The sequence below is a fragment of the Chiloscyllium punctatum genome, chromosome 37 (genome assembly GCF_047496795.1).
Source record: "Chiloscyllium punctatum isolate Juve2018m chromosome 37, sChiPun1.3, whole genome shotgun sequence".
Lineage (NCBI taxonomy): Eukaryota > Metazoa > Chordata > Chondrichthyes > Orectolobiformes > Hemiscylliidae > Chiloscyllium > Chiloscyllium punctatum.
In genome coordinates, this window is record NC_092775.1 from 19,416,400 (window position 1) to 19,560,578 (window position 144,179).

General features: G+C 39.5%; 3 protein-coding genes across 9 annotated transcripts in view; 2 read left to right on the plus strand and 1 right to left on the minus strand.

The window, feature by feature from the left end:
- Positions 1 to 4,671: 4,671 nt before the first annotated feature.
- On the plus strand, positions 4,672 to 47,451 carry ift52 (intraflagellar transport 52 homolog (Chlamydomonas)). 5 transcript variants are annotated; one of them, XM_072556384.1, is made up of 15 exons: positions 4,672 to 4,784; positions 19,748 to 19,868; positions 22,294 to 22,418; positions 25,914 to 26,001; positions 28,596 to 28,725; positions 28,821 to 28,896; positions 30,094 to 30,165; positions 31,236 to 31,362; positions 35,660 to 35,746; positions 40,249 to 40,317; positions 40,789 to 40,943; positions 41,759 to 41,846; positions 42,330 to 42,438; positions 46,664 to 46,803; positions 46,968 to 47,451. In XM_072556384.1, the coding sequence occupies exons 3-15, from the start codon at positions 22,300 to 22,302 to the stop codon at positions 47,019 to 47,021; spliced, it is 1,314 nt and encodes a 437-aa protein (XP_072412485.1). In that variant the 5' UTR covers positions 4,672 to 4,784; positions 19,748 to 19,868; positions 22,294 to 22,299; the 3' UTR covers positions 47,022 to 47,451. The 5 variants fall into 5 exon arrangements, with proteins under 5 accessions (XP_072412485.1, XP_072412484.1, XP_072412486.1 ...); XM_072556385.1 differs by lacking the exon at positions 4,672 to 4,784 and adding an exon at positions 17,866 to 18,115; XM_072556383.1 differs by lacking the exon at positions 19,748 to 19,868.
- An 8,779-nt stretch (positions 47,452 to 56,230) lies between these two features.
- On the plus strand, positions 56,231 to 110,604 carry mybl2b (v-myb avian myeloblastosis viral oncogene homolog-like 2b). 3 transcript variants are annotated; one of them, XM_072556388.1, is made up of 15 exons: positions 56,231 to 56,560; positions 64,673 to 64,769; positions 67,036 to 67,107; positions 70,360 to 70,452; positions 78,920 to 79,140; positions 81,575 to 81,731; positions 88,912 to 88,980; positions 91,250 to 91,489; positions 93,898 to 94,254; positions 98,312 to 98,454; positions 101,150 to 101,252; positions 101,349 to 101,444; positions 101,955 to 102,068; positions 102,877 to 103,011; positions 103,755 to 110,604. In XM_072556388.1, exons 1-15 carry the CDS (start codon positions 56,508 to 56,510, stop codon positions 103,878 to 103,880), a joined length of 2,076 nt encoding a protein of 691 aa, XP_072412489.1. In that variant the 5' UTR covers positions 56,231 to 56,507; the 3' UTR covers positions 103,881 to 110,604. The 3 variants fall into 3 exon arrangements, with proteins under 3 accessions (XP_072412489.1, XP_072412491.1, XP_072412490.1); XM_072556390.1 differs by having other exon boundaries at positions 56,232 to 56,560; positions 102,880 to 103,011; XM_072556389.1 differs by lacking the exon at positions 56,231 to 56,560 and adding an exon at positions 62,517 to 62,569.
- Positions 110,605 to 127,322: 16,718 nt separating this feature from the next.
- LOC140462914 (transcription initiation factor TFIID subunit 4-like) overlaps positions 127,323 to 144,179 on the minus strand; it is a 102,006-nt gene continuing 85,149 nt past the window's right edge. The window contains exons 11-15 of the mRNA XM_072556392.1: positions 143,920 to 144,050; positions 142,375 to 142,500; positions 136,031 to 136,087; positions 132,945 to 133,070; positions 127,323 to 128,849 (exon numbers count right to left, since the gene is read on the minus strand). Of these exons, the coding sequence (XP_072412493.1) occupies positions 128,685 to 128,849; positions 132,945 to 133,070; positions 136,031 to 136,087; positions 142,375 to 142,500; positions 143,920 to 144,050 (605 nt within the window). The 3' untranslated portion in view covers positions 127,323 to 128,684. The remainder of the gene's footprint in view (positions 128,850 to 132,944; positions 133,071 to 136,030; positions 136,088 to 142,374; positions 142,501 to 143,919; positions 144,051 to 144,179) is intronic.

The window sequence follows — 144,179 nt, forward strand, 5'->3', positions numbered from 1 at the left end:
ACCTCCTACACCATGGGCTGTTATCTAATTAGGTTACTTAGTGTGCAGTACCTTGTCAAACTGCCTTAAAAAAAACATATTACATTCACTGCTTCTTCTTTATCTATACTACTTGCTAACTCTTTAAAAAATTTTAATAAATTTGTGAAGTATGATTTCCAATTCATGAAACCTTGTTAGCTTTGCTTGATCATAATACGTATTTCTAAATGTTCTGAAGTTACATCCTTTATAATAAATAGACGCTAACGCTTTCCAAATGATATCTGTTAAGATAACTGGCCTATAGCTTTTTTTTATGGTCTTTCCTGTTTTGAAGAGAAGTGTTACATTGGCATTTTCCCAATGCTCTGGCACTTTCCAGAATCTAAAGATTCTTGGAAGATCGTGACAAATACATCTGCGATGTGTATCGTACTTCTTTTAATATCTGACCATGCATACCGTGAAGTCCAGTGGAATTATTAGTCTTTAGCACCATTAGTTTCCCGAGTACTTTTGCCCTAGCAATAGTAATTTTACTTATTTTCTCTCCCCTTTGCCCTTGATTCGTTCATATTTCTGGAATGCTACTCGTGTCTTCTACACTGAAGACTGATGCAAAGAGTTGATTCAACTCCTCTTCCATTTCCTGGTTCGCCATGATTATTTCCCAGCCTCGGTTTTACTTTGGCCTCTCTCTCTTTTTATGCATTTAAAGAAGCTGATGCTAGCACACCTACTGTGCTACTGGGGAGGGAATTCCAGGACTGTGATCCAACAACAATGGTTCAATGGAGAGTATTTTAAACTCCAGTGATTATAGGCCCAACTTGCTAAACTTCTTTTCATTAGACAATCCCTCTTTACCGAGGATCAACCTAGTGAACCTTCACTGAAACACCTCCAATGCCAGTACATCTTTCCTTAGATAAGGAGCAGTACCAGGTATATCTGAAAATGAGATGTCAATCTGGTAAAGCTACCAAACAGGACTACTTGTGTGCTAAACAGCATAAGCAGCAAGACATAAACAGAGCTAATTCTACAACTAACAGATCAGATCTAAGATCCCCAGTCCTAACTCATCCAGTCACAAATGGTGGTAGACAATTAAAAACTCACTGGAGAAAGAGACTCCACAAATATCCCCATCTTCAATGATGGAAGAGCCCAACATACCAGTGCAAAGATAAGGCTGAAGCATTCACAACTATCGTCAACTAGAAATGCCAAGCAGATTATCCATCTCAGCCTTCTGTAGTGGTCCCCTATATCATAGATGAAAATCTTTATCCAATTTGATTCACTTCACTGACATCAAGAAATGGTTGGAGGCACTGGATATTATAAAAGCTATGGCCCCTAACAACATTCCAGCAAAAGTAGAGTTATAGAGATGTACAGCATAGACCCTTTGGTCCAACCTGTCCATGCCGACCAGATATCCCAACACAATCTAGTCCCACCTGCCAGTACCCGGCCCATATCCCTCCAAGCCCTTCCTGTTAATATACCCATCCAAATGCCTCTTAAAAGTTGTTAATGTATTTAAGAAAACATTGCTGGAAAAAGGAAGAGTGAAGCTGTTTGAATATTTAGCATAACAAGTCAAATGCCTCTTTCTGAATCAATTGTATAATTGATTTCCAATCTTAATTTTTACAGTGCAGGAGGCCATTTGGCCCACTGTTTGCATAGCCTCCAAATGAGCTATTCATCTCATACCATTCTCCCCCATAACCCTGCACATTCTTGTGCAGTTTACTTGTTTTCCCTTTTGAAAACATCATAGAGTCATAGAGATGTACAGCATGGAAACAGACTCTTTGGTCCAACCTGTCCACGCCGACCAGATATCCCAACCCAATCTAGTCCCACCTGCCAGCACCTGGCCCATATCCCTCCAAACCCTTCCTATTCATATACCCATCCAAATGCCTTTTAAATATTGCAATTGTACTAGCCTCCAGCACTTCCTCTGGCAACTCATTCCATACCCGTACCATCCTCTATGTGAAAAGGTTGCCCCATAGGTCTCTTTTATATCTTTCCCCTCTCACCCTAAACCTATGCCCTCTAGTTCTGGACTCCCTGACCCCAGGAAAAGACTTTGCCTATTTACCCTATCCACGCCCCTCATAATTTTGTAAACCTCTATAAAGGTCACCCTTCAGCCTCCGAAGCTCCAGGGAAAACAGCTCTAGCCTGTTCAGCCTCTCCCTGTAGCTCAAATCCTCCAACCCTGGCAACATCCTTGTAAATCTTTTATGAACTCTTTCAAGTTTCACAACATCTTTCCGATAGGAAGGAGACCAGAATTGCATGCAATATTCCAACAGCGGCCTAACCAATGTCCTGTAGAGCTGCAACATGACATCCCAACTCCTGTACTCAATACTCTGACCAATAAAGGAAAGCATACCAAACACCTTCTTCACTACCCTATCTACCTGTGACTCCACTTTCAAGGAGCTATGAACCTGCACTCCAAGATCTCTTTGTTCAACAACACTCCCTCGGACCTTACCATTAAGTCCTGCTAAGATTTGTTTTCCCAAAATGCAGCACCTCACATTTATCTGAATTAATCTCCATCTGCCATTTTTCAGCCCATTGGCCCATCTGGTCAAGATCCTGTTGTAATCTGAGGTAACCCTCTTTGCTATCAACTACACCTCCAATTTTGGTGTCATCTGCAAAATTACCAACTGTACCTCTTATGGACACATCCAAATCATTTCTATAAATGACAAAAAGTAGAGGACCCAGTACGGATCCTTGTGGCACTCCACTAATCACAGGCCTCCAGTCTGAAAAACAACCCTCCACCACCACCCTCTGCCTTCTACGTGTGACCCAGTTCTGAATCCAAATGGCTAGTTCTCCCTGTATTCTGTGAGATCTAATCTTGCTAATCAGTCTCCCATGGGGAACCTTGTCAAACGCCTTACTGAAGTCCACATAGATCACATCTACCGCTCTGCCCTCATCAATCCTCTTTGTTACTTCTTCAAAAAACTCAATCAAGTTTGTGCAACATGATTTCCCATGCACAAAGCCATGTTGACTATCCCTAATCAGTCCTTGCCTTTCCAAATACTTGAACATCCTGTCCCTCAGGATTCCCTCCACCACCAAGGTCAGGCTCACTGGTCTATAGTTCCCTGGCTTGTCCTTACCATCCTTCTTAAACAGTGGTACCATGTTTGCCAACCTCCAGTCTTCCAGAACCTCACCTATGACTATCGATGATACAAATATCTCAGCAACAGGCCCAGCAATCACTTCTCTAGCTTCCCACAGAGTTCTTGGGTAAACCTGATTAGGTCCTGGGGATTTATCCACCTTTACCCATTTCAAGACATCCAGCACTTCCTTCTCTGTAATCTGGACAGTTTGCAAACTGAAGACTTGAGCTCCAGAACATGCCATTCCTATAGCCCAGCTATTTTACTACAGTTACAACACTGGCATTTACCTGACATTGTGGAAAATTGCCTAGATATGTTCTGTACACAAAAAGCAAGACAAATCTAACCTGGCCAACTATCACCCTATCAGTCAACTCTTGATCATCAGTAAAGTGTTGGAAGGTGTCATCAACAATACTTTTAAGCAGCATGTATTCAGCAATAACCCGTTCAAACTGAGGGACACTTTGGGTTCTGCCAAAGTGTCTCAGTTTCTCACCAAATTATAACCTTCGTTCAAACACGGTCAAAGCACTATATGCCAGAGATGAGGTGAGAGTGACAGCCTTTGACGTCAGGTCGCATTCAACCAAGTATGGCATCAAGAAGCCCTAGCAAAACGAGAATCAATCGGAATCAGGTGGCAAACCCTACACTTGATTAAGTTAGATGTGGCATGTAGGAAGATGGTTGTAGCTGTTAGAAGTCAGTCAACTCAGCTCCAGGGCCTCTCTGCAGGAGTTCCTCAGGGTGGTGTCCTCGACTAAACCATCTCCAGCTGCTTCGTTTAATGACCTTCCATTCATCATAAGTCCAAAAGCGAGGATGTTTACTGATGATTGCACAATGTTCAGCACCATTCTCAACTCCTCAGATAATGAAGCAGTCCATATACAAATGCAACAAAATTTAGACAACATTTGTCTAACATACATAAGTAACATTTGTGCCACACAAATGCCAGGCAATGATAATCTCCAATAAAAGACAACCTAAACAGCATCCCTTGAAATTCAATGTTCTTGTCAGTGATCAAGGTTGTAGGTTTGAAATGTTCTGTGGAATGAGCCTTTGCAGTTTGTTGCAGTACATCTTGTACTGCCACCATTCTATATTGATGGAGGGGATGATTGTTGAACGCACTCGATGGGGTATTGATTAAAAGAAACTGCTTTAGTCACATTGATATCATCTTATCCTTATACCTGTCTTCCCCTGTCACCATCATGTAATTTCCACTCTATATCCAAGTTATTATTTCTGTTATTCTAAGTTCAGTCACAGGTTGGCCCAAATATGTTTCCAGCCTCATCAAGTCTAGTCTGTTCCGACAGTATGTACAATTTATTGTTGAGCCTTTTAATATTCTCACGTTCTGCCTCACCAGGCAGTTATAATCTGACAACAGGCGGGTCCACCATCCTCCTAGCAACAGGAGGAGAGTTTTGGTTACGGGCCCAGGATGCAGCGCGGCTCCTTGGTTACGGGCCCAGGATGCAGCGCGGCTCCTTGGTTACGGGCCCAGGATGCAGCGCGGCTCCTAGGTTACGGGCCCAGGATGCAGTGCGGTTTCCACCAATGAAGAGGAGGAAGATGGTGGCGAGTTTACAGGTAGGAAACTACAGGCGGGTACGTTCTGGGCTTTTTAATTTGTGGTAATGCAGGATGCCCCTTGCTATAGGGCATTCAGTAACTGTTCAGATAGCGAGAGAGATTGTGTGCATTTGAAGTTTCCCTCTCTTATTGAACATCTGTTGTTGTGGAACTGCTAGTTTGCCGATGATTTCCAGCACTGCTACAACAAGGAACTTCATAGTGAGAATGCTGCCTTAAGAGGGGGAAAAATAAACTTAATAGTAAAATGCTGCTTGGAGGGGAAAAAAAAACTTAATAGTGAAATGCTGTGTTTCGGCGCGTTGATGGTGCTTTGTAAATTGAAGTTGTCTATCATTTTAAGAGTTCCCTCCCAAGCAAACGCTGTTAAATGTTGATTAATGAAGACACTCGTGTAGAAGGTTTGATTGCTTTGCAATGTCAATTATATTTGCGCACGTTTATACCATTAATTGCTTTCTATTTATATGTTGAAATAATTTGCAGATGGGAAGAGTGAATTCATACATGATCCTCTTGATTATTCATTAAAGTTGATTATTGTCACCCATGATATTGTAATCTTATAAAAATTGACCAGTCGTTTATGATCTATGCAGGTTATGTAACAACTAGCAGAACCCAGCCTGCTGGAGTTTACAAGCTTATAGTTTGCTGTTTATAGTCTGTAATCTAACATCAAAACCATCTGGCTGTGTACTGAATTACAAATTTTCTGCATTGCTGTATAAACATGGATCTCATACAAGTAGAGGGGATATGTGAACTGAATAATCAGAATAGTGTTCTGAGGAAGGGTCATAGATGTACAGCATGGAAACAGACCCTTTGGTCCAACTTGTCCATGCTGACCAGATATCCAACATAATCTAGTCCCATTTGCCAGCACTTAGCCCATATCCCCCTGAACCCTTCTTATTCATATACCCATCCAGATGCCTCTTAAGTGCTGTAATTGAACCAGCCTCCACCACTTTCTCTGGCAACTCGTTCCATACATATAGTGCCCTCTGTGCAAAAGTTGCCTCTTAGGTCTGGTTTTATATCTTTCCCCTCGCACCCTAAACCTATGCCCTCTTGTTCTGGACTCTCCCATCCCAGGGAAAAGACCATGTGTATTTATCCTATCATGCCTCTCATGATTTTTTTAAGCTTCTATAAGGTCACCCCTTGACCTCTGATGCTCCAGGGAAAACAGTCCAGTCTATTCAGCCTCTCCCTATAACTCAAATCCTCACTCAACCTAAAATGTTAACTCTGATGTCTGACCATAGATACTGCTGAACTTTTGATTTTTTTTCAGATTTATCACATTCATGGTTCTTTTGGTTTTTAGAGAATTGAAGAAGAGAAGTGGAGAGTGAGGAGTCCCCCTCTCTCCTGAAAACTCCCTCATTGTAGGGTTCTAATCACCCTCCTCTCCTGCATCCAGATTTCCCCCCAGGATCCTGATTGCCCCCTCCATGGTTCCTTGGGGCAATTTAAATGTACAATTTAAAGTGACACAAAGTGTATGTTCACTGGTGGCAGCAAATGCATATATTTGTAAATAGTGACTCTTGGCGATTTCACTTTTTTTTCTCGTTTGCCAAATTTTTGCCTACTTACATAACATATGTATATTTTTGTAGCTGCCTTTTCTCTCTCCACAATTTACTTTCCTCCCTATCATTGTGTTATCAGCAAATTTGGCAACTATACCTTTCAATCCTGCATCCAAGTTATTCATATAAATTCTAAACAGCTGAGGTCTCAACACTTATCCTTGTGGCATGCCATTTGCCAAGCTGGAAAAGGTTACCCATTAGTCTGCCAAAATGCTTTCCATCTATAGCATGAACGCTTTTTTTTCCAGCAGTAAACTTTGATGTGGTACTTTATCAAATATCTTTTAGGAATTTTAGTATATTCATTGTTTCTCCTTTATCCACTAAACATTACTTCCTTCATGAGCTCCAAAGGATTCATTCAACATGTTTTCCCCTTCACAAAATCATGTTGATTCTCCCTGATACCTTGTGTTTATGTAACTACCTTGCTATAATTTGTTTAATAATAGCTTTTAATATTTTTCCTGTGACAGATGTTAGACAGTTTCCTGCTTTCTGTCACCTTCCCCTTTTGAATAAAAATGTTAGATTTGCTATATTCCAATGTGATAGCACCATTGTATAATCATAGAACTCCTTCATTGTGGAAACTGGCCATTCAGCCTATCAAGTCAACATGACCTTCCAAAGAGCATTCCACCCACACTCAGCTTCCTATGGTATCCCTGTAATCCTGCATTTCCTGTGCTAATCTATCTAGCCTAAACATCAGTGGACACCATGGGCAATTTAGCATGGCCAGTTCACCTAACTTGAACATCTTTGGACTGTGGGAGGAAATCGGATCACTTGGAGGAAACACATGCAGAGACAGGTGAATGTGCAAACAAGAGCTCACCAGGAAGCTTTGGAGCAGTAAAAGCAAATGGATCAACTATCATATTAGCCATTTCTTTGAAGACCCTAAGATGAAGTGCATCAGAATCTGGGTACTAATTATCTTGCAAATCCAACAATGTGCACAGTCCCTCGGACTATTTTCCAAGACTTTGCACATCAGCAAACTTAGGCAGAATAGTCAGCCCATCCCTTCCTTCCATAACTTAATAACTTTACATTGTATACAATGTAATGTACAGTATACATTGGTACATCAATGTACCAAAAGCCAGAGGAAATTGAAAAATAATGTTCAGAGCCTCTAAGGTCTTCTCTTAAGAACGTGGGAGATGTTTAATCAGGATCTAGTATTTTGCTTACTTTTTAGGATACTAAATCCTGTAATGTTTCATCTTGTTGCTTATCTGGCATTTCATATTTTAACCATAATGCCAGCATAGTCCTATTTTGTGAAGATGTATGTATGTAAATTATTAATTGAAATCTATGCCCCTGCGTATCTCCACATAGAAATAGCCTTTTTGGAATGCTCAGAAGTGGGATCAGGAGTAAACCATTTGACCCCCTTGATTAATCTTACCCAAACCTCAACTCATCTTTTCTACCTGCTCATTGTCATTTTTAAATCCCCCATTTTTAAAAACTCTGCCTATCTCTTTAAATACTTCCAATGATCTATCCTTCACATCTCTCTGGAGTAGAAATTCCTGACATTCACTACTCTCTGGGAGAAGAAATTCTTTCACATCTCCATTTTAAACGGATCTTCCCTTATTCTGTAACTCAACCCTAGTTTGAGATTTCCCCAGTAGTGGAAACATCTTCTCAACATTTACTGTCAAGACCCACCAGAATCTGATATGTGTCACTCAGATCACCTCTCATTTTTTTTTAAACTCTAATGAATAAAAATGTTCTATCATTCTTGATAAGCCAACCCCTTTATTTCCAGGCCTAATGAATCTCATCTGAACTGCCTGCAAAGGAAGTGCATCCTTTCTTAAATACAAACAATAAAGCTACACAGTACTCCAGATGCAGCCTTGCCAACAGCCTGTACCGCTATAACCTATTTTTAAACTCTAACCACTATTTTTTTTTTGCCGTCTTAATCAGTTGCTACACCCACATGCTAACTCAGATCCCTCTGTGCTGCCCTTGCTACATGCCTTCATTATTTCCTAATTTATACTTGCCCTACAGTGAGGCAACTCTTTGGGGATCTATAGATCACCTCCACCATAACATCTTTCTCTTGGTATTTCTTATTTCCACCCAAATAGATTCCACATCATAATCTGTTGCAACTAAATGATGACCCACCACTGTACTGATAGCATCCTTAATGAAAATGTTACCCAACCTCCTTTTTCCTTTTCCTAGATTAGTGTGGTGCTGGAAAAGCACCTTTTTGCCTATTCTTCTGGAATGATGAATATCCTTGAATATTGAGTTCCCACTTGGTCATCCTGCAACCACATCTCCTTAGTAGCTATCAAGTCATATTCATTTATTTCTGTTTGTGCTGTCAACTCATCTATCTGTTTACAAATGCTGCATGCATTTAGATAAAGACCTTATGCTTTGGATGTTTTACATCACACTTACTCTGGTTTAAATTTCTGCTGCATTCTTCTGTTCTACCCTTTCTTTCATACTTTAATTATCATTCACTTCTTCACTGCCCTGTGTCCTCTGCCCTTTCATTTCTTTCGTATTTTTAAACTTCCCTACAATTGAATTCTCCTACCAACTAATATACCTATCTACAATCCTAAATGTATAATTTACTAGGATATCCCTTCAGAACAGCTTTCTTTTCTCAGCACTGATTCCAGTACCCCTTGAATCAGAACTTGTTTCTCCTATACCAATCTTTGAGCTAATCATTTAGACCACAAGACATAGGAGTGAAAGTAAGGCCATTTGGCCCATCGAGTCCACTCTGCTATTCGAACATGGCTGATGGGCTTTTCAACGCCACTTACCCACGCTCTCCCCGTTTCCCTTAATTCCACGCGCGATTAAGAGTTTAGTAATCTCTGCCTTGAAGACGTTTAACATCCCGGCCTCCACTGCGCTCTGTGACAATGAATTCCACTGGCCCACCACACTCTGGCTGAAGAGATGTCTCCTCCTTTCCGTTTTAAATTCTAATTCTAAGGTTGTGCCCACGGGTCCTCGTATCCCGCCTGATGGAAGCAAATTCCTAGCGTTCACCTTTTCTAAGCCATGCATTATCTTGTAAGTTTCTATTAGATCTCCCCTCAACCTTCTAAACTCTAATGTATACAATCCCAGGATCCTTAGCCGTTCTTTATAGGTTAGCCCTGCCATTCCAGGGATCATCTGTGTGAATCTCTGGACACGCTCCAGTGCCAATTATGTCCTTCCTGAGATGTGGGGCCCAAAACTGGACATAGTCTTCTTAATGGGACCTAACCAGAGCTTTATAAAGTCTCAGTTGCACATTGCTGCTCTTGCATTCCAACCCTCTTGAGATAAATGACAATATTACATTTGCTTTTTTTAATAATATATTTTTATTAAGAAAAAATAGATTTTTAAAATTGCAACAAATACAAAACAATGCAATTCAAAACAGTACAAAAATAGTACAAAACTAAACCTAAATAATAAAAAAAATCCCCAACCCACCCTCCTATACGAATGTATAAACATATATAGAGAAGCATAAAATTTAAAAAAAACTAAACTAGCTATTTAACTAACTAAATAAATACCTAACAACAAATAAATAGTAATAATTCAGCCCAGCCAAACAAAACACTCATACATTCACAGTTCCTCCTCCCTGGATGTTGGACTCATGAAACACAATTGTTGCAGCTATATAAAAGTCCTTGTTATTGTGGCAGATAAATCTGTGTCCGGGTATTTCAGAAAGGGTTGCCATGTCTTGTAAAAATTCTCAGTTTTGTGGTGTACTATATTTGTGAGAAAATCCAGGGGAATATACTCCATAACAATCTTCCCCCAACCCGATAGGCCTGGGGGGTTTTCTGATATCCAACCTAGCAAGATATTCTTCCTTGCACAGAATGTAAGAATATTGAAAAGTTTTGCCTTATGCGAGTCTGCAAGAAATACAATGGGTAGGCCCAAAAGGAGCGAAATAGGGTCCTTCTCCACCCCTACACCTAAAATCCTCTCCATTGCGCCCACCACAGCGCTCCAGTATGTTTGAAGCTTGTCACAACACCAAAGACAATGGGTAAGAGTGCCCGTACAGACCTTGCACTTGGGGCATGTTTAAATTTTGACAAACGGTCTGGGGCTAAGTGGACCCTGTGGAGAATCTTCAACTGTAAAGCATGGGTCCTATTGCAAATTGATATCTTCCTTGCATTCGCCCAAAAACCTCCCATGCCTCTGAAGAAGCTTCAACACCCAGCTCTCTTTCCCACATCTTGCAGAGTCGATCAGACTCATCTGAGATGGCACCCCCCCAATTGGTGATATAGAGTACTGACAGAGAGTGTACTCTTAGCCCTTAGAACCCCTCTTTCTATGTCAGATTTTGTATGGATCAGTCAAAAGTGTGGTCTTTTTTTTTGAATAAAATCCCTAACTTGAAGAAAATGAAAGAGGTCTCTATTAGGTAACTCGTACTTCCATACTAACTGATCGAAGGACATCATTACATCTCCCTCAAATAAGTCACCCATGCAAGATATACCCCTAGCTGCCCAACGTTTAAATCCTGAATCTATCATACCTGGTTGAAAACTCGGCATACCCACTAAAGGTGTAAACAAAGATGTTTTGCCAATATTACCTTCCCTCTGCCCAATTGCCCTCCATGCTTTATTGATGACTATTGGGTAATGGCAATATTCCCTAACTGTCCTCACCTTGTCCAAAAATTGCCAACTGGTAAGGGGGCACCTTGCGTGGGAGACTTCGATATCTAGCCATATTGAAAGAGGGTCCCCACAAACCCAATCACTTACGTAGGTCAAAAGCGAGCTTAATTAGTAATTCTTAATATCCGGAAGGTCTACTCTCCCCAATCTGTGAGGCAACTGCAGTTTGGCTAATTTAATGAGGGGCCATTTACAGTGCCAAATAAAGGAGCTGAACCAACTGTTCAGTCTCCTGAGTGTTTGTTCATTGAAAATCAGGGGGAGCATCCATATAGGGTATAGCAAACGAGGGAGAATATTCATCTAAATAAGTGCTATCCGACCCAACCACGAGACTGGAAGTGCCTCTCATCTTTGGAGATCTTGTTTAATTTTTTTCAAATAATTGAGTAAAATTGACTTTGAACAGCCAATCCAGAACTGGAGTAATGAATGTGCCCAAATACACAAAAAACCCCTGTGACCACCTAAATGGGAATCTATAGTCACTCTCAAGAGCCAACTCTTTCGTAAGACCACCCATAGGCATAGCCTCTGATTTAGCAAAATTAATCTTATACCCTGAAAAAGCACCAAACGCATGAATGCATTGTATCAGGCAAGGCACTGAAACTGCTGGATTTGTCAAGAAAATTAGAACAGCGAGATCTCAGGTAATTTTGACCCCACTTCTGGAGCTGATATATTGAGATCCCCACGAATGGCCTCTGCCAATGGTTCAATCACCAACATAAAAAGTAATGGTGAAAGGGGACAGCCCTGCTGGCAACCCCTAGAAATATTAAAATTGCTTGATCGTACCCCATTGGTAATGACTGCAGCGAGAGGTACACTGTAGAGAACCTTTACCCATCTTGTGAAAACTTCGCCCAGACCAAACCGGTCTAGAGTATAGTAAAGATACGGCCACTCGACTCGGTCAAATGCCTTCTGTGCATCTAAAGTAATCACCAATCCCTGTATTGACTGCTGTTGGCATGCTTGAATTACGTTAAGCAGCCTCTTAACGTTATTGGAGGATCTGTGACCCTTTATGAAGCCCGTCTGATCCTCTTTGATAGTAGAAGGTGACACAGTCTCCAGCCTTAACGCAAGAGGCTTAGAAAGGATCTTAAAGTCCACATTTAAGAGCGAGATGGGTCTGTATGAAGTACATTCTTCCGGATCCTTCCTTTTTTTTAAGGATAAGTGAAATATTGGCCTCTCTCAGATGGTGGGAGACAAACATGACTGTATGAATCATTAAACATAGTCACCATCGGGCCTGACTATATACTTATAAATACTTATAGAATTCACTGGGAAGTCCATCAGGACCGGGCGCCTTTCCACTCTGAAGCTGCCTCACAGCTTCGTGCACTTCTTGCTCTGATAATGGGGCATTGAGAAAGGACTGTTGTTCGGGAGTCACACCCGGAAGCTTCAGATCTCTTAAAGAAGGATTCCATTTTGGCCTGCCCCTCCTCACAATTCTCAGACTGATATAATTTAGAGTAGAATCTCTGGAACGCCACATTAATCTTTTTAGAATCACATGTTAGGTTCCCAGTCCCTTCTCTAATCCCTGTAATGGTTTGTGGGGCACTTCTCTTTCTGGCAAGGTATACTAAGTATTTGCCTGGCTTGTCACCATGCTCGTATAACCTTTGCTTTGCAAAAGCCAGCTCCTTCTTTGCCGTCTGCGTGAGCATGGAATTTAGTGCAGACCGCAGTGCCGTAATCCTCTGTAGTTTGACCAACGAGGCTGTGTCAAAATAGGTCTTCTTGGCTGCCTTCAACCGTGCTTCAAGGAGACATTGCTGCTCACCCTTCTGCCGCTTCCTACTTGTGGAATATGAAATAACTAACCCTCTGGCATAAGCATTGGCAGTTTCCCAGAGAACAGATGAGCTATCAACCGAGTCTATGTTGATTTTTAGAAATGCCCGAAATTCCCTAGAGAAGTACTTCACAAACTTGCTGTCCATGAGAATAAAGGGGTCCATTCGCCAGTACCTTGAATCCACTGTAACATCCCTAATTTTAACCATGAGGTACACTGGAGCATGATCAAAGATGGCAATATTACCAATCGTACAGGATGCCACCAGATCCAGGGTTACTGCAGGGGTCAGAAAAAAAATCAATCCTTGTGTGACATCTGTGCGGATTGGAGAAAAACGTGAAATCCCTACTTGTAGGGTGGAGACACCTCCAGACGTCCACCAATCCTAATTCCCCACACAAACCCAGTAACTGTTTAGTTTGTGCAGAGGGTATCGAGGGACCTTTAGGCAACCTATCTACTGTGCGGTCCATGAGGCAGTTAAAATCTCCCCCGTAATGTGCCGAGACTTGAGACTTATCTGTTTAGAAAAAGCATCTACCAAGAATTTTAAGAGGATGAGTTGGGGGACAATAAACATTTAAAATGCCATATTCTTCTCCATTTATCAAGACTTTAAGAATTACAGACCTCCCGTATGAGTCTTTAACACATTCCAACAATTTAAATGAGAGATTTTTCCTAACCAGTATAGCCACTTCCCTACTTCTGGTATTAAATGATGAAACATAAACTCGGTCAAAGCCAATTCTGCTGTGATTTCAGATGCTCCTTCTCATCCAAATGTGTCTCCTGTAACAAAGCAATATCCACCTTCTCCTTTCTAAGACTCAAGAATACCTTCTTCCTCTTAATTGGTGAGTGACCTCCCATGATATTCCAGGTACACCATTTAATCAAATCATTAGCCATAATCCTTCTGCAATTACATTTAAATTCCAGAGAGGAGGAACCTGAACCACAAATTGCTGAGCCTTCGTGTCGCGTGATCCACCAAATATAAAAACTACATAAACTAAAACCACTACATTTAACAAACATACAAAATTATTAAAAATAAAAAACATAAAAAAAAGAAAACAAACCAACATAAAGCGCCAATAGCACTGAGTAGGGAAACTCACCCCCTGCCCGGAGGGGGCAACTACCCATCCCGACCTGCCCATAAATAGGCATCTAACCATCTCAACCGCCTTCACTTCTCCCAGCTAGAGTCGCATCGCAAGCACAAGCTAAAAAGAATAAACACCCCATAGAATATAAATATGAAGAAAAAAAAACTTTCTTTTTAAAAAAAAGGAATAAATACCCCATCCATCCTTTGGTATGTCCTAACTTAGAAGTTTAAAATGTCCATCTTAACCACCGCCAGACATAGTTTGAACCAGATTATTATCAATAGAGGTTTAAAAAAAGGGGAAAAACAAAGCTCCACCCGGATTTCCTCCATTTCTTTTACAGAATGATAAATGCATACCCAAGCAACAATATTTATATATACTACAATTGTTTAACTTAGGTTAGTTTGTCCACAAAGTCTCTTGCCTTCTCTGATGTGTCAAAAAGATGCATGGATCCATCTGAGGTGATCCGAAGCACTGCCGGATATCTCGGAGTACTGAATCCCAAGCTCCTTCAATCTTCTCTTGACACCATCATACGATTTTTGTTTCTGGATCACCGCCGCTGAAAAGTCTTGAAAAAACATGATCTTAGACCTCTCGTAAATTAGGGCCTTTGGATCCTTCCCCTGGAGTCTGGAAGCTTCCATGACACTCTCCTTATCCCAGTAATGATGGAACCACACCAGGAAAGGACGAGGGCGTTGACCCAGACCCGACCTCCGTGCTGCGACCCGGTGAGCCATCACTATCTTCAATCCTCTCATGCCAGTCTCTAAGTCAAGGAATTTCGGAAGCCAATCTTCAACAAATTCCGCAGGCCACTCACCTTCCTTACCCTCGGGCAGACCGATGATCCGAATGTTTTTTTTCCTGCCCCTGTTTTCAAGATCATCCACTTGGTCACGCAAATTGCGAACCTGCATCTTCAGGGCTTGGATCTCTTCCTTGAATGAACTGGCATCAGCTTCCACCACTGTAACCCTGTGATCCACCTCATCCGTCCTCTTCTGCAGCATGAGAAAGACTGGAGCCAGCTTCTCTTCAATCTGTTTCCCCAACATCTCGCGAGATTTCGAGCGCTGGTTCACCAGGTCCTGGAGAGTAATCGGCTCCGAGGCTGCTGCAGGCTGAGCTGCAGGCCTGGCCTCAGATGCTCCTCCTCCCTTTTTAGGCATTTCTGGACATCTGAAAATACAGGTAAGTCAATTCTTAAATGTTTCTTGGGGCTCCACAATCTTTCCAACACCCCAAGAAATCCTGATGACCTGGGTTGGGTGGGTTAAAGGACTGTCCTGCTCCTGCTGTGATGCAAAGCTCTGCAGTGTGATCTTCTCAGATCGCCGCCATCTTAGATCCCCACATTTGCTTTTTTAACCACAGACTCAACCTGCAAGTCAACCTTTTAGATAATCCTGGACTAGCACTCCCAGATCCCTTTGTACTTTGGCTTTATGAATTTTTTCACTGTTTAGAAAATAGTCCATGCCTGTATTCTTTATTCCAAAGTGCAAGACCTCACATTTGCTCACATTGAATTTCATCAGCCATTTCTTGGACGACTCTCCTAATCTGTCTAAATCTTTCTACAGCCTCCCCACCTACTCGGAACTACCTGCCTGTCAGCCTAACTTGTTATCATCAGCAAACTTCACCAAAATGCCCCCAGTCCCTTCATCCAGCTCATTAATATATAAAGTGAACAGCTACGGCCCAACACTGAACCCTGCGGGACACCACTTGTCACTTTTATTCCAACTGTCTGCCTTCTGTCAGACAGCCAATCCTCAATCCATGCCAGTAGCTCACCTTGAACACCATGGACCCTCACCTTACTCAGTAGCTTTCCGTGAGGCACCTTATCAAGGCCTTTTGGAAGTTTAGGTAGATAACATCCACTGGATTTCTCTGGTCTAACCTACTTGTTACCTCTTCGAAGAATTCTAACAGGTTTGTCAGGCTCGACCTCCCCTTACTAAATCCATGCTGATTTGTTCTAATCCGACCCTGCACTTCTCAGAATTTAGAAATCTCACCCTTAACGATGGATTCTAGAATTTTATCTACAACTGTCGTAAGGCTAATCGGCCTATAATTTTCCATCTTTTGTCTTGATCCTTTCTTGAGCAACAGCAATTTTTCCAATCATCTGGGATTTTCCCCGATTCCAGTGATTTTTGAAAGATTACAACCAACCAACGCCCACGCTATTTCTTCAGTCACCTCCCCCAAAACTCTAGGGTGTAGCCCATCCATGCCAGAAGATTTATCAATTTTTAGACCTTTCAGCTTTTCTAGCACTTTCTCTTTTGTATTGGCTACCATACTCAACTCTGCCCCTTGACTCTCCTTAATTGTTGGGATATTACTCACATCGTCCACTGTGAAGATTGACACAAAGTATTTATTAAATTCTTCAGCTATTTCCTTATCTCTCATCACTAGCCTTCCTACATCAATTTGGAGCAGCCCAATTTCTACTTTTGCCTCTCATTTATTTCTTATGTATTGAAAGAAACTTACTATCATTTCTAATATTACTGGCAAGCTTACCTTTCATATTTGATCCTCTGCTTCCTTATTTCTCTTTTTTGTTATTCTCTGTTTTTGTAGTCTTCCCAATCTTCCGATTTCCCAGTGCTCTTGGCCACTCTATAAGTTCTCTTCTTTCTTTTTCTTTGATACATTTCCTGAATTCCTTTGTCAGCCATGGCTGTGTAACCCCCCTCCCCAGGATAAACTTTCTTTTCTTTGAGGTGAACCTCTGTACTGTGTCCTCAATTACATCGAGAAACTCCTGCCATTGTTGCTCTGCTGTTTTCCCCACTGCTTTCACTTGATTTTTGTCAGTTTCTCTCTTATGCCCTTGTAATTACCTTTAGTTAACTGTAACACCTTTACATCTGATTTTGCCTTCTCTCTTTCAAACTGCAGACTGAACTCTACCATGTTATGATCGCTGCCTCCTAAGTGTTTCCTTACTTTAAGATATTTTATAAAGTCTGGCTCATTACATTGCACTTAACCTGCTCCCTTGTGGGATCCATCACAAACTGTTCCAAAAAGCCATCCTGTAAGCATGTCATGAGTTGCCTTTCTTTGGATCCAAGGCAACATTATTCACCCAGTCTATTTGCATATGAAGTCCCCCATGATCACTATGATCTTGCCTTTCTGACATGCCCTGTCTATTTCTGGTACATCTTATGCCTATGGCCCTGACCACAACTGAGAGATCAGTACATAACTCCCATTATGGTGTTTTTGCCTTTGTAGTTCCTCGACTCCACCTCATCTGACCTTATGTTATTCAGTGCCATAGATTTAATTTCATTCTTAACTAACCAGGCAACCCTACCCCCTCTACCCACCTCCCTGTCTTTTTAATAAGTTGTAAATCCTTGGATGTTTAACTGCCAGTCCTGAACTCCCTGCAATCGTGTCTCTGTGATGCCTACCACATCATAATCATTCACGATGATTTGTGCTGTTAATTCATCTACTTAGTTACCAATACTACGAGCATTCAGGTAAAGCACCTTATTGCTAATTTTCTTATCCTCATGATTTCCATCACCTCGTAATATGTCCTAAGTTATCCTTCCTTTTTGCTTCATTCCTAGTCTACCTCAAACTTAAACCCTGCACACATTTTTTTAAATTTCAAAAATATACTTTATTCATAAAATTATTTTGGTGATGCCGTACATATGTAAACATTCCATTTCTTTACATACAGATCGGAATTAATCACTCGTACATTCATAATCATTGACTATCCAGATATTCTGCTGAGGCATCAGCGGAGCCCAACTACTGACCGGGCCCCCTGTTCTTCTTAGGCAGGCAGACCTTACATGGTGGTCTTTCCCCACCTCGCCTTGATGGCAGCTACCCCAAGCTTCAGTGCATCCCTCAGCATGTAGTCCTGGACCTTTGGAATGTGCCAATCTGCAACACTCACTCGGTCAACTCCTTCAGCTGGAAGGTCAACAGGTTTCGGGCAGTCCAAAGAGCGTCTTTCACCGGGTTGATGATCCTCCAGGCAAGTTGATGTATGTCTCAGTGTGCTTCCTTGAGAACAGACCATAGAGCACGGAGTCCCATGTCACGGAGCTGCTCAGGACGACCCTCGACAAACACCTCTGCGTTCCTCTCCAGACTTCCTTTAAATAGGCACTTTCCAGAAGGAGGTGTGTGATCGTCTCTTCCCCTCCACAGCTGCTTCTAGGGCAGTGTGCAGTGGGGCAGAGAGTCCGGGTGTGCATAAAGGATCTCACCAGCAGATCCCTTCTCACCACCAGCCAAGCTATGTCTTGGTGCTTGTTTGAAAGTTCTGGCGATAAGGCATTCTGCCAAATAACTTTGACAGTCTGCCCAGGGAACCGTTCAATAGGATCCGCCCTCTCCTTTTCCTGAAAGGTCTCAAGGACACTAGGTGCTGATCGCTTCCTGATGGACTTGCAGTCAAAGATGTTTTACTTCATAAATTTCTCCATGAAGGACAGGTGATACGGAATGGTTCAACTGCTTGGAGCATTCCGTGGCAGCGAGGCAGGCCCATCCTTAGCAACACCGGAGACAGGTAGAACCTCAGTACGTAGTGATACTTGGTGTTTATGTACCGGGGATCCACACACAAAGGTGGCCATCAGGGTGAGGGTGGCATTGGCCGTGTTTTTCTGCCCGTTGCCCAGATCTTCCGGATCCGGTCCATCTTTAATCTCCATATGAAGTGGAAGATGGCCCGGGTGACTGCGGTGGCACAGGTTCTGGGAATAGGCCAGACCTGTGCCACATATAACAACACTGACAGTACCTCAAACCTGATGACCAGGTTTTTTCCGGTGATGGAGAGCGACCGTTGCTCCCATCTACCTAGTTTCTGCCTCACTTTACTGATCCACTCCTCCCAAGACTTGGCGCATCCTCAGAACCAAATATCCAGCACCTTCAGGTGGTCAGTCCTGATGGTGAAGGGGATCGAGGATTGGTCGGCCCAGTTCCCAAAGTGCATGGCCTCATTCTTGCCTTGGTTTACCTTGGCCCCGAGGCCCGTTCGAACTGGTCACACATGCACATGAATCTGTGCAGCGACAGCGGATTTGAGCAGAAAGCAGCGACGTCATCCATGTGCAGGGAGGCCTTAACCTGTGGGCCACCACTGCCAGGAATAGTCACCCCTCTCAGGCTCACATCCTTCCTGATGGACTCGGCAAATGGCTCTATGCAGCGCACAAACTAGGCAGGAGATAGCTGCCTGACTCCAGCTCTGACTGGGAAGCTATCTGATTCCCACCCATTGATTGATTGAGACTGCACTGACAATGTTGGTGTAGAGCAGTCGGATCCAATTGCAGATTCCCTCCCCAAAGCCCATTTTGGAGAGAACATCTCTCATATAAATGTGCGATATCCTGTCAAAGGCTTTCTCCTGGTCCAGGCTGATGAAGCAGATGTCTACCCCCCTGTCCTGTACATAGGCAATCGTATCCCTGGTGAGTGTGAAACTCTCGGCGATCTTCCTGCCCGGTGCAGCACAGGTTTGGCCAGGGTGAATCACCAATCCCAGAGCAGACCTGACCCAGTTGGTGATGACCTTTGACAAGATTTTGTAATCCACGTTTAATAGTGAGATTGGTCTCCAATTTCTAATTTCCTCCCTCTCCCCTTGTAGATGAAGGTGATGATGCCTTTCCTCATGGATTCACTCATGGTACCCACCAGAAGCATACTGACATACACCTCCAGCAGGTTCTGGCCAATCAAGTTCCAAAGAGCAGAATAGAGCTCGACCGGTAAGCCGTCGCTTCCGGGAGTTTTATTCTTTTTGAAGGACTCGAGGGCCTTGGTCAGCTCATCCAGAGATAACAGCCGGTCCAGCCTCTCCCATGTTCTTTGATGCTAATCTGCTGCTTTCTATCTTCTTGACTCCATACTCCCTGTTGCTTTCCCTTTCCCTCCTTCTTCACCCCCCCACCCCTCAACTCAAGTTTAAAGTCCTGGTGACCACCCTATTTATCCTTTTTGCCAGAACACTGGTTCCAGATCGGTTCAGATGGAGACCATCCCATCAGTACAGATCACCCTGGTTCCAAAACGGATGCCAGTGTCCCATGAAATGGAATCCCTCTTTCCCACACCAATCTCTTAGCCACATGTTTACTTCCCTAATTTTCTTATCGCTGTGCCAATTTAGGTCTCTAATTTGCATCAGTTTGCATGTGGCTCAAGTAGTAATTCCAAAACTTATTACCTTGCCTTAGGTTCTGCTTTTTAATTCAGCCCAAAACTGCTTGTAGTCCTTCAGCAGAACCTCTTTCCTAGTCTCTTTGTGTCATTAGTATCTAAAAGGACCATTGGATCACTTCCCCTCCCACTCCAAGTTCTCTCCAGCATAGATGAAATGTTCTCAACCTTGGAACTAGGTAGGCAACATAGTCTTCAGGATCTGTTTTTGCTGCTAAGAGCAGTATAGATTTCCCTATCTATGATACCCTATATTATTACTATATTTTCTCTTTTGAACACCAGTTGAATAGCACCTTGGATCATGATACTATTCAACCTTATACTGAATGGACAAGGGCACTGGCTGAGACTCCTCCAGAGCTAAATTCTGGGTCCCCATACTGCCTCACTTGCAGTCATACCTTCCTATCCCTGACCATTAATGTAATTGGTTCCACATTTTCCTTAGTTATCACCTTAGTTTTTTTATAAAATATACATTGTTTTAAATTGTACTTCCAAATTATTTTCCCTACCCTCTTTTTTTTTTAAACTACTTTTAACTTTTAGCCTTCTACACTGCTGTAGTTTTTCTGCTGTATTGAGCTCTGGTATCTGACATAAGCTTTTCATTTTTCTCCAGCCTACCCTGTTTATTTTTTGACATCTGGTAGCAGAAGGATTTAGGTTTGGTACTCCAACTCCTTTTCCTTTCCAGAAACTCATTTGTCCTGAACCCTGTATAATCTTCTGAATGCTTCCCACTGCTCTGACACCAATTTACCTTCAAGTAGCTATTTTCACCCTTAATCATATCTCCACTTGGTAAAATCATCCTTTTCCCATTTTAAATCTTCTGCACTTTGTCTTTTCTATAACCATCTTTTCTATTACCATATTCAATTTATCTGAATTATAATCACTGTTACTAAAACGCAGTTGTGCTGATACTCTTTCTGCCTACAAACCTACATTTCCTAAAAGCAACTTCAGATGTGTCCCTTCTTTTGTTGAGCTTGTTACATGCTGGCTTTAAAAATATATAACTTTACTGAAAGCAGTTGTTATTTCATATTCATGGGATGAGGGCATCACTGGCAAGGCTAGCATTTATTGCCCATCCCTAATTGCTCAGAGGGCCAGTCAAAGAGTCAACCACATTGCTGTGGATCTGGAGTCCTATGTAGGCCAGACCAGATAAGGATGGCAGTTGTCTTACCTAAAGGACATTAGTGAACCAGATAGGTTTTTCCAACAATCGACAATGGATTCATGGTCACCATTTGACTCTTTAATTCCAGATATTTATTGAATTCAAATTCCACCATCTGCCTTGGCAGGATTCAAACCCAGATCATTACCTAGGCCTCTGCATTAACAGCTCATATCACTAGGCCATTGCATCCCTCCTGAAGTTCAATAACTGTAATTTATACCTTTTTTGTACAGATTTTATCACAGTTAATATTAGTTTATACATCTGCGTGTTTATACATTGTGTGTGCATATCCAATAAATTTTCCTACTTATCTGCCATTCTAAAGATGGTATCATATGGTGATCAGGATAGCAACTATTTTACCTGCTTGCTAATTCACTGTGATATCTTAATTGAATGATACACGTGTAATGTTCCTCAGTATAGAAATGGATTGTTTTAATCTGTGCTGTGCAGCTACTAACTAGAGGTGGAAAGACAACATATTAATACAAACCATGTAGTTCTTTATACTGTCATTAACTACACATTAATAGAAACTTTAAGCATGTGTCTTAAATAGCAGGAACAATTTTGTACAATCTGATTTATGGCCAAATTCACAAATATAGTGTACTTTGCATCAGAGAGTGTTACCATTTGTCAATTTTACTTTTTTTCTTTCCTCTCAGAAGAGTAAAAAGGGTATGAAGTAAGGTTTGAATTCAAATTCCTATCTAGGTTGCATAATTAAAAACATAGTGTTTAGAAGGTGTCCTTTTTTTTTCTTTAAGGAAACCATGGAGAAGGATCAACGAAATATAATAGTTTTTAATGCATCAAAAAAAGAACTCTTTACTGCCAATAGTGGTTACAAGTCATTGCAGAAGAAACTTCGGACCAACTGGAAAATACAAAGGCAGGTGTTTGTTTGCATCTTTACCTTGTGATTTCTATATTTCAGACCCACCTTAGATATTCAAGTATATTAGGCAAGGTATTTTTTCTGTTTTAAGTAATTTCCCAAGCTGTAAACAGAATCCAGAAGATTACTATTTGTGCATTGGAAGTACACAAAGCTGTAGACCACACTGACGGAGAATAGACACCAGCTGAGGAAAGATACCATACTGACAAACCATGTGACTGAAACTGAAATAGATCATGTTTATTAAACAGAATGAAAACCAATTACAGTGGGAACTCGATTATCTGAACGTGATGGGCGGGCACTATTTTGATCGGATAATCGATTATACAGAAATCGATTTAAATTCCTTTCCTCTGGGGCTCGGATTTTTAAAGTCTGCTCCCCGTTCAAGAGACTGCAGCAGCACATAACGTGCGAGGCCTTGCCATCAACACCGCCCCTGGCCACCTGTGCCCCCCAACCCGGTCCAAACCCATCCTGGTCTAAACCTGCCCCCGCCACTGCCCCCCCCCCCCCCCCCCCCCCCCAACCCAGTCCAACCCCACTCCCAACCCACAGCACAAAGCGTGCAATCCCCCACCCAACACAGTCCCCCGCCACTCCCTCCCCACCCTTCCCAACCCCACCCCTGGCCTGGGCCATCCGGACTGCACACCAACAATTTGTGGGGTAAGCTCCAAATAGCGCACAGACACAGCCACACACAACGTTTTACTGAAAACCTTTGACAGGTTCCATGTTTGCCCTGTACAGGACAATGTTGGAGAGATTATTCCTGGGAAGCCGGGGTGGGGGGTGCTTGGATACATCCCTCTGTAGAACTCCAGGGAAAGTGTGAGGAGAGAGAGGGGGCAAGCAGTCAGTCAGTCATTTGGAGACTGTGCCAGTTTAACCACTGTAAACAAAATACGCAATCACTGTTGGAAACGTGTCTTTGATGTAATGTATCTATCAGGACCTCGAGATCTCCTTTGGATAATCCGATTTTCGGATAATTGGTAATCGGATAATGGAGGTTCCCCTGCGTATACATACTGCAGTAATTACTTTTCCTTCAAATTGTTTAACATTATTAATACCTAAAAGTGTTTTCTTCTGTAACTTGAGCTTTGAATCATGATAAAAATATTTACATCAGTGCTGTTTGTAGAAATTATTGACTGGCCACTTTTGTGATGACAGTGACATCATATGCACTACTTTTAGTCAAAAATGCCTTGTGTAAATTCACACAAAATGGGTAAAAATGCCATTAGTAATCAAAAAAGAAAAGCTCTCAAAAGTTTTTTTTAAAAGACTTTCACACTCCATTTCTGATATTATCACTTTATTAACAAACTCCAAATATAAACCACACACACTTTCACTGAGTGAAGGATATTGAGACCACTTGCCCACTGACTATCTTTATCATTTTTACATTTTATTTGCTAATCAGGAAAAAATACAATAATTGCATTGGAAGATTAACGGCTATCATATTTGACAATTATGCACCTGATGAAGGAGCAGTGCTCCAAAAGCTAATATTTTAAATAAACCTGTTGGACTATAACCTGATGTAGTGGGATTTTTAGCTTTTTTTTATATTTGACAACAGTTGAGTACTGTGACACTTACATCTTATTGGAAATTTGATGAACTGTTACTATAATATAGAGCAGAACAGTAAGGTAAAACATACAGAATATTGCCTGTGTTGAAATTCAGAAAGAGACTCAAGATTTTTCTTGAAGTCAGGTTAACATACAAGAAGGTACTTGCATTATTTTGACTAAAATCCGTTTCAAAGCCACTTTTACTGTGTCGTTGGTGCTTTGAAATCTGACCCACACATGTCTCACATTTAATTAATGATCTGACAAAGTGTGAGCAGGAGAAATAAGCCTACCAATTAATGTAGTTGGTCAGCACCTTACAGATAGTTTGCTCCAGCAACTCTTAAATAATAGGAGAACAAAATTGCCTTCAGTATAGTTAGGTCAAAGACATGCAGTTTCTCATAATGGTTCACTAACACTTAATTATAGTTTTAAAAGTTACTTGAGATTGTAAACATTAAGAAGTTATACAACTATAATAAAACAAAGAAGCGCTGGCGATCTGAAACAAAAATAGAAATTGCTAACGTAAGTCAGCAGATCTGGCAGCATTTATGCGGACAAAGTAGAATTAACATTTCAAGTCTGGTGACTGGATTCTAATAAATACTCAAAACATTAACTCCGCTCTGTCCCCACAGATGCTGCCAGACATGCTGAGATTTGCCAAAAAATTCTCATTTTGTTTCAAAGCTAGACAGTTAGTTGTAAATATCTTTCTATCCTGTCAATTCGTAATGAGAAAGCTATAAATTCCTAAATATGAACATTGTAGAAATTCTTAAGATCTGAATCAAAAATAGCTTGTCCATTCATGATGTTTCAAATATACTTCGTCATAATGTTGAAAATAATTTAAGGTCTTCTCTAGTTTGGAAGGTACACAAATTAAGACGATCCATGAGCTTTTGGGAAAGAAGAGAACTGTGGGATGATTGCTTTTAGAGCTAGGTTTCTCAGAAGGACTTCTTATAAAATGCAGCTGTCTTCAAGTAATTGATCATGTGACCAAGCTGCCTTGAGAGAAATACTAGGAAAAAGGGTAGACTAAGTTAAGTAGGAGTAAGTGGTTCCTTGGATGTAGTTCTGTGTTCAAGTAGTTTGGGGCTAGTTTAGCTAGAAGTTGTATAGGGAGGGTGTTTTTATTTTCAAGTAGGGATTCTGTTAAAATTTTATATCTGTTCCTGAACACAATGATAATCGAAGGACTGAACAGTGAATTAGTTTTCTACAATAGCCAAGCTGAGAAGAGAGAGTTTAAGACATTGGAACCAGGAGAGTTCTGACCCAAGGTGATGACAGTTAAGCTAGTGACTTTTGTATTGATTGGAAGTCTATAACAGTAGGGTTGTTTGAGGGAATTTGAAGACACAGCCTTGCCTTTAAACAAACCAATAGGCCCAAAAAATCTAAACCCTTATACGAATCTTCGAATTAGTACTCAGACCAAGTGGTTAAATTTCTGATTTCTTTTAAATACTTGGAGTCTGAGTCAAATGAGTATTGACATAAGTTTTTAATGAGTTTTGTGTAAAGTGTAATCATCTTTGTTTATTTTATTTTAATTTTTTTTAATGTAACTGACTATTTAAGCTAGTCTATTTAAGATGGAGTGTAGTTTTTAGCACTTAGGTTCTTTGATTTCTGTCTGCAGTAAAATTCTGATTTAAGCTGTGAACTTTATGGATTTGTTCTTTTAGTAAGACTTTAAAAGGAATAAATAAACACGTTACTAGTCTCGATATAATTATAATTCCATATATTGAGGGTTAAGAGTAGTCTTATTTCTAACGACCACCAAATTTATTAAATGCTTAACAAGCTTGTATTAGTTTTTTTTGAGAAAGTAATTTCAAACTTAATTCATTCTTGTGGTTGACAGTTTTAAAGATGAAATCACTGAAGAAAAACTGATAGGTGTGAAATTGTGGATCACAGCAGGACCCAGAGAAAAATTCACTGCTGCTGAAGTAAGAAAGCACATTAATTCTGTAAATGGATTTTGCAGGAATTTGATACTTAATGATCAGTGTAATGACATGATGGACCAAAGGGCCTGTTCTTATGTTATACTGTACCATGTTCTATGAAGTTCAATTGCAACATTTAAAAGGCATCTGGTTGGGTATATGAGCGCGTTTTGAGCAGATTTGTAGCTCTCGTTGAGGTTTTGGATGTAGGTTTACTCACTGAGCTGGAAGGTTCATTTCCAGACGTTTCGTCACCCTACTAGGTAACATCTTCAGTGGGCCTCTGGGCGAAGCACTGTGGATAATTCCTGCTTTCTATTTATATGTTTAGGTTTCTTTGGGTTGGTGATGTCATTTCATGTTCTTTTTCTCAGGGTGTGGTAGATGGGATCTAACTCAATGTAGGTAAAAACAATGACTGCAGATGCTGAAAACCAAATACTGGATTAGTGGTGCTGGAAGAGCACAGCAGTTCAGGCAGCATCCAACGAGCAACGAAATCGACGTTTCGGGCAAAAGCCCTTCATCAGGAATAAAGGCAGTGAGCCTGACCCCCCTTCAGGCTCACTGCCTTTATTCCTGATGAAGGGCTTTTGCCCGAAACGTCGATTTCGCTGTTCATTGGATGCTGCCTGAACTGCTGTGCTCTTCCAGCACCACTAATCCAGTATCTAACTCAATGTGTTTGTTGACAGAGTTCCGGTTGGAATGCCATGCTTCTAGGAATTCTCTGCATGTCTGTTTGGCTTGTCCTAGAATGGATGTGTTGACCCAGTCGAAGTGGTGGCCTTCCTCCTCAGTATGTAAGGATACTAGTGAATGAGGTTCATGTATCCTGGTGGCTAGCTTTGTGCCAGTTTGTCCAGTGTAGTGTTTGTTATAGTTCCTGGCACGGTATTTTGTAAATAACATTAGTTTTGCTTGTTGTCTGTATAGGGTCTTTCAAGTTCATTAGCTACTGTTTTAGTGTGTTGGTGGGTTTGTGGGCTGCCATGATGCCAAGGGGTCCAGAGTAGTCTGGCAGTCATTTCCGAGATGTCTTTGATGTAGGGCACAGTGGCTAGGCTTTCTTGTTGCATTGCAGCAAGCAGACAAGACACGTCCAGAAACCCTAGCCACTGTCCCCTATATCAAAGACATCTCAGAAATGACTACAGACTACTCGGAACCCTTGGCATCATGGTAGTCCACAAACTCGCCAACACACTAAAACAGCAGCTAATGAACTTGAAAGACCCTATATAGACAACAAGCAAAACTAATGTTATTTACAAAATAACATGTCAGGACTGTAACAAACACTACATTGGACAAACAGGCAGAAAACTAGCCACCAGGATACATGAACGTAAACTAGCCACAAAACAACATGACCCCTCTCTTAAGAGTGTCCTCACAAACAGAGGAGGAAGGACACCATTTCGATTGGGACAACACATCCATTCTAGGATAAGCCAAACAGACACGCATGAGAATTCCTAGAAACATGGCATTCCAACCGGAACTCTGTCAACAAACACATCGAGTTAGATCCCATCTACCACACCCGGAGAAAAAGCATGGGAAATGACATCACCACAGGAAATGACATTACTGACCCAAAGAAACCCAAACATATAAATAGAAAGCAGGAATTAACCACAGTGCTTCGCCCAGAGGCCCACTGAAGATGTTACCTAGTAGGGTGACGAAACGTCTGGAAATGAACCTTCCAGCTCAGCAAGCAAACCTATACCCATGGTGTTATGAATAGGAAGGATTTGGAGGGATATGGGCCAGGTGCTGGCAGGTGGGACTAGATTGGGTTGGGATATCTGGTCATCATGGACAAGTTGGACAGAAGGGTCTGTTTCCGTGCTGTACATCTCTATGACTCTATGACTTTGACACTCTGCAGTACATTTAGTAATGGGACAGTGTCTGTGAATGTGCATAAGCTAATATTCCAGAAAAGACTTTCCATATCAAACATATGCATGCCTTCTATAAATCATTTACCAGTAAGCACTGAAGTGAAATTCTTCCAGTTAAAAGCTGGCAGGTATTCTTTTACTCTGTAACTAATGTCCTACTTATGAGATTGTATGTTTCAGATCTTCATGTTTTGAGAAGGATCTTTGTAAAGAAATAATTTGTATTAATATAGCTGGCTTTACATCTCAAATCACTTCAAAGTCAATGATTGTTAACCTGCAGCAACTAATGTTTTATGTTAGTGGTCTGTTAAAGTTCACTCAACAAGTCTGTGCTGCGATGGTATCTCATGCAGCTATGGATAATGATGGCTGAGGCTCCAACAGTCTTTCCAACACATGCTGACCAAGACTTTCACTTGCTCTTGCTGGCAGGTTTTGCAGGTTGATAGTCAAGCTATTTGGCTGGTTATAAATACACAGATGGGTCTTGAACCCTGAGTTTCTGACTCAGAGGCAAATAGTGTTACCCACTGTGACACAAAAAATCTGGTGTAATGTAAGCAAATTGTTTAATTGTTAAAAAGTTATTTGAGTGTTATTTTCTGGCTGTGATTGAGCCAGATTTGATTTTGAAGAAGTACTGCACATTTGATTGATCATTGTAATTTTTTTTTGAAGCTTGAAATATTGAAAAAATACCTAGAAAATGGAGGGCGTATTCTTGTGATGCTGGGGGAAGGTGGAGAATCTAAATATGACACAAACATAAACTTTTTGTTAGAGGAATATGGAATTATGGTAAATAATGGTGAGCATTGTAAATTTTCTTGAAATTTTGTTTTTGCCATTTGTACTTTAATATGGATAATCTTAATTGTAATTTTAAATATCTTTATCCTAAAGATGCTGTTGTGAGAAATATGTACTACAAATATTTCCACCCTAAAGAAGCATTAATATCAAATGGAATTTTGAACAGGTAATCTTGTGTTTCACCTACAGCTTAGTCATTTTCATTCTACCCCGTGATGCTATTTGTAAAGTAATTTACATCTTTTATTGATAAATGACTTTTGGGGGAAGAGGATAAAATAATACTCCATTTATTCAGTTGGTTATTACATAAATTGCATTTTTATTTTATTATATTGTCAATTCTTTAGAACAGATGTTTTGTAGCTGTTATTTTCCACTCAGATTCTTAATGTTTGTCTAACTAAATTTTGAGGGGTAAGGATATATTAATCTTCCTCATCTCAGTTGATACTGAAATTGTGTTGAGACTACAAAGTTTTATTCTGGATTAGTGGTGCTGAAAGAGCACAGCAGTTCAGGCAGCATTCAAGGAGCAGCGAAATCGACGTTTCTGGCAAAAGCCCTTCATCAAGAACTGCTGTGCTCTTCCAGCACCACTAATCCAGAATCTGGTTTCCAGCATCTGCAGTCATTGTTTTTACCTACAAATTTTTAGCCAAGCCATGTTTTCCAAGTAAGTGCTCTCAAATCATGTCAGACTTACTTGTCATCTTACTTTCTGACACAAAGTTATAACAAAGAGAAGTCTGCAGGCAGTAGTTATTATTGAAATTAAGTTACGATTTCTCTGCTGGGTCTTATGGTATAAGATATAGGAGTAGAAGTAGGCCATTCATTTGAAAATGGCTTGATTCGTCATTGACAAGGCACACATCTTGCCTGTTCTGTTTTATCTCGTGAATTCCGAACATTGAAATTATTCTAACCTGAACAATGAACCACAGATTGACGAATAGTCTACTGCCAAATGAAAAAGTTGGTTCAACCAAAGTATTAAACATTGAGAAGTGCTCCACTTTGCTTAAGTGGTTAAGCTTTGTTATTTGCAAAGACAAATAATCACAATGTTGTTGGGATGTTTTGAAGACACTTACTACTACAAACATTTATCAATCGATGCAGAGTTTCATCTAACCTTACAATCAAAACCTCCTAAAGGTTGCAGTTGTATGGAATGGTGGGAAGGAGGTGGTGGAAGATCGGATTAGACATGGATTTCAGGTGTTTTCTAAAATCCAACTTAAGTGACGTTTGGACTTGTGTATGTTCATTGTGAAATGAATAGATTGCTTTAGAGTTTACTTTGGTAAAGTTGTTTCTCCTTCAAATGAGAATATGGAAAATTAATTGTTGTTCACAGGGAAATTAGTCGAGCGGCTGGAAAATCTGTGCCAGGCGTAATGGATGACGACAACAATGGCAACAACCTGCAGTAGGTTTTCCAAAAGTCATCAAATAGAACAATGATTTCTGTCCCACAAACTGTCATCTACTACTTTATGTGGCAGCCTTGCTTAAAAATTACTGACAGTCTGATGCATGAATTAACTACTTAAAAACTATAGTTTTGTAGAAACATTTTAATAGGCAAAACTGTCATCCAACAGAATGCGTAGTCTTGGATTAATTGAGAATAAGACAAAAAATTGCTTTAAAGAACTTGATAATCAGTGAACATTTCCAAAGAGCAGTCATTCGTATTATGTAAACAAAACAATGCATTGCGTAGCAAAGAAGTTTACTGAAATTCAAAAGCTAACTTGCTGTGATTTCTGCTGTATTCTTTGTTGATAAAGCAATGATACAAATCAGAACACCTCATTAAGGAGAGTTCATTAAATGATAAGTAATCAATGCAATAGTTTCAGTTTCCAAAATTCCACACCATTTTGTGGTGTGCTTGCACAGTTACTTTGTTTACAATTACAGTTATTTACTTTTAATGGTAAAATAGTTAAGAGCTCCACTATATTGTCCATAAAGTGGTCTGAGTCGTGATTACCAATCATTATTAGTTGCCATGCAATGAATGAATCTGAAATATGATTTAAAACATTTCAAGAAAGATTCTGGAAATTGATATAACTCCTACTTGACCATAAAAATTTAAGTTGTTGCATTTTGTTTCAGAGCAATGAGAAATGCATAGCCATTGTTTAAAAATGTAGGACTAAATGGACTTTTGGAAAGCATCTTCATTACTGTAGATCCCAGCATATAAGATGACCCTTATTACAGCCCCGTGAATCATCTTTTGCTGTATTTCATGGGAGTTTAGAGTGTACCCAAACAGCTAAGAGCCCACATGGATATATAACAAAGGTGACAACCACCCATATCCATGTTTCACTTTTATGCAAGGCATATATGCTGACCCCTGTTTTTGCAAGGACTTTTTTAAGACTTCAAAGATTGACTTGTATGTTAACATCTAATGTATTTGGTTACGCGGCTTATTGACAAGTAGACTTTTAGTAATCTTCTTGTTCTTGTATGTTACAGAGCCCTAACATTCGTTTATCCATTTGGTGCCACACTGAGTGTAATGAAGCCAGCCATTGCAGTGCTGTCAACAGGTTCTGTGTGTTTTCCCCTCAACAGACCGATTCTAGCATTCTACTATTCCAAGGTGCCAGAGCTTACTTCTGTGAAAATAGAATTCTTATCTTATTTATGATGGAAACACCTTTTAGCTTGTTATATTCTAACAGAACTTTCTCGGCAGTAATAATGCCTCCCATTTTCCTGTCACTTAAGCTGTACCTCAAAGAAATCTGTATCTTTCAACCAACTTTCTGCTTCCCAACTGTGAAGGAAATTTGCTGGTCTTTCCTATATGTGACTACCAAAACAGATCAGTGTGTTTGACTCTTACCTAGCCGAGCAAATCATTCCGTTATAGAATCTTAGAACCTTAAAGCAGTACAGCACGGTAATAGACCCTTTGATCCAACTCATCCATGCTGACCAGATAACCTAAATTAATCTAGTCCCATTTGGCTCATTTCCCTCTAAATCCTTCCTATTCAGGTACCTATCCAGATGGCTTTTAAATGTTGTAATTGTACCAGCCTCCATCACTTCCTCTGGCAGATCATTCCATACATGCACCACCCTCTACATGAAAAGGTTACCCCTTGGGTCCCTTTTAAATCTCTCCCCTCTAACCTTAAACCTCTCACCAAAACCTCAAGGTTTCGACTCCCCTACTCCAGGGAAAAGACCTTGATTATTCATACTATCCATGCACCTCATGATTTTATCAACTTCTCTAAGGTCACCCTCAGCCTTCAATGCTCCAGGTAAAGTAGCCCTAGCCTATTCAACCTCCTAAAAGCTCAAACCTTCCAACCCTGGCAACATCCTTGTCGATTTGTTTTCTGAACCCTATCAAGTTTCATAACACCAGAATTGAACACAGTATAGAACCAATGTGCTATACAGTCGCGATATGACCTCCCAACAATGGTTAGCACTGCTGCCTCACAGCGCCAGAGACCTGGGTTCAATTCCCACCTCAGGTGACTGTCTGTGTGGAGTTTGCACGTTCTCCTCGTGTCTGCATGGGTTTCCTCCGGGTGCTCCGGTTTCCTCCCACAGTCCAAAGATGTGCAGGTCAGGTGAATTGGCCATTCTAAATTGCCCATAGTGTTAGGTTAGGGGTATGGGTGGGTTGCGCTTCGGCGGATCGGTGTGGACTTGTGGGGCCGAAGGGCCTGTTTCCACACTCTAAGTAATTTAATCTAATCTAATCTAAAAAAAGCAATCCAAGTGTTGGCTTTGCCAATGATGCTCGCATCCCATGAAAGTATAAATAGAAGTGATATGAATTAATGTATTGCACTTCAAAATGAATCCTATCTTTACACCCAGATCTGTTTGTTTCCTCATCTTCTGACTCCACTTTAACACAAGACACTTCACGTGCAATGTACAATAAAGCAGAATGTTAAAAATGTTTGTACTTTTAATTACTATGCCTAGTTAAAGCAGTAGTTAAGAACACACGCTGCTAATGAATAAACTAGCATAATTGTAGTGTCTGTTGTACCACTTTGCAACTTATTGATTGCTTGAAGATACTGGAAAAATTATTAACAGTAGACTTTATTAACCGGCACCAATGGGACCAGGAGTGTACCAGTTGATCAAATATTCCGGTTGATCAAAAGGTTCACATAATTGATGTAAAAACACATGCTAAGTAATGGAAATGTAATGTGGGGGTGTACCCATCACTGTTATAATTTATTATTTCAGTGATTTTTATGCTGTAGATAATGCAGCTTTGCCTTAAAGAAAATTTACCAGCAGAAAACCTTCTCACTCGTGTTCACAACTACATCCTCAGGTATCACAAAGATTGTGATAATACAGTAAACATCCAGTATTTCAGGTATATAATTTTTGCCAGTTTATCAAGAGTGCCATTTCTTAAGGTGCTGGTTAAAACAAAGTTTGCTGTATTTCCATTCTTTTTTGATATCTGGATGAAACTGGTAAGTCCGTGTTTATTGCCCATCCTAGTTGTCCTTGAGCTGAAGGGTTTTCTAGCCATTCTAGAAGAAAGTTAACAGTCAGCTACACTGGCCAGGTGTGGAGCCTGGTCAAGCGTGATAAGGATTTCTTCCATCCAAGGACATTAGTGAACCCAATTGTTGTTCATGAGAGTCAATTATAATTTCATGGTTCGCTTTAATTTTCAGATTTCGTTAACTTAATTTAAATTTCATCAGTTGCTGCAATGAGATTTGAACCACGTTCTCAAAGCTTCTGAACAAAAACCTTTTCTACAAAGTTCTGCTTGGTTACGGCACAGGGTGGCAAGGTGGCTCAGTGGTTAGCAGTGCTGCCTTACAGTGCCAGGAACCCTGGTTCGATTCAAGCCCTGGGTGACTGACTCTGTGGAGTTTGCACATTCTCCCCGTGTCTGTATGGGTTTCCTCTGGGTGCTCCGATGTGCAGATTAGGTAAATTGGCCATGCTAAATTGCCTATAGTGTTCAGGGTTGTATAGGTTAGGTGCATTAGTCAGGGGTAAATATTGGGTTGAGTAGGGGAATGGGTCTGGGTGGGTTACTCTTCAGAGGATTAGTGTCAACTTGTTGCGCGAAAGGCCCAACTTCTATGAGATGGTTATTTTTGGATGCCTTCTTGCTTATTCTATGTAGTTTCACGTTGTTGATCAAAAAGTGACCAAATTTCATGTTGATTAGAAGTGTCTTTCCATTCAATGATGTACTGAAATAAAATGGGACGATTTGTGAAATTGAGCAAATTAAATATTTTCAGTCTTTTATTTCTGTTAGCCTATCTGATTTCATATAATTTGCACTTTTTAAAAAATTTTTGCTTGTAGAACACCATAGCGTTTAATGAGAATGTAACCGCTCCTTTTATCTAAGATCTTTGAGGTCTTTACAAGGCGGAAAGGTGGATATCAAGCAGACATAGGAGAGTTTTGAGAAAGGGGAGATTGAAGACCAGATGGCACATGTATATTTTAAGGGTTTTTTTTATGGGTAGATTCAGAAAGTAACTTGACAAATGAATGCCAGAGTACAGGAACAATGAGTATAAACCTATAAGCCACGAATACTATGTTCTAAATGATAGTACAGGAAGCAGGAAACAAACTGGTTCAAACTCCCAATAGAAGAGGATGTAAAAGAGGGGTAATTCCTCAAATGGGGTAGAAGCAATTATCAAAGATCATTGGTTAAATCAAATTGCGACTTTCTGCAATTATTTTCCATTTTTTCTTTTCAAATTACTAATTATATTGCTTCTTACATATAAATTTTATAATCTTTCAAAGACTGTTATAATGGCCAAATTTCTCACCAAGGTAGTGATATAAAGATATTGCTGAACAAGAAGGACAATACAGAGAGCAACTTTCTGGTTTATATTAAAATATGAATACCAGACATTACATCCAATTTAATTGTTTTAAAAAAAAGGTGAGTTAAGTTGGCAAAATTTGAACCACTAAAGTGACAGTTCATATAAGAATCTGTTTTAGAAATCAAGGTATCTTTTGAAATGTAGCCTGAATTTAGAAACAATGATAACATTCTAGATAATGCAATTTTTGTTTGTTTTTTTAAATGCTTTATTTCTTAGATAAGGTAAATTATTAACCAGTAGAAAGTATAGGTTGGAATGTCATGTTGCAGTTGTACAGGACATTGGTGAGGCTTCTTTTGGAGTATTGTGTGCATTTCTAGTTATCCTGCTATAGGAAGGATATTATTAAATTGGAGAGGGTGCAGAAAAGATTTACAAGGAGTTATAAGGAGAGGCTGAATAAGCTGGAACGTTTTTCACTGGAGCGTAGGAGGTTGAGGGGTGTCCTTTATAGAGATTCATAAAACCATCAGGCGCATGGATACGGTCTTTTCCCTAGGGTTGGGGATTTAAAAACTAAGAAGCATAATCTCAAGGTGAGAAGCGAAAGATTTCAAAGGGACCTGAGAGAAACTTTTTCACACCGAGGGTAGTTCATATGTGGAACAATCTGTCAAAGGAAGTGGTAGGTGCAGGTACAGTGACAACATTTAAAAGGTATTTGGACAGGTACGTGAATAGAAAAGATTTAGAGGTATATGAGCCAAACGCAGGCAAATGGGGCTAGCTTAGCTAGGGAAACCTGATTGGCAAGGACAAGTTGGACCGAAGGGCCTGTTTTCCTGCTGTATGACTTTACTGAGTACTTTAAACTGCATAACATTTTCTTGCATTCCTTTCTTCCAGAGGAAAACACCCATACTTTTGGGAAAATACTTGAAACAGATTCATGTTTATTAAAACATTTACGAAAGAAGTTATAGATATTTAACCTTCAAAGATCGTCATGTGTCAGAATAATGAACTGGCGTTACAGGTTGTCCTAATAACTGGAAAATGTGTGAAATTTGTCAACAGCTCCAAGGTGGAAAGTTGGCTGTGCTAGGATCTTGTCATATGATCAGTGACCAGTACCTTGACAAAGAAGAAAATGGCAAAATTATGGTATGTGTTTTTGGGTCAGTTTTTTGTTTTAAAAAATCAGTACTAACTTTATAGTTGTGTCATTTCTTTATCTGTGATTTAACATGTTCAGTTTTATTTAAGGAGTGAACAAGTCATTTGGCAAACAGATTAAAGTAGAAGCCAATTGACAAAGTAATCAGTATTGCCTAATGAATGGATGAATTACCTCCTTGAATTTATTTTTAATAAATGCTGGATTTGTTGATTCTCAATGATTAAATGCCTATTTATGTTTGAAGTATATTTAACAGCTTGAAACATCTGTTGTTTATTAAATACGTCACTTCCTGGTTTTAGTGAAATTTATTTTCCTAGACACCCAGAGTTTGTTACTCTGCAAATGAAGATAGTAGTTCAACAAGAATCCATCAGAGTATAATCCAGTAACACTCTCAAAATTTATAGAGATGATTTAAGAATGTAAAGTCCATTTATTTCAACATCTAAACTGATACCAAGCATCCTTCCCCCAAAGTCTTCTCCCCATCCTGCCCACTCAACAAAGCGTAAACTGCCCAACATTATAATTCTAATTCTAAAATTTTGTTGTCTAATTTTGAACCAACAATTGCATCTGCCCCAAGCACCCTCTTTAATCATGCATTCCAGATCCTAGCTATTATTCATGTCCTCTTTCACAAATGGGAATACTTTCTCTCTAGCTCCTCTGTCCAGAGCATTCTGTTTTAGAACATTTCTATCAATCTCTTCAAATATTTTCTGAGGAGTACAGCCCCAGCTTCTCCAACCTATCCTGTAACTGAATTCTCTCACTTTGGAACCACTTCCACATATCTTTCATGCAAACTCTCTAAAATATTCATATCCTTCCAAAGCATGATGCTCAGAGCAGCATATGAGGTAAAATCAGTATTTTAGAAAGAATCAACATAACCTTCTTTCTTTCATACTCTTGTGCCTCTATTTATGAAGTCCAAGATCCTGTTTACCTTTTTAATTGCTTTCTCAATCTGCTCTGGCACTTTCAATGGTTTGGTATATTTACCCCTCAACCCTTGGCTCATGCACCCCCTATAGAATTGTATCCTTTATTTGATGTTGCCTTTCTTTGTTCTTCTAACCAAGATGTTTTAGTTAATCCTCCATTGTATTAAATTTCATCTGCTATTTGCTGTCCATTCCACCAGCCAAAAGCCACATGAGGTCTATTACCATCCTCTTCCTCATACATAGTTCTTCCAAGTTTAGTGTAATCTGCATATTCTCAAATTTTGTCCTGCACCCCCATTTTCAGAATCTAAATCAAGAATAGCAACCTTGGGGGACCCCATTTCATCATTTCCTCCAGTTTGAAAATCACTCTTCACCACTATTCCCTATTTCCTGTCAGTCTGCTAACTTCATTATCCGTGCTGTCCTTGTCTGTTCCATTACTTGAACAACATCCTTTGCTGACATTGGGTGATGTTTTGTCAAAAGCCTTTTTGGAAGTCCATGTATCACGTTAACTGCATTACCCACATTAGCCCCACCCCCCAAGTTACTCCTTCAAAGAAAACAGTTTTACTCAAATGTAAGATGTAGAAGAATTAGACCATTCAGCCCATCAAGTCTGGTCTGCCATTTCATTATAATGGTATGTTTCTCAACCCCATTCTCCTGCCTTCATCCCATACTCCTTGATCCCCTTACCAATCAAGAACCTGTTTGTCTCTGTCTTAAATACATAACTGAGCCTCTTGCAGCTCTCCGCACCAATGAGTTCCACCGATTCAACACCCTCTGGCTGAAAAACATTCCTCCCCTTCTCAGATCCAAAGGGTCATCTCTTCCCTCTGAAGCTTCATCCTCCGACCCTAGTCTTTCCTACTAATGGAAACATCTTCTCCATGTCCATTCTATCCAGACTTCTCTGTATTCTATAAGTTTCAATGAGATAACTCTCATTCTTCTAAACTTCAAGTTAAAACCCAGAGTCCTCAAGCGCTCTTCATATGAAAAGCCCTTCATCCTCAGGATTATTCTTGTAAACCTCCTCTAGATTCCCTCCCAATACCAACACATTCTTGGATGCATGGACCAAAACTGCTCATAATGTTCCAAATGCATTCCGACTTGAATCTTTCCTAGCCTCAGCAGCTCATCCCTGCTCTTGTATTCTAGCCATCTTGAAATGAATGCTAACATTGCATTTGCCTTCCTAACAGTTAACTGAACCTACATGTTACCCTGAAGAGAATCCTGATCTGGAATGCCCAAGTCCCATTATGCTTCAAATTTCTGAAGCCTTTCCCCGTTTAGAAGATAGACTGCGCGTTTGAGCTTTCTAACAAAGTGCATAACCTCACACCTTCCCAAATTGTATTCAATCTGCCACTTCTTTGCCCAGCCTGTCCAAGTCCTTCTGCAGCCTCTCCACTTTGTGTCATCTGCAAACTTAGCGACAATGTCCATAGTTCCTTCATCCGTATCTTTAATGTATAATGTGAATGGTTGTGGTCCCAACACTGACTTTGTAGAATTCCACTAATCACCAGCTACCGTCCTGGAAAATATCCTTTATCCCTACTCACTGCTTTCTGCCAGTCAGCAAGTCCTGTTTCTGTGCCAGTACAGTACTTTGCACCTAACATCGTGGACTCTCATCTAATTTAGCAGCGTTCTGTGTGGCACCTTTTCAAAGGCCTTCTGGAAACCCAAATAGATCACGTCCATTGGCCTTCCTTTGTCTAAGTCACTTGTTACCTCCTCAAAGTATTCTAATAGATTAGTAGGGCATGACCTTCCCTTAACAAAGATGTGCTTACTCAGCATTATTTTACAATGCACTTCCAAGTACTCTGTAATCTCACCCTCAATAATGGACTCTTAAAATCTTACCAACAACTGAGGTCAGGCTAACCAGTCTATAGTTTCCTATCTGCTGCCTCCCTCTCTTCTTAAACAGGGGTGTTATGTTAGCCAATTTATCTGTAATAGATCCATACTGACTCTCCTTAATCCCCATTTGTTGAAGTGATTATTAATTTTTTCCCATAAGTTATGGTATCTAAAATCTTTTCCACTCTAGTGTTAAACTGACTGGCTTGTATTTGTTAGATTTATCCTTTTTCCTTAACATCACGAATTTGTTTTTTAGAATAACCTAAGTATTTAACTATTTCAATTTAAAATTATCTTCCTCGACCTGTTATTGCAAAAGATACCCTCTTTTTGTCCACTTCATTGAGTCATTACTTGTTTTAAACAGCTTTAGATTATTTGCTTCTCTAAAGAGGCTTTGGTCACTGAACTTGACTGTCCTAACTCATATAATGTTATAATAATTAATTTTACCATAAATCAACTCAATGACCGGAATACCTTTGTTTTATGGTCGTATTGTTGGAACAGGAGTAGACCATTCAGCAACTCGAGCCTGTTGTGTCGTTCAGTTAGATCATGGCTGATTTGTGACCTAACTCTATATGCCTGCCTTTGGCCCATAATCCTTAATGCCTTTACTTAACAAAAAATTATCTATCTCCAATTTGAAATTAACAACTGATCTAGCATCAACTCTGGTTGCGAAAGAGAGTTTCAAACTCCTACCCCCCTTTCTGTGCAGAAGTATTTCTGAACATCTCTCCTGAATGGTCTGGCCCCAGTTCTAGAATCCCCAACCAGTGAAAATATTTCATCTTCATCTATCTAAGGCTTTTCCCATCAACCTTTTACTCCTTAAAATACAATAATGGGGAGTGTTGAATTAATGTAATTTTTAAAATCGCAATCCCAACATCTGAGCTATCTTGTCTGGATATAATCACATTGTAATGTTACTAATACTATCTGACTGGTTCCACTGACTAGAACTTATATCCTTTAATATCTATTGTACATCCTCTATTGAAGTTTTCATATACTTCCTTGGATTTGCCTATGCAGTCAACTGCCCTGCTTCCCTTGGTAATCCATTTCCTAATTCCCTAACAGTGCATAAAGAAATCAAATCTAAGTTGCCTTTTTGCTCTCCCTGTTCTATATTTAAGGCTGTCTCCTTGTAGAATTCACTTGTATTAGCTGTGTTTATATCTATTCTGATTATATTTCCTATAATCTTTAAAATCTGTGACTCTTTTCAATATTTAAATATTCCCAACTTCAAGGTCTTAACTGTCAGCTACATAATCTCAAATATCAAATCAGTTACCTTTCACTGACCCTCACAAGTGCCTCTTTGTTATCATAGGGAGGCCAGCATCATGAAATACTTCAAATGGGGCTTTATGGCACTTCGTGCAAAGTTAATCACTTTTTAAGATGTTTGCGATATTCTTGTAGTTATCTTATTTGCCTCCTTTATTGCTGCATAATATGATAATAGCTTAAATGTCCTATGCGCCCATGCTAACAAGTCTTTGCAAGTTCTTAGTCTGATGCATTCAGGAAACAAAAAGGTCTAAAGATAAGCTTGGCCTCCAGAGAAACTTTGTGCTCTATTTTGTTGATCCTCCATCATTTCTTCCTTTTTGTCTCAGGATGTTGTTTTTCAGTGGCTGACTACAAATGAAATCCAGTTGAACCAAATCGATGCAGAGGATCCAGAGGTAAAAATAGTAATTTGGAGTAAAAAATTCAAAATGCTTCCATTCTTTTGAAAGAAAAACTATATACTCAAAACAGTACAAAATATTTCTCCTAAAAATCTACAAGCAATATTCCTATAGAAAAATCAAAACCTTGGACATTGACGAAACCCTTTTTTAAAAAAAAAACTTGAGTCAATAGGGTGCGGCATTAATCCTACTTTAACTGTCTTTTACATAGGCAGAACTATACACTGACACCTGGGGTACAAAAGAACATAACATGGGAAAAGTTTCTTAATGGGCAGGGCAGAGTTTGAATAATCTATGTGTCTCATTTAGTTTATTGGCTACTGGAATAAAATGTATACCTAAATCTGGAATTTTTTTGAAAATTATAAAGGTTAACATTTTAGTGACTTTTCTTGTTGAATACCTTTGTTTTATTTTGATTGTATTCTAACATAATTGGAAACATTTTTTGTTATAAAGATTTCAGATTACACCATGCTTCCAGATACAGCTAAACTGTCTGAAAGACTGAGGGTTTGTCTGCAGGAAGGAGATGAAAATCCAAGAGATTTTACCACACTCTTCGACATGTCAGTTTTTAAGCTGGACACAATGGCTCTTCCAAAAGTTATCACGTCAGTATCAGTTAAAATAAATATTCAAAACTAAACTTTTATTTGTTTGAGATACAAGTTTTCAGTAGAATGAGAATATAATTTAAAGTAACACATCTTTGATTACATTTTTAAAAACTGTTCCTTCTTTTCTTTTCCCCATGCCAATTACTGTTTCATAGCAGATTGTGGCCTGGTATCCTTATTCCACATAGGTACATTGAAATATTAAAGTGTTGTACCACAGAATGACTTGACTTATCAATAATTCTCCATGATGCATTCCTGAAACTCTATAGTTGGAGGTCATGTGGAATGTTAATGTAGATTGCTCTCACAGAAACAACGTATTATCCAACTAAGGAAAAACATTCTCAAAGACTTGGAATTAAGTTGTCATCCTGTTATCTCTGATAGGAAATGATGTGGCATGAGGAAAAAACAAAAAGTAGACTACAGAGTGTTAAAAATCAAATGATTATTTATTTGAAATTATTATGTAACAAACTTGTACAACAATAATGTTTTAATATAATTGCCTTTCTTCACAATAGACACGAATAGTGAATCTTTATTAAAATGATATTCATTCTAATATGTATTTTTAAAAATTATTTATACTTCATTAATGTCTGCATTTACTAGTCTTGCCTACTTTGGAAATCTTGACAAAAACAAATATTGCAAACAAAATAGTAAAGTGCTAAAATCTAGGTCCTAATGAAGTGTGACTTTCTTGAAATCACTGACTCACTTTTTCACAAAATCTGCTATGTTTGTACTGTTATTTACAGTATTTCAGTATTGCCAGATTCTCATTCTTTGTGTGTTTCCAGCGCTTATGAACAACTAAATGTGAAACATGAATCATTGCAACTCATACAACCTCAATTTGAAACACCTCTCCCTACACTGCAGCCAGCTGTAAGTACAAAACTTCAGGCTACAGAATATTAGAAATAGCCATGTGACAACATATGTGCAAATTGGATCGACTATGTGTTTTAATTTTTATTTAACTTCTATTTGCTACAGTTATTTAATATGGAAATTCACTTTCTTCAGCAATATACTTTTTGGAAAATAAATTGTGGTATAAGATAAACTATTACCCAGTTGTCTTTTCATGATCTCAGAAGTAATGGTAAAAACATTGAGATGATAAGAAAATGAATATTTACTGAGGATGACGTTGTACAAGCGTCCTGGTGGCAATATTGTCACATTAATAGTCAGTCAACAAGTTCACAATGCAGCTAGTGTATGTTAAGTCCAACACATTTGCAAGAACTATTTTGTACATTTAAAAACTATGTATCACTTACAAAAGAAAATTAATGGCATAATTCAATTTTTTTGAGTCATGTCTACAGTAATGCTTACTTATGGATTGTTTTAATATGACAGGTCTTTCCTCCCTCATTTCGAGAGTTACCAGCGCCAACCTTGGACCTCTTTGATCTTGATGAAACGTTTTCATCTGAGAAAATCAGACTTGCTCAGCTGACCAACAAATGTGAGCAATTTCTTTTTGTCTAATTCTTACTTCTTTCTAAACTACTGTTCTTGAGTTTGTTTTAACTATTTGAACAGTTCCTGCTGAACAAGTTTTTCCTCATTGCATAAATATTGTCTATGATGGGGGCTTTACAGATTGGAAAATACGTAATGTGTTAAGTTAGTTAATATCAGCCAAGGAAACGCTGTAATTAGTCTGACTTTGGACATGTGGAGGAGAATATCAACCAAGGTTCATGTCCTGTCAGGTTCTGAAGAAGAGTCATATTGCTCTCGACATTAACTCTGTTTCTCTCTGCGAAGATACTGCCAAGCCTATTGAGTTTCTTCTAGATTTCAAGCATTGGCAGTAGTATGTTTTTATTCAAAGGCTCATGTCCTACCCCCTAGCTTTTCCTTGATCCCTGCTGCCCAGGCAAAGGATGGGAAATCTGTTGCCTCAGTTCATTGTGAATTTGCTACAGGTTGAGTAATTTCATTTAACAAAAAAGCTGAACTTCATTTATGCTGGCAGGACCTGAAGATCCTACCATCCATCCAATTGGTTAAACCTTCTTTCAATCATAACTTTATTAGATTACTTATGATAATCTTTCCCATCTCCAGCTAGATCTGGTGACTTCTAGCTTCTTTGCTGTTCTGTAGGTTGTTTCAGTAACCTGACTCAGATGCTTCCACATTCCCATCCCCAATTTTCTTGAACACCAGATTTCTCAGCTATTTTATGCCCTGATTATTGTTCCTTCTGCATTCTCAATAGGAAGGGAAAGGAAATAGAGAATTTGTGAGAAGGAAAAAAAGAGTTCAAACACCAGAAAGATAGGGTAATCCAAAAGCAGGGTGGTTGGAGAAGGGGATATGAGGAAGGGGATATTAGCATATGAGGAACGGCTGAGGATACTGGGATTGTATTCGTTGGAGTTTAGAAGATTAAGGGGAGACCTAATAGAGACGTACAAAATAATACATGGCTTGGAAAAGGTGGATGCTAGGAAATTGTTTCCGTTAGACGAGGAGACTAGGACCCGTGGACACAGCCTTAGAATTAGAGGGGGTCATTTCAGAACAGAAATGCGGAGACATTTCTTCAGCCAGAGAGTGGTGGGCCTGTGGAATTCATTGCCACGGAGTGCAGTGGAAGCCGGGACGCTAAATGTCTTCAAGGCCGAGATTGATAGATTCTTGTTGTCTAGAGGAATTAAGGGCTACGGGGAGAACGCTGGTAAGTGGAGCTGAAATGCGCATCAGCCATGATTGAATGGCGGAGTGGACTCGATGGGCCGAATGGCCTTACTTCCACTCCTATGTTTTATGGTCTTATGGGATAGAGAGAGAGCGAGCTCCATTCTAAGCAGGAAAATTAGTTAACAGGAGACAACAAACTAGAATAGAGCGGATGCAACACAGAAGGGTATAAGAATCAGAAATGGAGAGAATTATAACAAAGCAGAAAATTAGAGAAAATAAATCAAAAAAGGAAGTTTGGAGAATAGGAAAAGTGATTTGAGTAGACAGGAGAATGACTTAGACAAGGAGCAGTAAAAGAGGAAAATAAATAAATTGGTGACATCAAAAAATGGCAACAAAATAAGGGAAGAAGGAAATTGTCATTTATTCAGCTTAATAAGCCAATAGATATATGTACTTTTGAATTTCATGATTGCAGGAAAAGAGAATCCTAGAATTTGTAGCTCACATATAAGAGACATAAGAGTGAGTTTGAGCTTTCAGGCAGTTAGCCATCTATCAATGCTATGAGGACTGCACTGATTAATTTCACTTTTGTTTATCGCTTATAATGTGTTGTAAGAATGAACTTAAAAATAAGCTTTAAAATATTATTCTGTTTGAATATAATGATTTGTTCCATTAAAATTTATGGTGTATCTGCTTCTGAAAGCATCAACCAAGCCAAAGTTCAGTCTCAGTTGTAATGTTCTACATGGTCAACTAGCTGTCAGCGCTTAACTGTTCAGGCTAGTGATTTGTACAATGGTCCAGATGAATTTTCTCTGTGGTGTCTTATGGAGGCGATACGCATTATTCACTTCAGTGGGCTTAATTTACAAAATAGATTATCTTGTACAAATGCAAGTTCAAACTTTGGGCATGCAAAGTGCTTTTGCTTGATTTAAAAAAAAAACTGTACACGATTGACACATTTTAATCAAATTTTTTTTCTCAAGATTTCCAAACATAGAAACTGTTAAATTAAAAAGTTAAAAAATCACACAACACCAGGTTATAATCCAACAGATTTAATTGGAAGCACACTAGCTTTCGGAGCGACACTCCTTCATCAGGTGATTGTGAGCGTCGTTCCGAAAGCTAGTGTGCTTCCAATTAAACCTGTTGGACTATAACCTGGTGTTGTGTGATTTTTTAACTTTGTACACCCCAGTTCAACACTGGCATCTCTGAATCGTTAAATTAAAACCTTTGGACGAAGGTATAAAACTTTGAATGGAATCCATTTTTTCGGACTTAATTTGGACAAGTGAACTTTGGCAATGTTCTTTTTTAGTCACTTCTTAGCAATTATCTTAAATCTGTGCACTGTTGTTCATGATCCTTCCACTAACCAGAACTGTTTTCTCTGTCTACCCTGGCTTGGTCCCTTATCATTTGAATATCTCTGGTTAATCTCCCACCTCCCCCGGGATAATTTCCCCGACACCTGCATTCCATTTACATAACTGAAGTCTGTTATGATAAGAAAATATAGAATATTGAAGCCTGAAACCATTCTTGTGAATCTTTTGTACATACCTATATCTTCACATCCTTTTATGACAATACTTCATATCGAGGTTCAATCACAATTATGCAAATTTAACATAACCTCCGTTCCTTTGTATTCTGTCTCCATTAATAAAGTCTGGGGTGCTTTCTTAATCATTTTGTGACACTAACTTGTCATCTTTCAATGATTTAAACAAATATACCCCAACTCCCTTTAATTTTGCACCCTCTTTAGAGTTGTACCTTTTCATTTTATATTGTCTCTAAGTTCTTCCAAAATTGATTACCCCTTCCACAAGTCTTCCTATGTCTTTTTGAACTTTAACAATATTTCCAAGGTTGTATTCTCTGTAGGGTCTAGATCATTAATAGAACACTGATCTAGAGGGAATTCCGCTATAAAATTTCTCCAATCTGAAAAACGTATTTGAAGCATTGTTTCCTGTCACTCAGCTAATTTTTGTTTCCATGTTACTTTCCCTTTTATTCTGTGAGATCTAACTTTGCTCACAAATCTGTTGGCAGATTTATGAATTAAATTTCAATATTTGTGTTGGCACTAGAAAAAATGATTACACAGGGACGTTGCCCAGGGTTGGAGGATTTGAGCTACAGAAAGAGATTGAACAGGCTGCAGCAGTTTTCCCTGTAGCATTGAAGGCTGAGAGGTGACCTCATAGAGGATTATCAAATCATGAGGGGCATGGATAGGGTAAATAGATAAGGCCTTTTCCCTGGGGTGGGGAGTCCAGAACTAGAAGACATAGGTTTAGGCTGAGAGGGGAAAAATGTAAAAGGGACCTAAGGGGCAACTTTTTCACGCAGAGGGTGATGTATGTATGGAATGAGCTGCCAGAGGAAGTGGTGGAGGCTTTTTCAACATTTGAAAGGCATCTGGATGGGTATATGAATAGGAAGAGTTTAGAGGGATATGGGCCAAGTGCTGGAAAATGGGACTAGTTTAGGTTAGGATACCTGGTTGGCATGGCCAAGTTGGACAGAAGGGCCTGTGCTGTACATCTCTATGACTCTGAGCTCTTGGATTGCAGAACAAAAAATGACTAGTTTACTAATTCCCTCTTGAGGAAAAAATCCTGGTTCCATTTATCTTCAGATCTGTGTGGTTGACTCTGGCAATGTCATCCATAACCCAAAAAGGAAACCTAGTGTTGTGAGTTGACTACTTATTTGGGACTTCAGTTTACAGATCAGCTGAAGACACTTGGAGAGAATACCACCAATAATCCAACCATGACAGAATAACTATTGAACAATGCCCTTGTATTTTATGGGCACTCGAGCATTATATTGTCACAACTGAGAAATCTGATTTTCCGTTGTCAGGCACCATAATGTGAAGCAAGCTTGACCTACTTATCTTCATCTAGGATTATCCTTTTCTATATTCCAGTTATTTCTGCTATTTAATAGTGAGATATTGTTACATTGAAAGGACTCTTAAACTTTTGATTTCTTCCCAGGTACTGATGACGATCTTGAATTTTATGTTCGCAAGTGCGGTGATATTCTCGGTGTAACAAATAGGCAAGATAGTCGCAGCGCAAAAGAAATTTTGGAGCACATCTTTTTCCAGGTGGTGGAGTTTAAGAAGTTGAATCAGGTGAATTTAAGAAATTTTTAATTTGCAGTGAAAGCGTATAACCATCAAGCTTGCGAATATTGACCTTTTAAAAATGTAATCCATTACAAAATAATTTATTATGCTCAATTGAAATCCTGTCAGATGCATTGCAGTACACTTATGATTATACTGTTTCTCGACAGGATCATTACCTAGACACCGAGGAGGCTGGTGTAATTACTTTGCCAAATAACTGAAATTGAACTGTTGCATTTGCGTGGATTCAGCAAATCTCCTTACGATGGAGATATCAACAGGACTTGGTTCTTCTACAGCTTGTAACTTACAAAATGTTAGATTCCTTATTCAAAAATGTATATTTTTGTATTGAAAGAGTTAATCATTTGTCTGTACACAAAGGCATTTTATACACTACATTGTTACATTTAAGATGATGGCGAACTTATCATATTGTAAAACACTCATGCTTCTAAATACCTCCAGTTACTGATCATCACTTAACTTTAACCTCAAGTCCATCTTTCCATAGTATTTGATTTAAAGTGACAAGTATCTAGGTGAGAATTTTGATTTTAAATTGCACACATTTACTTGAGCATTACTGTTTTATTTCTGTTAAGTTTCTGGTTTGTACTTTAATTTGTAAATAAATGTTTTTTTATTACACATTCGCGTTTGTTACTTAAATTCTGGCCCTTTGAAATGATTAGTAGGACAGTAAAGAGTTGGCCTAACTGAAGTTACAATAAAATTGAGGCTACAGAAATTCAATAACTGTTTCTGGAAATTGATGCACAAAGTTTGGATGGAACTGGAATAGCTGCACTTTTGTCAGTCAGGACCCAAAAATGTCAACTTCATGGAACTGGTTATCTCAAATCATGAACCACTTGATTCTTGCACAGGAATATTCAAACATTAGAATCTTTGAGCCATATACCCAGAAACACAGCCCGTTCCCTCATCCTGATATTCAATCTAGAGTCCAACTATACAGTTTCCCAATTTCCATCCCCTTCCATGATCACACTATTATTCTAGGTGATATTAATTAACACTTGCCAGCAGTTAATTCTAAGACATTGGGCATGTAGCTCAGCTACTTGAACTGAGAAAACCAGGAGTGGATGTAGGAGTACAGAAATTTAGTTGTACCAATCTCCTTCTATTAATACAACTTTTTTTTTGAATTGGTTGAGATATATAATGTAAGAAATAATGCCCAAACAAACAGCACTAAAGCTTAGCCTACAACGAATGGGATGTGGGTGCCTTTGGAGAATTTATGAAAAACGTTTGTGGAATGTAGTGTGATTTGAGGGATGAAATGCAGGTTTCAAAAAGTTGTTAATGTATTTAATAAAACATTGCTGGAAAAAGGAGGAGTGAAGCTGTTTGAATATTTAGCATAACAAGTCAAATGCCTCTTTCTGAATCAATTGTATAATTGATTTTCAGTCTTAATCTTTACAGTGCAGGAGGCCATTTGGCCCACTGTTTGCATAACCCTTCAAATGAGCTATTCATCTCATACCATTCTCCCCCATAACCCTGCACATTCTTGTGCAGTTTACTTGTTTTCCTTTTTGAAAACATCATAGAGTCATAGAGATGTACAGCATGGAAACAGACTCTTTGGTCCAACTCTTTTTTGGCAGAATGCCAGATAGCGTTGCACACGTCATCCAGCCCACTCCCGGGCCAACGTTCCATCTGGCGGGATGTCCAAACCGTTTCTTCCTCAAAATGTTTCACCAGTGCGCACCTAAAGAGACGTTCAAACCAGAGTGGAAGCAGCACCCATGCTAACAAAAAACAAAGAAATCTTACATTGATATAGCAAAACTACAAACTACAAGCCAACCTCAACAAGTTTGACAGCATCTATGGAGTGAGTCAACTTTTCAAGTCTACTGACGGGCCAAACCTGCTGAGTTTCTCTAGCAATTTCGGAAACCCTAAACATTAACCGAAGGGTCTATTTCCGTGCTGTACAACTCTATTAACTGATTTGGAGTCTTAGAGATGTACAGCATGGAAACAGACCCTTCGGTCCAACCTGTCCACGCCGACCAGATATCCCAACCCAATCTAGTCCCACCTGCCAGCACTGGCCCATATCCCTCCAAACCCTTCCTATTCATATACCCATCCAAATGCCTTTTAAATGTTGCAATTGTACCAGCCTCCACCACTTCCTCTCGCAGCTCATTCCATAATGTACTACCCTCTATGTGAAAAAGTTGCCCCTTAGGTGTTTTTTTATATCTTTCCCCTCTTCCCCCTAAACCTATGCCCTCTAGTTCTGGACTCCCTGAACCCAGGGAAAAGACTTTGTCTATTTATCCTATACATGCCCCTCGTAATTTTGTAAACCTGTATAAGGTCACCCCTCCACCTCCGACGCTCTAGGGAAAACAGCCCCAGCCTGTTCAGCCTCTCCCTGTAGCTCAAATCCTCCAACCTGGGCAACATCCTTGTAAATCTTTTCTGAACTCTTTCAAGTTTCACAACATCTTTCCAATAGGGAGGAGACCAGAATTGCATGCAGTATTCCAACAGTGGCCTAACCAATGTCCTGTAGAGCTGCAACATGACCTCCCAACTTCTGTACTCAATACTCTGACCAATAAAGGAAAGCATACCAAACGCCACCTTCACTATCCTATCTACCTGTGACTCTACTTTCAAGGAGCTATGAACCTGCACTCCAAGGTCTCTTTGTTCAGCAACACTACCTAGAACCCTACCATTAAGTATATAAGTCCTGCTAAGATTTGTTTTCCCAAAATGCAGCACTTTGCATTTATCTGAGTTAAACTCCATCTGCCACTTCTCAGCCCATTGGCCCATCTGGTCCAGATCCTGTTGTAATCTGAGGTAACCTTCTGCATTGTCCACAACACCTCCAATTTTGGTGTCATCTGCAAGCTTACTGACTATACCTCTTATGCTCGCATCCAAATCATTTATATAAATGATGAAAAGTAAAGGACCTAGCACCGATCCTCGTGGTACTTAACTGAATCTGCTTTCACACACGCTAATATAGTTCATTCCAAATCCTAATCATTCACAGAGTGAAAGATTTTCCTCATTCTTGTTTTTGTTCATCCAATCTGTGTCCTCATTCTATGCTTCCACCAGTGGGAACAGTTTCTCATTGTAGATCCTCATTATTTTCAATGCCTCTATAAAATCCCCTCAGTCTTCTCCAAAGAAAAGGAAGTTGGGACTGCCTTTTATATCTGAGGTTTCTTATCCCTGGAGCAACCCTCCTGAATTGTTTAATATCCTCTAGCGTTTTATATCCTTTATAAAGCATCCCTACTGGACCCAGGACTGTAGCTGAGGCCAAACTTGTGACTTACAGGAATTCGAAACAGGGCCTGGTGGTAAGTTTTGATTGACAGTTTTATGTGGAGTATTTCACTTGTGCTAGAAAGAATATGGTTAATGGCTTGTAAGATGAATGTAGTGAATCAATATCAAATATTGAATTTAAATATTAGGTTGGCTGGGGAAAAAGTCCTGAAGAGTTAAACCCGAAATGTCAACTTCTCTACCTCTTGCTGCTGCCTGGTTTGCGGTGTTCCTCCAGTCTCCTGTTTGACGACCTTGGATTCCTTCATCTGCAATTTTTGTTTCTAAGGGGGAAATTTTAGCTGCTCAAAAGGTCAGTGTACTTGAGTCATGTAACCTTCAACTCCAAAGGGACACATTATCATAAGTCTACACTTGAATAGTTTCAATCCCATTGACAATTACAACACAAACAGAAGACGTTCAAGCTTCCAGTTGTAAACAAGTGTGTGTATCTGCTACACCTGAAAGCCAAAGAAATTCAACACAATGATCTGGATTCATAAGCAGGGAAATTAGTGAGGTAGTAAATGCAAGCAATAGCTGGGCAGTATTCATTTGAAGTGAAACCAGGATGCTCTAAATACAAAAAGCTTAGTTGATACAGGCAGATTAAGTGAATTGAAACAGCAATATCAGCTTCAGGAAAATGGGTGAGAAGATGTAGGAATAGCAATAGAAGTCAAAAGTTCAAACAATAAACGTTAAGAATAATTTAAAACTAAGCCATGAACATAAGGCGTAAAGTACTTGAAACTAGTATGTGTTAAATTCAAAGCTTTACACCATCTATTTCTGTCCTAGGAGCGTCTGACAGGGATGGTTTTGGGGAAGCTTTATTTCCAGTTCAAAAAAAAAGTGGAGCATTATTTAATCGTGTTGTAGCTTGGGATTGCTTGGTTGAGATGGTGAATGTCAGTTTACACTGTTTAACTGAGTAGAGGAAATTCTATCTAGCCCCGTGGTGTACCTGTCTGCACTATTTGAAAAAAAAGTGTCGACGGAACTTGAATTTTCGTTTCAAACAGCAGAGTTTTGTTTAAAAATTTTTTTTCCGGGATGAAGTAGAAAAACCAAAATTGATAAACAGAATAAAATAGCGAGAAACCAGTGACGACAATTTTTGTAAGTGGAACGTTAGTACAAATCAAATTTTATTTAACCATGTAAAAAAATTATCTGCATCACAAGACATTACTATCCCCAAAAAAGTGAAAGTTTGTTTTTTTTTCCCGCTTTTAGTCGACACTTCTGCAAATCTGCCTTTCTGGCAGAGTGGCGATTTATTTCCAGGATTCGTGCCCATTCCATCTCTCCTCGGGCTCTCAAGGGGAAGAGGAAACCTTTAGATCTGCAGAAGGTTCAATATTACTGGGCACTGCAATCTCAGAGACATCCTCCAGGGTTAAGGTGACCTGTATGCTGGAGAGGTCGATTGGGATTCCTGCAGACTGCGGAAAATCCACAAAGCCCTTCGAGTCTTCATCCCAGAGTGGAGTGGACGATGTAGTACCCAACACATCTAAAGAGAAACTCTTCGATTCTGAAGGAGAAGGACACGGCCGATGTTCCTGAATGCTGAAGTCAGTGTTCGACGGAGTACCTGCTGACCGACTCAGTAAAGTTGAATCTGCTGGAGAGAGAGACAGAGAAGGCCAGTTGGTCGTCAGTGGATGAGGTGTGGAGACTTCTTTTCTTAAGAGGACACACGAGGCTTTGAATTTGCAAAATAAATCGTCGCTGTTCTGGCAACTTTCATTACCAGTTTTTCCATGGTCCCACTTAGAACAGCTTGGTCTTTGTCCAGTATTGATAAACTGGCCTCCACTTGTTATTGTCGAGAGGTTAGCTGACTGGTCAAAACTAGACGAAGAAATTGTCCCAATTCCATCAGTCACAAAGCCTCTATCCAGAGCTGAATTCATAGTTACGTGAATCAAAACTAAGCAAGCCCGTCTTTTGAAAGTGCTTTGTACCGTTGCTGTCTATGTCCACGCATATCACGTGCAATTAATGAAAACTCTCAGATTTATTCGATTTCTGAACATTCTGGGATAGGTGCGAATTATCAACGCCGATGATCTAATTAGTTCAGGTCCTTTCGGCGCTTGTTACGTAACTGAATATAAAGTGATTATTGAAATTGTACCCTCCTGTATGGTTGCTCTTTGACACAGTCATTTTCATCAATAGAGCTATCAGCCATTTCAATTTTTGGCTGTGGGTTTTGGTTGGTAGGTTTGTGTTCACCTACTTGGCAGGCTGAGAGTAATATTCATTCACGAGTTTTCAATATTCCTGAGTCAACAGAAGGGTTTCGCGCTGTTAGAGCTTGGCTAAATCGTAGAATCGTCCTATTGAAAGTAAGTTTTAAACAACCATTTAAATGGTTCAAGTCGTGCTTAAAGCCGAAGAGATCATAATTAAAACATGGGCCAATGCCTTTAAAATGCATTCTCGCCTGGCCCTACAGATTAAATACGTTTAGGATAGATTACACCGTGGGCAATTAAAATCTTATGACGACCTGAATACCTTGGGAATTGTTCCTTTGTGAGAACATTTGCATCTTAAATAATTAGACAATCTTAGTTAAAGAGGGGGTGGGGGAATGTTTATCTGAAGTTGAACCTTTTGCGATCTCAATCACACCCAATAACAATCATAGCCAATGTCTAATGAATAGAGTCATAGAGATATACATCGCGGAAACAGAGCCTTTGGTCTAACTCGTGCAACAGCCAAAGTTGTGATCCGAATTGGTACTGATATCATCATCATCATCGGGGACCCTCGCAACTGACAAAATGGGAAGGAGGGGATGTAGTCCTCCAATTGGAATATAGAGATACAAGAGGAAAGTTACAACCAGGACTTCGTAACTCATAATCTCTAGATAATTCCGTGTGCAAGTGCGTACAAAAATAGGAAGATAAGATAGATGAATGTGTAGCTGGAAAGATAGTACAAGAGGGAGGACTTTTAGATTTTTGCGACACTGGGATAGCTCTGGGAGAGACTGCACACGTACAAGTCAGTTGAAAAAAAAGTTGCTAGAAAAGCTCAGCAGGTCTGGCAGCATCCGTGCAGAGAAATCAGCGTTAACGTTTCGAGTCCGGTGACCTTTCCTCGGAACAGTCACCGACCCGAAACATTTAACTCTGATTTCTCTGCACAAATGCTACCAGACCTGCTGAGCTTTTTCCAGCAATTGCTGTTTTTGTTTAATTTACAGCACATGCGGTTCTTTCGGTTTTTACAAGCCAGTTGGGTTCCATCTAAACAGAGTTGAGACTGAGTACCTTGCAGGGCGTTTTGCTGTCGCTGTTGACTGTTTAAGCTAACATAGCAATGGTATGGGAACCGAGAGAAAATATTAGAAAAAGTACTGGAAGAGGCAGACACACTAGAATAGAGAATAGTACGTAATATGTGAAGTCGAAAGCCAAGGCTGTTAATGTGTTCGAAGTAGGTTTCTGAAAGGTGTTTGATACAATACCACACAACAGACTAGTGAGAAAAGTGAATTAGTGGAATGGGAGATGGTAGCAATATGGATGCAAAACTGGCTGTAACTGGAAAGAGATTAATAGTAAATGGGTAGTTTTAGGGCTGGAAGAAGGTTTTGCAGTGCAGTACCCCTGGAGTAGGTTTTGGGATCATTGCTTTTCCTGATATATAAATGATTTAGATCTTTGTGTGCGGGGGAAAGTTTCAAAGCTGCAGACAAAATTTAAAACCATGTGAAGGATAGTATGAAGTTTAGACATTGAAAGTTGGTAGAAGGAGTGGATAACTGGCAGTTGAAGTTTACTGCAGAGAACGAAGAAATGATATGCTTCGTTAGAGATATGAAAGGACAATATTAAAAAAATGACTTTATTCAAAAGATGTTCAGGAACAGAGACCTGGATGTACATGTGCATAAGTCATTAGAAAGAGCAGGTTGAGTGTGTTTAATAAAACATTCTGTATTCTAGGCTTCATTAATAGAGGAATAGAGTACAAGAGGAGGGAAAACTGTTCGAACCTTTGCTAGAGCATTGCGTATGTTTCTGGGTGCCATGCTAGAGGAAAACATTGAATGCATTGGAGTGCAGGAGGTTTTTGGGAATGGAACACTGAATGAGAGACTTTGGATAGGAGGGTAAATTGGAGAAGTTGGAACCATTTCCTTTGGAGGAGAAGGCTGAGGGGTGTTTTAATCGAGGATTTCAAAATCAGGAGGGGTCCTGACAGAGTTGATAAGGAAATAAATTGTTCCTGCTCATAAAAGTGTCAAGAACCAGATGGGATAGTTTTAAAGTGTTTTGCAAACGAAGCAATGCAAGAAATAACATTTTTCATAAAGTATAGGGCATTGTTTCTATTTAAATAGTCAGCCAATGTACAGGATGTTCGGAAAAGACAGGAGTTTGGCAGTAAGTTAATGGGCTCAGAAGCTAATATGAACACAATGGTTTCAATGGGTTCTTTTCATAGCATAGTAAATTTTGTGATTCTGAATTATGTCTAATCTTTCTACCAATTCAGTTTGTCCAGCTTTTTGCAAGCCATTCAAGGAAAAATATTCTAACTTTAAAAATCTTAGCAACTGCAAATGCCATTTAAGTTTAATGACGCACAAGAAACAGGGTTTTACCCTTCTCCAAATATTATGTTCCCATTTCCAATTAAATGTCGTCTGTGTTACGTTAACCTATTTTCTTTTTATTAACTTTTTTTCCTGATCAACCTGTTCAAAGATGTTATTACACACCTCCGGAGCAGGTGACACTTGAGCTCAAGCCTCCCTTATCCAGGGCACAGGCACTACCACTGTGCTGCAAGAGTGCCCTATCTTTTGTCAGTATCTCACAACTGGGTGCCACCTCTACATTTGCAAGAGTGACTATATTTCAAAAGTATTTAAAGGCTTTAATGTACTGAGACCTTTGGTCGTGAAATGTGCTATACAAATGAAATAACATAAAACAAAGAACTGCAACAAAACAGAAATTGCTGGAAAATCTCAGCAGATATGGTAAGAAGTCAGAGGCTGAGGGGTGACCTTATAGAGGTTTACAAAATTATGAGGGGCATGGATAGGATAAATAGGCAAAGTCTTTTCCCTGGGATCGGGGAGTCTAGAACTAGAGGGCATAGGTTTAGGGTGAAAGGGGAAAGATATAAAAGGGACCTCAGGGGCAACTTTTTCACCAGAGGGTGGTATGTGTGTAGAATGAGCTGCCAGAGGATGTGGTGGAGGCTGGTTCAATTGCAACATTTAAGAGACATTCGGATGGGTATATGAATAGGAAGGGTTTGGAGGGATATGGGCCGGGTGCTGGCAGGTGGGACTAGATTGGGTTGGGATATTTGGTCGGCATGGACAGGTTGGACCGAAGGGTCTGTTTCCATGCTGTACATCTCTAAGACTCCAAATCAGTTAATAGAGTTGTACAGCACGGAAATAGACCCTTCGGTTAATGTTTAGGGTTTCAGAAATTGCTAGAGAAACTCAGCAGGTTTGGCCCATCAGTAGACTTGAAAAGTCGACTCACTCCATAGATGCTGTCAAACTTGTTGAGGTTGGCTTTTAGTTTATAGTTTTGCTATATGAATGTAAGATTTCTTTGTTTTTCGTTAGCATGGGTGCTGCTTCCACTCTGGTTTGAATGTGTCTTTAGGTGCGCACTGGTGAAACATTTTGAGGAAGAAACGGTTTGGACATCCCGCCAGATGGAACGTTGGCCCGGGAGTGGGCTGGATGACGTGTGCAACGCTATCTGGCATTCTGCCAAAAAAGCCCTTTTTCCCCCCCCCAAAAAATCTTAACGTTAAAGTCATGCCTCAGTGATCCGAAAGAGAGTAGAGAGGTTGGATTCGCCGAGTAGAAAGGGTAGGGCTGCAGTTTTTGTCTCCCTTTATACGATTACCTCCCCGCGGATTACCATCGAAACCCATGTTTGTTAAGTGGGACGTGAGCACAGGAGGTATTGGAGTGGAAGGGGCGGGGCACACCAGCGGGTGGGCGGGACAAACACGCGGGGGCGGGACACCTCTGGTTGGGGTGGGCCCCGGCCGGCCCGCGGGGCGGTGATGGATCCAGCGGGTGCCAGTGCGCAGGCGCAGCGGCGGCCAGCGAAAAGTGGAGCATTTGGCGGGTTTTAAGAAACGGCTTCCCGGAGTCGGAGCGGGAGAGTGTCCGAGACAAAGGATCGGACGCTTTTGTGACCCAAGGTCTCTGTCGGATGTATGAGCAGCGGTTTATACAGTTTTGTTATTTTATTTTATCTTAAAAAAAAGGAAGGCATAACTTCTTCTAGTGTGCCCCGCTTGATGGTGGTCGACCCCCAGGCGATAGTGAGCCTGAGGTAATGGAAGTCCTTGTGGGCCTCTCTCCCCTCTCCATGGCACAGCAGACTTTGTGGTGAGTGGCTGACCGACCCTGAAGCTTTATTATCTTAAAAAACACAGATAAAGCTCATTTTGATTTCCGACATCTCCTTTCAGAGAGCGCGATGGTGCGGGCTGTGGATTTTCCCCAGTACAATAATTAATGTTTGCAATATTTCACATCTTTGACAAAATTATGCGGGAGAGATAGTTTGTGTCCTTCGGTGAATTAATAATGTGCGTGTTATCTTGAGTCGGGAGCAGGAGTGCAACGCCATAAGGTTTTTTTTTAATTCGTAGAGGCGTATTGAAGTAGAGAATTCTTCAAAACTGGGGCAAATCACGTTTAAATGGGAACTTGTAGCATTTATAAACATCGTAAAACATGAATGTTGCAAAGGGCAGGGTGATGGAATAAAAGTTGATTTTTGTTTCCTTCTGAGCAAATTGCGTTAGCTGTCTGAACGTCTGAAGGAATGTGCATTTGTAATGAAACCTGCCTTTTAACCTCTGTCAGTAACTTCCCTTTCCAGTTGTCGGTCAACTTTCACATTGGAAGTGATGGATTAAAGTCCTAATCTGGAGATTTAAGTATTTATTAAAAACTGGCACTCCACTGCAATATTGTGTTATCCTCCTTGGGTGGACCTGATCCTTTGTTGCTTTATGCTGGAATAAAAATAGAAAATCATGACTTTGTACAAAACAGAAATTGCTGGAGAATCTCAACAGTTTTGGCAGTATCTCTGCAGACAAAGCAAAGTCAATGTTTCTTCATCTGAACTGAAGGGTCACTGGACTTGAAATGTTGACTTTGCTTTACCTTCACAGATGCTGCTAGACCTGCTGAGTTTTTCAACATTATCTGTCTTTTGTTTTCCAGCATCTGCAGTTTTTGTTTTATTTTCATCGTTATGTGACTGTTTGTTTGTGGGACCTTGCCATGAACAAATTGTTTCCTATACTATACCAGTGAACAGATTCAAATCTTTTCTGTGAAGAGCTTCTGGGGACTTCCTGAAGTTGAGAAATGCATTGTAGAAATGGTAAATGTAAAACCAAGAAAAACTAGTCAATTTATTTTGAGTTAAAAACTTTTTAATAGGAATTTTGAGAGGTCTTTTACACTTGTGATTTTTGAGAAGATTTGTAGCTCAGGTTGAGGTTCAGGTTGTAAGTTTGCTCACTGAGCTGGTAGGTTTGTTCTCGGATGTTTCGTCACCATGCTAGGTAACATCATCATTGATGAAAATGTGTTGCTGGAAAAGCGCAGCAGGAGAATCGATGTTTCGGACATGAGCCCTTCTTCAAAAAAAACTTCCTCAACATCATCATTGAGCCTCAGTTGCAGGGCTGGTGCTCTGTCCCGTTTTTTGTGTGGCTTGGTCTGTTGTGGTGGGTGATATCATTTCTGATTCTTTTTCTCAGAGGTTGATTAAATGGGTTCCAAATCGATGCGTTGATTGATGGAGTTTCGGTTTGAATGGCAGGACTCTAAGAATTCCCATCCATGTCTTTTGTTTAGCCTGTCCTTGGGTGGATGTGTTGTCCCACTCTAACTGGCGTCCTTCTTCATCTGTGTGTAAGGATACTAGTGATAGTTGGTCATGTCCTTTGGTGGCTCGTTGGTGCTTGTGTATCCTGGTGACTAGTTTCCTGCCTGTTTGTCCAAAGTAATGTTTGCTTCAGGCCTTGTAGAGTATTTTGCATCTGACATTTGTTTTGCTGGCTGTTGGTACAGTGTCCTTTAGGTTCATCAGTAGCTGCTTGGGTGTGTTTGTGGGCTACCATAATACCAAGGGATCGGAGTAGTCTGGTTGTCCTCTCTGAGATGTCTTTGTTGTATGGTAGTGTAGCCTGAGTCTCTGGGCCTGTTGTGCTATCTAGTTTGGGTTTGTTGTTTAAGAATTGGTGGACTGTTCTTATCAGGTACCTGTTGTTGGTGAATATGTTGTATAGGTGTTTTCTTCTGCTGGTTGTAGTTCCTGGGTACTGCAGTGTGTTGTGGCCCATTTAAATAATGTCCTGATGCTGCTCCATTTGTAGGTGTATGGATGATTGCTCCTGTGGTTGATTATCTGGTGTATGTGTGTTGCTTTCCTGTAGATGCTGGTCTGCAGTTCTCCATTGATTATTTGTTCCACTGTGACATCTAGGAAGGGGAGTCTGTTGTTTCTTCCTCCATGGTGAAATTTATGCCCGTAAGAATGTAGTTTTTACATCATTAACAATGACTGCAGATGCTGGAAACCAGATTCTGGATTAGTGGTGCTGGAAGAGCACAGCAGTTCAGGCAGCATCCAAGGAGCTTCGAAATCAACGTTTCGGGCAAAAGCCCTTCACTGATGTTGTAGGTTTCTTATTTGTTCCGTTTCATGATGGAGAAAGTGAGGACTGCAGATGCTGGAGATCAGAGCTGAAAATATGTTGCTGCAAAAGCACAGCAGGTCAGGCAGCATCCAAGGAGCAGGAGAATTGACGTTTCAGGCATGAGCCCTTCTTCAGGAATGAAGAAGGGCTCATGCCCAAAACATCAATTCTCCTGCTCCTTGGATGCTGCCTGACCTGCTGCGCTTTTCCAGCAACACATTTTTAGCTTACTTATCATGAAACTGAGCTATCGTCTACTTAGTGGCCCAAAGCTTGTGTTTGATCTTGGGGAGGACTGTTTGTTCTAGTATTTGCAGAACTGTCTCTGCTCAGTATTCTGATATTGGTGATACCATGGGCGTCCCATTGATCTGTTTGTAAGTCTTGTCATTGAAGGTGAAGTGGATAATGAGGCACAGGTGTACTAGCATGAGGATAATATCCTTGCTGATGGAGTTGGTGCTGTTTGGTGTTTGTGTACTTGGTTTGTCCAGTAGTGTGATCAGTGTTTCTTTGGCTAAGCTGATGTTTATTGATGTGAGTAGGGCCATTACATTGAAGGTGACCATGACTTCGTCCTCTTCTATCTTGGTGTCTTTGTTCAGGAATTCTTGGGTGGAGTGGATGGAGTGGCATGAGTTTTCTACTAGGAATTTCAGTTTTCAGTGAAGTTCCTTTGCTTGTCCATGTGCTGGCAAGTGAGACTATGGGTCTAAGGGGGACTCCTGGGTTGTGATCTTAAGTAATCCAAAGAAATGGGATGTGTTAGATCTATTGGATTTCATAGGCAAAATCTTTTCCCTGGGATCGGGGAGTCCAGAACTAGAGGGCATAGGTTTAGGGTGAGAGGGGAAAGACATAAAAGAGACCTAAGGGGCAACTTTTTCACACACCAGTATGGAATGAACTGCCAGAAGAAGTGATGGAGGCTGGTACAATTGCAACATTTAGAAAGCATTTGGATGGGTAAATGAATAGGAGGGGTTTGGAGAGATCTGGGAGCCGGCAGGTGGGACTAGATTGGGGTGGGATATCTGGTCTGCATGAACGAGTTGGACCGAAGGGTCTGTTTCCATGCTGTACATCTCTATGACTCTATCTGTCCCTTTGCACTCTTTGTCTGCTGGTAGGATCACAATATCGGCATCAAACAGCAGCAAACCAAGGCGAAAGGAAACGAAAAAGCTGTACAAGCTCACACAAAACAACAATACAGACAATTCAGAAGCCTGGATAAAGATCCTGTCAGGCAGACCACTCACAGACATGGAAAAAGCTGTCCTTGTAAGAGGGATGAACTACAACTTCAGAGATGTGGACAAAAATGAATTCCCAGCAGCACTGGAGTCAACCCTGAAAGACAACCGACTTACAGAATAAACCCAGCAGGCCATCACACAGACAGTAGCACCAACACTAAGCAGGGAATACCCTCAACACACTTGAAAAGAAAAGTGTTGTAAGGACTCAGAACCAACAGAAACGTTGTAATCCTACCCGGCAGACAAAGGGCGCATGACCATCATCCTAAACAGAACACAATACATTGAAAAGGTGAACTTGCTACTCACACATACCAACACCTACCAACAGGTGGCGATGGACCCAACTCCACAGCTAGGAAACCATACCATAGCCTCACTGAAGAAACTCCACAAAACAGGCAAAATGAACAAGACAGATCTCCAAAGAATGAAACCTGATGGATCCAACGCACCCTGTTTCTATGGATTACCTAAGACATATAGTCTCACTTCCTGGCATACCGACAGACAGACTAGCAAAGGAACTTCACTATAAACTGATATACCTAGTAGAAAACTCATGCCACTCCATCCAAGAATTCCTGGACATCATCAAAGGCACCAAGATAGAGGACAAAGTCATGGTCTCCTTCAATGTAATGGCCCTTTTCACATCAATGAACAATAAACAAAGGGCCCTCTTGTGGCACAGTGGTAGTGCCCGTGTTCTGAATAAGGGAGGCCTGAGTTCAAGTCTCATCTGCTCCAAAGGTGTGTGATAACATCTCTGAACAGGTTGATCAGGAAAATAGGTTAATAAAAAGAAAATGGGCTAATCTAACAGACAACATTTAATTGGAAATGGAGCATAATATTTGGAGAAAGGTGAAACCATATTTCTTGGGGTGGCACTGAGGCTCAGTGGTTAGCACTGCTGCCTCTCAGCGCCAGGAACCAGAGTTTGATTCCTGCCTCTGGCGACTGTCTGTGTGGAGTTTGTACATTCTCCCCGTGTGTGTGGGCATCCTCTGGCTGCTCCGGTTTCCTCCCACAATCCAAAGATGTGCAGGTCAGGTGAATTGTCCATGCTAAATTGCCCATAGTGTTAGTTGCATTAATCAGGGTAAATATACGGTAGGGGAATGGGGCTGGGTAGGTTTCTCTTCACAGGGTCAGTGTGGACTTGTTGGGTTAAATGCCCTGTTTCCTCACTGTAGGTAATCTAAATGAGAAACATCAGCCTGACCAAAGAAACAGTAATCGCACTACTAGATGAACCAAGGACACAAACAACAGACAGCACCAGCTCTATCAGCAAGGACATCATTCACAAGCTAATAGACCTGTGCCTCACTACCCACATCATCTTCAACGACAAGACCTACAAACAAATCAATGGGGTACCCATGGTATCACAGATATCAGGATTCTTAGCAGAAGCAATTATGCAAAGATGAGAACAAACAGTCCTCCCCGAAATCCAAACCGAGCTTTGGGTTTGGTGTGTAGAGGGTACCTTGGTGGTCATAAAACGAATGTCCTTACTGGCATAACTTTCACCAAAGAGGAAGAAAACAACAACAGCCCCCCCCCCCCCCCCCCACCTGAGATCACCGTGGAACAAATCGTCAATTGAGAACTACAGACTAGTGTCTATAGGAAAACAGCAGATAGTCAACTACAAGAGCAATCATTCCAACACCCACCAATGCAGCTGCATCAAGGCATTATTTAAACCGGCTACAATACACTGCAGCACCCAGGAACTATGAGCAGCAGAAGAAAAACACCTATACAATATATACAGGTACTTGATGAGCACAGTTTGCCGATTCTTAAACAACACACCCAAACCAGAAAATGCAACATGTCCAGAGACTCAGGCCACACTACCATGCATCAAAGACATCTGAGAGGACAGACAGACTACTCTGACTCCTTGGCATTATGGTAGCCCACAAACCTACCAACACACTGAAACAGCTACTGATGAACCTAAAGGACTCTTTACAAACAGCCAGCAAAACAAATGTCAGATGCAAAATACTCCAAGGCCTGAAACAAACACTACTTTGCACAGACAGGCAGGAAACTAGCCACCAGGATACAAGAGCACCAACTATCACCCGTATCCTTACACACAGACGAAGAAGGATACCACTGAGTGGGACAACACATCTACTGTAGAACAGGCTAAATAAAGACATGGATGGGAATTCTTAGAGTCCTGGCATTCAAACCGGAACTCCATCAATCAGCACGTCGATTTGGAACCCAATTACCAACCTTTGAGAAAAAGAACAGAAATGGTATCACCCACCATAACAGACCATAGAAAGTGGGACAGAACACCAGCCCTTTAATGGAGGCTCACTGATGATGTTACCTAGCATGGTGACAAAACATCTGAGAATGAACCTACCAGCTAAGTGAGGAAACTTAGACACTGAGGTCTTTTATATTGCTGATTCCTTTTTGAGTAAAAGGAAATAGTGAAACAATAAGACTTTTTTTGGTTGTGAATTTGCATCACCAAGGTTTATAATTATACGTTCCATCTTGAAATAATTTAACAATATTACCGGGTACTGACTGCATCAGTAGTTTGTCTTGTTGGTCTTTGATTAAATTGTTAACAAAATAATTGTGTAGAAATACTTAATGAAAATTATTTGGTAGGAGAAAATAGTTATGAATTGTTGTTTTTAGATGCTATCATCCAGAAAGCACTGATTCATCTTATATAGATTTTCTTCCCCAAATGTATTCTTTTAAAATTCATAAACAAGTGTTGACTATAACAGTTCTGTGGTTTTCTTGCCATTGAATCTTAAAAATTTAAAGGTTGACCCATAGAATCCAGAAATCATCAAGATTTTTAAAGTAGAATCCCTACAGTGTGAAAGCAGGCCATTTGGCCCATTGCATTCATGCTGACCCTCCGAAAACTGTTCCACACCCCCAACCCTATCCCTGCAACTCTGCATTTTCCATGGCTAATCCACCTAGATCTGCACATGCCTGGACACCAAGGGCAATTTAGCAATCTACCTAACCCATACATCTTTGGACTGCGGGAGGAAACCCATGCAGACATGGGGAGGAATATCTGTTTGAAGTTTGCACAGTCTTCCAAGGATTGAATTGAACCTGGGTCCCTGGTTCTGTTACGCAGCACTGCTAACCACTGAAGCATCATGCTGCCCCTTTTTGTTTCTTTTTTATGGGTTTACGGTTTGCTGCCATAGAGTCATAGATGTACAGCACGGAAACAGACCCTTCAGTCCCACTCGTCTGTGCCAACTAGATATCCTAAATTAATCTAATCCCATTCGCGAGTACTTGGCCCATATTCCTCTTAAACCCTTTCTATTCATAGACCCTTCCAGGTGCCTTTTAAATGTTGTAATTGTACCAGCCTCCACCACTTCCTCTGGCAGCTCATTCTAAAGATGCACTACCCTTCGCATGAAAGATTTGCCCCTTCGGTCCCTTTAAAATCTTTCCCTGCTCACCCTAAACCTATGCCTTCTAGTTCTGGACTCCCCCACCCGAGGGAAAAGACCTTGTATATTTACTCTATTGATGCCCCTCATGACCTTACCAGTATTCTGTACAGCTGCAACATGACCTCCAAACTCCTATATTCAATGCTCTGACCAAGAAAGGCAAGGATACTAGATACCTTTTCCATTATCCTATCTACCTGCAACTCCACTTTCAAGAAACTATGAACCTGTACTCCAACGTCTGTTTGTTCAGCAACTCTCCCCAGACCTTACTATTAAACGTATAAGCCCTGCCTTGATTTCCAAAATGCAGCACCTCACATTTATCTGAATTAAATTCCATCTGCCACTTCTTGGACCATTGGCCCATCTGATCACGATCCCATTTTACTCTGAGGTATCCACCTTTACTGTCCACTACACCTCCAAACTTCCTAACTGTACCTCCTATGTTCGCATGCAAATCACTTATAGAAATGACAAAAAACAGTGGACCCAGCACCAATCCTTGTGGCACACCACTGGTCACAGGCCTCCAGAATGAAAAGCAACCCTCCCAACCACCCCTTATCTTCTACCTTTGCCAGATTAGACTCCATCTGTTCCTGGCCATGTATCGGGTACTGTTTTCAGAAAGCTGTTTCTGCATCAGTTCTGAAGGTCTAAACGTGCTAGCCTCTTCACCTCCCTTCTGATCTTAATTATAATTTTAGAGCCTGCTTTATCTTCACTTGCTGGCAGGGATATTGCATAGTTTTGATTTATTTCGAATAAAACGAAACATGACATGTTGGTCCATGTTCAAAACAAATTTCTGTCTTGTACATTGACCTTTGATAAACTAGAAGGAAGAGTAGTACTATACCTGAGCAGAGTTTAATATAAATCAAGTTAGAATGAACTAGCTTCATCTTCCTTCCACAAGTTAAGTTGACTTTACTAATTGCTGTTTTAGCTCTAACTCACAGGGAGTGCTTGCATGAATCTCTAATTCATGTGCTTTCTTCTCATATATGCATATAGTGAAGAATTGGATGACCCCTCACAGGATTTGGATTTCGATATTCCAGACCATAAAGATGCAAATAAGTTCTTCAAAGTCAAATGGTCTTCGGAAGAGGTATCTGCTCTGAAACCAAATGTTTTTATTTTTTAAAAAACAACAAATATACTAAAATACCATCCATTGTAAAATTTTAATTCCTGGTACCCCAGAAAGGCGATGATATACTTTCTATCAACTGAAGCATACTGTGCCATGTTTTGAAGTTGTTTTTTGAATCTGAAGTAAAGAGCATCCACAGAACTGTGGAGTATCTTTCATTGATAACCTGCCTGTTTGGAAAGAAATACTGGATTAGTGGTGCTGGAAGAGCACAGCAGTTCAGGCAGCATTCAATGAGCAGCGAAATCAACGTTTCGGGCAAAAGCCCTGATGAAGGGCTTTTGCCCGAAACGTTGATTTCGCTGCTCGTTGGATGCTGCCTGAACTGCTGTGCTCTTCCAGCACCACTAATCCAGTATTTGATTTTCAGCATCTGCAGTCATTGTTTTTACCCTGTTTGGAAAGAAATCCAACTCTTGGATTGTAATGGATTGATATTACTAAAAACATTCAAAGATTCTCTTATTGATGTTTTAAAACTTATCGTGGACTCTCTAGTCAGGTATTGAGTCCAGGAATTGTTCGCAATTTTTTTAGGGCCCTAAACTTCTTGCTCTTTCAGGACTGCTGATTTTATGTTTGTACCAGAATATTTGAACACGCACACGCACACATGCAAATGCATGCGCACACGCACGCAAACACACACGCGCGCACACGCACATGCAAACACGCGCGCACACACACACACACACACACACACACACACACACACACACACACACACGCGCAGATTCAAGAGCAGCTTCTTTGCTGCCCTTATTAGACTGATGAATGGACTGTCTGACTTCAAATACAACTGATCTTGTTAATGTTGATCTTGCCTTGCATGGCGTGACCTGTGCGCTTTACGCTGTCCAAGTTTTTTGTTCACTCTGTGATTGATCCTTGATTGCCATGATCTGCCTGTACTGCTCACAGACAAAGCTTTTCACTGTACCGATGTACATGTGACAATAAATTAAATCAATCAATTTCACTGAAAACCCATCAGAAAGGAAGTGTTAGAATTTAATGAGCATCAAATCTGTTCTTTCAGTAAGAGCAATGTGCAGCGTGCTCCATTTGTAGTGGATGAAGCAGTAGCAGCATCGGATTCTCGTAGTGGATTTGGAAGGGATCTGCAGTGGAAAAATCAAGAACCTCTAAGGCATTGACATTCATACTTGGAAACATCAATCTTCAAGCATGTGTCGCAGAAACCATGCAGCATATCAGCAGTAAAAATAGCTATGGTGACTGCTGAAAAGAGAGCATTTTTGACATGAGTATTCCATTTACTTGGATACCGTTGTGCACAACAATCAAACATTGTGATCATTGTATCAGGCTGTTCGTTTTTTTTCACTTTAATTCGATTTTCGATTAGATTCCCTACAGTGTGGAAACATGTATTTAAACAAATTCACTTATACCCAATGCAGCTGCTTACCTGCTGATTCTCCACCGTACTGAAGCATGTGCCAGGGCCTCAATAGTTTGAAAGCAGAGTAGTTTGCTTCAATTTCTGCTGGTTTGTGATGCCATCTACTGCTCTGCTTTATCTGCTGCAGCAGACTCAAACAGCTATTAGAATTCAGGTTTCTAAAATACTGGCAGTGGGTATGCTGGTCAGTTGTAGATATTGTTAATTATCCTGTTCAGACATGTTATGACACACGAGGTAACTCCACGCTTCAGGCTCACTGCCTTTATTCCTGATGAAGGGCTTTTGCCCGAAACGTCGATTTCGAAGCTACTTGGATGCTGCCTGAACTGCTGTGCTCTTCCAGCACCACTAATCCAGAATCATGTTATGACACACGACTGCACCAGAGTAACCTGTTAAAGGGATCACTTTCTTTTGTTTAGGAAAAGTTTGTTAATGGTATAAATGGACTGAATGATAAAATCTATTAGCAGAAGCATTTTATGTAGTTCTTGGAAAAAGAACCATGAATGCACTGATTGTCATTGATTCTATATGGTAAATAGGCTTATTGTCGAGCTTTGAGGAAATTGCTATCTTTAACTTATTAAACATGCTCCAAATCTAGTTTAATGCTCTAATACAAATTATTCTAATTTAGTGTAGAAACATAATCTCTCAGTTTAATTGGTTTGAATCTTTGTGGCACAAAGCCCTATAATCTATATAAACGTTGCAAGAAGCATCACACTATCTACAACAGGGTATTAATGACATTATAACGTTTAAGTTAAACTTTTTGCTTTCATATAGGATGAAAAATTGAAGAAGCTGGTAAATCAATATGGCAAAAATGACTGGAGATTTATAGCAAGTAATTTTTCTGTAAGTATCTGAACTATGACTTCTGAGGGTAATCATTCTTTTTCTGGTTCTTCAGAAAAGCTGATTTTACAACCTACCTTCCTGTTATTGGGATAGTCAAAACATTACACAAGCAGATGCACCCCATAAAGTTTTAGACCCATATTTGAGTGCTGTGAACAAGCAGAGGTAAAATGGGGAAAAAAATTAGCAGTTCAAATGGAAGAGTTTAGCCTCTGCTCATATACAAAGAATATAACCACCTGTGCAAAAAAAAGGACTAAATTTTCTTGTTGCAGATCAATAAAGAGCAATACAAACCCTCCTCTTCTTGGAAAGAAGTATGTGATCACTAATTTTTATAGAATTGCTGCCTGCAGGTCAGGTAATAGGCTCATCAGTATTCAGTTTGTTGGTCAGTTTTGGAACTTTGATTTTATTTATTCATATTGTCAGCCTTTGCTATTGTGGAACAAGCTTGCTTAGTCTCAATGATTTTTGACAGTGCTGGGATCACAGTCTTTAATACATCCACAGGACTTTGCAATCTTGTTTCTTGGCCTTAGAGTTGCAGGTTTCCATACCAGGCAATGCTACTTGGGAGCGTACGCATATTTTTAGAAAATTCTAGATTAGAATGTGATCATGCTGATATACCTTACATGCTCTGTGTTAACACTATTTTCAGCACTAACCTTCTGAAAAATAATTTGTGCTGGTGGTTTTATTGCATGCGATTTGAAAAAGTTGGCATTTGTAGCAATTTTCTTTTGTTCAAAATTATTATTCAAATATCCCACAGTTTCCTCATTGAAGCTATCACAGGTTGAACCATGTTTTAGTTGCATTTAAATTATTTCTGGTTTTGAAAATCTGGTTTTAACCTCATTTTGTCAATAACTGAAATATACTGCAGGTTGATTAATATTTGAAAAGGTTAGACTAACATTTTACTATCAGACGATTGAATTTTTTTTTGTATAATTAAAGTGGGTGATAGGTGCGTGCAGGAAATGAGAAAAGAAATCCAAAGCCATGAAAATCATGTGCTCAAATCAGATAGTAGCAGAACGTTGAAGATGAATGGCATTTCATTGCTGAAATTGTTCCCTAAAATATGTTGCATTTTGGAAATTAAGAAAAGGCAATGGTGAAAAGGTTGTAATAGAAATAAGGGATGCTCAATTGCAGAGCTACAGTAAAGCTAGTATCCTATGGGTAGAACATAAATGTTGGAAAATTATCACTCAATTTACATATTGGCCTCCTATAGTGGAGAAGCAAATTGAATTCAAAGTTTGGTAGAAGATTTGTAGCTTGGGTGCTCGTTGTTGTGGTTCTGTTCGCCGAGCTGGGAATTTGTCTTGCAAACGTTTCGTCCCCTGTCTAGGTGACATCCTCACACGAGGCTCCCAAGCACTGAGGATGTCACACAGGGGACGAAACGTTTGCAAGACAAATTCCCAGCTCGGCGAACAGAACCACAACAAGCAAATTTAATGTTGTATATAGTGTACTAGATTGGAGGAACGGCACATGAATTCTTGTCTGTATTTGGCACACTAGCTGTTAATTCTTTTTTTCCCACAGCCAGATTGGAAAATCATAAGGGAAGAATGGCCAACTGTGGAGTCAATAGAATGTTGGACAAGGGTATTGTAAAAGAACAATGCTCCCAAAGAAATGTTTTGAAAGTGAGATAAATGAGGCTGTTAGTGGGATAATTGGTTATGTGGGAGAAACGTTGAGGACAGCGCGACATCTGTGGATGAGAGAGAATATGATCTGTGAAAATATGATTTCTTTTAATTGACATCTTTTTGTTTAACTTCTACAAAGAATCTTGCTTAAGGACCCAAGCTCAAAATACTAGGCTATGTATTATCGCCGAAAGATGCCACTGTCTTTCCATAATTTGAAATGTGTTCAGTCTTCCTATTGAAGGGGACATGGTGTCCATCAAAGTACATAATTGTTTTGAATAACTTCAAACTACAGAACAACCTGGAATATCCGAACGGAACAGGCAGGGAGTATTTTGTTCGGATAACTGTTTGGCTAACATTTTTAAGGGATCTTGAGATCTTGTTCGGATAATCTGAAATTCAGATAATTGACATTTGGATAACTGAGGTTGTTCTGTATACCCAATATTGGACATTTAAATGTATTTGAGAAAATCATTTAATAACCCGTAAAGCTGAAATTTTTGGTTTAATTTTGTTTAGATTGCTTCCAATTTAAGTGCAAAAGTGGATTTTGAACTGGTGACAGACTGCTTGATACTCTTAGATTTAATGTAACTTTTATAAGTATAGCTTATTTTCACAAAGTTAACGTGTTTTCTAAATTCTCTAAGGATTTGCTTTAATAGTGGCTTAGATTTGATTTTTGAGGAAGCTTTTATGGATAAAGGGAAGGCTCGTGTTGCATAGATTTTGATAAATTTTAGTACGTCTGAGATAATAGTAGAAGGAACATGATATACAGAAATTAATCAAAAGAAATTTGCAGGGATGCGGGGTTGGAAAAGAACAGGGATGTGATAGGTGATGCTTAGGAGATTTTGTGACCCTTGTGAAGGTATAGATTTAATGCAGTTGGTAAATCTCCACTGTGTAGTCAAGTTACTTCTCCAGCATCAAGCTATAAATGAGCTGTCATGCAATTTAACACATAGATAAAATCCATTCTATTCTTTTTATAATTCAAAAAATCCAATTTGACTCCATTGTTCTTTGTGCATGCTTTGTCGAGTTGAACCTTTATTAAGCACAAATCCTGGTCAACATAAGCTGAACTTCCAGCCCCATTCCTGATCTTGCCAAAATTGCTTGCTTATCTCCTAAAATCAATTGTCTCTTTTGGTCTGTCTTCATAATGATGCAGAAACGTTCAACCATTCTTTTGTTACTTTCAGGTTTTGACTTTTGCAATGCTTTCCTCACTTTCTCCCCAAGTCCACTCTACATAAACCCCAACATGTTCAAACTATACTCTAATCCTATATTACATTATATTGCAGTCACCAATCAGGTTGATTGAATGTCTGGGAGAGATGCACAATGGAATGCTATCCTTGTACATGTAGGAACTGGCTCTTTTTAAAAAATTGATAATGCTGCTGAGAGGTAACAAATGGGAATAGGAAGAAACCAGGATAGAATCTTGAATTTTACCAGAAGTCACCTTGGAGTGAATGAAGCTGAGCATCCTGTCTCGTATGTAATTTTTTTTTTGTTTTGTATTTGTTATAATTTGACTTTGTTACAGAACCGAACTGATCTTCAGTGCCAACACCGATGGCTGAAGGTTCTGAATCCGGAGCTTGTGAAAGGACCGTGGACAAAGGAAGAAGATCAGAAGGTAAAAGTGTGAAAATGGATGAAGTTGCAAACTTTTTATAGGTACCATGAATCTAGGAACATATCAAATAGGAGTCGAAGTAGGACATTTTGACCCTTGAGCCTGAATGACTGGAGCTATTTGTATTTAGCATTCTACATTCCTATCAACCCCTGATAACTTTTAATTCCCTTGTCTATTTTTTCTAATCTTTACCGGCACTTGTACAAAAACAATGACACCAGTTTGAGGCAGAGAGTTTCAAAAGTCTCAATCCTCAGGAATTGTTTCTTTGTTTCTCCTAAAAGTGTATCCCCTGGATCTTGGTTTGCTCATCAGGTGAAATATCCTTTCCATATCCAACTTGTCAAAACCATTCAGAATCTTGCATACCTCAGTCAAGTTATTCTCTCATTCTCCTAAACTCCAGTGAAAATGAAACCCAGCCACTCCTCATAAGACTACACACTAATTAGTGGTAAGCCTCCTCAGAATAACATCCAACCCACTTATACCTCCTTTAAGGAGACCAGAACTACAAACCGTATTCAAGGTGCGGCCTCAACATTGTCTTCTATAACTGAAGCATAATATCCTCACTTTATGCTCAGTTCCTGTCATTATGAAGGATAGTATTGTTTGAGGTACCCGCATGCTAAGCTTTTGTGACTTGTGCACTAGAAGACCTAGATGCCCCTGAACCTTGGACCTTTGCAACTGTTCTGTTAAGTAATGCACCTTTCAAAATCAAAACCTCCACTTTGCAGATTTTTACCTATTTATATCATTTGCATTCTTATGGCCACTTGGCAGCATACGTTCTCTTATTTTTGTATCATTAGTAGATTTAATTACCATGCTTTCACTCTCTCTTCTCATCTTACAATTTATATCAACGAGTTTGAAGGTGAGGCCCCAGCACTGACTCCCTGCAGGATTTGTCACATCCTACCATTTGGGCAAGAACCCACTTATGTGTACAATTTTATGCAAGCTAATCAACTTTCTATCCATGCTTGTATGTTGCCAATACACCATGAGCTCCTACTTTGCCACCTTTTACTTGGCACCTTGTCAAATGCCTCCTGGAAATCCAAGTACTATGTGTCTTTAGGCTTCCCTTTACCCATAGTGAAGATTACTCCTTCAACAAAATCCAGTAAGTTGGTTAACATGATTTTTTCACCGTAAGCTTGATCCTGATTTCTTTATATCTCTAGTTAACATGTTTAAAATGCCATATTCTAAAAAGGTTACTAGTTCAAAGTTTGTGCAAAGATTTATAGCTCTGGTGCTAGTTGTGGCTGTGCGTATGTTCGCCAAGCTGGGAAGTTGATTTGCAGACGTTTCATTCCCTGTTTAGGTGATGTCTTCAGTGCTGTGGAGCCTCCTGTGAAGCACTGCTGTACTGTCTCTTCTGGAATTTATTTGGTTCTGTTTCTGGTTAGTTCCAGTTGTTCGTTATAGTGGCTGGTATATTGGATCTTGGTCAATGTGCTTATGGATGGAGTCCGTGGCCGAGTGCCATGCTTCTGGAAATTCTTTGGCTGTCCTATGTTCAGCTTGGATAATACAATTATCATAGGACTAGTTGAATTTGTGGTCCTTGTCATCTGCGTGTATGGCTACTAGGAACAGCTGGTTGTAAAGTTTAGTGGCTAGTTGGTGTTTGGATGAGGATTGCTTGTTGATGTGCCTGTTTTCCCAATATAATGTTTCGTTACAGTCTTTGCATGGAAACTTGTAAATTACATTTTGTCTTGCACATGATGGGTATGGAGTCTTCTATTCTGGTGAGTTGTTGTCTAAGCGTGGCTGTTGGTTTATGGGCTGTCATGAACTTGAATGGTCAGAGAAGTCTGGCTGTCAGTTCCAAGACAACATTTTTTATTTGCGTGGCTGGTGACCAGCTGTTCCTAGTAGCCATGCACACAGATGATAAGGACCTCAAATTCAACTAGGACAACACAATTATGATAGGACAGCCAGAGAATTTCTAGGAGCATGGCACTCTGCCACAGCCTCCATCAACAAATACATTGACCTACACCTAATTTACCAGCCACTTCGAGCAACCAGAACCGGCAACCGGAAGCAGCAGCAGAACCAAATAAATTGCAGAAGACCGTATAGCAGCACTTCACAGAAGGCTTCAAAGAACTAAATGTCACCTAGACAGGAATGAAACATCTGCAGAGCAACTTTCCAGCTTGGCAAACATACCCACAACCACGACAATCAGCATCCAAACTACAAACCTTGAAAACCTACGGGCAGAGACAGTAAGACAAGCAAGGAAATGGGAGTACTGTGCCAACTGCCTAAGTGCTACCCACGAACAACTGTGATTCCTACGTGGGTGCTGCAAGAATCAAATACTATCACCCTGTCAGGTATACACCACCAATCACCACCACCACAAGCCAGGGAAGTAGTCAGACAAAAATGGCCTCGGGATGATCCAGGTTATGATTATGATGCACACAACAGACTATGCAGGTACAGAAAAGATTTTGCGTGCCACAAAATCGTTAATTTCAAAAACCACCAATCAGGAGTGGACTGTGACAATCGAACAGGCCATCACCATAAGACAGAACAGAACAACATACAGAAAGAGAACGGCACTACAATACAAAGTGACCAAGCTAACCAACAGCAGAGAAGACCACATAACACATACCTGGTTTACAAACCTCTCCAACAGCTTACAGAAACCGAAAAAGCCATACTACAACCCCTGGGATGCAAAAACTACAGACTACCTAGTTGCACTAGAATGTATACTCCAAACTAACAGACTAACCAAAGCGGTGGCACAGTGGTTAGCACTGCTGCCTCACAGCGCCAGAGACCCGGGTTCAATTCCCGCCTCAGGCGACCGACTGTGTGGAGTTTGCACGTTCTCCCCGTGTCTGCGTGGGTTTCCTCCGGGTGCTCCAGTTTCCTCCCACACTCCAAAGATGTGCAGGTCAGGTGAATTGGCCATGCTAAATTGCCCATAGTGTTAGGTAAGGGGTCGATGTGGATGTAGGGGTATGGGTGGGTTACGCTTCGGCGGGGCGGTTTGGACTTGTTGGGCTGAAGGACCTGTTTCCACACTGTAAGTAATCTAATCTAATCTAATCTAATCTAATCTAAACACAGCAAACAGTCAGACAAACTATTGTATCCTAACTTAAAAAAAAGACAAACCAGCAATCTTAACATCAAAGAGAAAAGCCCTAAGAACTCTCAAAAATGATAACAACATAATCATAGTACCAGTGGACAAGGGCAGAATGATGCTCATCATGGACAAGACTGAATATATTCAGAAAGCAGATAAACTACTTACAGATACCAACACATACCTACAGAGGGAGTGTGACCCCACACCATAGCTAACCAATAGAATAAACAACACACTATGGAACCTTCAAAAAACAGACTAATAACAGGATTGACCTACAAAGGATGAAAAGAAAAAGCAACAACACCCCAAGGTTTTACAGATTACCCAAGTACACAAACCAAACACTTCACTTAGACCCATTGTGGCACTCCCAGGAATGCCATCACATAAACTTGAAAAAGGATTCAAACAAAAGCTACAACCTCTTATTAGCGGATCCAAACACTCCATACAATCATCACAAGAATTCCTGGACAACACAAACATTGACAAGGATGAAGCAATGCTCTCATTTGATGTAACGACACTGTTCACTTCAATTGACAAAATTCGAGCCAGAGAGACAATAGCCAACCTCCTGGACAAGCAGAACAGACAACACGACAGGGAACCTATCAACAAGGACTGTATGCTCAAACTACTAGACCTGTGCTTGACGACACACTTCACATTCAACAACCAAATTGATCAACAGATCAATGGAACATCCTATGGACTCACCCATCATAGCAGAAGCAGTGATGCAAAGATTGGAATAAACAGCCCTACCACAAATCCAACCCAAACTCTGGATCAGATATGTAGACGACACTTTTGTTATCATTTAAGAGAACAGAAATTGAGAACACTGGATTGTCAGCACCACACTCACAAGGTTTGGATTTACAAGACAGGAGGAAACCAACGATCAAACCCATTCCTGGATGTCCTAGAGTCATAGAGATGTACAGCATGCAAACGGACCTTTCAAGCAAACTCGTCCATGCTGACCTGATAGCCCAACCCAATCTAGTCCCACCTGCCAGCACCCAGCCCATATCCCTTTCAACCCTTCCTATTCATATACCCATCCAGATGCCTTTTAAATGTTGCAATTATACCAGCCTCTGCTACATCCTCTGGCAGCTCATTCCTCTGTGTGAAAAAGTTGCCCCTCTGGTCTCTTTTATATCTTTCCCCTCTCAGCCTAAACCTATGCCCTCTAGTTCTGGATTCCCCACAACTCAGGGAAAAGACCTTGTATATTTATCCTATTTATACACCTCATGATTTCATAAACCTTTATAAAGTAACTCTCAGCCTCCAACGCTCCAGGGAAAACCGCCCCAGTCTATTCAGCCTCTCCCTATAGCTCAAATCCTCCAATCCTGCCAATACCCTTGTAAATCTTTTCTGAACCCTTTTCAAGTTTCACAACATCCTTCCAATAGGAAGGAGACCAGAAGTGCATGCAGTATTCCAAAAGCAGCCTAATCAATGTCCTGTATAGCTGCAACATGACCTCCCAACTCCTGTACTCCATGCTCTGACCAATCAAGGAAAGCGTACCAAATGCCTTCACTATCCTATCTACCTGCAACTCCACTTTCAAGGAGCTATGAACCTGCACTGCAAGGTCTCTTTGTTCAGCAACACTCCCTAGGACCTTACCATTAAGTGTATAAGTCCTGCTAAGATTTGCTTTCCCAAAATGCAGCACCTCGCATTTATCTAAACTAAACTCTTCTGCCACTTCTCAGCTTATTGGCCATCTGATCAAGATCCCATTGTAATCTGAGGTAACCTTCTTTGCTTTCCACTACACCTCCAATTTTGGTGTAATCTGCAAACTTACTAACTACACCTCTTATGCTCACATCCAAATCATTTATATAAATGACGAAGAGAAGTGGACCCAGCACCAATCCTTGTGGCACTCCACTGGTCACAGGCCTCCTGTCTGAGAAACAGCCCTCCACCACCACCCTCTGTCTTCTATCCTTTTGAGCCATTTCTGTATCCAAATGGTTCTTCTCCCTGTATTTCATGAGTTCGAACCTTGCTAACCAGTCTCCTATGGGGAACCTTGTCAAATGCCTTACTGAAGTCTATCTGCCCTCATCAATCCTCTTTATTATTACTCAAAAAACTAAATCAAATTTGAGACATGATTTCCCATGCACAAAGCCATGTTGACTATCCCTAATCAGTCCTTGCCTTTCCAAATGCAAGTACATCCTGTCCCTCAGGATTCCCTCCACCAACTTGTCCACCACTGACATCAGGCTCACCGGTCCGTAGTTCCCTGACTTGTCCTTCTCACCTTTCTTAAATAGTGGCATCATGTTAGTCAACCTCCAATCTTCTGGCAATTCACCTGTGACTATCGATGATACAAATATCTCAGCAAGGGGCCCAGTAATCACTTCCCTAGTTTCCTATCGAATTCTAGGATACACCTGATGAGGTCCTGGGGATTTATCCATTTCTTTGTGTTTTACGACACCCAGCATTTGCTTATCTGTAATATGGGCATTTTTTCAAGATATCGCCATCTATTTCCCTACATTCTATATCTTCCATGTCCTTTTCCACTGTAAACCCTGGTGCAAAATATTCGTTTAGTATCTCCTGTGGCTCCACCCAAAGGCAACCTTGCTGATCTTTAAGGGATCCTATTCTCCCCCTAGTTATCCTTTTGTCCTGAATGTATTTGTAAAAACCCTTTTGAATTCTCCTTAACTCTATTTGCCAAAGCTATCTCATGTCCCCTTTTTGACCTCCTGATTTCCCTCTTAAGTATACTGCTGCCTTTATACTCTTCTAAGGGTTCACTCGATCTATCCTGTCTATACCTGACATATGCTTCCATCTTTTTCTTCACCAAACCCTCAGTTTCTTTAGTCATCCAACATTCCCTACTTGCCTTTCCTTTCACCCTAACAGGAATATATTTTCTGTGGACTTTTTCTAGCTGCCCTTTTACCTGCGAACATCTGCCCCCAGTCAGCTTTTGAAAGTTCTTGCCTAATACCATCAAAATTGACCTTTCTCCAATTTAGAACTTCAACTTTTAGATCTGGTCTATCCTTTTCCATCACTATTTTAAAACTAAATGAATCATGGTCGCTGGCCCCAAAGTGCTCCCCCACTGAAAGCTCAGTCAACTGCCCTGCCTTATTTCCCAAGAGTAGGTTAGGTTTTGCACCTTCTCTCGTAAGCACATCCACATACTGAATCAGAAAACTTTCTTGTACACACTTAATAAATTTTTCTTTTATCTCAACTCTTTGATTGGAACTGCCATAGTGTTATGTTTGGAAAGTTAAAATCCCCTACCATAACCACCCTATTATTCTTAACAGATAGCTGAGATCTCCTTACAAATTTGTTACTCAATTTCCCTCTGACTATTAGATGGTCTACAATACAATTCCAATAAGGTGATCACCCCTTTCTTATTTCTCAGTTCCACCCAAATAACTTCCCTGGATGTTTTTCCGGGAATATCCTTCTTCCAGTACAGCTGTAATCCCTTATCAGAAATGTCACTCACCTTCCTCTCTCTCCTCCTTTTTTGTCCTTCCTTTTAACATATGTATCCTGGAACATTTAAACTGCCAGTCCTGTCCATCCCTGAGCCATGTTTCCGTAATTGCTATGATATCCCAGTCCCATGTTCCTAACCATGCCCTGAGTTCATGTGCCTTCCCTGTTAGGCCTCTTGCATTTAAATAAATGCAGTTTAATTTATCAGTCCTACCTTTGTTCTCTGCGTTGTCCGTGCCTGCCCTGACTGACTCCTTTTCTCAACTGTACTAGTCTTGGATTGATCTTTCCTCACTATCTTCCTGGGTCCCCCCACCTTTCTAGGTGAAATCCTCCCGAGCAGCTCTAGCAAATCTCCCTGCCAGTGTATTGGTCCCCTTCCAATTCAGATGCAATCTATCTTTCTTGTAAAGGTCACTTCTACGCCAGAAGAGATTCTAATGATCCAAAAATGTGAATTCTTCTGCCATACACCAGCTCCTCAGCCATGCATTCATCTGCTCTATCCTCCTATTCCAGCCCTCACTAGCTTGTAGCACTGGAAGTAATCCAGATGTTATTGCTCTTGAGGACCTCCTTTTTAAATTCCTTCCTAACACACTCTATTCTCCTGACAGAATCTCATCCTTTTCCCTTCCTATGTCATTGGTTCCAATGTGTACAGTGAACCTCCTGCTGGGCCCTCTTCCCCCCTTGAGAACATTCTGCACCCTCTCTGAGACATTCTTGATCCTGGCACTAGAGAGGCAACACATCATTCTGATTGTTTGCTGCTGGCCACAGAACCGATAACCCCGCAACTTCATCTGTGGATGCCTAACAGACAAACAATGTGACAAGGATCTGCCACGACCTAACTCATTAAGCGGACTTCTCCACGGAGGTTCATGACAGCCCATAAACCAAAAGCCACGCTCAGACAACAGCTCACCAGAATAAAAGACTCCCTGCCCATCATGTGCAAGACAAACATAATTTACAAGATTCCATGCAAAGACTGCACAAAACACTATATCGGGCAAACAGACAGACAGCTAGCGATCCTCATCCACAAACACCAACTAGCCACTAAGTGCCAGGACCAGCTGTCCCTAGTAACCATACATACAGATGACAAGGGCCACAAATTCTTCTGGGATAACTCAACGATCATAGGACAAGCTAAACATAGGACAGCCAGAGAATTTCTAGAAGCATGGCACTCAGCCACGGACTCCATCAACAAGCACATAGACCTAGACCCAATATGCCGGTCACTACAAGGAACAATTGGAACTGACAACCAGAAGCAGCAAAACTGAACCAGATAAATTCCAGAAGACACGGTACAGCAGCACTTCACAGGCAGCTTCAAAGCACTGAAAACTTCACCTAGATGGGAGAAAATGTCTGTAAATCAACTTCCCAACTTGGTGAACATACCCACAACCACAACAGGTTACTAGTTCTGCAACGTGCAGCATGTCACTGGCATTGATGTCTTTGATTTATAACTGATTCCTTTTACGGTGCAAGTCACCATATTTTACTTCAGCAAATGATGAAAGGTACTGAGTAATGGTTTGTGTGCCTATCTAATTAGGATGAGGAGTGGAAAGGTTGAATAAAATCACCTGGCTTTTTTCCCTTCTTGCTGCAGATAGGTGCAGCAATGTTGGTTGAGGGCTGAGATCAGGTTGCATGTGTAGGAAAATTTGAAAGAAATGTACAAATCTATTAAGTTAGTACATTAAACATAGAGCAGGGTGAATGAACTGATCTTTGATTCCTATTGTTTCATTTTAGGTAATTGAATTAGTTCAGAAACATGGGCCAAAACGTTGGTCATTGATTGCAAGACATCTAAAAGGTAGACTTGGCAAACAGTGCCGTGAGCGCTGGCACAATCATCTCAACCCTGAGGTTAAGAAGTCATCTTGGACTAAAGAGGAGGACAAGATTATTTATGAAGCACACAAGGTCCTTGGTAACCGCTGGGCAGAGATTGCAAAACTGCTACCGGGGAGGCAAGTGTTCCATTGGGTTTTGTCACCAGTGTGCTAGGAATTAACATTTCTTTTAGCTTGTTTTCTACTGGATTAAAAATTAGTAGGAGCTGAATGATCCAGCCAATGGGTACTTGCATTGCTACAAAACTGTTCTTGCACAGTTTCAGTTGGTTGCTGTTTGTATTATAATCTAAGTTCTACATGCTATAATGGTTATGCGGATGAATACATTTTTAATAAAGTAAGATTGATTACTAGCTTTCCATCTGCTGTGAAAGTATTATTTTTCAGTGGATGAAGTTTAAAAAAAGGAAAGTGGGACTATTGGAAGGAATTGAGCCAAAACATAAAATACAACGGAAGGCAAGACACCCTATAACCCCATATTTACCATGGCTAACCCACCTAGCCAATACATCCCTGTACACTATATGGGCAACTTCGCATGGCCAATCCACATAACCTCCACATCTTTGGACCACGGGAGGTACCCATGCGGACATTGGAAAATGGGCAAATTCGACATAGTCGCCCAAGGTGGGAATTGAACTAAGTCCCTGGTGCTGTGAGGCAGCAGTGCTTACCACTGAGTCGCTGTTCTGCCCTATTGGATGCATTGGAGAAAGAAAGAGGAAATGATGATACATCAACATTATTTTGTCCAGATTAAATTAATGAGTTCATATAATATTAGTGCAAATGATAATGCAGAAGTGCTGATTGGGTTATCCATCTCTGCCTCCACCTGAGGTCCCCAGCATCATCATCGCCAATTTGATTCATCCTATATGATATTAAGACATGTCAGAAAGCACTGTATGTTGCAAAAGTTACGGACCCTGACATCTTTCTGGCTATAATATAGTAGACTTATGCTCCAGAAATGTAGTGCTCTATCCAAGCTGTTCAAGTTTAAATAATACTGCCAGACAATATAGAAGATTGCCCCAATTCTAACTTGTCAACATAATTCAACTTTTCGATCTATTAAGCACCTTGATATGCAAAGTAATGGGAGCATTATCAGTGGTGCCATCAAACAGCAATAACCTGCTCAGTGTTGCCATTGGCTTCTGACTTCATTACGATCTTGGTCCCAACATGCATCGATTGAACTGAACACCAGAAGGTAGACTAATGTGTTTGCACTTGATACCAAGATAGCATTTGCCTGAGTAGAAGTGAGAAGCCCTAGCAAAACTGATTGTTGAAAGTCCGGAGGAAAATGCTCCACTCGTTGCAGTTGTACTTAGCACAAAGGAAGATAAGTTGGGTGTTGAAGCCAATTTTCAGGATATTCCTTCAGAAATTCTTCCAGGTAATGTCCTAGGACCAACCATCTTCAGCTGCTTCTTTGCATTTGTGTGGTCAGAAGTGAGGATGATTGCTCAATTTGTAACTCCTTTGATACTGAGGCAATAGCCTGCTTCATATGCAAAAAGATCTGGATAACATTGAGAGTTAGGGTGAAATGGTATTTAGTAAAATTTGCACCACGCCCATACCAGGTAGTGACCACCTCCAGCAAGAAAAAAAATCGAAGCTTTGTTCCCTTGATAGTCAATGGCATCATTCTCACTGAAACCCTAGCTATTAATGTCTTGCAGTTTATCAGCAATTTGCCAGCTGCCTCCTGCACCTTTCAAAGATGGCATCTCTACCTCCCAGAAAGACAAAGACAGCAGATGCATGGGAACTCTACCATCTACAAGTTCCCTCCAAGTCACACACCATCCTAACTCTAGAATGTATTACCTTTTACTGTAACTGGCTTAGCATCCTCTCCCTCCATAACAGAAATGTGGGCGTACCTGCACCACATGGACTACGATCTTCAAGAAGTTGGCTCACGACCATCATCTCAAATAATTAAGGATATGTAATAATTGCTATCTTAGTTAATGATGTCCTTATGCTGTAAAATAGTAAAAAAACACACTGAATTTTGAGTGTTCGTTCTGTGGAACCCAAGAAGCTTAAACCATGCTGTACTACTCCATTTTAGGTTTGAGAGAGTGGCTCCATACTCTTGTAACAAAATTTTAATTACAGGATAATTGGTTCATAAATTTCTGTCATTCTCTTGATAGATTACTGCTTTGCTATTGCCATAAAAGTGACTGGGACTTGCATGAGATTGCAGAGTTAAAGTAGTGGGACCAGAGTCCTTGATTTTTTTTTAAATCCAGGGGTAAATTCTTCTTAATGGGGTGAGGAGTTGTCATACTAGACAGAAATGTAAATTTGAGATTACAATCAGTTCAGCCATGATCTTATTGAATGGTGCAACAGGCTTGAGGGGCTGAATGGTCTACTCCTGTTCCTTACGCATGTTGTATTTACATAACTTGAGGTCTGCCATAATTTGACAGTTTTGATAAGGTTTTAAGCATTCCTGGCTTTTTAATTTAATACAGCAACTCTGAGTAATGGCACTTATTTTAAATTACAGAACAGACAATGCTGTAAAAAATCACTGGAACTCGACATTGAAAAGGAAGGTAGAGGTTGAAGGCTACTTACAAGATGGTAACCAGGATATGCCAATGTTTTTATTTGCTCATTCGGAGGATGGAGAAATCCAGTGTTTCAGGACCAAACTGACTCAGGTTTGTTCACTTTCAAAGATTTGTAATAGTTTCAAGTTTACTGATTTTTTTTTTAATCCTAGTGGTGCTGTCTGTGTGAAATATAAGTTGATATGGTCATAAATTCTAGTTAACAAGAAACTTGGTAAAATCTTTCGTTGGGAAAGAAAAATGTATGTCATTTTTATCTTTGATTTAATTAGAAATCAGAATTAATAATGAAATGCCCAAGTTACTTACTTTATTTTCCCTGTTGTTTGCTAATTTTTGCTCTGCTTTCCAGTTATGCTTTTTTCCAGTTAATTGTTTGGATTGAAGTGAAATCTAGAGATTCAACCCCATTTTGCTGCGGCACCTACTGTGACACGAGGAGTGCTCAAAGTGTTTTATCTCTTTACTATTTCAGTAATATTAGTTGAGGACTAGCTATTGGTCAGACCGGGAAGAGAATGCCTTTACTTTCTTCAGATGTTCCCATAGCAGCTTGTACGTTCACTTTGCTAAAATGTTTGGGCCCCAGCAAAAGCCCAACTGAAGACTTGTGCTTCAAACTAGCTGCAGCTTTAACTGCGCTCTTCCAGATCAGCTACAATGCCACCATCTACCCAACAACATAAAAAATGCTCAGGTTTTTCCGGTACATATAGGAACACAATTCAATCCAGTCAATTACAGCACTAGTGGTGTATTCTCTAAATCATTAGCTTTCTGTCAACACTGCAGTCAAGAGGTGCTTACTTAGCATTAACCAGCTAAGTGATGAGTAAGGATTGTGTTTGTTCATTTTGTTTTTAAACTGTGGATTGAAATGAAGAGCTATTTTAAAGCCTGCTGTATGTTTTGAAAGCAAGTGCACCCATGTTAAGCAACATGTAAACAACTGTTTCAACCAGCCACCACTGAAGTTTGAGTTATAGATGATTTTGAGCTGACAGTGTACAGATGCAGCTTTTGTTGGCAAGAAGAAGCTGATTGGACTAGAGACCAGTTATCAACGAGAGTCCTTTTGCTTTCCAACAATTGTGTGATTGGTTCTTTGATAACTAAGCAGCTTGGAGGTTTTGCAAGTTAGAAAGAGCTGTTCCGTTCTTCTGCAGTTTGGGAACAATCTATCTGGTCTCTACAGTCAAAGCTAAATTTAAATTTGAAAACTAGTTTACCTTCCCTGCAACAGTTGTAAGCTGTGAATTTTCACTTTTTTTTAAGTGAACCAACCACCTTGTGTCTCCTTCCAACCAGTGGAAGTATCTGCAGAAAGATGACTGAAGCAATCTGCTGACCAGCAGAAATGTTCTAAAGGCCATCTCAATGACAGAACCTGGAGAGAGATGTTTCCAGTTTTTTTCCCACTCTGTCCAATAACCTATGAATGAAAGAGTTTATGAAATAGTTTGAGTTTTAATTGGCTTGAGTCTAATTACTTGTAATATATAGTTATTCTTGTTCACTACAGAAATCTGGTCCATGCTTTCTATCAACCTGGGGTCAAACATTGGGTAAATTAGGAAATTTTGCATATCTTTTACCTTTCTGATGACTCTGAGAATAGCAGGACTTCATTTCCAAATGCTCCCTCAGCGAGTTGTAACTATGTTTAATTTGGTTTTCGCCAGGACCACTCTGCTCCTACTTGATTGCAACTTTTGCCCAAGTTGGCCAGATATGAGGTTTGCATGACTGATGATGATAATGTGGCATTTGACAAAGTGTGGCATCAGGAAACCTAGTACAATTAAAATCAACAGAATTGGCAAGTTCTTCACTGGCTGGATCACATTATCTTTAATGCTGTGTCCTCTAACAATAGCCATGTTTATGTTAAATAAGGAGCAGGAATAGGCAATTTGGCCCTTCAAGCTTTCTCTGCCATTCAAAATGATCATCCAACTCCATACCCTGTACCCACTTTCTCTTCATACCCTTTGATAACTTTTGGCCCTAAGTTCTATATTTAACGATCATCTAACTTCCAGGGCATTGTTGCAGGAAGTCCTCAGTGCTCTGTCGCGAGCATAATTATCTTCAGGTGTGTTATCTCTCGAATTTAACATTGAAGTGGGGATGTTTGCTGATGCTTAGTGTACAGTCCCACTGAAACAATGCAGATACTTGCTTACCCTGGACAGCATATCAGGCTTTAACTGACAAGTGACAAGTATCGTTCATATTACGCAAGTTCGTGGCAATGATCTTTCCGATCTAATCATGTCCCCATCATATTTAATGGCATTGCTATTGCTGAAATCCCCACCAGCATCCTGGGGTTACAATTAACTGAAAACTGAATTGAGCTAGCCAAATAAATGCTGCAAAAGCAGCTCAGAGGCTGGGTATTCTACAGTGAGTAACTTGTCTCCTTACTCCCAAACTTATACAAGGTATAAGTCAGGGTTATATCATCCACTTGTCTGGATGAGTGTGTCAACAACTTGTTTGAAGCTCTATACCATCTGAGGTGAAGCAGTGCACTTGATCAGCGCCCCATCCACATTTCTTAAACATTCACATTTCACCATTGGTGTATGGTGGCAGCAGTTTATGTCACTTCTCAAACTATATACATCTTCCAAACACGCAACTTTACCAACTAGGAGAAGAACAGCAGATCATTGGACCTCCAAATTGTCCTTGTGTCCTGCAACATCTTGGTTTGGACATACACTTGTATTCCTTCTCCAGTGAACAAAGCAGTAGATTCAAGGCTGAGAACAAAATAATCGCAATATGGAAAATTTAGGTTTGATCAACAGGAAGGGACAGAACAAACCCAAGAATATACTGAAGTCGGGGAGGGTCCTATAGCACCAAGGTAATGTCCTGAGTTCAAGTCCCATCTACCTCAGACATGCATAACATGTTAAAAATATCTACACCAAAGGTCAAGACTAGATCCTGCAAAACTGAAAACTAAAGGTTCTGTATCTATGTACTTGCAGCATTCATAAGAAACATTAGTCACAATTAAGTAAAACACGATAGCCATTACTGAAACTCAACTAGGCAAAAGTGAGGACTACAGATGCTGGAAACCAGAGTTTAGATCAGAGTGGTGCTGGAAAAGCACAACATCTGAGGCTGATGAAGGGCTTTTGCCCGAAACATCGATTTTCCTGCTCCCCGGATGCTGCCTGACCTGCTGTGCTTTTCCAGTACCACTCTGATCAATTACTGAAACTCACTTCATTATAAGAACTAGATACAGAATGTTTGGGAGTATTTGATGTTCAAGAATAGGAAGCTACATAAAATTGGAGAATTAACAATGTTTAACAAATAATACATTTGTGCATGAGTTAGATGACATTGGTTCAGGAGACCAGGATGTGGGATCAGTTTGGTTAGTGATGAGTTGTAGGAGAAAGAAGTCACTAGATGTCTACAGCTCTTTAGCAAAGTATACAAAAGTAGATATGAGGTATTAGAGGAACGGCAGTAATCATGGCTGGTTTTGCGATACCTGTAAACTGGTAAAATCAGATTGACATTGGTAGTCTACATGAGTTTCAATACTTCAAAAAATGTTTGGCACTAACCAGAGAGCTGTTTTGCTCAATTTAGTATTGTGTAATGTGACAGGATTGACAAATAACATCAGAGTAACTACAGCAGCTACCACAATATATGATTTGAATTTCTATCTAGCTTCAAAGGTAGAAGAATGGGTTTAAGACCTTTGTTTGTAAGACCATGAAATCTGAACAACTTGATGAGGTACTGGACTAGAGGATGGGTCAGTACAGAAGCAAGGTGATACTTCAAAATACATATGTTCTTGCCACAACAAATTCAAGAGACCCTTATCTGAAGTTAAAGGAAGAATTAAAATTAAGAGAAAAGCATACTGTGCAAACACGAGAGACAGATGAGATGATTAGACAGCATATAAAGAATGGCAAATAATGACTGAATAATCTGGTGAAAGAAATTAGTATGAAGAAGCTAGCTATAAATCTTAAAAAAAAATCAATAACAATTGTTTCCACAGGTATTTGAAGAGGAATAGAGGAAGTAAAATGAATGAGTTGCAAAGATATAAGATTCAAAATATTATCTTGGCTTCTCTCTCCACAGATGCCAGATTTGCTGAATTTCTCTAGCACTTCCTGTTTTTATTTCAGATTTCCAGCATCAACAGTACATGCTTTTATTTGAGTGTTGCTCATTTAGACAGTGATATAGGAGTTAATAGTAAGTAATAAGGAAATGGCAGATGAAATGAACAAATATTGCTTCTTTAGAGGATATAAAGAAGTTCCAGTAAAGCTGTAAATCAGGACAAGGAAGGAAAATAGGACCTTAGTGATAATTTCAAAGTAAGTTCTATTGAGCAAATATACGGACTGTGGGCTGACTAATCCCTGGGTCCTGTTGGACTTCATCCGAGGGTCTTAAAAATTGTGGTTAATGAGATAGTCAATCATTTTGTGTTAACTTTCCAAAAGTCAATAGATTTAGGAAAGGTTCCATCAAACAGGAAAGTCATACATGTATCTCTCCTTGAAGGAGGTAGGAAGCTATAGGCCAATTCATTTGAAGTTTGTTGGGGGAAATGAGGAGGTTTTGGCTTAGCACGTATTTTTGTCTTTTTTTAAAAAAAGCTCAAGGTTATTGGGAAGCCGAAAGGGAAATGGCATATAATAACTTGATGGAATTCTTTGAAGGAATGACTTGTGCTATGAATGAAGGGAGCCTATAGACATTTTGATTTCCAGAAGAAATTTGACAATCTGCCCCACAAAAAATTGTTGCACAAAGTAGAAGCTCATGATGTTAGGTTAACATGTGAGCATAGTTAGAAGATTAGCTGCTTGACTGAAAACTTATATGTAAGCTTTTTTATGTCAGATTGGCAGGATGTGATGGAACCGCATGGGATCTGTGTTGGGGCCTTAGCTTTTTACAATTTATTTCAGTGCTTTAGAGAAGGGGGAGTGAAAGTGTACAATTATTGAACGTTGATGAGATCACATCTCAAATACATGGTGCAATTTTGGCCGCCTTATCTAAAAAAGGATATAAATGTTTTGAAAGTGGTTCAGATTACAGTTATTAGATTGATACCTGGAATGAGCGGGTTGTCTTAATCGGAAAGATTGGACAGAGTAGGCTTGTTGTTCACATGAAAGATCGGACAGAATGTGCTTGTTTTTATTGGAAATGTGAGGAATGAAGAATTCATTTGACTGAAATGAATCATCTTAATAAGTTAGACATGGAAAGGATGTTTCCTCTTAAAAGAGTGAGTTGAGAACTAGGCGGCATTGTTTTAAGGTTGGAGGTTGTCAATTTTGGTCAAATGAGAAGAAACATTATCTGAGGCTTTGGAATTCTCTGCCATAGAAAGTGACGGACTTGGGGTTGTTGAGGCAAAGTGGATTCTTGTTTGGCATGGGAATTAAAAAGATATTGTCAATTGTTGGGAATGTGAATTTCGTAACCTAGATCAACCACGATATTATTAACTGGCAAAACAGGCTTGAGGGACCAAATGGCTTATTATTTTCTCATATGTTGGTAAGGCACCAAAATTGACTGAGATATATCTAAGCATACTTAAAGAGATTGTGTAAGTTGTGGTGGCACTCGCCATAATGTTTGCTGCCTATAGACTTGATGTACTGAAAGTCTTGAGAATTGCAAATGTTTTGTTTTGTTTAAAAAGAATATAAGGATAAACCCCCAGCAATTACAGGCTAGTTAGTTTAGTTTGTATGGTTGTGAAACTGCTAGAGACAATAATTCAGAATAGACTTAAGTGACATGGTTAAAACAGAGATTAATGCAATCCATGTGTAAACAGTGTTCCAAAAGGCATTTGAATTAATGCTGCATAACATTTGAGAACTGTTAAAGTTCATGGATTAAAAGGGACAGTAACAATGTAGATAGAAAATTGGCTGTGTGATAGGAAATGGAAAGTAATGGGTATTCCTCCAGCTGGGGGAAGGTTTGTAGTGAGCTCCTCAAGGGTCATTTCTGGGACTCTGGCTTTTCCTGCTAATATTTTAGTGATCTAGACTTTGGCATACAGAAGACAAGTTCCATGTTTCCAGACTCTACAAAATTTGGGAGCTTTGTGAACAGGACAGTGTAGAATTTCAAGAAATATTGACTAGTTGGTTGGATACGTGGCAAGTGAACTTCAGTGTGGAGAGGTTAGCTGTTAATTTTGGTAGAGCATAGAGAGACACTAAAACAGTGAATTACTCTAGGTGTGCAGAGAGGCATGGCTATGTAAGTGCATAAGTCGTTTAAGTATCAGGTGGAGACAACAGTTAAAGCATACAGTATCTAGTTTTTATTAATGGTGACATAGAATATAAGATTAAGGAAGTCATACTGAACCTATATGCAGATTTCAGCTGAAGTGTTCTACAGTTTTGGGAACCACACTTCAAGGATATAAATGCATTTGGGGAAACGCAGAAGAAGTTTACAAGAGTGGTTCTGGATAAAACTTTTAGTTGTGAAGATAGATTGAAGAAGTTGGAACTGTTTTCTTCAGCGAGAAGGCTGAGAAGATTCAATAGAAGGAATTGCTAGAAGTTTTCAAAATCATGATGAGCCTGGACAGAGTAGATAGTGAAAAGATGTTCCCACTCATAAATAGATCAAGAATAAGAGGCACAGATTTGCAAAGGAGCCAAATGTGATGTGAGGGGAAAAAATCTTGTTTACACAGCAAGTAGTTCAGTTCTGGAATGTGCTGCTTGGAAGTGTGGTGGAGGCAGGTTCATTTAAGTATTTAAGAGTAGTTTAGAGGTTATTTCTAATTAACTAAGGGTGCGGGGTTCAGTGAAAAGGAAGGAGAATGGGCTATGTCATGATGCTTTCTTGGAGATCTGGTGCCAACATTAAGACCAAATAGCTTTTTGTGCCTCAAAATTTGAGATGCTTTGCACAAATCACTTTCCTTCATGGTTTTTGAAAAGGGACAAATAGGTAAATGTTTCTTCCTTTACTGTGGTCCTGTCATTTTTTTCCCCCAGGAGGCATAGAATTAATTTTCTTGTTCAATCAATCAACTCGCCTTTTTTGCTAATCTTGTCTGAACATTTTCAGTAAGTGCATTGACTATATTGTAGTGCAAACTATCAGCTTGAGAGCTTTAAACTTAGAAAAACTTTTGATAAATTTCCTAAATAATTTGAAAACATTCAAAACAAAACTGCAACATGATCTTGTTTTCTTTTCCTTTCAGACATCTTCAAAACATGAACCTGTTTGTGTAGAACCAGTTCCACAACAGCCATCTGTTAATGTAAAGCAGGTTAGAGAATAGTGGGAATAAAAACACTGCAATTATTTGCAAGCTTTAACATTTACTAGTCTTGTTATATGTATGAATATTTAATATATAGAATGCTTAAAATAATTGTAAAACATGTATTATACAATATGCCTTTTCCCTCCAGGTTTTAAGGAAGCTACAAAAATGCTTATTTTCAAAAACACTTGAAAAGCAATTAAAAGCTCAATATCATGTTTATAAGTCTTGTTTCTTTCTAGAATGTGTAAAGCAACTTCCTTAATGAGTAGCTAGAACATTAGTTCTTTGGTATATTAAAAAAAATTAAATGTTGCAGAAATTCAGCAGACTTGGCAGAGAGACTGCATTTTCTAATTTTATTTTGGATTTCCAGCATCTGCTGTATTTAGCATTTATTTGACTAGATCTTTATATGTTTAGTTTTCTGTCAGATTAACTAACTACTCAATTTCAACATTTACAAGATTGCAAATAATGAAGGAATTCTGTGTGTCTTAAAACACTTATCTAGAAAAATTCCATATGGAGATTTCACCCATGTTGTTGTTCCTGGCATCTGTTCTAAATTCATTTAAACAGTGTCCTTGTTTCAGCACATCTCAATTTAAGTTAAACTAGCACACGAGGTTACATTTTCCATTTCCATAATGATCTAGATTGTCTCCTTTTGCAAGTCCAGGTTTTTCATGTTATTTCTTATAACTTTGGCACTTCTCTGTACTGCATCCAGTACGCTGTAGAGATATCCAAGCACAGGTTGAGCAGAGAAGAACTGAGGGCGATTGCATTTTGAAGATGTGAGCTATGAGGAAAGATTTCGAGTAACCTGAGATTTTCAACTTGGGAAAACAAATTTACTAGAATTCTTTGAGGAGGTAACAAGCAGTGTAAATAAAGGGGAAGCAGTGAATATAATTTATTTGGCTTTCCAGAAGGCTTTTGATGTCATACATTAGCTACTTAAGATCCCATGGCGTTGGAGGCAGTAAAATAGCAAGAATAGAGGATTAACTAACTGGACAAGACAGTTAAGATAAGGAGGCATTTTCAGGATGACAGCCTCTGACTGCAATAAGGATCAATGCTGGAGTCTCAATTATTTATAATGTATATTAATGATTTATAATGAGAAAACGAATGTACTATAGCCAAATTTGCAGAAGACACAAGAATAGGTGGAAAAGCAAGTGGTGAGGATGAAACCGAGCCTGTATATATATATATATATATATATAGAGAGAGAGAGAGAGAGAGAAAGACAGGCTGCGTGAAGCAAAAATTTGGCGGATGGAATATAATGTGAGGTGTGTACTTTGGCAAAAGAGTAGAGGAGCTGAATACCATTTAAATGGAAAAAGACTGCAGAAAGCTCCAGACAGAAATTTAGGAATTCTTGTTCATGAATCACACAAAGCTGGCATCAAAGTTCAGTGGTGGCCTTTATTTCAATGGGAATGGATTATAAACTTTGCTAATATTTATACACAACAAAAGTCACACCACAGCTGGAATGTTGTGAAGAGTTTTAGGCCCCGTTTCAAAGGAAAGATATGCTGCCGTTGGAGGCAGTCCAGAGAAAGTTCACTCAACTGATGCCAGGTATGGGGGCACTGTCTTGAGAGGTTGAATAATTTGGGTCTCTGCTCAGAATTTAGAAGAATGAGGAAACCTTTTTGAAATATACAAGCTTAGAAGACTTGACAGGAGAGACGTGGAAAGGTAGTTTCCCTTTATGGGAGAGTCTAGGACCAGAGGAGATAATCTAAGAATAATGGGGTCATATATTTAACTCACCGGAGGAAGAATTTCTTTTCTGTGGGTAGTGAATCTGGAATCTTTCTTTACCACAGAGGGCAGTTGAATCTGAGTTAATATGTATATTTGAAGCTGAAAAACTTTTAATCAGTAATAGAATCAAGGGTTATGGGGAAAAAGCAGGAAAATGCAGTTCAGGATTAGCATATCAGACATGATCTCACTGAATGGTAGAGCAGACTTGATAAGCTAAATGGCTGGCTTGCTTCTGATTCTGTGTCTTATGGTCTTATTCTGAGAGGTCGTTTTGAGAAATATATGAAAATAGAAATATTTATGAGAAGAAAAATTTCCATTAAAATATGTTTAGGTGACTTTATTAATGATTACCTATGTTTACAAAGCTCATCTACGTTTCTCCAATTCGGGGTTCATTTTGCACTTCACCCCAAAATCCATCTTTGGTAATTCCTTTTGAGCTAAGGTTTTACATTTCTTTTTCCTTTGTCATCAGGAGGACAGTGTTGCCAGCTGGCTAGGCAATATTCTCGCGGATAGCACATTACCTAGTGATCATGGACAATCTGGCATTTCTGAAACTCCGCAAGATCAGTCGATTTCTGATCAATCCCAGGAACCTAATCAGTCTTTAGAAGAGGGTTCTGGCAGCATGTTTCTGATTGTAGATTCTGGGACAATATTTTCTCCGCAGTCAGCTCCTGAATTCTCTGAGCCTCTGGAGCTAATCAAATGTGTAAGTTCCCAAAACACTGAAAGCAGCCACTCTTCAACTGTTTCAAAAGATTTTTCAGTGCAGGAATGTTTTCTGAGTCAGTAGCAGGCTCTGTTTATTTGCATAGTACTTGCCTACTGTTCAAGTGCCATTCTGGATATTGATGGATTCTGATAAATGCTACGAATTGTTAAAGTTGTGTAATGATCGCTCTCTCTCTTGAATACTGTTTATCTTGTGTCTTCAATTACTTGTGTGTAACGGCCACTCTGTTAGTAAACATATACAATGCATACAGCACAATTCAATAAAGCACAGGAACAGGCCCTTCGGCCCACCAAGCCTGCATTAATTCTAATCCTTTATTTAGCTACTTACTGCCAATGCGTGGTTTCTATCCCTCTGTTTGCCTCCTGTTCATGTGTCCATCAAGACACACCTTAAACGTTGCTAATGTACCTGCTTCCACCACCCCCACTGGCAATGTGTTTCAGTCACCCACCACCTCTGAAAAATTCTCCCCGCACTTCTCGCCTAAAGATTCTCCTTTCACCTTGAACCTGTGCCCCGTTGTAGTTGACCTTTCCACTTTGTGAAAAAGCCTCTCACTTTCCACCCTATCTATGTTTCTCATAATTTTGTATCAGGTGGCCCCTCAGCCTCCGTCTTTCCAATGAAAACAATCCGCATTTCTCCACCCTCTTAAATAAAACCCTCCAGACCTGGCAACTTCCTGGTAAACCTTGTCTGCACCTCTCCAGAGCATCCATATTCTTCTGGTAGTGTGGCAACCAGAACTACACACACTATTCCAAATGTGGCCTAACTAAAGTTCTATACAGCTTGCCAACTTTTGCGCTTGAAGCCCTAGCAGATGAAAGCAAGCATGCTGTGTATGCTGTCTTGACCACCTTATCCACCCGTGTTGTCACTTTCAGGGATTTGTAGACATACATGTCCCACTGATATCTGTATATAAGTGTTCCTAAGGTTTCTGCCACTTATTGGATAATTTGAAAACAAAGATGAAGCTGATTTGAGACACAGCAAACAATGGTTTTTCTGAGGTACTGGAATTAGAAGTGGGACCCAGAAAATCAATTTATTCAACAGGAAAGGGTGGGCAAACTTCAAACCATTCCTGTAGCCGGTGTTTTCAATTTATTTTGAAAAAGAGGCTGGGGGGATGCATTGCACTTAACCATAGCCTGCCATAGTCAGAAGTCATGCAACACCAGGTTATAGTCCAATAGGTGTATTTGAAATCACAAGCTTTCGCAGTGCCGTTTCTTCGTCAGTTGAAGTCATTTCTGACTTTGTCCACCCTGGTCCAACACTGCCACCTCCACATCCTTGCTACCATCACGGACTGCCAACTATATGAATCTTTCTTCCTCTCTTAGAGTTTGGGGTTCTTCGCTTTGCAATTTAGTTAATGATTATGATCCTGTCAGATCTTGCTTTTGCTCCAGTAGGAGGCAAAGGTCAACTAGGTGGAAATAATATTGATTTAATCTCTCGTGTTGCTGAAACATGTTTGGGGGACGTGGGGGAGGTGAAAGTCAGACTTCACTCTCTTTCCTTCCTGCCGTAGGGCACCAAAACTCCTTTCTTTGGATGTGATAAGTTGAAAGGAGATGATTGTTTGGATAATTTCATATTGCCATACATTGAGGAAAAAATAAATCAGCATTCCCAGAACCTCTGAGGTTTTTAAGTATAAGTTGGGTTTGCCAACTATTCGCAGAGTTCCTTCAGCTGTATTGCATTAAGTATGTTGATAGTTGTTAGCGTATCTGAGATGTGTGGTCATCTGGGCCTGATGGTTGTCTGAGCAATTGGTGAGGCCATGCATTAAAGATCTTGGCTTGCTCCACGTGAGTTACATTTTAAATATTCGGCATTATTCAACATACACTGTTGAATAAGTGTTTTCCCATTGCTCATTGAGCAATATGAACAAAAAATACTCCCAAAGTTTCTATAAAGTCACTTCAGTTTTAGACACTGGATTAACCTAAACATGCACTTAAAAGTTTAAATATCAGTGACGTTTATATTATTAATGAAACACATTTATATGGTGCAACAAGTATTTGCAATATGAGACATCATCTCTATTTGTTTTGGGTGTGAACCTACTCGATTGGTGGGACTGATTTGTCTTTCCCATATCTGAGAGACTGTAAAGTCACTTTTGGTCACCTTTCTTACAAACGTTTACTTGGGGTTTTTGATGTATAGTACTAGCTTTTCACTTCAGCTCTTAATACCTGAATGGTTACCTCCTGTGTTTAATTCTGTTAATGTTCCAGTTCTGATATTAATGGGTGGACGGTAGGTGATGATCTAAGCACATTGCAGGTAATCTGTCACATCTCTACGGAATTGCTTACTGTCTTGTTTGCTTTCTATTTTCCATACTTCAGGATCCAGATACATGGTCTGACCTGTCTTGCTTTGATTTACCGGAGGATCTAATCAAACAGACCCCTGATAAGAAGTCACAGCAGACTTTGACAGAATATCGCATTGATGCACATACCATCTCCGACCTAAGCAAAAGTGCCAAGAAGGGTGAACTCATACCCATGATCACCTCTCCAGTTGCAGGAAGCTTTAGTACGCCACCGACAATCCTGAGGCGCAAGAAAAAAACAAAAATTACACTTTCACCTGTCAATGACAGTTGTGGGAATAGCTTTGCTATTTTTGAAAGCAGTACCAGCAGCAGCATGACTCCAAAAAGTACTCCAGTGAAGACATTGCCTTTCTCACCATCACAGGTAATGATGCAAACTCAGCAATTCTCTTTTGCCTTGCGGGTTGACTTGTAGGAAAACAGAAAGCTGAAAATGACCAGAAAAGACCAGAATCATTTAGCTACAGGCCACTACTAAATAATGTAATGTTGGTAAATTCTGTAACAATTTAATTGGTTTGTTGTTTTACTTCATGAACAAAATCCCTCCCCACCACTTGGTTTATTGTTGTTTGTCCAAGTTTTTCAACCAATATAGTACTCTTTCATAGCTGCTGATAAAATGTACAAAAGAACTAGAAACAGTAATAATCTGTTATGGCCCTCAAACCTGCTCTGCCATTTGATAAGATCATGGCTAATCTGATTGTGGTCTCCATTCCGCAGTGATTGTCTATACCTCCCACCCAGTTAAATGCTTGAGACTTTTTGTTTTGTCAATCAAGTTGTACATCTGACATCTGAACGATAAATGTTTGTCTACCAGGCGTCCAGCAGTGTTAATTGAATTCTTAATGAGAAAGGAGGAGGTGCAAACAGACCTGAATGTCCTTGTACTATAGTTGCAGTAAATTAAGCATGTAAGTACAATAGGTGGTTGATGAAAGCAAATGGTATGTAAGCTTTCATCGCAAGAGGATTTGAGTACAAGTGCAAGGATGTCTTGTTGCACATATAGATACTTGGCAAGATTACACCTGGAATACAGTGTGCAGTTTTGGCCTCATTATCTGAGAAAAGTTTCTCTGGCTATGGAGGGGTGTAACCAGACTGATTCCTTAGATGGCAGATTGAATTATGAGACTGGATCAGTTAGATTTATATACACTGGAGTTTAGAAGAATGAAGGAGGATCTCATGGAAACCTATAAACTGCTTACGACTAAACAGTAAATTCAGGATTGGTGATCAGGGAGTGCAGCACCAGGGATCCCAATTTAAGAATGAGGTGCGCCATTTATAGAATCATGGAGTTGTATAGCATGGAAACAGACCCTTTGGTCCAACTCATCCATGCAGCCCAGCTATCCTAAATAAATCCAGTCCCATTTGCCAGCATTTGGCCTATATCCTGCTAAACTTTTCCTATTTATATACCCATGTAGGTGCCTTTTAAATGCTGTAATTGTACCAGCCTCCACCACATCCTCTGGTAGTTCATTCCAAACACTCACCACCCTCTGCATGAAACGTTTCCCCTTAAGGTGCCCTTTCACCTTAAACCTATGCCCCTCTGATTTTGGACTCCCCACCCCAGGGAAAAGACCTTTCGCTATTCACCCTATCTGTGCTCCGTATGATTTTACCAACCTCTATAAAGTCACTCAGTCTCTGACGTTCCTGGGAAAATATCCTCAGCCTGTTCAACCTCTCCTTATAGCTCAAACCCTCCAACCCTGGCAACATCTTGTAAATCTTTTCTGAACCCTTTCAAGTTTCTCAACATCTTTCCTACAGTAGGGAGACCAAACTGGCACACAATATTCCAAAAGTGGCCAAACCAATGTCCTGTATAGCTGCAACATGACCTCTCAATTCCTTTAGTCAATACACTGGTCAATAAAGATAAGCATACCAAAGGCTGCCTTTGCTGTCCCAGCTACCTGTGACTCTGCTTTCAATGAACTTGCACTCCAAAGTCTTTTTGTTCAGCAACATTCCCCAGGACCTTACCATTAAGTCCTGCCCTGATTTGCATTCTCCAAAATGCAGCACCCCACACTTACCTAAATTAAACACCATCTGCCATGCCTTGGCCCATTGGCCTATGTGATCAAGATCCCATTGTACTCTGAGGTCATCTTCTTTGCTGTCCACTGTACCTCCAATTTGGTGTCATCTGCAAACTTACTACTGATACCTCCTGTGATCACATTCAAATCATTTTGTAAATGATGATGAAAAGCAGTGGACCCAACACCAATCCTGTGGCACGCTGCTGGTTATAGGCCTCCAGTCTGAAAAGCAACCCTCCACTACCAACCTCTGTCTTCTACCTTTTGAACAGTTTCTGTATCCAAATGGCTAGTTTTCCCTGGTAACCAGTCTACGTGAGGAACCTTACCAAATGCCTTCCTGAAGTCCATACAGATCACATCCACCACTTTGCCCTCATCAGTCCTCATTATTTCTTCAAAGAACTCAATCAAGTTCATGTATCGCTATTTCCCACACACAGCCATGTTGACTGTCTCTAATGAGTCCTCACCTTTCCAAGTACATGTAAAACCTGCCCCTCAGGATTCCCTGCAACAACTTGCCCACCACTGATATCTGGCTCACTGGTCTATAGTTCTCTGGCTTTTTCTTACCACCCTTCTTAAATAGTGGCACCTCATTAGCCAACCTCCAGTCTTCTGGCACTTCACCTGTGGCTATTGTTGAAAGATATCTCAACAAGGGACTCAGTCATCATTTCCCTAGCTTCCCACAAAGTTCTGGGGTACACCTGATCAGGTCTGGGGGATTTATTCACCTTTATGCTTTTTAAGCCATCCAGCACCACCACCTCTCTCAACTGGACATTTTTCAAGATGTCAAGATTTATTTCCCCACGTTCTCGATCTTCCATGTCCTTCTCCATAGTGAACACTGATGCAAAAATAATCCATTTAGTATCTCTCCCATCTCCTGCAGTTCCACACTTAGGTGGCCTTGTTGATCTTTGAGGGCTCCTGTTCTCTCCCTAGTTGCCTTTTGTCTTTAATGTATTTTCAGAATCCCTTTGGGTTCTCCTTAACCCTATTTACCAAAGCTGTCTCATTTAAAACTGAGAAGAGAGGTTTATTCACCCTGAAGTTGGTGACCCTGTGGAATTCTCTGCTGCAGAAAGCGGTTGAGACCAAAATCTTGGACATTTTCAAAAGGGAGTCTGATATAGTTCTTGAGGCTGAAAGGATCAAGGATGTGGGGAGAAAGTGGGAACTGGATATTTATTGTATGACTGAGCAGACTGTAATAGCCACCTTCTGCTGTATTTTCTATGTTTAGTTCTACAAGTATGACAAACAACAGTATCATGAAAAGCCAATTGCGTTAACAAAGCAAATCAGAGGATTCTCAGACACTAAGTTGCCAATAGTTGCTCCATGCAATCTGAAGCTCCTGTCCTGTAAATAGTAGCTTACTTGGACAGCATTGGGAGCTATACGGACAGATGTGTTTTACCCTGTGAAAATACCTGCTGCCAGACTTCTTTACCTCTCTGAAAGTGTTTGCATTCCTGCAGTTGAGTTCTAATTTAATTTTTATAAAGGAAAGCACTTAGTTCTTTTTTTCTGCGCAGGTTTGTGATTAGAAACTTGCTGTTTAGCGTAACAGTTTACTTTGTGAAGCAGAAATTGCCAGTGAGAAGATTAGGCAAAGTCAGATTCCCAAAACAAATTGAGTATGCTTCCAATTTCCATCTAATTGCTTTGCACAATCAAACACTTCCTAGTAATTTCTGTGCATCTACTGCTTTCCAAAAACTAGTTCAACTTTAGTTTGTCACCTCACTTTGCTTAAGCTGTCAACATTTGTGCTCATTCTATTTGCATTGCATCAGCTTTCTTTTCCTCTAATGTAATTTAAATCCAAGAGAAGAGAACAATTGCTGGGTTAAGAATGGATTTTAACTGGTAGTAAGGAACAAGTTAACTTTTGGGGTGCTGTTTGTCCATCGCCCCTCAAATTTTAATAAGTGCCTTCTCAGGTTTTCTCTGAGCTCCTTCTAGTCAATCACTGCTAGTTTCCTTTGGAAAATTGTTGCGCTTTTCCATTACCTTTCTAATAAGATATGTTTTCTTTAGCTAAAGTTTAAACTTGGGTATGATATTTTTAATCCCATTTTCCTATCCTAGTCCTTGCCTTCTCCTACACTCAAGGTTCATCTCTTTCTAGTGTTTGTCTGTGGGACTATTTCAATAGAAGTGTCTAATTAATTTGCTGGGATAAGAACAAATGTAGTTAGATGATGTGGAAATTTCACAGGTTTAATTTTAATTTTCTTCTGTAATTTAATGTAACCATATGATTTAAGTGTGTTGCTTGAAATTGTTAAATACAATTTTGTTGCGTATTCCTCTTTCCTCCCCTTGTAGTTTTTAAACTTCTGGACCAAACAAGATAATCTTGATCTTGAAAATCCATCTCTTACCTCAACCCCAGTTTGTAGCCAGAAAATCATAGTTACAGCTCCACTCCAACGAGACTATACACCCAAAGTTCAAAAAGAGAACTCTGTGTAAGTAGCTAAATGCATAGGTACTTGAGAAAACGTACTGTGGATGCTGGATATCTGTCCGAAGAGCAAGAATACATGTTTTGGGTCTATGTCCTTTCAATAAAACTTGAGAAAAGTTTGTGATGTGCTTTAACAGAGTGTGGAAGCAGGGCAGGATGGGGATCAATAGTACTGACACAAGACAATACCACTTCGTTGGGTTCAAAAAGGTTATATTTGTATATCATTTGCATGAATGGACATTCCTTTTACACCTTGATATATATGTGCATTCCTAGTTTACTTTTTTCACCCCACAAATTGGTATTTTGAATAGTAGTGCTTAAAACAGACTAAGGGATCAAGAAAGTGTTTATGAACTGTATTGCAGAGGTCCACAGAAGTTCAAGTTCAAGTTAAGCAAATAAAGCAGAGCCCACAAGATGAATGACAGAGATGACAATTACCTACGCTGGTGGTTCAGTTTTACACTTTATATTCAAGTTAACCCGTTTTCAAGGGAATTTCAAGACTTTAACAGTCAACTTTACATTGAATCTATGACCCAATTCCACTTCCATGTCACCCATGTTGAGTGTTGACTGCTTGACCCATCACTGACTCATCACTCTACCATCTCCATCAACCAGGCCCCAAATCAACACAGGCAGAAAAATGCTCGGAGGATACCTGGAAAGCCTGCCTAATCAAATGCAACATATCCACTGACATGTAGGAATCGTTTGCCCTAGAAGACACTAGAGAAGATGCATCCTCAATGACACCAACTGCTTTGAGCATCACCGAGTGCAATGACACAATGCTGGTCCTTTTTGCCAAGGTTACTATGCCCTTGAGTTATTTTCCAGAGAGGGGTAATTGGCCAGACTCCAACTAGGCTGGGTTTGAAAGGTTTATTGGCACCATTTTTGTTTACCCCTAATAGATTATGCCTGTAGTCTAAGGCTTTCATGCCTTTCTTAAAAAAAGGTATCATCAAAGGGCATGGCCAGCTCTAGCTGCACAGTTCAGTTCAGTTTGAGTGTTAGTTGAGTCTGAGTCACAGTTGAAAGTGGAAGCTTTCTCCCTGTTTCTGCCCTTCTGACTTTGTAACCTGTCAGCCTTTTGTGTCATTTTGACTCTTCATGCTAAGGGATGTGTCTATTGGGACTGTTGTAAGTAGTTTCAGAACAACATCTGGGAATATCCACTATACACTTACTTAAAACTGTTAGTAAAGTTAGGATCTGAACTACCTGCTTAAAAATGTTTTGAGGGGTCGGGCCTGGTTCATAACGGCAGCAAGTGGAGGCCAAGCACAAGCAGTGGAAAGATCATATACAATCATGGAAGCAAGTAATCCTCCTCCCTGAGGCACAGCCAAATATATTTCCCCCTTCCAATGAAGGGTCATTGACTTGAAATATTAACTCTATTTCTGTCCACAGATGCTGTCTGATCTGATCAGCACATGCAATGTTTGGCTTTTGTCTGATTTCTAGTATTTGCAGTATTTTGCATTTCTAAATTATATTGGTAACCTAATAAAACTATTGCTCAGTTATGAGAACTCATTAAACTCCACTGAGAGCAGTTAATTATTTTTCCTGTCTGCTAGAAATTTAAGACTTGTTTTTAAATAGTTTCATCTGTTCCTGGTGATACAAGACAATTTAAAGCTGGGGTGATTAGAAATTATCAACCTGAAACATTGATTTTTGCTTTTCTCTCTTCAGATGAACTTTTCCAAAATTTTCTGTTCTGATTTTCAGATTTCCAGCATTCACTATATTTAGTATATCTAGTTTCTATAGCTAATAGCCTCAAAGCTTTACAATAAAATTCATTTGTAAAACAAAATTATAGTGCTGAGTTGAGTTGGTTGATACAATGTTAGTGGTTTACATTTTTAAAACTACTGACAGTAATATGTTTATTAACTACGCGACTGATACATGGTAAGCCAATGTAGCAAGATCACTGTTGCAAACTGGGCAAGTTATTTTCCACAAACTTAATTATTCTGACTTTCATTGTACTTGGGCAGTCCAGGGCTTTTAACAATTGAAAAATGTGGAGATTTAAGAGATATGCACAGTATACATAATGTATTGTGCAAAAGCCAACCATTGAAGAAAAAAAAAATTAATATATTTTAATTTTGCTTAGGTCATTTAAATATGGGTAAACTATGAACCAGCTTCATTCTTCTATCATAAAATTACAGCAAATTGTTAAACATGAAGCTGTTCAAAAACATCATAAAAACTTTAGTTCATTTTGATTTTTATGAACATTTTGGTATCTATCATTTACTTACTACTTTAATTATATTTTCAAAGAACAGAATAATATGAACAAAACAAACCATATCCCCTCTTCCACCACCCCTAATAAATAGGCTTCCTCAAAAAGATCTCCCTCTGTATCCTAATTCAGCCAAGCAACTGATAATGAATCTAGTTACACTTGGGTTCTTGCCGTTTCCCCAGTGTAGCAAAAAAACCCTCCACTTTTTAGATTGAAGGAGATCAAAGGAAAATTAAGTTTGGTTTTTAGCTGTATAAAGCATGTTCAAAACAATAGTAAACAGAATATTAACTAGTGTTAATTTGACATACTGCTCCAATAATTGATTAGATCATGCAGCTTGTGACTGAAGGAATATGAAGTTTGTTGTGAATTATTTATTTTTATGTATTTTTTAATTTCATAGTTTTCGAACACCCAGAAGTCGAAGGTCTCTTTTAGACAGTACACCAAGAACACCTACTCCTTTCAAAAATGGGCTGGAAAAATATGGAGCAGCAAAACCTCGGGTTTGTATTGATTAATTTGTAAACAGGATTTATCACTAATCATGTATTTCTGAAAATAATTGCACAAATGTGATTCTCCCTCTTGTGTAAACTTAGTATCCTGTGTCTCAAATTGAGGAGGAACTAAAAGATGGTTTGAAGAATGTTTTGCAGGAAGAGGAAGTCCAGTTAGCAAAACGAAAGCAGCATGGGGTGAGTATGCACACGTTTAGCCAATAAAATTATGATTTTTTTTTCACTATTTAGTCATTACTTTTCAGATCACATTTTTCACTCTACGTTCTCATTTTATGAAGTTTATTTATTTTATGAAACTACAGATTCATTTACTGGTTATTTGTAGAGTTGCTTGTTTTGCAACTTGCGTCTATCAGCATAACAATAGTATTTGTCACAAATTTGACTTATGGAGATGTGCTTTTAATGGGTTTAAGTAGAATAATTGAAACTATTATACGGGTCTTGCATGGGGCACAGAAATCAGGGCTTTTTCTGTGAAGTCCTTTCAAGAGACAAATAATTTCTTGACTTCCTCTTGATCTACAAATTCAACTGTTATTTTGTCAAAATTATTTTACAGGTTGCGTTTAAATTTGTGCCTTGCAGCTTGTTAAGTATTTCTAATGTGTGGAATGTTTTATAATCTGTCTAAAATCCTGCAAAGAATAATTTGTTTCAGTGCGACTGCTCTTGTTTGTTTAGCTACACAGACCTCTTATGAAGAAAGTGCGGAAGTCCCTTGCTTTGGATATTGTGGAAAAGGATGGGGGTAAAACAAATCGGCCTGTTTTCAGCACCCTCAGCATAACCAAACAGGTAACCTGCCTGCAAATAGGAGTATGCACAATGTTGAGCTAGAATAAGAATCTGGTAAATGGTAATATTTTACATTTTTTTTAAATTTTGAAAATAGTTCAAATATTTCTTTGCTTTAATTGTTTGACTACTTATCCAGTCAAAATAATTCAGAACCAAACAGCTGTTGTTCAATAACTGACTAAAGAATGTCAACCATGCTGGTTTTAGACGTCTTTGCAGTTACATAACAGATTTCAGTAAGAACAGATAAAGATTAGCTTTCCCAAAGATGATCTTTGATCAGTTGGCTTTCAGTAGAGATAGAATCACTTAGCCATGACTTTCACTCACTGCTGTATCCAAATGGAAGTGGAATGGTGATTTTTCTTTTATGTGGGATAAAGTAAAGGAAGGTCTTCAACACTCTTCAAACTTTTAGTATTTCTTATCAAATCTCCTGATGTATTTTTTTCTTAGTATTCAGCAATTGAAGTAGCAAGGTTTCTGAGGCTCAGTTGAATCTTATTAAAAACAATCATCTGGAAACAAAAAGAACAAGTACACTTTTGAGCACGGGAGGTTCATTAAAATATTTTAAAAATGAGTCCAGGCATACATTTCTGGGGATATAAGGAGGCTTGGGACTTGGTCCACTTTATGTCCTGTAAGTTAGTCTCTACATCCTAAGGAACTATTTAGTAAACATTTTTGTATTCACTGCAAAAAATTTTTAAAGAAAATATAGTCTTCCTTTGGTATGGAACAAGGGACTGTATACACAATTATAGGTGTGATATTATCTGTAATTTTATTTTCTCTTTATAAGCAGACAAAAGATTCTTTATCAAAATCTTTGAACAGCTCTTCAAGTAAAAATGATACTCTGAACAGAGGTTTTATTATACCCAATAAAGAGACTAGTTTTTCATTCAAGCCTTCAAAACCAGAAACTCCAAAATGGGTAAGTCATGTTGCTAATTCAAAGTGGATTTGTTTAGTTATTTGTCAATAGAAATGTCAGCTGAGAGACACTAACCATCTGCTTACAATGAGTGCAGTTCACAATTTAATAGCTTTTTTTGTCTTGTAGTTGATTCTGTCTTGACTCTTCAGATTATTTGAGTTCACCTCGGTGAAAATCATCGTTATAGTGGTCTACAGGATGTCTTTGCTTTACAGCATGATTTGGTAACTCAATAAAAACTTGAGATAATAGAAATTGTTGCAGAAACCAAGCAGGTCTGGCAGCACTTGTAAAGAGAAAATTGATAATGTTTCGAATCCAGTAACCGTTCTTCAAAATTGTTCTTTAAATGTTTTCTGTTGTCTAGCTAATATAAATGGTTGGGGGGGGTGTGTGAGTTTTTAAACTTACATTTATTTTCTTGATGACTCAGCCTGTACCACCTGCTTGATCACAGGGTAAATATAACTCTTACTATATATTTCTGAGCTGGAAAATTGAGGTGCACTCCATATGGCATGCATTTATCAGCTGGAAAATGGGGGAAGGGTTTAAAAGGATGTATATAGATTATAGGCATTTTGACACAATCTCATGCGTTGCATTCTATGATACATTTCAGCCTTCAGTATTTTAAAGTTCTTTGATGAGAATAATGTACTTGAAAAGTAACTTGCATAGTTGGAACTCAAGCATGTTTTGTTCATGGCAATAAAAATATTTTCTGTTATTGTTTGCAGATGAGTAGTGCTTGGGAAACAGTAGCCTATGGAAGAACAAAAGATCAGCTTATAATGACTGAGAAAGCCAGAAAGTACTTAAAGGCATTCAAAACAACTCACACCTCTAGGACTTTGATTTTGTAATGTGTCCAACAGCTTTGAACATTGTGCTTGGATGACTCTTTCAATGGAAAGATTTAGTTTGTGGAACACAGACGAAACAATCATGGATTTATAAAACTGATGCTTTAGCAATTTTTTTTTTGAGTCAAAACAGTAGATCGTAGTGGAGGGCAATATTGTCCTAACCGAGGACATCTAATTTTGTAAAGCCAATTTACATACTGCATTACTGATTTGGAAACTTCAAGTCATAAGAACATGACCAATTGTAGACTTTACTTTTATAACAAAAATAATTATTAATTTAATATTAACCATCTAACTTTTTTCACTGGAAAGCTTCAATGTGGAACAGTTACTTGCACTGACAAAATTGTGCTTAGGTAATTGAGAAGAGTTCTCTAATAATGTCTTATCACATTTGTCAATGTAACTATGTTCAATTAGCTCTTCAAATTGAAGGTGCACTTTTTGCTGCTTGTAGCATAAAATCAAGAGTGAAAGCTCTTATTTGTTCCAACAACAGCATGAATTAACTTTGCTTCTCCAGTTGCAATATTCTCGTGTTATAGCTCTGGCATGACAAAAGATGTGCAGCATTTAATGCAGAAGAATGTTTTCACTGGAACAAAGCTACTGTTTATAACTCCAATACTAGTTAATATGACAGTCTGCTTCCAAGGTAACTCAGTTGATCTTTCACAAAGTATCGATTTTTATCATCACCTAATTCTCCCAAGTCTGTTATGAAGCTAGTTATGATTATTCAAATAACAAGTGTAGAAAACTTGTTCCATTCACAGTCTATTTTTCATAATTTGCACCATTCCAACATTTAAAGTACTGAGCATTGCTGGAATGTGATAATATGTCATTTGAGATCCTTCTGTCCCATATCATTGGTCTCTGTTCCCATCAGGGAATTGAAGGTGATCATTTTAAATCCTAAAAGCAGTAACTCCAATGCCAAAGGATACATAACTGATCATTTAGGACTCTGATATAAAATTTGACATGGTTACGATAGAAATTGTGGAAAAGTTGTCACAGTTCTCTCTCAGTTATTGAGGTGCAAGAATTTTGCCGAAACTGCAGTGATGAGTTATGCATGAAATTCTGAAATATATTTCTCTGGCCTTCCAGGTCTCAAATATAAATGTTGACTGTAGTATGCAGAAGGATGGAATGCTTAATAACCTAATGACATTAATACTCATCAATTTCCTTCAGAATCAAACAACTTAGGTTCTAACTGGAAGTCTTTCATTCAGTTTCCCAATTTGTGTAAGGTCATGTAACTGCGTGATTTTTATCCTAGCAATGTTCCTTTTCCTGTCTCTCTTGTCACCTATCCATCCCTCCCATGCACATAAGATGCACATGGTTCGTATAATTTTATGTCAATTTAGTCCCTACTTTCTCCAAAGAGCAGCCTGCATATCTGTTATATCACTGGTACCTAATTTAAGTTTGACCTTTAAGGTTCAAAAGGAAAGACATTTGAGTGGACCTTTGAAACTGCTGCAAACAATCTGAATCATGTTTTGTACGTTTATTTCAACATTCTTCTATGTAAAATAGATGGGATAGATTTGAGTTTCACAGTTGATTAGAACTTAAATTGTTTTAAATTATTTTCCTTTGTGTCCTACCAATTGGAATTCCAACATTGTTAATTTAGTAGGTAGAATGAAAAGCAGCCAGTTGCTCCCTTATCTCCTGGATAGAGATTTTGGGAGTTTGCTTTTTTTTTGTTGCGGAAGAAGTATTTGATAGTAGTAACATATGAACATGTATACTTAATAAACTGCTTCAGTGCTTCTTTAGAACAATAGAGAGAATTTTTATTGATAATGTTAATACCTTATTTTAATCAAGCCAAATTTTCATGGCTTGAAAGTCCAATTGCACTTGGTTGAAAAAACCCTTTGGACTAAGTAACCAGGTTAAAAACATAATAAGCATTAAAAGAATGTGATTTTTAAACAAAATGACTTAAAAATATCAGTTTTATAATCTGCACTCATATTTGCAGATCAATAAAAGAATAGTATTTTATACTGTGCGAAGGCAGTGTTAATTTATTGGCAGACAGTCTGTGATAGAGACATTGGCATGTGGATTGCTCCAGTTAGATGAAACAATGGTCCCTTTACATCCCATCTTTGGTTCTGCACAGCATGAGTTGACAAAATGGATGGGAAATTTTATCAGTTTTGAGTAGGTTTTCCATATCTACAAAAATATTCCTTGATATTTGCATATTGATAGTGATGCCAGTCCAAGTGCTCATTTGAGATTCCAGTCAGCATTTAAGGAAGACAGACACATTTGCACTGCAGCACTATATCATGGTGATCTAGATTGCCAGTATTGTGAGAATCAATATTCATTGAATGACTTATGTAGTTGATTTCAGTTTTAATGATGCCAGGTATGCTCAAGTGGTTGGTAGTATCATATAATTGTCTCTTAAGCCCAGCTCTCAAACATTCTTTTTGGGTTCGGTAAGAAACACCTTTGATGGGACAAGGTCTCATCTCTTATTCTTTGCATATTTGCAGTATGTAAATGATACAACACTATGCTTGAATCTACAGTCGCATATGCAAATTTCCTTGTCTTCGAACGTTTCGCGTGTACTCCATTCTCCTTTTTGAAATGGAGTACCCATTGATGTGCTAGTTGAGAAATCTGCTTTTGTTCTCTGCTACCAATCACAAAGCTATCGGCAATCATTATTCACAATGGCAATCTTTATATTGCATGGCTATAAGGTTGGTTTCATTGGCAACCGCAAATGAAGCCCAAGTCACTTGCTCATCTTGCAAACTTGAAGTTGAAATGGGGTGCTGTGAGATAATGGGTACCCTGATTGAATCTTTTCTTACTATCCAGCAAACTAAACATTGGGCCTAATACAACTATTTTTGGTCCTGAAAAGTGTCTCATTTATATTAGGCTAGCTTGGAAGGCTAAGCTATCTAAAAAATAAAATGAAGCTTCTGTTTACCACTAACAAGTTGCTGATTCGAAGAAAAAATATGTTCTGCCTTCCGCACTAAATGATTGTGTATGCAATTCAGTGCTGGATGAAATGCTATGTACATCCCAAAAAGTGGTGGATCACATCAAAGAACAAATCATTTCGGCTTCTTGCAATGAACAAGGTAACAACAGGACCCATATGGGCTTATAAAATTCAGAAGTATCCAACCTTAGATGTGATTCTTCCATTGCATAACAAATTGCTAAATAATCCTTCTTGTGCTAAGGAAAACCATTTTAGGATTGTTGGGCTCATTCTAGCACAATTGCATGTGCAAGAGGTTACATATATTAAAACTTGCTGTTTGCAGACAGAACATGTGTACACACTGCCTCTGAAATCTCAACTGTTGTTACTAGTTCATTCCTCAAGGTAATACCTGATCAATCTGAGTCAACAGGACTAGTTTAAATTTAAACGAGCTTGGCAGTTAAACATAGTCATTTGTGTAACTGGTGCATTCTTCATGGCAATGTCTGTACCATCAGTATGGGCTTCTTCGACAGTATAAAATGTCATTCTCCATTATGTTGGTACTCTTATGAATGTTCTGTTGAGTGCAAACTGACAGAATGTCTCATCAACAATACTCAAATTCTGTACTATCAAATGATTTGAACGCATTCAGTACATAGTGTAGACTGAAAAGGTATATTGAATTTTAAAATGAAACAAGTTTACTATTCCTATATTACTGTTGGTGAAATGCATACAAATTTCATCATTTAAATATTCAACCTTTTAAGAAATAAGGCTATTTCAACATCTTTCAGCCAGGCACCTAATGCAATTGAATTTGAATGCCTTGATTGAACATGGTAGGGTAATGAGTTCTGAAATTGGGTAGGTTGCATCGGGGCTTTTGCAAAAATGGTTTAAGTATTAGTTCTTGTGTGCCAGTGCATTTGTGATTGAAATTCAGAGACTTTAATTTACCCTGTTGTATATTGTAACAGAATCAAAATCCTGAAGTCCAATTTAACATCTAAAGACACAAATTTTACTGGCAGGGCAGACCAGTAGGCAAAATGTTGATGTTGTGCAAACCTATTTTGATTTTGTACAGTTTGAGATTTCTCTTAAGAACTCACATAAGTTGAGCCTTCTCATACTATACCACCTTGAGAATGAGTGACTAATTGCAATCAAAGTAAACTTTACATAATCATGTTCATTATGCACACATTATGCAGTCTTTAGTTTCATGTGCATAACTGCTGCTCTAATTTTATGCTGTGATTAAGACTTTTGTGCTGAAATTATTTCAGAACAAATTTGATAATCTTTAAATGTGTTCAGTTTTTCAACTGGTATTTATAAAAAAGTTGTCTTCAATTACATTAAAGTTATTATGAATAGCTAATGAAAGAAAATCAATAGATTTTCATATTTATGTAAAGATTGTGTCTTTAAATCACTTCATGACAGCCAAGTTTATTTCAGTTTTGTTTAAAGTATCATATTACAAGAAGTGCTGAATTGCTTGTTATTTTTGAAGAATTGAGTTAAATTAACTTCCTGAACATAGCTTTTGCTAGATTGAGTTCTTGCATGCCTCCTAATAGTTTTGGCAGATTTGTTGTAGGAGTTTGTGTTTGAATCATCATAGGAAGCATTCTCATCTTTTGATTTTATATTTAAACTAAGTCCTTTGCTAAATAACTTGTATAAAAATATTATACTTTAGAAAATTACAACCTGCAAACATTCAGCGTACACAAGTTCATTTTGAAACCTGTTGTACAGGGAATCCCCAGCTTCTGTTGCGACACTATCGATTTCTCACAGAAACTCAGCACCCATGGGCCAATCAAACCTGGAACATTCTTTGCCATAATGGACGTTTCAGCACTCTGTACCAGCATCCCCCACAATGACGGCATTGCGGCAACAGCCACAGTACTCAACACCAACAACTGCCAATCTCCGAACACTGTCCTACAATTAATCTGCTTTAACCTCAATCACAACCTCTTCACCTTTGATAACCAGTTCTTCACCCAGATACATGGAACAGCCATGGGGACCAAATTTGCATCTCAATATGCCAACATCTTCACGCACAGGTTCGAACAAGACTTCTTCTCTACGCAGGACCCTCAATCAACACTAGACACCAAGTACATTGATGACATTTTCTTCCTCTGGACCCATGGCAAGGAATCACTGGGAAAATTACACAGTGATATCAACAAGTTTCATCCCACCAATCAAATTCCCCATGGACTACTCTCTACTATCTGTTTCATTCTTGGACACATGCATCTCCATCAAGGATGGGCACCTCAGCAACTCACTCTACTGCAAACCTACAGATAACCTCACATTACTACACTCCTCCAGCTTCCACCCAAAACTTATTAAAACAGCCATTCCCTATGGACAAGCCCTACACATAAACCGGATCTGTTCAGACGAGGAGGAATGTGCCGGGCACCTGAAAGTTCTCCGGGATGCCTTCATAAGAACAGGATACAATGCTCAACTCATTGACTACCAGTTCCGATGTGCCACAGCAAGTAACCGTAATGACCTCAGGAGACACATGTGCTGCAACCGACAGGGTACCCTTCGTTATCCAGTACTTCCCAGAAGCTGAAAAACAACGCCATGTTCTTTGCAGCCTGCAGTACATTATCACTGAGGGTGAGCATCTTGCCAAGACCTTCCCCATTAAACAACCACTGAACCTCAAACAAATCAATGTTTGTAGCAAACTGCCTGGCCTTCAGAATAACTCCATACAACCCTGTCACGGTAGGTGCTGCAAGACATGTCAGAGTGTGGACATGAATACCACCATTACATGTGGGGACACCACCTGCCATGTATATGGCAGGTACTCATGCGACTCAGCCAACATTGCCTATCTCATACACTGCAGGCAAGGATGCCCTGAGGCATGGTACATTTGGTGAAATGGCAATGGATGAATGGGCACCGTATAACAATCGACAAGACAGGAGTGTTTCAGTTCAACCTCAGACCTTTGGGTGACCATCTTCTAAGGTGGACTTAGCTATCAACCCCTGCTGCCTATCCCTAAGTTTGGTACCCATTGGGAGGGCCTCAACTGGGACTTTGGGATAATGTAACACTACAGGTGACCCCATTACACTCTAGACCCCATTGCACTCCTACAGACACACTCCCACATGCACCCTCTCACAGACTTAGACCCCTTTACATTCATTCTCTCTCTCTCACTCACTCACTCACTCACCTCACTCACTCACTCACTCACTCACTCACTCACACACTCACACACTCACACACACACACACGCGCAAACATGTTTGTGGGGTGAATTTGTACTTGGAGTTACATTGTACTTTGCTCAAAAATTGCATGAATCCAGTTTCTGTTCATTCATTTTTTAGATTAGAATCCATCTAAACATTATGGCACAGACAGCAGCACACGGGGTTAACACCAACACATTATCTGGGCTGACGCAAATTGTTAAAGTTCACCTGAGAATGTACCTTTTTAAAAAGGTTCTGTGATTTACATATGAAAGAAACTAGCATGGTCATTCTAACAGATGAGAGATTTGACAAACAATCAAGGTATTTTTCAATGTATAATTTCAGTTGCATCAAATTCTATGTCTAACAATTGTGTACTCCACAACTACCTGATGACGGAGCAACGCTCCAAAAGCTAGTGCTTCCAATTAAACCCGTTTGACTATAACCTGGTGTGATTTTTAACTTTGTTCATTAGCGGATACTGCAAAGCCACACTTGGCTATGGAAGTGCTCTCCCTAGTGTACGTTTTCTGCTCTTCGTACCGTGTTGCAAATGTGAAATTTTTAATGAGATTTTGATTTGGGCCATCCCTTTAATTCAAGGTGGAATGGAGCAGTAAAGAGAGCCATGTAAGCAGCCATGACTTCTGCCAATGTGCCTGTGTCAGGCTTGATTACTATTGTGATTTGCTGAGAGCCCAGCTGCTCTGGGTTATAAATGTAAACATTCAGCACCTTTTTAACTGAACAAACAGACTCTCTCTTTGCGTTTTTTCACAGAAAGCAAGCGGGGGAGGTCTTTGAGACAAAGATTGTAACTGGTGTGGTCAGTGAAAAGGACAAAACTCCTGATCCTCTCTGAGCTACCAGGCAAATGTGTAGGAGAAATCACTCTGGAAGATTTGCCCTGGTGCGATTTGGGAGAAGTCACTGGATTGCTGGTGGTCTGTTTAAGAATTCTCAAAATTATACCTCTTAAGAAACCAGGAGACTGAGCCCATTAGGAGCTGACACTTTCTGCACTGTTTTTCTCATTAATGTTATGATGAAATGAGTTTACTATACCTTTTTAAGAGTTAAAAGCTAGTAATGACAGCACCAATGTAATATGTGCTCCAGCTACTAGGGTAGCTAGTTGTCTGGAAACAGATTGGCTGAATTCTAATCAGTTTAAGTTATAGCCTGAAATCAAGTTTGAATTGATTATATTGACGATCTTAAAAACCAATGACACAATCTGATGCTTTGACTGGAGGAAATTGAACAGTTGGGAGGAGAACTGCCACCAGATGAACAGCTGTAGACTGCCAGTCAGAACTGTCCAGGGAAGGAGTTCGCACAGAGAGAAACCTCTCCACTGACCCGGGGAGCAAATCTACCAATGAAGATCAAAGATGATTCGGCCCTGAGCTTGTTTTAAAATTTAAATTTTTCTGTAAATTATAATTGGGAGTTTTATCGGGCGAGTATTATAGAAGGGAAGGTAACTGATAGGTTAGAGTAAGGAATTGTAAATATTGGTTAGTTAATTATTCTCAGTTATACTTTAAGAAATAAAGTTGTTACTTTAACTTTAACTAGTTCTTGGCCTATCGAATTTTCAGATTACTGCACAGGATAAATCTTTTCTCAGCTGGGTTAAAACAAGCAGGAGGGTTTACCCCATGTCGTAACATTAGGATCAATCAGTTGCAAAGTATGCCGTTTGGACTGCATGTTTAATGTTTTTAGTTGATTTTGTTTGTATTCTGTTATAGTAAAGTCTCCATTTAAAATCTCAACATGAATTTCCTCAAGTTCACTAGGAATTCAAAACTCTTAAAGTTATCTACAGCGATTGAAACTCTACCTTCAGTATTTCCAAATGGTGCTCAAAATGGAGTATCAATTTATCAGTTGAAGAAGAGCCCCAAGAAGATGTATGCTTGCACATATTAAGCCTGATGCTATGAGACCTCCTGAAATATGCAGTTAATGTTGAAGACCTCCAGGGCCACTCCTTCCTGACTAATCCATTCTGCCTGTCACGTCCTATGGGTCTGTCCTACTGGTGGGACAGTACATACTCTGGGATGGTGCTTGAGAACTCTGGGACATTGGCTATAAGGTGTGATTCTATGAGTATGACCATATCAGGCTGTTGATTGATTAGTCCTTATAAGAGCTATCCATATTTGCTACATGTTCTTGAATATTAATGATAAGACTTTGCAGGATTGATTGAATAGATTGCCTTCATTATCAGTGCCCAGAGCCCTGCAAGTGGTCTGACTGACTTTATTATTGAAACCTTTCTGTAGTAGTCGTTACCAAGATAGATGCTGCCAATGTTATAGCAACCAGGAGGTAGTTGAGATACTAGGTGGACTAAAAATGAATGACCACGACTACTAGAAAAGCTGCTTTACTTAATGCTGACAAAGCATGAGGACTAATTGGATGCATCCAAAGGTAATGAAACTAGGGTAGAAATTGCAGATGCACTGACCATAATTTTCCAAAGCCTCTATGCACAGATTGGTGCATGCTGTATCCATATTCAAAGATGGTCCAAGGGAAAATTAAATAACTACAGAAAAGCTAGTTTAACCTTGGTTAGGAGGAGTTAGTCACTCGATCAAGTGTGGATTAGTTAAGTGCTTACTAAAGGCAAAATTGTGATCAATCCAAGATTTTTTAACTGAGATAATATGGAAAATGGTTGATTGCAACTTGATGTTTTGGTAGGATGAATGGGAAGAGGCAATTTAAATCAAAAGGTACAATTCTAAAGGGGTGCAGAATCAAAGTCATTGAATGTGGTCGGCAGATTGAGAAGTTAGATATTTTTAAAAGTCCCACAAGATCCTAGGTTTCATAAATGGAGGCATAGACTACAAAAGTGAAACTTACGTTGAACCTTTTTTATATAATATTTGGTTTGGCCTGCATAGGAGTACTGTTCAATTCCAGGTACCACACTTTGGGACGGATATGCAGGGGTTATGAGAAGGTGCAAGGAAGTTTTAATCTGAATAGTTTTGGGACTTGAGTGGCTTCAATCGCATGGATAGATTGGAGAAGCTGGCATTCACTAAAAGTGACATGAGAAAAATGATTTTAAAACATGATTGGGCACAAATTGTTACATGCTGCTAGAAAAGATGGTGGAGATGATTTTAATTGTGACTTTTGAAAGAGATTTTGATAAATGCCTGAAGAGGGAAATCAAATTGCAAAACAATATACCCTTTCTTCAAAGAAAAGCAGCCAAAGAGTTGAATTTGCTGAATTGTCCTTGCAGGGAGTTGGTGCAAATTTAACAAGTCCGGTGGCCTCCTGTGCTGCAACAGTTCTGATTTTAATGGAACACTAGAACCTGTCCCTTAATACAAACACTTTTGATGAAATACTCACTCTGTATTCAAGAAATTTACATTTGTATTGCCAAGAAAATTGGCAGGAATTGGTTCCTGTATAGGAGGATTATATTGCAACTGGATTCATTTCATCACCCATCAATCCATATTCTAGCCAATAATGTCACATAATTGGCCTTTATCCAATTCCAGATGCTTTATTAACAGAAGGTAGTTTGGTAATACTGACTCACTTTTAGTCTTGGATTAAAATTATTTTCTTAAGATACAGCTGTACAGAGTAAATCAGTAAATTGAATGATCAATTCAAAAATTCTATCTTTGAATAAGTACATTTAGTGCATGCAGTTTTTTTTTAACTAAGAACATAGTCATTTTATAACTACCCAAACTTTAAACTAAAGCATTGCAAAAATTGCAGAATGATGCAATTCTGTTTTTGAAAGTAAGTGATTTGTACATTGAAGCATTAGGTATTCTGATGCATTTACAAATATTTAACTCTACAGATGTATTGCATGTGGCAGTGGGACATTATTCGGTACTTCTAGAAATTATTCTGTTTGCTTCATGTTAAATAAACTGTCATGAGGGTTGACAGGCTGAAATTAAAGTAGTTTTTGAAAAATGGATGCCACTCAATTCCCCTCCCTTGTTTGCTTTCAGGGGGAAACACTGGCTCTTTCATAAACTTGCTTTATTTTTAAATCATCTCTACCACCAAATACACACACTCAGGTACTTTGCCAGAGAAGTATAACCAAGAAAAGACCTTGAGATTCTTTGGATCTGAAATGGAAATGCTCAATGAAACCTGAAGTGTACAATCTCAAAATCCAGTTGCCTCCAACCTTTGAAGGACAGTGCAGTGACAGTTTATTGCTAATCATGTATCAGCAAACCACTGTTGTGTCTGGTATAGTCTTCATTCAAGAACTTGCACATCTTCCTTTTGAAGGTTGAAAGTGAACCCATGTCATCCACTTTCTAGAATAGTGTTTAAATTTACATTTAATAATGTTTGCTAAAGGATTTCCAGTAGATACAAATATTTCAAGTCCCACTGTTTCCAAATTACCAATTTACTGAACTTAATCCCTCCACCATTTTGAAGCCTTCATTATGTCCTTGTTCTATAAAATACATAACTTATTGTCTAGATCAGTGTGTTTATTTCACTTTTTCCCTTCACAAAAAAAGCCTTTAGTTCCCGTGTTTGGTCAATGTTATCACAGAATCTCACAGACAGAATGAGATCATTCAGCCCATTCATGTCTGTGCTGGCTCTTTCAAAGAGCAATCTGATTGTAGACCTTTACTCTGTAGAGAAAAGAATTTTACAAAACAGTTTTCCTTTACAAATATTTTCAAATTTCAAAAGAGCTGTCTGGTTGACTGTTTGAAGAACTGGCAAATGAAATTGAATGCAAAGGTTGTGGAATGATACATTTTGGGTCTTGTTTTAGCAGGAAGCCTGAGGACAGGCAATATAAAGTAAAAGATGCAATTCTAAAAGGATGCAGAAGCTGCAGGACCTGAAAAACCATACGTACGAATCACTGGACTTGGCAAAGCAGACTGAAAAATGTTTAATGAAGCAAGAAGTTTTAAGCAGGCAGTGGCTAGACTGTGTTGGTGAGAAATTCAATTAAGACATTGAAAAGATAAAGGTAGTTACCTGAAGATGGGTAAATTACAGGGCCCCAAGGGAAAGGTGGAAGTGAGAGATCATGAGTTTCTCTTGCAGACAGCTAACATGGACACAAGTTTAATTCTCCCCTCCTCTGCTATTTATGATTCTGTTTTCCATACCCTTTTGAAAATTAACTTGAAAATGTCAGTACTACCATAGAGTCATAGAGATGTACAGTACCTTTAGCAAACAGACCCTTCGGTCCAACTCATCCATACCGACCAGATATCCCAATCCAATCTAGACCCACCTGCTAGCACCTGGCCCATATCCCTCCAAACTCTTCCTATTCATATACCCATCCAAATACCTTATAAATGTTGCAATTGTACTAGCCCCACCACTTCCTCTGGCAGCTCATTCCATACACTTACCACCCTCTGCGTGACAAAGTTGCCCTTAGGTCTCTTATATCTTTCCCCCCTCACCCTAAACCTATACCTTCTAGTTCTGGGCTCCCCCACCCCGGGGAAAAGACTTTGTCAATATATCCTATCTATGCCCCTCATAGTTTTGTAAACCTCTATAAGGTCACCCCTGAGCCTCCGACACTCCAGGGAAAACAGCCCCAGCCTGTTCAGCCTCTCCCTATAGCTCGAATCCTCCAACTCTGGCAACATCCTTGTAAATCTTTTCTGAACCCTTTTAAAGTTTCACAACATCTTTCCAATAGGGAGGAGACCAGAATTCCGCGCAATATTCTAACAGTGGCTGAACCAATGTCCTGTACAGCCGCAAATGACCTCCCAAATCCCGTTTTCAATACTCTGATCAATAAAGGAAAGCATACCAAACACCTTCACTATCCTAGCTACCTGCAACTCCACTTTCAAGGAGCTATGAACCTGCACTCCAAAGTATCTTTGTTCAGCAACACTCCCTAAGATCTTACCATTAAGTGTATAAATCCTGCTAAGATTTGCTTTCCCAAAATGCAGCACCTCAAATTTATCTAAACTAAACTCATCTGCTACTTGGCCCATTGGCCCATCTGATTAAGATCCCATTGTAATCTGAGGTAACCTTCTTCGCTGTCCACTACAGCTCTAATTTTGGTGTCATCTGCAAACTTACTAACTATACCTCTTCTGCTCACATCCAAATCATTTATATAAATGATGAAAAGTAGTGGACCCAGCACTGATCCTTGTGGCACTCCACTGGTCACAGGCCTCCAGTCTGAAAAACCCTCCACCACCACCCTCTGTCTTCTACCTTTGAGCCAATTCTGTATCCAAATGGCTAGTTCTCCCTGTATTCCATGAGATCTAACCTTGCTAACCCAGTCTCCCATAGGGAACCTTGTCGAACGCCTTACTGAAGTCCATATAGATCACATCTACCATTCTGCCCTCATCAATCCTCTTTGTTACTTGAGATATGATTTCCCACGCACAAAGCCATGTACCTGAACTATATCTGCCTATTCTACAAGCCTACCTAAAATTAACTCTTAAATTGTTAATTCTATGGGGGCTATTTACTTCCTTGACGGTTCTGTCACTTTCTAAAAAAGAGCCCATTTCTGTATCTCTGCTATGCAGTCAATACCTACCCCAATCTCTTTCTGCTTGGTTGGTTATTTCTCTTGAGATGAACTTGGCTTGTAAGAAAGTAATTGATTCACTGTTTGTTTCCCATCTTGTCCTGAAATAACATTTCACCAACCTGAGGTCATTGGCCATATTAAATGATATTTCATAATTTGATACTGCTAAAGCTAACTGTGATATTATAGACTTCAGAACTTTCATTCAATCCATGAACAGTTATTAATCAAGATAAACTGTTGCACACGAAAAGCAGCAACAATACCTGTCAAGAATAAACTATTAAAGGACAAGGACAAGCGTGTACAGAAATTGAAAGCAATTGGCCATGTCTGGGAAAAGGTGTAGTGGAGGCTATATGAATAAAACTGCTTTGACACCTACCCGATAAACTGGATGTTTTATTGCCACAAAGGGCAAGGATTGCCCTGCAGAAGAATTTAAGGAATTAATCACAGGAGAGCCATGCATTCAAAGAGACAGTTAAGGCCAAATGTAACAAGGAACAGTGTAAGACAAGCTGCAGACCTGCAGTAATTCTGGATGAACGAACTTAAACAATCATCAATAACATCTCTCACAGACCTGAAGGATGAAAATCTGTATAAGAATCAAACGCCAGAACTCCACCTTTAGCAAACTTCTGAGAACAATACTGCATAAGGATCAAACCCTGGACAAATTCAGAGATAAGGTTAATAGCCATGTTGGGTCTTATTTTAGTTGCTACTTGTTTCAGTACATGATTGTCTATGAGATTTCTTAATAAGTAACTGCATGAAAGGTAACTTGATGACTTACTCAAAATACAATGCAGTAATCAGTTCACTTTTCACATAGTCACAGGCACTCTGACAGTTTGTCCATTCAAATGTATAGCCTTTTAAAAATTTTGTCAAAGAATACTACAAGGCTAAAATTTGGAATGAGTTTCTGATGAAATGCACTCCTGCTAATATCACGCAACTTCTCAGTTTGTCTCAGACACAGGAAAATCCAAGGTAGCTTTTATCCTTGGTTCTTCCAAGGCTCCTTGGCCTTATTCTTCAGCATGCTTCTCTCGCGTTGATAGTTTCACTTTTAGCCAAATGTATTACCAAGTTAGTTATTTGTAATTAGTCAAACAATTCATTCTAATGTTGTAAATGTTTTTTCCCAAATTTAGCTGAACATAACCAAATCATCAATATGGTTAAAAACAATGACTGCAGATGCTGGAAACCAGATTCTGGATTAGTGGTGCTGGAAGAGCACAGCAGTTCAGGCAGCATCTAAGGAGCAGACTGCTGTACTCTTCCAGCACCACTCATCCAGAATCCCAAATCATCAATATGTTCAACACAGTTGAATAATCCTTTGATGATCTTATCGGTTAATTGTTGGTTGAGATGTACTGCTGTGTTTTTCATTCCAAACAGCAAGTCATCTGGTGTTCCCAAAGCTGATATTTTGTCAATATCCTTTTAACAAGTCATTTTTGAAAATAAATTGTGCTCATCCAATCTTACTAGAATTGTCCAATCGTGCAATCAGCTATGAATTCCTTCTTGTTATTATTGACTTTGCAATAATTGATACACAATCATTGTAATCCACCTGGTTTTGGTTCCATCACAATAGATGAGTGATGCAGATCAATAATATACTTATGCATCATGAGTTTGATTTCCTCCTCGCTCTGACTAACCTTTCAGGGTTGAATGTGTAAGAATGTTGTTTTATGAATAATGCATCCCGTGCATTAACATCATATATAACTAAAGATGTTTTACTAGCCTTTTTACACAAATTAATTCAGGTGTCTGCAGTAGTTTTATAAGTAACTCTGATCTCCTGGACATAGCATAATATTTGACTTAACTTTTCAAGCATTTCTGTATTATCCAATCATTACTACTTGAGAGTAAACTTCCATTTGGTCCATATCTCTCTAAACCCCTCCTATTTTTATATCCATCCAGATGCCTGTGTATAATTGTTTTAATTGTACCAACTTCCTCCACTTGTTCTAGCAGCTCATTCCATACATGCATCATCCTCTGTGTGAACAAATTGTCCATAAGATCCCTGTCACCTTAAATCTATGCCCTCTGATTTTGGACTCTCCCACCCCAGGGAAAAGACGTTAGCCATTTACCCTATCCAGGCTCCTCATGATTTTATAAACCTCTATAAAGTCAATCAGCCTCTGATGCTCTGGGGAAATTAGCCCCAGCCTAATCAACCTCTCCTTAAAGCTCAAAACCTCCAACCCTGGCAACATCCTTGTAAATCTTTTCTGAACCCTTGCAAATTTCACAACATTCTTCCTATAGGAGGGAGACTAGAAGTGTATGCAGTATTCCAAAAGTGGCCTAACCAGGCAGCATGACCTCTGAAATCCTATATCAGTACACTGATCAGTAAAGGTGAGCACACCAAATGCTGACTATTTACTTGCTTCTCTACTTTCAAGGAATTATGAACCTGTAGTCCAAGGTCTCTTTGTTCAGCAACATTCCCTAGGACCTTACCATTAAGTGTGTAAGTCTTGCCCTGATTTGCCTTCCTAAAATGCAGCTCCTCAAATTTATCTAAATTAAACTCCATCTGCCACTCCTCAGCCCATTGACCTGTCTGATCAAGATCCAGTTGTACTCTGAGGTAACCTTCTTCGCTGTTCACTACACCTCCGACATTGGTGTCATTTGCAAACTTAGCAACCAACTCCTATGCTTATGTCCAAATCATTTATGTAAGAGACAAAAAGTAGCGGACTCAGCACCGATCCTTGTGGCACACCACTGGATCCAGGTCTGCAGTCTGAAAAGTAACCCTCCACCAACATCCTCTGTCTTCTACCTTCAAACAAGTTTTGTATCCAAATGGCTAGTTCTCCCTGTATTCCATGTGATTGAACTTTACTAACTGGCATGGACGAGTTGGACAGAAAGTTCTGTTTCTGTACTTTATACCTATGACTCTATAACTAGTTTACTATGAGATACATTGTCAAATGCCTTACTGAAGTCCATACAGATCACATTCATCTCTTTGCACTCATCAATCTTCTTTGTTACTTCTTAAAAAAATTCAAACGTTAGCGAGCCATGATTTCCCACATACAAAGCCATGTTGACTATCCCTAGTCCGTCCTTGCCTTTCCAAAATACATGTAAATCCTGTTTCTCAGTATCCCTCCAACAACTTGCCCACCACCAATGTCTGAGTCACCTATCTATAGTTCCCAGGATTTTACTTACCACTCTTCTTAAATAGTAGCACCATGTTAGTCAACCTCCAGTCTTCCAGCACCTCACCTGAGACTATCAATGATCCAACTCTCAGCAAGGGGTTCTTGCAATCACTTCACTAGCTTCCCACAGAGTTCTAGGGTATACCTGATCAGGTCCAGGGGATTTATCCACCTTTATGCATTTTACGACATCCAGCACCACCACCTCTGTAATATGAACACCTTTCCATTTATTTGGACAAGTGTTCTTTAATGGAACAACCACCAGATGACTGGTATGTGAAATGATCTCCATTTTGTCATAAAGTCTGGATAACCTCTCCCTGATAGCATCCCGAGTCTATCCGTAACAATAGGTTGCAACAGTGCAAGGAGGTGGTTCATCATCACTCTCCTTCAAGGCAATCGGGGCTAGGCAATAAATTCCGAGCCAATGGTAGACTTATCCTATGAGTGAATAAAGAAACTGGTGACTTTTAAGTAGTAGCACTGCAATCTTGGTCCTGATTCAATTTCTGAGTATCCTTTCTCAACTCTGCATCTGTTTGTTGCATTTCTGTAAATGATGCTATAAACACAACCTTTTCCTCTTTGGTCCTTTTTACTTAAATGAATTTCCATATCATCTCCCTTTTGCATACAATTTTCCTGTTTCTAATTCTATAGGCTTGAGATCTAATTGCAGCTCGGGAAAAATCCAGGATGTTCTCCCTGTGACATCTGAATTAAATTAGTTGTTCTGACACCAGGTCACTCCCCAAAACAAAATCAGTTTCTTCTATAAGGATTTGTTGCTAAGTCTCTCCTGGCTTCAACTCTATAAAATGTGATTAATAACCTCCACTTTAATTTTTTTTCTTCATTACCTCTTTGGAAGATGAATTGTATCTTTATCTAGCGTCAACAACTGACTTGCTTTAGTGTTCCTCCACATCTTTATCAGTTTGCCTTTTTGATTAGAAGAATAAGGAAATTCTTCCCTACCAAAATATTAACAACTTTGTGATCTGATTTTCTTTAGCAATTACTGGTGAGGAATTTGCTTGACTGTCTTGGGCTATCTCCCCTTTTCTAGTAAATTCTGAGGAACACACTCCGACGGTACCACCACTACAGTCTGAGGACACATTTCCTTTCCTGATGCTCCCTTGTGGATTCCATAGCGCCTCCTCCTACTGTGAGAGATCTCCTATTGAATTTCCAGCATTAGCTACGTCCCTTCTTAATGCGATGGAAGTATATCATTTTACTTATATTACCTTTAGGTTCTCGACTTTCTCCTATTATTATTTTAGTATCCTTATGTCTATTTCCTAAAACAATTATCCGTTTCATCCCTGATTCCTCCAGTTTCCTTGTGGCTTTGGGAAGGTGCTGTTGCAAGAGCCTTGGGAGTTGCTGCAGAGTATTGCATAGATGGTAAACATCGATGCCACTCTGAGTCAATTATGAAGAAAGTGAATATTTAAGCTGCTAGACTGGGTGCTAGGCACTTGGACTGCTTTGTTCAGGAATATATCAGGCTTTTGAGTTTTGTTTGAACTGCATTTATCCAGGCATCTATTCTTGAATCTCACTCTTCTATTGGTCTTGAATTCTTAATTTTCTGTGTAGTTGCATAGAGGGAGTATGAAAAAGAGACCAATAGCTAATAAAGAGGGAATCCCAAAGTTTTCTATCAGCATAAAATAGTAAAGGGTGGTAAGAGTACTGGAGCTGATTTGGGGTGATTCTGGGCTTCTAAACAGTGGGAGAAAGCATAGTTCAATTATTAGACAAGGACTGTGCACCCATCTTTACCAAGGAAGATGATGCCAGGGACCCTAGTATAAGAGGAAGTCAGTCATTAGGAGGGTTTAAAATTGCTAAGGAGGACATATTGGATAGACTGTCTGTCTACTTAAAGTTGACAAAGCGACCAGATGAGATGCATTCAAGAATATGTAGGGAAGCGACATTGAAATTGTGGATGCATTTGCAACAATTTTTCTGTTGTCTTTAGCCTCAGGGTGGTGCCCAGAGAATTGCAAATATTCAAAAAATGTGTAAAGACAAGTAACTTCATCAGTTTAACTTTGATGGTTGGGAAGCTTCTAGAACAAAAATAACAGTGACATGGATGAATGAAGGTTAATGAGACCTGACACAAAATTCCTAAGTGAAAAATCACTTTTAACTAAATTGCTGGAGTGTTTTAAAGAAATAGCAATGGGTTGATGAGATGTGATGTAACATGGACTTCCAAAAGGGGTTGATGCAGTGCCATACAACAACTTGTGAATAAAGTTATAGCTCATGGAACTAAAGGGTCAATAGTAACATGGATTAAAAAAAATCAGTGACAGGAAATTGAGTAATAGTTAACACATGATTTGGGGGCTGGGATAAGATTAATTGTGGAGCTCCCCAGGATTCAAAGTTGGAACCTTATAGGGCATAATTTCAAAATTTGCAGATGATTTGAAACTTGAAAGCATTATACAACTGTGAGGTTAGTATAGAATACCAAAAAAAAGGTTGGTTTGATTGAATTTCATCTGCCATCTGTCTACCAATTTGAAATAGGAAGTGATATATTTCAGTTGGAAGTTTTGCAGGAGCATAAACTCATAGAATCCCTACAGTGTAGAAGCAGGACTATCGGAGTCCACACCTACCCTCCAAAGAGGATGCTCCTCTGCTCCCCCCAGACCTTATCCCTATAGCCCTGCATTTCTCATGGCTTATCCAGCCAGTCTGCACATCTTTGGACACTATGGGCAATTTAGCATAACCAATCCATTTAGCCTGCATATCTTTGGAGTGTGGGAGGAAACCAGAGGACTTGGAAGAAATCTATGCAGACACAGGGAGAATGTGCAAACTGCACACACAAAAAAAATCACCTAAGGCTGGAATTGCTGCCCCAATCTGGGATTTGGGTGTGTATGTACAAATCATTAAAATGTGACAGGACAGGCTAAGAGAGCAGTTAACAAGACATATAGCATCCTAGGCTTCATTGATAGTGGCAGAGTATAATAGCAAAGACATTAGGTTGAGCTTATGGTTGTAGGTTTGCTGGCTGAGCTGGAAGATTTATTCTCAGATGTTTTGTCACCATGCTAGGTAACATCATCAGTGAGCCTCCGGTGAAGTGCTGGTGTTCTGTCTCGCTTTCTATTTATGTTTCTTGGTCTGTTAAGGTGGCTGATATCATTTCCAGTTCTTTTACTGAGAGGTTGGTAAATGGGGTCCAAATCAATGTGTTTGTTGATGGGAATTCTGGTCTGAATGCTAGGCCTCTAGGAATTCCCATGTGTGTCTTTGTTCAGGCTGTCCAAGGATGGATAGATTGTCCCAGTCAAACTGGTGTCCTTTGTTGTCTGTGAGTACAGATACTAATGATAGTTGGTGTTCATATACCCTGGTGGCTAGTTTTCTGCCTGTCTGTCCAATGTAATGTTTGTTGCAGTCCTTGCAGAGTATTTTGTATATGACATTCATTCTGCTGGTTGTTGGTACAGGGTCCTTTAGATTCATCAAGAGCTGTTTCAGTGTGTTGGTAGGTTTGTGGGCTACCATGATGCCAAAGGGCTGGAGTAGTCTGGTCGTCATCTCTTGAGATGTCTTTAATGTATAGTAACGTGGCCTGATTCTCTGGGCATGTTGTCTCTTGATTAGGTTTGTTGTGCAAGAATCAGAAGACCGTGCTTATCGAGCACCTGTTGTTCTTGAATACATTGTACAGATGTTTGTCTTTGGCATCTCATAGTTCCTGGGTGCTGCAGGTTGTCGTGACCCATTTACATAATGTCCTGATGCAGCTCCATTTGTAAGTGTTGGGATGAATAGCTCCTGTAGTAGGATATCTAGTCTAAGTATGTCACATTCTTGTAGACACTGGTCTGCAACTCTCAATTGGTTTTTCGTTCTACTGTAACATTTAGGAAGGGTAGTCTGTTGCTGCTCTCTTCTTCTTTGGTGAACTTTATCCCAGTAAGCATATTGTTTATGGGTTTATTTTAATTTGTTCCATTTCGTGAATGACGAAGGTGTCATCCACATAGCAGACCTAAAGCTTGGGCTGGATCATGGGGAGGGCTGCTTGATCCAATCCCTGCAGAACTGCTTCTGCCAAGAATCCTGATATTGGTGATCCCATGGGCATCCCCTGGATTTGTTTGTAGGTCTTGTTGTAAGTGAAGTGGGCTGTGACGCACAGGTCTTCTAATTTGCTGTCCTTGCTGATGTAGTTGGTGGTGTCTGGTGCTTGTGTCCTTGGTTCGTCTAGCAGTATGGCCACTGTTTGTTTCTTTGGCCAGGGGATATTTATTGATGTGATTGGGTCGGTCGCATCAAAGGAGACCATGACCTCATCATCCTCTGCCTTGGTATCTGTGATGATGTTCAGGAATTCCTACATGGAGTGGCATGAATCTTCTACTAGGTATTTCAGTTTGTGTTGACTTTCCTTTGCTAGTCTATATGTTGGTATGCCAGGAAGTGAGACCATGGGTCTGAGGGGAGCCCCTGGTTTGTGGATCTTCGGTAATCCATAGAAACAAGGTATTGGATCCTTTAGGTTTCACTCTTTGGAGGTTTGTTTTGTTAATTTCACCTGTCTTGTGGAGTTTCTTCAGTCATGCTGTAATATGGTTTTAACTGTGGAGTCGGGTCCATCACCACCTATTGGTAGGTGTCAGTATCTGTGAGTAGAGAGTTCACCTTTTCAATGTATTGTGTTCTACTTAGGATGGCGGTTATGCATCCCTTGTCTGCTGATAGGATTACAACATTTCTGTATTTTCTGAGTCCTCCCAGGGCTTTCCTTTCCTTTCCTGTATGTTAAGGGTCATAGAGTCATAGAGATGTACAGCATGGAAACAGACCCTTCGGTCCAACCCATCTATGCCGACCAGATATCCCAACCCGATCTAGTCCCACCTGCCAGCAACCTGCCCATATCTCTCCAAACCCTTCCTATTCATATACCCATCCAAATGCCTCTTAAAATGTTGCAATTGTACCAGCCTCCAACACATCCTCTGGCAGCTCATTCCATATATGTACCACCCTCTGCATGAAAAAGTTGCCCCTTAGGTCTCTTTTATATCTTTCCACTCTCAGCCTAAACCTATGCCCTCTAGTTCTGGTCTCCCCGCCCCCAGGGAAAAGACTGTCTATTTATCCTATCCACGTCCCTCATAATTTTGTAAACTTCTAGAAGGTCACCCCTCAGCCTCCAACACTCCAGCGAAAACAGCCCCAACCTGTTCGTGTTCCCTTCTTTCTTTCTGCTTAGTGTTGGTGCATCTGTCTGTCTGATGGCCTGCTGGGTTTCTTCAGTAAGTCCGCCGTCTTTCAGAGCTGCTAGGAAGTTCTTTTTGTCGTTAAGGTTATAGCACAAATTAGTTTTGGCTCAGCTGTAGCATTGTGTCCAACTTTAGAAACAATGTGAAGGCATTGGAAAGGGTGTAGAAGACTTTGAGATTGGTTCGAAGGATGAGAAATCTCAGTTATGAAGGTCAACTACAAAAGTTGGGACTATTTTTCTTGTATAAGAGAAGGCTGAGAGGAGATTTGACTGAAGTATTCAAAATAATGAGAGGTCTACACAGAGTAAATGGAGAGAGCCGATTTCCATTCACGAAAGGTAAGCATGTTCAGTCTTTTGCCTCGTAGCATTTACTTGTATCTCATGGACCTGAGGGATCATATATAATTGCTCTGTTCCTATGTATATTGCGAAACTTTGGGTCTCTCTGAATTAAGCCTTATTTGGTGATGAGGTCACTGCTATATACACAAGCTTTTCTAAACCCATAGCATTATACAATTGAAATGATAACTTTGCAAGTATAGGAAAGATATTGTGAAACATGAAATGATTCAGAAAAGATTTAAAAGAATGTTGCCAGTGTTGGACGGTTTGAGCTTTAGGGAGAGGCTGAACAGGCTGGGGCTGTTTCTCTGGAGCATCAGAGGCTGAGAGGTGACCTTATAGAGGTTTATAAAATCATGACAGGCATGGATAGGGTAAATAGCCAAGGTCTTTTTCCCAGCGTAAGGAGAGTCTAAAACTAGAGGGCATAGGTTTAAGGGAAGAGGGATAAGATTTAAAAGGAACCTAAGGGCAACTTTTTCACACAGATGGTGTATGTATGGAATGAGCTACCAGAGGAAGTGGTACAGTTACATCTAAAAGGCATCGGGGTGGCTACATAAATAGGGAGGGTTTAGAGGGATATGGGCCAAATGTTGGCAAATGGGACTAGATTTAGACAGGATAATTTGTTGGCATGAACGAGTTAGACTGAAGAGTCTGTTCTAATGCTGTACATTTCTATGACTCTATGATTGAGAGCAAGAGTAAGCAGCCAAATTAATTAGTAAAAGAAGCAAAAACGTGATATGGGCATAGCATTTTCATTGTTAGGATCGGAAATGTACTGTTTAGAGAATGTGATTTTCAAAGGAGAATTAGTTATTTAAAAAGAACAAAAATGCATCGTTACGGGTTACAGACATGAGAATGGCACGAAGTGAAACGTTCATTCAGAGAGCTGGCTAAAGTCAATGGGCCGAATGGCCTTCTTTGGCACTGTAACAATTCTGCAATTCTGTTTTTCCTTCTGTGAAACCTTTGGCTATGATTTGGGATCCTCAGTTTGTTCTTGCGTGCGCATAGTAAGTGTGCTTACACTGACCTTAACAGGATTGCGAATCATTAACTGGATACAAGACTTAAAAATGAAAATACTGAAACCACTGAGACACTGTTAACTAGACAACAATAACAATATAAATGTTGAATAATTTGAGACATCCTAATATGTCCAACTATGTTTCCCTACACTGAGAATTTATCACGACAAATGAACAAATTTCCTTAATTCCCTTTTCTAACACTAGCATTGGAATATGATGAATAATGTAGTTTGTTATTGCTAAGCTGCCGATTTGTATTTTCTTATTTTTTTTCAAGCTTTGCTGTTAGGAACTATTTCAATTTTACTGGAACTGGTTATTTATCAAGAGTACAGTAAATGACTAAAATTATCCTGCACATTACACTATAGCCAAATGCTACCATGACATATGCTTGCTTAATCACAGATTGTGCTGCATGTTTTTTAAAACAGAGGAATACACATATTCTTATTAGCTTCTCCAATTGCTTACAGGGGTTTGCTCGAAATACATAACCTAAACTAATAACCTGTAACTTTAACAAGCACCAAAGACGACAGAAAGCAAAGTACAGATAAATTCATTGTTTTAATAAAGGAGTTAATTCTCTTTCAATCCTATATAAAACAATAGTAATTAAAAACTTCCTTTTTTGAAAGTAAAATATTTACATATTAACAAGTAACTGTGCAAAATTTACATGAAAAATGGAAAGACAGGATTTGTAAAAGACCAAGGTTGTAACAGTTTTCAGGCATTGGTAAAAATACTGATTAGTTTTCAGTTTACACACAGAACTCATCAGCTTAATAGCATCTTAAATGTTTCTTTTAACAACATAAAATTACACACAAAGAAAGCAAAAGTATTTACAATCATAATGTCCTATCGATAGACAATCATTTAATACAATAACCTCTGAAAATATAAAGAAAAATTTAGTATTTTTTGTATAAAAAAATAGATACAAAGAAGGGACATCGCTCTGGTTACCATTAAGTAGGTCCATAGCTTGCATACAGTCTTTTTACCAAAATAATTACGGTTTACATTGCAATTTATGTTATGTGCCAAAATTATGTACAAATTATTAGCTCACTGATAGACACCAGCAAATTGTTTTCTACACGTGATTCATACCAAGTAACAATCCTTTCACAATTCACCATTTCTTAGATTTTTTTTAACTAAAGTTTTACATTAGCTAGGTAGCCAACACAGTGCAAGTAATGTATATTTATGCAGAAAAGTTATTTTTTAAATCCTTTACGGCATCATGTATTGTATCAAATAAAAAAAAAGCATTTTTTTCTTTTTACAAATGCCCTACAACATTCACAAAAGAAACCCTTCTTAAAGGCTTCCAAGGAAAGCCTCTGACATGCAAATCACATGGTGAGAACTGCAGAGTTACCACTGAACAAACTCTCCTAACTCTTCACAAACCATACATTTACAAAAGCTAAATTGAGAAAAGTACAGCAAAAGAATGGAAACAATGAAAAGTGGATAAAGATACAATAATGAAAATGTTTTTTTGCTCCATGTCCTTGAAGGTAAAACAATCCAAGGTTGTTAGCTTCAGACCCATATAATTCAAAGTCTTTTAAGCCAAAAGATTCAAAAACAGAATACTTAAATGTTTCAAGTTGCTACTAATCTGCCAAAAAGTTGGCAAATTATACACTGGTGAAATCAGAATCAGTTTTTAAATATGGCTTGTTTGGCAAGAAGGCCACTCAGTCAGGAGACGAGAAGTGATCAGACTTTTTATTTTATAAATAAAGTATCCACAGGTCTCGCTGTATTCATTTTTCTAACTAAAATCCAAAACTTTAAAAACAGAAAGAGTTAATGTAAAGCTGAACATTAAAACATTCTCCCATTTGTAGAGTTCCACCTGTTCTCCAACTCTCTATCTTTCTTTCCTTACCTCCGTCCCCCCAAAAACTGCAAAGAAAAAGAAATGGCAGAAGGTTGTCTCGGTCAAAATCAAAAGAAATCAACCCAGGACGTTTATTTAAGGAATGCACGGTACAGCATTAGTGAATGGCTTGTCTCACGCTCATTCTCCAAGCAGAAGATAAGGTCCCTGAGGTTGACTCTTGTTATTCGTTGCCGTGTGAACTGTCTAGGTGTTCCAACTCCAGAGGCTCCTGGTGTCCCGCCCGTACTGGGTCCCTAGAACAAAAAGAGAGAATGGATAACATATCGTGTTCGACTATAAATTCAAGGATTTATAAGGTACTGAAACATACCAATTTAAATTCCAGCAACTTTATCTTAGTCTCTAATGCCTGAAAATATGCTTTGTAAATTGCTTTACTTCATATTGCCAATACATTGTCTATTATAGAGTCATACAGCACAGACTATTACCCACATTCGACAATCAAGCTTGCAAATCTCTTGTGTGAGATACATAAAACAGATATTGTCAGGCTAACTAAATGATTTGTTTGGTGAAGAAGTCAGTAACAACTTTTTCCCTTGAAGTTATTGTTTATAAATATTAAATTTACTGTTTTGTTTAAGAGCCAGTTCTTTAGAACAACTGCAGTTCCAGCAGCTGCATGTAACTTTATGGTTTACTGTCATTTGATTTAAACCGGAACCTAAATTAATGACTCTAAAGATTTCAAATTAAACAGCTGAATATGCAGGTTAACATGAAATTGCCACGACTGTAAGAGTTCTGAATTGTGTCCTTCAATTTGTCTCTAAGAAAATATTTCTCTGTCCACAAGTTTATGGTCTGCAAGAGATAGCTGGATCATCTCCTCTCTGAATTGCACGTGAAGGAGAGAATGGGATTTGAAACAGTTTTAAGCTGTGAATTAGCAAAACATGTTTAGTATGTCATCAAATTAATAGCTTTATTGTAACTGCACTCAATATAGGAATTTTATTTATTCTTTTACCAAAGATGAATCAAAACTTTGGAAAAAAAATTACAGGAAGCCATTGGTGTATAAATGCAGGGCAAGAAATATAAATACAGATTTTGTCAGTTTGTGACCAGTTTATAAACATAGATTAGGAAAGTTTTGTTGGGAATGGTTTTCTCCTGATTTGCAAAAGCAAGTTTACATTGGAAGGGCTCAGCATAGAGTCATAGAGATGTAAAGTATGGAAACAGACCCTTTGGTCCAACTCGTCCATACCAACCAGATATCCTAACCTAATCTAGTCCCATATCCTTCTAAACTCTTCCTATTCAAATATCCATCCAGATGCCTTTTAAATGTTGCAATTGTACCAGCCTCCACCACTTCCTCTGGCAGCTCATTCCATCCATGCACCACCCTCAGCATTAAAAAGTTGCCCCTTAGCTCCCTTTAAAAGTTTTACCCTCTGAGCCAAAAACTATGCTCTCTAGGTCTGGACTCCCCCACCCCAGAGAAAAGACCTTATTGATTTTTCCTATCCATGCCCCTCATGATTTTATAAACCTCTATAAAGTCACCTCTCAGCCTCCGACACTTCAGAGAAAACAGTCCCAAGCCTATTCGCTCTCTCCCTACAGTTCAAATCCTTCCACCCTGGCAACATCCTTGTAAATCTTCTCTGAATCCTTTCAAGTTTCACGACATAAGCAACATTTCCCCACATTCTGTCAGTTATAGCATTTATCAAGTTTTGAGAAGATTTGTAGCTCAGGTTGAGGTCCTAGATGTAAGTTTGCTCAGTGAGCTGAAAGGTTCATTTTCAGATGTTTCATCACCATATGTTTCATCACCATACTATGTAACATCTTCAGTGAGCCTGTGGACAAAGCACTGCTGGTATTTCCTGCTTTCTACTGATAGGTATTGTATAGGTATATGGAGGATAGTGGGTTAGTGTGGGTTAGTGTAGGTTAGGTGGGCTTTGATCGGCGCAACATTGAGGGCCGAAGGGCCTGTACTGCGCTGTATTCTTCTATGTTCTATGTTTGGGTTTCCTTGGGTTGGTGATGTCATTTCCTGTTCTTTTTCTCAGGGGGTGGTAAATGGGATCCAAGTCAATGTGTTTGTTGATAGAGTTCCGGTTGGAATGCCATGCTTCTAGGAATTCTCGTGCGTGTCTCTGTTTGGCTTGTTCTAAGGATGGATGGGTCGTCCCAATCAAAGTGGTGTCCTTCCTTATGCGTATCCACTTAATACTAGTGACAGAGGGTCATGTCGTTTTGTGGCTAGTTGACATTCGTGTATCCTGGTGGCTGGTTTTCTGCCTGTTTATCCAATGTAGTGTTTGTTACTGTTCTTTAATTCTATAAATGACATTAGTTTTGCTTGTCTGTATAGCTTCTTTCAGGTTCATTAGCTGCTGTTTTAGTGTGTCGGTGGGTTCATGGGCTACCATGATGCCAAGGGGTCTGAGTAGTCGGATGACGAAATGTCTGAAAATGAACCTTCCAGCTCAGCGAGCAAACCTATATTCTTTAGCATTTATAATCAAAGAAAACATCTTCCTAACTATCAATCTTGGTCTATGACAAAATTGTTGGACTGAGCTTAGAAGGGAAAACTCAAAGGAAGAATGGCAAAAGAAAATGGTAACTGAATGGAGCAGCAAGAAACTTTGCTTCCATTTTCAGACAGTGCTATTTTGTACAGCGAAGGATAGAGCACAGGCAGAAAACTACACACATTCATAATATTAACCCACTTAATACTACTGAGGGCGCATTAAGAGCCTACACCAGATACATTTGTTTTTCTAATTTTCACGTAGGCAGCAAAACTTCAGCTTGGATTTTACTCCAGCTGAACAAGACAGAGCCAAATTTCATGTCCAGGATGAAAACCTGGTCCACTGTTTAGGATTCCAACATCACAACTGCTTCTTCTTTAGGTCTAAGCTTGTGCAGTGGCATGCCCATTGGGCTTTGTGTAGAAACTCTGAAAAAATTATAAAAGAATGTACCACTCAATCTATAGAATCAGTGCTGGTGTATTCTTCTAATTCACTCAACAGCCTTTCCAAAACATTTTAATTCAAATACAGGTTATCTCTGATTTAGCACAAAGAATGGCTTTCAAATAAATTGTACTAAATAGCTAACCATGCCATTTTGCCAAGTTTGTGCATCATGCACTTCAGTTGCCCAAATGCTCCAAAAGCCTGTTTCACCTGGAATCACCCACCAAATAAAGCCAACAGAAGACACATCCCATAAAAGTATTGATGAAAACAATCCAGACAGACAAAAATAATACTGTTATAGTTTTGTACAAAATTGTTGACTCAAATGACTCATATCTTAAAAGGACAATAAGATCATTTAAAATATGGTAGGCTAGGGACACCCACAGAGCTGTTTGGATTGGAGATCCAGGATTACGGCCCAATGATAGTGGAGAGGTAGTAATATAGTTCCAAATCAGGAAGGTGTTTAGCTTGAAAGGGAATTTGAAAATGATGCTACTTCCATGCATCTAATGTCCTTGTACTTCTAAATGATAGAGGTCAGGATTCTGGAAGGTACTTTCAAAGGAGCTTTGGTAAAAAGGGTGGCACTGTGGCTCAGTGGTTAGCATTGCTGCCTCACAGCACCAGCATCCCAGGTTCGATTCCAGCCTTGGATGACTGTCTGTGGGGACTTTGCAGATTCTCAGTGTGCCTGCGTGGGTATCCTCCGGCTACTCCGGTTTCCTCCCACAGTCCAAAGATGTGCAGGCTAGGTGAATTGGTCGTGCTAAATTGCTCATTGTGTTAGGTGCATTAGTCAGGGGTAAATGTAGGGGAGTGGGTCTGGGTGGGTTACTCTTCGGAGGGTTGATGTGGACTTGTTGCATCAAAGGGCCTGTTTCCATACTGTAGGGAATCTAATCTAATTTAAAAAATCTAAATTGTTGCTATGTATCTTGTAGATAGTCCATACTGCTGCCACTATACATCAGTGGTAAAGAAAGCAGATGTTTAAGGTGGTGTATAAAATGCCAATAAAGCAGGCTGCTTTGTTCTGGATAATGTCAAGCTTCAGGATTGTTACTGGAGCTTCAGTGATCCAGGCAGTTGCAGAATATTCTGTCACACTCTTTATTTGTGCCTTGTAGATAGGTGGTGCACAGGGCCTGGGGAGTCAGAGTGTCAGCTACAAACTCTATGGCCTCTTGTAGCCGCAGTATTTAAGTGGCTGCTCCAGTTTAGTTTCTGGTCAGTGATGGCCTCCAGGATATTGATAGTGGGGATTCAGCGGTGGAATGATACTTGTGTAGGGTGAATGTTACTGAACCTGCTTTGGAATTTTGTGTAGCATTCATATAGTAATGATATATAATTCTATAGTACCTCTGTCCCAGCTCCAATGCCAGGTCCTGGTGAATCAACCTTCCGCTTCTTTCTGGGGCCAATTGCTGCTAATGCAGTTAAATTGGCTTCCCTCTGCCTCATCTGAGCCAATTCCTGTTGTTGCATCTAGGAATCAAAGAGTGGATCATTTATTCATGTGAAAATAGTGAATATTCTGAATATATCAAAAGTCATACTACTAGAACATGACAAATGACTCGAAAGTTTATTACTAAAATTTGATAAATAATCAATTTCAATCAACGCTGGATGAGAAAACAGTCTTAACTAGCCTAAAATATTAACCTTTAGGAATTGTTATTTCTGTTTTCAAAATTTGCAGGTGACACAAAACTTGGAAATATTGTCAACTGTGGAGAATCATTTTTTAAAACCTCTTTTATGCAAGTGGACATCATTGGCAAGGCGACCATTTCCAGTCCACTGTTAATTAGTGGCTCAATTTCAAAGTTGGCTAAAATTTAACCATTTTGCTGCAGAGCTGGCATCACATATAGGTTAGACTCGCTGAGAATGCCAGACTCCCTTCCCTGTAGGAATTAGTGAACCAGATGCTTTTTTTTCAAAACAAACCCCAAATTAATGATGGTTTGATGTCATGGTCACTATTACTGAGACTATCTTTCACCTTTTAAAAATTTTTACTAATTGAACTACATCAGCTGCTATTGAATCCTTATTCCTAAAGCCCGGACCTCTGAAGTACCAGGCCTGAGACATGACCACTATTCCACTATCTTTCCCTTTTGTGACAGACTGCAAGTGGATGCAGACTAGTGGAGCGAACCAGTCAGGTGGCTGATGAAATGTAATGTGTAAAGTGATTCATTTTGGAAGGAAGAACAAGATTAGTCAATAAAGAATGTGATTCAAAAATGGAAAAGAAAGTAGCAATATTTACACATATAGTTGAAGGTGGCAGAGAGGATTGAGAAAGTGGTTGATACAGCATATGGAATTCTGAGTTTAAAAAGAGTAGAGAGCAAGGATGTTATGATAGGCTGTTAAGAAACCTTTGTTTAGCCTCATGAGTGTTGTGTTTAATTCTGGACGTCCCACTTTAGGAAGGATGTGAAATTATTTTAGAAAGTGTATGAGATTGGTTACAGGCATAAGGAACTTCAATCATGTGGATAGATTGAAGAAACAAGGATTGGTTTCCTTCGAAGAGAAACTTGAGATTTGCCAGAGATATTAGAAAGGAAGGGTCTGGACAAAGTTGATAGGGGAAAAACAGGTTTGTGTTTGCCAAAAGTAGCAATAAAACAGTTTTAACGTAGTAGGTGGCTAAAATTTGGAATGCATTGACTGAGAGAATGACGTGGGAATATTCAACTGCAGCTTTCAAAAAGGAATTGGACAATTACCTGAAGCTAAATAATCTGTAGGGATGGGGAAAAGGCAGGAGAGTGGGACTAGCGGATCTAGTTATGCAGAGAGACATCACAGACAAAATAATCTGTGCTTTATCAGTTCTATATTTTGTGTTCAGAAACAATAAGTTATATTCAAATAGTGCCTTAAATGTAATGAAATGTCCCAAGGCACTTTGTGTAGGAATTAAACAAAATATGATACTTATAAAATATTAGGTCAGATAAGAAAAAGCTTGGTCAAAGAAATAGTTTTCAAAGTGTGTACTGAAGGAGGAAAGCAGGGCAGAGAGTTATGGGGAGGGTATTCCAGAGCCTATAGCTGAGGAAAGCCAAAGTGCCACAAAGCAAAGACGAAGCAATTAACATTGGCAATGCACGTTAGGCCAGAATTAGAGGACTTCAGATACCTAGGAGGGTTGTCAGGCTGAAGGATGAGGCAAGGCTATGGAGGGATTTAAAAACAAGAACGAGAGTTTAAAAATCAAGATATTTCTTGAGCAGGAGCCAACATAAAGGCAGTGTAGATAGATGAATGGGAATTGGTGTGCCTTAAAACACAGCAACAGAGGTTTAGTTATCCTCAGGTTTACAAATGAGTGTGAGAATCCATCCAACTGTTATTATGCATAGCCAAGTTTTGTGCAATTATTGCTATTTTTCTTATCCATGATACCACTGCCTTGCTAGAGGTAGCAAGAACAATAACTTAGATGATAGAGTTTTATCATCTTCCCTGGGTGTCATGAAGTGCTTCAGAGCCAAATAACTACTTTTTGAAGTGATCACCACAATTGTTCACCAAAATGCAGTAACCATTTTTCACAAATTAGACAAATAACCAGTAACCTCTTTTCATGCTGATGACTAAATGAGCAATGTTTGTCAAAACACCAGGAAAATTCCCTCCTATCAGATCTCACATTTCTTTGAACTGACAACTCTGGCTAATATCCTGATGAAGGACTTTTGCCCGAAAAGTCGATTTCGAAGCTCCTTGGATGCTGCCTGAATTGCTGTGCTCTTCCAGCACCACTCTAATCCAGAACTCTGGCTAATATCCCATTCGAGAGATGCCACTTCTAACAATGTTGCACACACTCATTATGACACTGAAGTGTTGGTCTAGATTATAAGCACATACTTTGATATGGAGCATAAGCTGATAATCAACTGACTGATGCAGGAGAGCTTCCAACTAGGTCAAGCTAATACCTAGTAATGTAGGTAATATTTTGCATTCCAGGACATCACAATGGGAAAAGGAAGTATAACTGTTCTGAAATCTGATCACTGACAGTGGGATTCTGCAAATAAAAAGTTGTCAGCTTGTAAAAAAAAAATCAGGCTTGAAAGTAAGAGTACCACTGTGGCAAAGTGTATTATTCTGCCATAATATATAAAAGCAATCTTTACCTTTTTTTTTGCATAAGGACATCTCTTAAGGTTTCACATCAATTTTATCAACAAAATCTACATAGAATCTTCCTGCATACACATGCCACCTGAATATATTTTACTGAGTTATTTGATTCTACTATTAAGCTTGATCTCAGACCAACTAGTTTAACCAGAGGTTTGACTTCCTTTTTAGGTATTTCTATCCAGTGCACCCTGCAAGTATCTTGTACAGTGTGCTAAACTTGGTACAGCATTCTTTTGTAGCAAAGGGGGAAAAAGGATTATTCTTACCTCTTTGGCCTTTTGTTTTAGCCTAAGTTGCTCTGGGTCCTCTTGTCTGGAGCGAGACTGTTGACAAAAAGGAATAAAATAATAATTTGCAAAGTAATATCGTAGAAGGTGAGGATTAAGACTGACAATTATATAAATTCCTGTAAAAGTTACTGAGTTAGAAGTACTACAGTTTTTTTTTATTTATTCATTTTGTGGGATGTAGGTGTCACTGGCTGGCCAGCATTTATTGCCTGTCCCTAGTTGTGCTTGAGAAGGTGATGAGCTGCCTTCTTGAAACACTGCAGTTCACCTGCTGTGGGTTAACCCACAATGCTGTTAAGGAGGAAATTCCAGGATTTTGACCCAGCGACAGTGAAGGAACAGTAATGTATTTCCAAATCAGGATGGTGAGTGGGATCAAAAGAAACTTAAAGGTGGTGGTGTTCCCATGTATCTGTTGCCTTTGTCCTTTTAGATGGAAGTGGTCATGGGTTTGGAAAGTGCTGTCCGAGGTTCTTTGGGGAGTTTCTGCAGTGCATTTTGTAAATAGCACACACCGAGTGTCAGTGGTGGAGGGAGTGGATGCTGTGTCAATCAAGCAAACTGCTTTGTCCTGTTTGGGTGTTGTTGGGGCTGCACTCATCCAGGGAAGTGGGGAGTATTCTATGACTTTGCTAGCTTGTGTCTTGCAGATGGTGGACAGGATTTGGGGAGTCAGGAGATTGCTCTTGTAGCCATTGCAACTATGTGGTGAGTCCAGTTGAGTTTCTGATCAAGGATAACTCCCAGGGTGCTGATAGTGGGGAATTCAGTGAAAGTAACACCACTGAATGTCAAGGAGCAGTTATTAGTGATGATTATAGCCTGGCAATTGTGTGGCACGAATGTTACTTGCCACATGTCAGCCTAAGCCTGGATACTGTAAAGATCTTGTTGCTTTTGGACACAGACTGCTTCAGTGGCTGAGGAGATGTGAATGATGCTGAACATTGTGCAGCCATTGGTGAAACATCCCCACTTCTGACCTTATGATGGAGGGAAGGTCATTGATGAAGTAGCTGAAGACTCCTGCAGAGATGTGGTGAAGCGGAGATGACTGACCTCCAACAATCATGACCCTCTTCCTATGTTTCAGGTATGACTCTAACCACAAGAGAGTTTCCCCCGATACCCATTGATTCCGGTTTTAGGGGAACTCCATGATAACACACTTAATTGAATGCAGCCTTGGTGTCAAGGGCTGTCACTCTCCCCTCACCTCTGGAATTTTGTCCATGTTTGAACCAAGGCTGTAATGAAGTCAGGAACCCTGGCAGAATCCAAACTGGGTGTCACTGAGCAAGTTCTGCTTGATGCCACTGTTGATGAAACCTTCCATCACTTTACCAATGATCGATAGACTGACGGGGAGGTAATTAGTCAGATTGGATTTATCATGCTTTTTATGTACAGGATATACTTGGGCAATTTTCCACATTGTTGTATAGATGCCAATATTGTAACTATACTGGAACAGCTTGACTAGGGAACGGCAAGTTTTGGAGCACAAGTATTATTGCTATCAGTACTATTGCTGGAATGCTGTCAGGGCCCATAGTGTGTGCACTATCCAGTGCCTCCAACCATTCTTGATATCACATGGAGTGAATCGAATTGGGTGAGGACTGGTATCTGTAATGCTGGGGAGACAAACATTTGAGACGGACTCCAGTTTTATGATATTTTAATTTAGATTCTAAATTGCAATGATTTATTGTTACAGTTGAAAATTGTGAATGCACGATGAGAGAAATAATAACAAACAATATATTGGAAATACTTAGCTGTGGAGGCAACGTCTGTGGAGAGAAACACCGTTAACATTTCAGGTCAATGACCTTTCAAGAGAACTGAAATAAGATATGAATGCCAAGAACTTTAAGCCAGTGCAAGGGGAGAGGGGCAGGAAGCACAAATGCCATCATCGCATTGAATGGCTGAGTAAACACCATGTGTTGAATAGCCTACTTCTACTCTTGTACGTTATGGAGGGTCTACGGCAGGATGAAGGGCAGGAGAGATTAACCAAACCATTGACCATTTACATGTCATCAGGACACAACTTTTGTTTTCTTCAGTACATCCATTATCCCTGATCTAAGATGGCCGCAGGGTAGGGCTCCTGAGCTCACTTTTTTCTTTCTTTCGTTAGTGTTTTTTTTCCCTCTACATGCCCTCTGGAGGGAGCTCAGTTGTGGAGACAGTGGTGGTAACAGTAGTGACTACAGGCCCAGAACCTTAGCAGTCAATCACAAGGTGCCAGTTGTACATGGGCAGACCTCTGGTGGTCAGTGACATTGCGAAAGTGGCTGGGGCCCACAGTGAGACTCTGACAACCTTTGGTGAGGCGGCTGATGTCAAGATGGCAGCACAGAGGCCCAGGGATCGAGAGATCAAGCGTGGGGTGTGACTGAGAGAGAGAGAGAGTGTGAGAGAGAGAGAGTGTGAGAGAGAGAGAGTGTGAGAGTGATGGAGAGAGAGTGAGATGGAGAGAGTGAGAGTGTGTTTGATTGAACCTTCATGGAGCAACTGCAGGCCCATGGCGAAAGGAGGAGTGTAATTTGGAACTTTTAACTTTATTTCCTATTCTACTTTATACTAGGAAGAATTACATTGTTGACACTAATTGCTTTACTTTTCTTTTTTAACCTAACATTTTGTACCCAAGATGATGCTGTGACTGGCAACATTGTATACTTTTCACTGTACTCCAGTATTCCTGTACTTGAGTACACGTGACAATAAACCTAATTCTAATTCTTTTCACACTCTCAGGCTTTTGTTACAAGAGTGCTTCTTATCTAATAACCTGAAGGTCTTAAACTCTGGAAGATTGTGGAACACTGATTTATTTTAAATTAATTGGAAATATCTGGAGTGTTTAAAGTCATTGAAAGCTAACTGTGGACATGGAGTTTTGTTTTCCTTTAAGGCTTCTTGTAAATCATCAACCTGGTGATAATTGCTTTGTTGTAGACCTCGGAGATGGCTGGTTTGAACAATGACTGGTTTGGAAAGATACTTGCTTCATCTGGTTATGTTAGAGGGAAGCCTATTAAGAACAAGCTTATTAAGAGGAAAGCTTGCTTAGAACAAGCTGCCGAGCTAACCTCTCCTATTCTGAAAAGGAAACCCAGTTGTTGAGTTTAGAGTGAAACCTATTTGTTCTTTTGAGAGAGCGACTGCAAGAGCATTTCAAAATTGTTTCCTGAGCAAGCTGTATTTACAAACCTTCAGAGATTAACCATGTGTGATTAGTGATAATCACTTGTGCCTGAACACCAGAGCAACACCCTTTGGAATATTCTATACTTTATTCCTTTTCCCTTCAAGAATAACCCACTGGCCAAAAAGCATTTTTTTTTCCCCAGAAAGTCAATGTTTGTAGAGAAATCTAATCTTTTCTCCTCTTTTACTGAAGAGAGAGAGAGATGGAGAGATGTTTTAGGGATATTTACAGGAAGAAGCATTTAAACTTCTCTATTACTGGCTGTGTATGTTAACCAATTATTGCACCTTTGTGGAATAAGACCACAAGATATAGGAGCAGAAGTTAGGCTATTCAGCCCATCAAGTCTAATCCACTATTCAATCATGGCTGATACGTTTCTCAACCCCATTCTCCTGCTTTGTCCCCTTACCCCTCGATCCTCTTGACAATCAAGAACCTATCTCGGTGTCTTAAATATACTCAATGATCTGACCTCCACAGTCTTCTGTGGCAGTGAATTTCATACATTCACCACTCTCTGGCTGAAGTTTCTCCTTATCTCCACTCTAAAATGTCTTCCTTTTACTCGAAGGCTGTGCCCTTGGGTTCTAGTCTCACAAAACAATGGTAACATCTTCCCAACATCCACTCTGTCCAGGCCATTCAGTATTCTATAAGTTTCAATTAGATCCCACCGCTGCCCCCCCCCTCCCCCATCCTCTAAACTCCAAGTATAGACTCCAAGTATAGACTCCAAGTCTAGAACTCCCAAGTGTCTTTGCATTTCAGACTTCTGAATTTTCTCACTACTTAGAAAACAGCCCATGCTTCTATTCTTCCTACCAAAGTGCATGACCTCATACTTTCCCACGTTGTACTCAATCTGTCACTTCTTCGCCCACTCTCCTAACCTGTCCAAATCTTTCTGCAGCCTTCCCAACTCCTCAATACTACAAGTCCCTCTAACTATCTTTGTATTATCTGCCCTCAGTTCCTTCATCTAGATCATTAATGCATAAAGTGAAAAGTTGTGGTCCCAACACTGACCCTTGCAGAACACAAGCTCTCACTTGTTTTGATAAGAAATCCACAATTATGTTTAAGAAACCTAATTGACAGATCTTGTTCTTTGCAACCTGATAAACTATTTTACTGGTCATCTTAGTAACTGGAAAATGTATTTTTGTTTTATGGGTGAACTGTTGAGTAGAGTGACCAGAGTGATGGTACATGCCAGCTTTAATTATAACACTTCTACGTAATGAAATACTTTGCTCATTAATCTCACCACCCTATCACACGCATCATTTTGTTATTCCTGCCCCCTTCCCTTCCACTGATTTCAAACCTCTTACATTTCTATCTTTCTTCACTTCTGATGAAAGGATTTCAACCCGAAATACTAATAGAGTTCCTTGCCACAAATGATGCCTGACCTACTATTGGCTTACATTGTTACATTATTAACTCAAATCACTCCAGTATTGTGTTTATATATCAGAGACAAGTGTATTGTGTGCAAGCTAAAGCTTTATTTCAATGTACTATTTATAACCCACAATAATCAACCTGGTGCAATGAAATACAGGTTTGTGGATTGAGTGAAGCTAAAATAAATTTTCTTTTAAAGTATGACCTAAGATTAATTACAATGTGCTGAGTAATGACAGTTCAAGAAATGTAGACATTATAACTTCCAGTTGGTACATTAAAGGTGGTGCAATTTGCTGCTGTTTCAGGTGGATGGTAAAGCCAAAAAATAACCGAACTAGTATTTCTTAAAATTAAAAAAAAACAAACTCCACTTAGCAGATGTCTTATTTAAATATGAACAGTTCCAGCAGGTGCCTTCCATAAATGTAAACGCTATGTGCAGAATTTTATCACTCAGATGATCACATTATATTGAGGTGGGAACAGATAATTGAAATCGTTTGGAGACCTGACTTGTTCCAAAATCTGCAGCATTTTAAAAAGCCCTGTGTACCAGACACAATTAAAAAGTTGATTAAAACTGTATATCTGATTTGCTGACCCTATTAAATTAGTAGTGCAGTGTAAATACATATTGGATATGTCCCCAAATAACAAGTATGTTTAATACAGTATAATGACTTTGGAAAGTTAAGGTAACTTTGTAATGGATTCCTATGCTTACGAAGAAAACAGTTAACTCTACTTTCTCGCTATAAGCAACTGCCCATCAACATGGGACCATATCACTAAAGGGAACTGCACTTTTCTATGCATTATATCAGTACAATGAGAAGTCTTAAATCGCTAAATATGAGGGGTTTCATTGGCATGCAGTCCCTGTAAATGGGCAAGCTTTTTTTTAAACCTCATTCATGTGCAATGATGCTGGCAAGATAATGCTGCATTTATTATCTATCTATAATTCCCTTCAAACTAAGTGCTATGTTAGGCCACTTCAAAAGGGCATTAAGAATCCAGTGCAACGTGGAATGGGTGTCACAGGTTGGTTACATTATGTGAGGTTGTCTGGTTTTCTTTCCTGAAGAACATTAAATGATTCCGTGACTTCTAGCCACTTCTTTGGTCATTACAACTGTCATTTGTATTCAGTTGTGAAATGGATGAATCAATATGCTCTGCCATGTGAACCAGCATTGATTTTGAAAGCTTGCTTGTGAAACTGTGTGTTGAGGCCCAGCAGATGAAGTAATCAAACTTGATATTTACTTTCAGTAATATGCATTGACACAATATCAGCACAGCTGCCAATTCAGTCTCCTCTTGTACTGTGCAGCTTGTTCAGGTCTTTGTTTAAACTTAATAAATATGTAGTTCAAAGCAGGTGGATGTATGTCTACAACCCAAGCTGTGATTTTGCAGTAGAAAAGGTAAAATTGGTGATCAAAGACCCTAAGATTTCTTAAGCATTTCAGGCTAGTAACAAGTACATATCATGTTCACAAGTACTCAGTTGAATACATGCATTTAATATTTGTATCAATGTCGCCTTTGGCTCAGCATTCATTCTATATGTTTGGTATTAGATTAACCTTTTGCAAGACTAAAGTGAGAGTTTAATGTATTACAACATCCCCTTCTGTTTGATTTAATTTAAATTCCACTTAACACCGCTTACCTTTGCTGCTCGCATTAAAATTTCTCTTTCTTGTTCATCTTTTCTCTGCTTTTCTATTTGATCTAGTTGTTCAAAGAACTTGAGCTGTGACTTTACATCATTTAACTGCTCATACCTGTCGTCCTCCTGAAATCAAAAGATAAACGTTAAATTATTTCAGATTGTGAAAATAGTGAAGTAATTCTTACACAAAAACCTTGACAATCAGACTGCCCTATCACCAATTCCCTGTTTTATGCAGGTTTGTGAAGAGCAACATTCCAATGTGCAAAGACCTCAGTTAATGCCTTGCATAGGACAGTACAGTGGCTCAGTGGTTAGCACTGATGCCTCACAATGCCAGTGACCCGGGTTCGATTCCAGCCTTTGGTTACTATCTGTGTGGTGTTTGCACATTCTCCCCGTATCAGCAGGTGCTCTGGTTTCCTCCCGCAGTCCAAAGATGTGTCGGTTAGGTAGACTGGCCATGCTAAATTGTCCTGTAATATCCAGGGATGTGCAGGGTAGATGGATTAACCACAGTAATAGAATGGGGGTTACGGGGATTGGGTTTTGGGGTCTGAATGGGATGCTTCTTCGGAGGGTCAGTTCTGGCTCAATTGGCAAAATAGTCTCTTCCTGCACTGTGGGAATTCTATATGTTCTATAAATAGCCCATTTGTGCTGGATAAGAGGCAAAACGTTCTGCTCATTGCCCTCCTGTCATTTGACTGCTATCCTACTTGCTAACAACAAATTATGTAACAAAAATAAATTGCTGTTAAACTTGTTGCTTATTCCTGAAATGAAAAACAGAAATATTCTGTGTATTTGTAGTGATACCCCCTTACAAAAAGGATCTTTGAAATAATCATTCACATGCAAGTTGTTTTGTTAAGTGCAATTAGTCCATATATATTAGTGTTAGTTTACCACCTTTTAAAAAGGTAGTTTGCACTAGTCTCAGCTATGTTCCAAACCTGACAGAAAATGTGAACATCCCACTAATAAACCCTCTGAGATGTACTGTTCTGCAATACAATCAATACAAACTTTTGGCTACTGTTTATACTGAATTAGTTGAGATGGCTGCAAGGTACTAAGATTGGTGTCAGGGTTTCAAATTAGGGAAGGGATCAACTGTAATTTCTACTCCTGATTGCCAATTATTATGCTAGCCAGCAAGTATTAGTTGAAGAGAGTATCAGTCTATGTTCTGAGTTCTTCCTCATTATCAGACTTACCCTGGCCTGATTCCATACTATGAGAATGTTCACTCTGCCCCTTCTCAGTTATGTTGCTGATAGCAATGGTGGCACCTGATGCCATTGAAAATATATCTCAATGAGAATCAATATTTTGAGGAAAGGTGGAGGAGGTGTGGGGTTGTTTATAAAAGTTTAAGCTCACAGCAAATACTTGTAGTCTAACCAGTCTTTTTAACATGAAAGGGGTGCAAATTCAGTTAGTTTATGAATCTTTTACTGATAGGATTGATAAAACAACTCAGATTATATTAAAATCAGGCATTTGGTCTAAAGAAACAATAAATGATTTGATACTCACTTTGTATGAGATGTTTCTCTGTTGTGCAACTTCAGATATCTTTTCTACAAGTGTTTGTAATCGTTGTTGGGTGGCATGTGATACAAAATTTACTACATCAGGATGAACGTCAGTAATTCCATGTTTTTTACCTATGCCAAAAAAAGTTAAAATATGTTTAAATAGGTTAAACATTCTTAGCTATATTAATATAGCTTTCCCCTTTGACTAATGCATATTATTCACTGAGCTCAATACAACAGCTACAAGCTACACTTGGC

Coding starts and splice junctions, on each gene's coding strand:
- mybl2b (XM_072556388.1), top strand. CDS start 56,508: ATGGAAGTCCTTGTGGGCCTCTCTCCCCTCTCCATGGCACAGCAGACT. Junction 67,108..70,359: donor TTATAGCAAGTAATTTTTCT/GTAAGTATCTGA, acceptor ACTTTGTTACAG/AACCGAACTGATCTTCAGTG. Junction 79,141..81,574: donor GCAAAACTGCTACCGGGGAG/GCAAGTGTTCCA, acceptor TTTAAATTACAG/AACAGACAATGCTGTAAAAA.
- ift52 (XM_072556383.1), top strand. CDS start 4,752: ATGAAGAGGAGGAAGATGGTGGCGAGTTTACAG. Junction 22,419..25,913: donor ACCAACTGGAAAATACAAAG/GCAGGTGTTTGT, acceptor TGTGGTTGACAG/TTTTAAAGATGAAATCACTG. Junction 26,002..28,595: donor AAAAATTCACTGCTGCTGAA/GTAAGAAAGCAC, acceptor TTTTTTTTGAAG/CTTGAAATATTGAAAAAATA.